The sequence below is a fragment of the Xyrauchen texanus genome, chromosome 3 (assembly GCF_025860055.1).
Source record: "Xyrauchen texanus isolate HMW12.3.18 chromosome 3, RBS_HiC_50CHRs, whole genome shotgun sequence".
Taxonomy (NCBI): Eukaryota; Metazoa; Chordata; class Actinopteri; order Cypriniformes; family Catostomidae; genus Xyrauchen; species Xyrauchen texanus.
In genome coordinates this window covers 11,693,562-11,837,740 of record NC_068278.1, presented here as the reverse complement: position 1 = coordinate 11,837,740, position 144,179 = coordinate 11,693,562, and the positions used below count along the sequence as shown (strand labels likewise).

General features: G+C 38.4%; 1 protein-coding gene across 7 annotated transcripts; it reads left to right on the top strand.

The window, feature by feature from the left end:
- Positions 1-49,915: 49,915 nt before the first annotated feature.
- acaca (acetyl-CoA carboxylase alpha) lies at positions 49,916-138,288 on the top strand. 7 transcript variants are annotated; one of them, XM_052097583.1, is made up of 55 exons: positions 49,916-50,069; positions 55,164-55,419; positions 64,442-64,574; positions 64,653-64,791; positions 65,092-65,201; positions 65,875-65,956; positions 66,092-66,190; positions 67,755-67,861; positions 67,970-68,080; positions 68,235-68,444; positions 71,215-71,385; positions 74,606-74,767; positions 81,028-81,191; positions 83,126-83,276; positions 83,572-83,675; positions 88,362-88,589; positions 88,884-89,034; positions 89,480-89,614; positions 89,709-89,855; positions 90,398-90,586; positions 90,874-90,974; positions 91,077-91,165; positions 92,885-93,009; positions 93,195-93,308; positions 94,856-94,969; positions 95,090-95,179; positions 97,158-97,276; positions 101,018-101,041; positions 101,895-101,996; positions 103,883-104,026; positions 104,624-104,723; positions 105,494-105,601; positions 105,682-105,738; positions 105,935-105,979; positions 108,891-108,932; positions 110,523-110,738; positions 110,827-110,982; positions 111,526-111,729; positions 113,444-113,599; positions 113,756-113,902; positions 114,446-114,715; positions 114,814-114,911; positions 115,577-115,697; positions 116,535-116,645; positions 122,186-122,329; positions 122,556-122,676; positions 123,686-123,782; positions 126,389-126,485; positions 127,198-127,333; positions 127,411-127,588; positions 129,869-129,981; positions 133,854-134,008; positions 134,355-134,525; positions 136,151-136,287; positions 137,211-138,288. In XM_052097583.1, the coding sequence occupies exons 2-55, from the start codon at positions 55,193-55,195 to the stop codon at positions 137,335-137,337; spliced, it is 7,149 nt and encodes a 2,382-aa protein (XP_051953543.1). In that variant the 5' UTR covers positions 49,916-50,069; positions 55,164-55,192; the 3' UTR covers positions 137,338-138,288. The 7 variants fall into 7 exon arrangements, with proteins under 7 accessions (XP_051953543.1, XP_051953535.1, XP_051953561.1 ...); XM_052097575.1 differs by having other exon boundaries at positions 111,526-111,750; XM_052097601.1 differs by lacking the exon at positions 101,895-101,996.
- Positions 138,289-144,179: the final 5,891 nt, after the last annotated feature.

The following is a 144,179-nucleotide window of genomic DNA, read 5'->3' as shown; positions in this document are numbered from 1 at the left end:
ATGTAAAGTGTTACTATTGTTAATTTTGACTTTTGGTATTTGGCTTCGGTAAACAAACAACTTTTTACTCCTGACAAACTGAAGACATCTCCATTTGTTCTCCAGTTAATCTCATTGCTGCCCAGGAGAAACTGAGATATTAAAGAATTTGTTGATGGGCTACAGATACAAATTTCCAATATGTTGTAAATGGTTACAAAATGTGGCAATTGTATGAGAAGTGATTCTACTGTCCAAAATAGTTTTAAAAATATCATATTTTTGTGTTTCCTTCCTACATCGATCCCTGAATGATGTGATATGCTGTGTTGGTTGTTCAACTGTTTATGTAGTGAATGTAATATTTGAAGGAAACAGAATGTGCATAAACTCTTAAAAGGACTTTAAATTCCTCTAAAGCTCACTTCTCCTCCCTGATGCAAGGCTCTCTTTTCACGTTCGTAATTCATGACTGATAGAGGGCCTGCTCTTAGTCTCTTTGATAAGATAAGACACAATCAACCATTCAGATAAAAGATGGCCTGTTGACCCTGTATACAGGCTCCAGATGTACCATGACTCACAAACATACCGCTGGAATGAAAGAGAGGCTGATATATGTCAGTAAGCATTTTCTGTAGGCTCTCTTCCTGTTCCAGACTGGGTAATGGGTGCAGTACTCTGAACTGGACACTTGTAGATATGGGCTGAATGTGAGTTATGCAATGCAGATGAAATCACACGACAGAAGTAGGTTATGCTTCCACTTGGAGCTGTTGGTGTTTTGAGTGCAACTATCAGATAACCTCTGCAATTCTGCGGGGCATGAATGAGTGACAGGCCAGACGTCTCATCCTCTTATAGGTCTTCTCTCATCACAAGTTAAACATGTAGAATCGTGTGTCTGTGTCTGTGTGTGTTCATGTACAGGGGTGTTAAGGTGAGCTACTTAAGCCAGTGGGCCTCTATATTGTGACAGTTGTTGCTGATGTGCACTGCAGAAGATGAAAGGAAAGACAATATGTTTGCTTTCTTTGTGTCATGGCTCTTGCTTCGTCCCTGTGACGCCAGTGTGCAAAGAGAAAAGCAGGGAAGGTACACAAGCACGCACACACGCTGAAGTGTTCTTGGGAATGATGGATGTTTGGTTCTGGGCGACACCGACATTGTGAAGTCAACACCTCCCATTCTCCCCCAACTAAATACGACTTAACAGCCTAGTTAAACACTAATTAGACTGAAAAGACGGTTTGAGAACATCAATCAAAGTGAGAAAAGTGTTGTGGGGTGTGTTTACTTGCTTTTGACGGTGATTAAAACTTTTTGTTCTTATCTCGCTGATTATAAAGACATTGAGGTGACAGAACAAACTCATTCTTATCCAGTGCGCTTACCTGGATCTTTACGAATTACAGCTAAGATATTTTGTCTTGAGAGTATCATGTGAAGCAATGTGTCAGTGACAATTGTGTTCTATTTGATGCATGTACAGTTGCCCCCAAAGGTATCTGGATACTAAAGCATGTTGAAAGGGTGCTTCTTCAACTTCAGACACTTCTAGACTTCTAGAAAGTAACGACTTGTTAAAGAAAGATTGACGCTCTCAATATTCATATATATATATATATACAATTTCCAACAGTGTATGTACATGAATCACAGGAGATTTATGCATGCATTATTTAAACATGCATCTTTTTTATTTTTTGAAAGCCATGACAAGTTCCACCAATACCACATTTCCACCTCAAATTTTCCATTGTGTTTACTAGAATTCTGTCGAGTAAATGATGATGAATACAGATTTCATAGCTAACATTTTATATGTCCTAAATAAACACAATTAAATAATGTTTTCAAAATTATTATTATTAATTATTAGGGGCATTGTTTGGTGTGGTGGAAATGACAACGCTGTGGGACAGTTGTGATTTTTGAATACATTTTTCTCACCATAAATATTGAAATGGTTTATGTTTATTTCACTCTCTGTTTAGATTATCATTGTTTTAAACCGGTTATAATTAGTATTTTCATAATAGATGTTCATAGTTTAATATTGGAAATCTGGGTCTGGAACAAGGCTATATCAATACAGTCTATACACAAATGGCATTTAAAATGTATCAAAAATAAATTATGAAGACCTGGTAAAACGTTTCCAAGTCAGTGACCTTCATACTGTATAACAAAAAAATACAATTTAAATCTGTTAGCTTATAGTAAAAATAAACATCTGGGGCACGAAATTGCCCAAACACACTAAAATATATGATGTCATTGCATTGGACACTGAAGGCATGCCTAAAAATTTATAGTAATTTTACTGCATTATATAGCAATTAAATATCAAACCAAATGCCATTTGAAAGAAAATAGCATAAACACAGACTGAAAAAACTAAATTTTCATTTTGCAAGTTTTTGCACACATTTTTTCTTTGTAAATCTTAATGTTTTCTTTAAGTAAAATCTATTTACCTTCAAGACATTATTGATTAAAGTGAGTGAGTAAATGTAACTTAAAGATTTTAGTAAATGTTGTCACTTTTACTTACAAATATGATAAACACGGTACTTAAATATACTTTAAAATTTAAATAAACACAGTTTATTTTCAGTTTTAGCTAAATATTTCACAAAAATATGTTTGTTAGGTTTTAAATGTGATTTAAAACAAGTAATATGAAAACATACAACATGTAATTTTATATGAGAGATATATTTTTCAAAATAACAAAAGGTGTCTAGACACTTTCTGACAAACGTAAGTGGAACATGTCCATGGTGAATGTGAGGAACTCCACTTGTGGTTACTAGGACACCTGGGTGAAGCTGAAGAAAGCTGACTTCATACATCCACTAAAACTGACCAGATAGTACAAGTTTAATTGCAAATAGTATAAAAGGCTAAGAATAGAGATATTAGTTTTGAAAAAATGTCATGCATCATTTGCTTGCAGATGCCACATGGTTTGATATTTTGTATACAAATGCAATTAAACTCAAACACTATATAAGTAAGTGTGTTCAAATACTTCTTAGGGTCACTCTATAAGTGTTAGCATGTGAGGTCAATGTGTTCAGAAATACAATGGCTGAACAGTAACACCCAAATCTCATCTAATAGTTTTCTGTGTGGATTTCTGGCAGTTCAGAACAGTCGTGTAATTAAGCCAGATGGTGTGTGTTTTAAGCTTAAGACTCTTGTAAGTCACCTGTTAGAAGCACATCGGACGGTGTAGGTTGTCCAATCCACCTCTTGTACCTCAGTGAATCCCCTGTAATCCAATCCCGATTTGCTAAAGCTAAATATCTTTATGCTTGTGTAGATAAAACAAGCTTATTCTAATCCGCAAAATGGCAAAAACATTGTCCTTTTCACAGAATGCAACAAAGTTCAAACATTTTCTAAGATTCAAAGGTAGATAAATAATGAATACATTGCACGGGATGTAAAAAAAGTTAAACATGGGTTTGAAGGTCACACAATTCAGAACAAATATATAATATGCTTAAAGATTGCAGATGAGGGTAGACTTGCTTGATAGGTTCCTGTTGTGGTCCATTTACTAACATGGCTCAATTATGAGCAAGCATTAATTTGTTAGAGCATAAAATATTTCCCTCAACTCTAGCACAGGTGTATCTACTGTAGATTGACTGGGGAAAAGTCTGGCATCTGAAGATGTATCAAGTAGGTTTCCAGTGCACACTTGGAGGCGAATTTTGATTAGTTAGATCAACAACTAAAATGATATAATCTGTTTGAACAACTTATTATTTTTAAGTAAATAAGTGTTTGATCCATGGCCATGTTCACACACCTGTTACAACATATAGAGCCGCGGTGCCCATGTTAGTGCTGTGAGTTCTAATCTTGCTTGCGTCACTTCTGGATACCATTTCACCCTCTTCTCCCCATTATTTCCTGTGCTTCCTCCACTATTATATCAATAAAAGTGACAAAAAGGCCTAAAGAATATTAGCAAGTCAAAGTGACCGAAGGACAGGAACTGTAGTACAGAGTGACATCTACTGGCAACAAACAGTGAGATTTAAATCTCCTTAACATTTTAGTTTAAAGTAATAATCACCCATAAAATAAAATGGGTTCTTGTATCATGATGTCATGACCTTTGGTCACAAGATCCAGTGAGGTTTAATGTTTCTGATGTGTCGCCATGGTTCATTTGGGCTCTGTATTCATGAGTTGATCAATGATTTGATTTGAGAGTAAATAACAACTTAAATGTCTGTCTGTTCATCATATAAAGTGATTGTATGCCTTCAGAAGACTTGGAATAAGATGCACAAGGACCACTTTTATGACACTTTTGGGTGCTTTTGTTTTAAAATGAGTCACTATCTTTAATGGGATGAAAATCAATGATCATGACATTCTTTCGAATATTTCCTTTTGAATTTTGCCGAAGAAAGAATGTCATATGGGATTGGAACAACATGGAGGTGAGTTTATTATGACGGAATTGTCATTTTCTGCTGAACTATACCTTTAAAACCTCTTCTTTCTGAGCAGCAACACTTTACAGTAATGCTCCCTTTGTTAATGGTTTATAAAGGGGTTAATAAAAGACTAATAATTCATTTACAAATGTATTACAAATCATTGATGATCATATGCAGTTATAACATGCAGAAAAGGGTGGCTTTCGTGCAAAAATTGCCAAATAGTGAGCCATTTTATCTAGCATGCTTTAAATGCTTAACAAGACTTATTCAACATTAGTGACCTATACAAATTTACCTTAATGTAAAGTGGACACATTTGAAGAATTAAAGGAATATTCCGGGTTAAATATAAATTAAGCTCAATGGACAGCTTAATGTTGATTACAACAAAAAATAATTTGACTTGTCCCTCCTTTTCTTTAAAAAAGGCAAAAATGGAGGTTTCAGTGAGGCACTTACAATGGAAGTGAATGGGGACAATCAAAGTGAATGGGGACAATCATTGGAGGGTTTAAACACAGAATTGTGAAGCTTACAGTTTTATAAAAGCACGCACATTCATTCTTCTGTTAAAACTCTTGTATTATTTGAGCCGTAAAGTTGCTTAAATTGACAGTCATTTTAGGGGTTTGGGGTTTCTTGACATTGCATCATCATGTGTCATAGCAAAGAAATTGTAAAATTTCCTATAACTATAACTTTGCTATAACTTTACACAGAAAAGGTTCATAAACGATTTTAGCACACTAAAATAATTTTAACGCACATATTGTTAACATTTTGTAGTTTTAACATTTACAGATAGAAATCCCATTAACTTACATTGTAAGTGTCCGACTCTAACCCAGATTTTATTTTATTTTTTTAAAGAAATCAAAATTAAATTTATGTACTTAAAGTTTAAATGTCCTCAGGTTTTGTATGATATATGTTGTGAATGAGCATGACAAGGTAAGTGACACAAGTGAACGTTGACTGTAGCAGAATGACATAATCCCTTTTTTTAATCCCACTATAATAATCTATTATTGCTGCATTGTGACATAAATCATGAATTGGGGCATTTTATGTATCTGATTAACATAAGTATGAATAAATGAGTTTATTAAGCATTTATAAGATGTTAACATGTTAAAATACTCAATATTTAGTAAGCATTGCTTCAAAGATGCCTTTTTATTCATGTTGTTATAACTGCACATCATTTATTAATAATGCATTTGTAATTATTTATTTATTAGTCATTAATAAACCCCTTTATAAACCCTTAACAAAGGGGGCAGTAAAATGTTTCTGTTAAATGACATTACTGCTTAATTTGAAAACCTACAACTCTACAGATCAGCACATAAAATGATTCTTAATCTCAGCCAGGAAAGCAAACACTTCAATGGAGACAGCGTAAATTCCAATATGGAGTCGAAACTCACACTCACAAACAGCTCGCAACAAAAGCGAACTGCAGGCCTCTCTGCCTGTCCATTTTTCCACTCTCAAGTGTCTCACAGTCTGCGCCGAGCACATCAGTCTCAGTATGGCTGAAAGGACTCAACAGAAGGCAAATACAGTGCCTCACACAGAATGCATTAGGTCTGTTTAATCAGTGGGCTTATAGGGAGTGCCCTTTTATGCTCAGCTAGTGAGGAAAGGCCTCTGCTAATTGTCTGCCCATTATCTCTTGCTGTGCCAAATAAGGGAGGCTCTGTGAAAGCATGGTGAGAGGCAGAAGAGTGAAGAGAGGAGTGAGAGAAGAGCTGTGTTTATTTTACAGGCGTTTCTCTCATTTCCCGTGCGTCTGTGCTGTCTTTGTGTGTGCAGACTGGCGCTATTATCTGTTGGCACGATAAGTTTCAGTGCCTGGAGGGCTACAGATGTGGCAGAGTTGTATTGTCATTCTCCACCTGCTCTGACTATCCCTCCCCTTATTCACGGAGCGAGTACACACAAAAACATACAACTTTAGCTCTTTTCAAGGGCTAAGTAACTTTTATCCACCCTCCTGCTAATTGAAGTGGTATGTGTTTGTTTAAAGCGGTCGGTGCCTTTGTACCCTGGATAGCAAAGGTTAGGCATCCATTCTACCACATTGTTGTGACTGGTTGACAGTTGGATCTTAGTTACCAAAGCTGGTCTGTTGTTGGTAAAGGGCATGTTCCTTTGTTATACGAACAGCACAACACTTTTAGGTTCCTTTTAAAAGAGCATGGGAAAATGAAAACTTGCACAATGACAACGCAAGCCAAAATTAGTTTGTGATTGAGTGCTTGCATGGAAACTCAACATGCAAATCATTTTCAATATCAACCAACTCAAAGGACAGGAGAAAATTAATTGCTATCACTTTCTGAGAGAGAACGAATTACATTTTTAATGACATTCAGCATTGAAAATAAGAATAACATTCTTGAGAATAATGATTTGAATTGAAGGAAGTTGATGAAAAATATAATGAAATTGATCATATAACTGCTGTATATTTTTCGGTATGAATTACCCATAAATCTTTGTGTGTATGAATGTTCTCGTACACACAAAATATTGAGTATTGTCAGAAACAGATGAATAATGAATGTTTGAAATACCAACTATATAAATTTGTCTTTCATTTATATCAAAAAAGTAAACAATACATACATTTAATATCATATCTAATAAATTACCTTTTATTTTATGGACCATGATGGTAGAACACTTTTCCCAGAATGTTTTAATGGATTATATTATATAATAATATTGCATAATCTAACATATGATATAACAATCATTACATGCAAATTTTGATGTCAGTATTTATCTTTATAAAGCTATCTAAAAACAATAACAGACATTTGGTGGTGCTGTATGGCAGAATTAGTAAATTGCTGTTCTGATGGCTGTATTAGTTGTTTTAAAAACATAACTCTCGCTAAGCACTTTATTAGGAACACTGAGACTTTAACATAATAAAGTTCCCGATGAGGTCTTCTGCTGTTGTAGCCCATCCGCATCAAGGTTCGACGTGTTGTGCATTCTGAGATGAGATTCTGCTCACTGTAATTGTACAGAGCAGTTATCCGAGTTACCATAGACATGCTATCAGCTCGAACCAGTCTGGCAAATCTCTGTTGACCTCTTTCATCAACAAGGTGTTTCTGTCCACAGAACTGCCCCTCACTGGATCTTTTTATGGTTTTGGCACCTTTTTAGAGACTGTCATGTGAGTAAATCCCAGGAGATCAGCAGTTACAGAAATACTCAAACCAGCCCATCTGGCACCAACAATCATGCCATGGTCGAAATCCCTGAGATCACATTTTTCCCCATTCTGATGGTTGATGTGAACATTAACTGAAGCTCCTGACCCGTATCTGCATGATTTTATGCACTGTACTGCTGCCACACAATTGGCTGATTAGATGATTGCATTAATAATTATAATATCACTCGCTCAGTGAGTGTAGTTTAGAGAAAGATGTCTAATCAGTTGAGAAAAACACATCTGGTTATAAATAAACACAATTGATCAAAATGGATGAAGTAATTATTAACGTCAAATTTCAATTTCTGGAGTTTGCTCAACCATGCTAACTGCATACTTCAGCAGCACAGAAAGCATCTTAGCATTGTTTGGTATGATGTATAGAACCTGGCAGCGGCCTTGAACGAACAGCTGTCTGTCTTCATCTCAACACTGCTTTAACAGAGCGTGTTTTGACACATTAAACCCTCAGCACTCCTACTGTTTACCAAGACCACCCAGAGAGATGAGCTCCACAGCCCTGATTGTGAGAATAAAACTGTTTGTTCATGATATTCAAATGAAAGACAAGCAGTCTTAAATTTGAACGCAAAGCATCATTTGAATCTGTTGATTTGAATCAGACTGCAAATGTGAAACTATAAGTTAGGATTTATGTTTTCTCCATAATTACAAAATGTTTGTCCTTTGTTAATATTCTTTAAGTGCATTACAATGAAATTAGGAAAAAAGACAATTACAGGTATATGAATAGTGAAAAGATTAGCTCCTTTTATTGAATTGAAAAAAGAAGTGTATTTCTGTGCATTATTTTCAATTACATTTTATTGTAACTTTTGTCCAAGCATTAAATACCAAATAAAAACATAAGAGATGGTGAGGATTTTTTAATGGCTCATAAATGATCAACATGACTTATACTGACACTAGTTGCAACATGGTGGGTTCTCACCTATCCCATAGAGCCCAATAATCAGTGCATGGCCTAACCCCTACTGCATAACCCCCTTTAAAGAGAGCAAGACATTTTATATGTCTAATTACATCTATAATTGCATAGGGCTCTAAAATCTGGCATCAAGTCAAGTGCTGTCAGCTGCTACCATACACAGATTAAGCAAACACTCAGCTACTTCAGCCGCCACACTCAACATTACCAAATCTCAGGATGCTGATCCGGAGTAGAAAATCTGCCGAAGGAATGTTGTCACTTGAAATAGCACACATGAGATATTCTTCTTTTTTAACATGGAACTGATAATGAAAGAATAGTCCCACACACTGTTGTTGCTTACAAATCTTTGACAGGAACAGTTACAGTACTTTATAAAGACCTTGTTCAGGCTTTTTTCTTTTAAATAAAAAAACTAAATGCCTGTAGATTAGCCAAAACATTGATATTGAAATGACCCTGATGCACAAATGTATTTATTTATTTTAAAACCCTCCCCTTCACCTCTTACATATCTTCCCAGGCAATCAAGAACCAATGAAGATGCTTCTAACAAAAAACACATTAGAATTTAATGAATTTAACAATAACAGTATAAAAAAATAACAGTTTTGAGGTGAAGAATGTAATTTCAATGTGAAATTAAGTTCTGAAGTAAAGTTTGGATCTAGCAAATTTACATTCTCTTACATTTGCGAAGACACCGAAGCGTACAATACTGACATAGTGATAGCATCAAAATGTCATAATTTTACGAATTAACACCTATAGAAGCGTACAAATGTTTACGTGTACTGTTTGAATTGATTAATACTGAATAATTCATGGATTTACATTTAATTTATAATCATTGAGATTAGTTAAATGCCATCACATATTAAACGCAGCTGACATTATAATATGACATTTAATGGTTTCGTTCAGTTCTGTGTGATTTCTGCTGCCCTGCTGTTATATAATTAAAGGATTATAAAACTTTAACCAAGCCTACACTTTAAAATGTTAAAATGAATAAAGACTCTAATCATTTAAACATTTATTAAGCATTTAATTTTATTTTTGTTTGCCAATAAAGGAGTTTTCAGAATATGCCAAAAGACAAAATAAACCAGAAAAAGCAGAATAAACAATAATACAATTAAATTTCTTAGTTATAATCTAAATCTTTAGATTTCTTTCTGTGAAGAACAGACCCAAATTCAAGCAATTTATTCAACGAACTCCATCCGCTGTCACCCCCACCGTTGGTTTGCTTTTCAAAATTCGAAAATTGCTGCCTCAAGATGCATTACGACCACCAGTTTTACGGCAGTGATGTCACATGCTCATTGACTTTCTAGTGTCTCGTGACTGTTTCTGACTGCCGTATTCTGCTATGTATATGTTTGAATGAGTTATCACAGTGTTGTTACGGTGTGTATCCGAAGAAGATTTACAGCGATTAATAATTAAAATTCCACTCTCTACCGCACACAAAGCTTTTGCTTGAGTGTATTCACAGCGCTTCACTTTTTCCACATTTTGTTATGTTACAGTCTTATTCCAAAATTGATTAAATTCAATATTTTCCTCAAAATTCCACAAAAAATACCCCATAATGACAACATGAAAGAGGTTTGTTTGAAATATTTGCACATTCTTTTAAAATAAAAAACGAATATCATATGTACATAAGTATTCACAGCCTTTGCTCAATACATTGTTGAAGCACCTTTAGCACCAATTGCAGCCTAAAGTCTTTTTGTGTATGATGCACAAGCTTGGCACACCTATTTTTGGGCAATTGCTCCCATTCTTCTTTGCAGGACCTCTCAAGCTCCATCTGGTTGGATGGGGAGCGTCAGTGCACAGCCATTTTCAGATCTCTCTAGAGATGTTCAATCAGGTTCAAGTCTGGGCTCTGGCTGGGCCACTCAAGGACATTCACAGAGTTGTCCTGTAGCCACTCCTTTGTTATCTTGGCTGTGTGCTTAGGGTCGTTGTCCTTTTGGAAGGACATCCTTATCCCCATAGCATGATGCTGCCACCACCATGCTTCACAGTAGGGATGGTATTGGCGAGGGTGATGAGCGGTGCCTGGTTTCCTCTAGACATGACGATTGCCATTCAGGCCAAAGAGTTTCATTAGACCAGAGAATTTTGTTTCTCATGGTCTGAGAGTCCTTTAGGTGCCTTTTGGCAAAAGAGGAATGGTGGTGGCGTAGTGGGCTAAAGTACAAAACTGTTAATCAGAAGGTTGCTGGTTCGATCCCCAAAGCCACCACCATTGTGTCCTTGAGCAAGACAGTTAACTCCAGGTTGCTCTGGGGGGATTGTCCCTGTAATAAGTGCACTGTAAGTCGCTTTGGATAAAAGCATATGCCAAATGCTTAAATGTAAATGTAAACTCCAGGTGGGCTGTCATGTGCCTTTTACTGAGGAGTGGCTTCCATCTGGCCACTCTACCATACAGGCCTGATTGGTGGAGTGCTGCAGAGATGGTTGTTCTTCTTGAAGGTTCTCCTCTCTCCACAGAGAAACGCTGGAGCTCTGTTAGAGTGACCTTCGGGTTCTTGGTCACCTCCCTGAATAAGGTCCTTCTCCCCAGATCACTCAGTTTGCCCAGGTGGCCAGCTCTAGGAAGAGTCCTGGTGGTTCCAAGCTTCTTCCATTTATGGATGATGGAGGCCACTGTGCTCATTGGGACCTTCAATGCTGCAGAAATGTTTCTGTACCGTTCCCCAGATCTGTGCCTCGATACAATCCTATCTACAGACAATTCCTTGCACTTCATGGTTGGGTATGTGCTCTGACATGCACTGTTAACTGTGGGACCTTATATAGACAGATGTGTGACTTTCCAAATCATGTCCAATCAACTGAATTTACCACAGATGGACTCCAATCAAGTTGTAGAATCATCTCAAGGATGATCAGAGGAAACAGGATGCACCTGAACTCAATTTTGAGTATCATGGCAAAGGCTGTGAATACTTATGTAATGTGATTTTTTTGTTTTTTATTTTTAATAAATTTGCAAAGATTTCAAACAAACTTCTATCACATTGTCATTATTGGGTATTGTTTGTAGAATTTTTAGGAAAATAATGAATTTAATCCATTTTGGAATAAGGCTGTAACATAACAAACAGGAAAAGTGAAGCGCTGTGAATACATTCCGGAAGCACTGTAAATAGTGTATATAAATATAAAGTAATATTGTAACAAATTATTGCTACTGTACATTAATCCACTTGTTACATGTTTTTATATTGTTGAAAAGTGGTTATGATTAGAGATTGGGGTAGGTTTAATGGATGTAAAATATCTATAAAACAGTAAACGTACAAATATTGTCAAGGTTTGTGAAGGGAAGAGACGAGAGAGTGAGGATCCAAATGCAGAACTTTAATTGTTAACAAAAGAAGGATACAACAATGATGGTAAACATACAAAAAAGAAAGTAACACAAACTCTTTAGCAGCATGCTGGTTAATAACGCACCACATCCAAACAAGAACCAACCAGGAACAAAGAGGGTATTTGTACACATGGGCTAACAAGAAAACGAGTAACACCTGGGACACAAATTAGGACAGGAAGACAGACATAACAGAGGAAGATACAGAACTTCAAACTAAGAGTCTCTTCAAACTATCGATATAAGAATGATGTGCCCTTAAAGGGCTGCTCCCGAAGCTCCCGAAAAAGAAAATGACAATAGTCCATGGCTGAGCCGGTGACCAGGGAAGTAGCTTCAGGTAGGAAACGGAGTCCGGAGGCCAGGGAGGTGGCTCCAGAAAGGATGCGGTGTCTGGCAGTTAGGGGGTGCTTCCAAGAAGGGGCAGGGTCCAGAGGCCAGGAAGGCAGCTCCATGAAGGGAGTGAGGTCTGGCAGCCAGGGTGGTGGCTCCAGGAAAGGAGTGGGGTCTGGAGGCCTTGAAGGCCTGGGCTGTGGAACAGGCAGAGTGGCATGTAGGAATCTCAGGGAGCGGAGCTGCAGGGGCAGAGCAGTATGAGGCTCAGGGAGTGGAACCGAAGGACGCTCAGTGAAGGGAGTCTCAGGAGGCAGGGCCACAGGGGGCGAAGCAGTATGCGGCTCACGAGACAAAGCCGCAGGAGGTTCAGGGGATGGAGAAGACAGAGCTGTAAGAGGTGGAATGGGCAGAGCCTCATGAGTATCAGGAGGAGAAGCAGGTGGAGCCGCAGGGGACGGTGCCGTAGGAGGTGGAGCAGAGGCACAGAAGACTCGGAGGGCAAAGAGGTTTATAAACTCAGCAAAAAATAAATGTTCTCTTACTTTCAACTACTTTCAACTAAGACATAAACTGAACAAGTATCACAAACACGTGACTAACAGAAATGGAATAATGTGTCCCTGAACAAAGGGGGGTCAAAATCAAAAGTATCTGTCAGTATCTGGTGTGGCCAACAGCTGCATTAAGTACTGCAGTGCATCTCCTCCTCATGGACCGCACCAGATTTTCCAGTTCTTGCTGTGAGATGTTACCCCACTCTTCCTACAAGGCACTTGCAAGTTCCCATACATTTCTGGGGGGAATGGCCCTAGCCCTCAACCTCCAATCCAACAGGTCCCAGACTTCAAGTCAAGTCATGTCAAGTGGTTTTTATTGTCGTTTTAACCATATACAGTTAGTACAGTCCACAGCGAAACGAGACAATGTTCCTCCAGGACCATGGTGCTACATAAATCAACATAGGACAAACCCAGAACCACATGAGACTACACAGACTAAATAACATACCCATATAAAGTGCACGTGCGAATGTGTGCAAAAGTACGGGACCGTACAATAAATTACTAACAATGAACAGGACAATAGACCCAGTAAGAGACAGTGCAGCGCCGACCAGTACACAGTAGTGCAAAAGATGACAGTTTCTAAAAATGCCAAATGTATACATAACATACTATGAGGTGAGTGTTCTATGCACATAGCAGTTATTGAGGTAGCAACCAGTTATAAAGTGACAAAATTAAAGTGCAACTCAGGACATGTGTGTGTGTGTGTCAAACCAGTCTCTGATTATTGAGGAGTCTGATGGCTTGGGGGAAGAAGCTGTTACACAGTCTGGCCATGAGGGCCCAAATGCTTCGGTATCTCTTGCCAGATGGCAGCAGGGTGAAGAGTTTGTGTGAGGGTTGTGTGGGGTCGTCCACAATGCTGCTTGCTTTGCGGATGCAGTGTTTTTTGTAAAATGAGGAGTTAATGATGTTCAGCGGAGAGTGGATTGCTCAATTGGATTGAGATCCAGGCTCTTCGCTGGCCATGGCAAAACACTGATATTCCTGTCTTGCAGGAAATCATGCACAGAACAAGCAGTATATCTGGTGGCATCGTCATGCTGGAGGGTCATGTCAGGATGAGCCTGCAGGAAGGGTACCACATGACCCAGAACATGACGGACCCTCCACCTCCAAATCGATCGCTCTACGAAGTACAGGCCTCGGTGTAACACTCATTCATTCGACAATAAGCCCTCAGTCTATTGCGGACAGCCTGAGCACTGATGGAGGGATTGTGCATTCCTGGTGTAACTCGGGCAGTAGTTGTTGCCATACTGTACCTGTCCCGCAGGTGTGATATATGGATGTACAGATCCGGAAAACATTGTTTAAACCCTTTACAGTAAAGAACTGTAAAGTTATTTGGATTTTTACTAAATTATCTTTAAAATTCACTGTCCTGAAAAAGGACAGAGTTTATTAGAATGTACAGTAATTGTCCATTACCTTTTGTACACTGTATAAAATGGCCAAACAACACACTTGTTGTACTGGATTATTTCATACAATATACAAAAATTACATTTTATAATGTGTATTTACTTTTTTATTTCATAAAAGACTTTAATGTAAAATTGTGTAAAATGTAGGCTAATTTTAAAAAGTAAATGTGTAAAAGGTTTTAAAACACTCATGACCAAATCACCAATGCCTCAGAATTGATTATTTTATATGCACAAACCTAAGCCTAGCCCTTCCCTACCCTACCCCACCATAACCTAACCCTAACCTACACTACCCTAACAATGTTCATAACCCCATAACCTATCTGGTATAGGGGGAAACAGATTCCGATAGGGAACACAATTCGATACAACACAGGATTTACAAGGTGTGTCCCGGTGTCCCGTCATTTCTCTCAAATTTTTTATAACGTCCCGGTTTCAGCACACTTTTTGTTTTATTTTTGTTTTTATTCTTGGTATCATGTCTGATATCGATTGCAGGGAAGGGAACATATTTTATTGCATTGCACAATGATTTGACGATACTTTTATTCTAGTTTTGCAGCAATCCACTCAGAATCTATCTGGTTACCATGACAACAACTCACGATCTTGGCACTCTTTGCTGCTCTCTGTCATCATCCTATGCAAATTAGAAATGCCCAAATGAAAATGCATGTTCAACAAGCTGAAAGAAGCCGATATATTTTGCACAACACATGAAAATTGAATTTAAATGTATTGCTGTCGCTGTAAATGTTCACTTTCCTATGGCCACAGTGTTGAATAAGAGATTGCAGGTCATATTTATGTTGTTTTTGGAAAAAAGAAAAAATTCTTCATACAAAAAGATGTTATATTGAATTTAGCTACATATTTTAATATAATGCATGTGTGTGTGTGTAGGTGTAGTATATATATATGTATATATATATGTATATATATATATATATATATATATATATATATATATACTGGAGGCCAAAAGTTTGCTGATACAGATTTTGCTGTTTCGGAAGGAAATTGGTACTTTAATTCACCAAAGAGGCATTAAACTGATCACAAAGTTTAGTCAGGACATTACTGATGTAAAAAATCAGCACCATTACTATTTGAAAAATGTCATTTTTTTATCAAATCTAGACAGGCCCCATTTCCAGCAGCCATCACTCCAACACCTTATCCTTGAGTAATCATATTAAATTGCTAATTTGGTACTAGAAAATAACTTGCTATTATATCAAGCACAGTTGAAAGCGATTTGGTTCAGATTTCATTCAAAGGTGTACACTACAGTCTTCAAAGACAAAAGGACAACTGGCTCTAACAAGGACAGAAAGAGATTGTGGAAGTTCAGATGTACAACTACACAAGAGGATAAGTACATCAGAGTCTCTAGTTTGAGAAATAGATGCCTCACATGTCCTCCGCTGACAGCTTCATTGAATTCTACCCGCTCAACACCAGTTTCATGTACAACAGTAAAGAGAAGAGTCAGGGGTGCAGCCTTATGGGAAGAACTGCAAAGAAAAAGACACTTTTGAAACAGAAAAACAAAAAGAAAGATTAGAGTGGGCAAAGAAACACAGACATTGGACAACAGATAACTGGAAAAGAGTGTTATGGATCTTAACCCCATTGAGCTTTTGTGGGATCAGCTAGACTGTAAGGTGCGCGAGAAGTGCTCGACAAGACAGCCACATCTATGGCAAGTGCTACAAGAAGTGTGGGGTTAAATGTCACCTGAGTATCTGGACAAACTGACAGCTAGATGCCAAGGATCTGCAAAGCTGTCATTGCTGCACGTGGAGGATTTTTTGATGAGATCTCTTTGAAGTAGTTCTGTAAAAAAAATTCAAATTGTAATAGAAATTGTTCATGTTATTAATGTCCTGACTATACATTGTGATCAGTTGAATGCCACTTTGGTGAGTAAAAGTACCAATTTCTTTCCATAAGACCAAATTCTGTACATTATTCAAGTATACACACAGTACGTATACAGTATATGCATGTATCGCAACACATTAGTGCCTCAGGAGACACGCCACGACACCAGCAGCAGCAAACCCCCATATGTTGCTCGCTAAGATGGGTGTGACCTCAGGGGTGTATTAACCCTCCTGCTTCTCTCTCTCCCTTGGCTCTACCCATTCTTCCTCTCAGGTGGGGGAAGCTGCCACCACTAGTGTGGGTGTGAGTCTGTTGGAGTTGCGGGGAGCCAGGTCATGTCCGCAAACAGTGCCTGGTGATGGAGGTGGGGATGTTGATCTACAGGCCACCCTATTGGAGCTTTGACATACCAAATACCCGTGAGTATGGGGGGGGGGGGGGTTGTAACCAAACCTCTATTCATCAATGCTTGTTTCAAAATTGGGGCATTGAATACAAATAATCAGGTGAAGGTGAGGTGTGTGCACGTCAATATCCTATTTCACGCTCAAAAGCATAATATTGAAGCATAGTTCCCACCTAAACCATCCACTATGTTTGGGTTCTAATTGGCCAGCTTTTAACAAATTGTTAAAAGGGTTGTGTGTGGATGGGTCCTGTAATACAGTGGATCAGTGTGGGGTGTGCAATGTGCTGATGGGGATGCGGAGCCGGGGCCATCTACGTCAGCTTTGCGTCAGGATAATGTAAGGGAGGGGGAAGCCACACTCACATATTCGTATTTCTCAATTATAAAAGATCAGTTGTATCGAGTGATGCTGGATGCCAAAACAAATGAAGGTATAACCCAGCTGTTAGTATCGAGGAGCCGTCGGGAAATGTTGTTCCAGGCGGCTCATCATAGTCCAATGTAAGGTCACTTTGGACAGGGGAAAACCCTAAGCTGTCTCATGGCCCTTTATATTTGCAGGGTATTCACAAGGATTTTATCCGGTGGTGTGTGACATGCCACAAATGTTAGCTGGTTAATACTACCGTCCACTCAAAAAGTGCCATTGTACCCTCTTCCGTTGATCAAGGCTTCCTTTGACAGAGTTGGCATGGACCTTGTCGAGCCATTAGAATGGTCAGCACACTGGCATCGCTTTGTGTTTTTTCTTGTGTACTACGAAATGCGAAACCCTGAAGAAGTCTCTCTTCGCAACATCTCAGCACGTATTGTTGCGGATGCACTCTTCAGAATAACCTTCCAAGTGGGGATTCTGAAAGAAATCCTCACTGATCAGGGCACTAATTTCATGTCTCTTTCACTACACATGCTGTACGAATTATTAGGTATGAAATTGATTCAGATAAGCGTGTACCATCCAAAAACGGACAGCTTGGTCAAACAATATAATAAAACCTTAAAAAATGCACGAAGATGCTCGGAATTGGGATAGATGGCTCAAACCCCTGTTATTTGCTGAACTAGAGGTCCCGCAAGCCTACACAGTGTTTTCCCCATTTGAATTATTAAATGGACATAAGCCCTGTGGCGTGTTAGACATCATGAAGGAAAATTGGGATGAGGGACCTTCACACAGCAAAAAGTTTATTCAATACGTTCTTGGCCAGAGAGCAAAACTCCACAAACTGGGGCATCTATCACAGGAGAATTTGCTACAGGCCCAAGAACGTCAGTCCCGTCTGTGTAGCAGGTGAGCTCAGCTACGGGAGTTTGCACAGGGAGATAAAGTACTTGTATTGCTACCCACATCAAGCTCGAAATTACACGCAAAGTGCCAAGGAACCTTTGAGTTCACATGGCGAGTTGGGGAAATCGACTATGAGGTGCGTACGGATAGGGTTGGGGCTCATCAAATTTACCACCTCATCCTACTAAAACAATGGAGAGATGCAGTCCCTGTATCCTTGGCGACAGTAGTTCCGGAGAGGGCACGTGCAGCATCTGGGGGTTGTTCTGAGGTCGCTGCAATGAGCAAAACTCACAGCAACCCAAAGAAAAGGACAGCACCATAGAGAAGGACTCTCCGCTACTATTTGTTGAGACACCCTCTTTTCAATTCACCCTCTTTTCGCACCTTACCCCGCTCCAGTGGCTCCACTGCATGAAGGATGCCAATGCCTGGATGGGGGTTTGTGGAGGTGAGTGCGTGGGCGAGCGCCTGTCTGAGGAACGAGAACGTGGTAAGGACATCCACCTGAGATGAATTGCTACTAATTACTGTTTCCACGTTCGCAGTGAGAGATGGGGGAGATAAAAGCAGCTGAGTCCTCAGATAGAGCAGAGAGAGTTACACACCAGAGACTATGTCTGTGTTCTGAGAGTGTTTTGCTGAAAAGCTGATCTTGATTTCCATTGATGCTGAAAAGCTATCTTTTGTTTGGCATAAAGCTGGAAAGTGTTTTCTGTATTATTTTAATAAAGAGTGACTCATGCGGACTGTGGAAAGCTGATCCCGCTTCCTCTTTATCTGCTCCAAACACGAAACGTTACCACAGTCATTTATCAGATAATCTCACATTCTCAGAATGTGACTATACAGTTTTTTTTACCCTAATACAACAGTTACAAATATTTTCAAAAGAATCACAAAGTGAAATATGATTTCTGTTATACATCAAATACAAACGTCTCTTTAATGCGCCGATCACTGCTGCTATAAGCTATAATCTACTTTTACTTTTTTCTAAAACGTTTTCTAAAAAATTTTTACTTGTCTGTGAGCTTGCGTGCGTGAATAATCTAATTTTATATCATAGATGTCCAGAATAAAATATGCAGTCCAGCAGAAAAACCATGCTAAACAAATCACAAATCATTTAAACAAAAATGACAGTTTTTAAATGCTCAAAAAATTTATCGTTCATTATTAGTTCATGATACTTAATGCATTAACAGGCGTCACCCAGGCCCCTGTACTGAGGTAAGTGCTCCACATGCGCTGGTTGTCCCCTAGGCAACCCTGTGTGATGTATATTCCGCAAAATGATTTCCCTGCCGATAAACTGCGTCTTCCTTGGTGCAGGGGACCGCTTCATACCTGCCAGTGTGTTGGGGGTAGTTATGCGATGGCTTGCTGTGCTGGCTACGAGGCACACAGAGGTCTGCCCGTCTCGCACCACCAGTCTGCGTAACTCGGTTCAGCTCTTGTGGCGTTTTCCATTGGGACCCCTTGTGTCAACTCATCGATACAACGTCGAATGAGTGACAGATAGCGAACGTCTCGGTTACTGATGTAACCTCCATTCCCTGATGGAGGGAACAAGACGTTGTGTCCCTCCTGCCACAACACTGAACCAACCGCTGAAATTGCCGGGTCTTTGGCTCGGCTCCTCAGTACGATATCTGATGTGTGTTTGCAGCGTCACTCCTTTTATACCCGTATGTCCGGGGGAGTGGCATGCAAATTCCACACGGCAATTTCCATTGGCCTTTTCTCAAGATCAGAGATGTCTGGGCTCCGCAGGAGTGACCCATAGTGTCAACTTATCGACACAACGTCTCATTCCCTCCATCAGGGAACGGAGGTTACATCAGTAACCGAGACGTTCAGTGATAGCATCTTACAAGTGGATTTGATAACAGGAGAAGTGATTAAATTTACAGAGGGTCAACATATACTCTGATAATTTCTCTGATTATCTCTCATTTAGGAGTTGGCTGGATCAGGGTTTTTACAGTCTTGTTCCGCTAGATTAAAACTCTTAATAGGGATCGGCTCAGAAGGCTCTTAGTAAGAATTAAGCTGAGACCCTCAAAATCTGTTTCAGACAGAGACAAGATGTAACATTTGAAAATTGTCCAAGCTTATTTGCGAGTAGACTACAAATTGAGAGTTGGTCAGATTTGATTTATAGATTTATAGTTTTATAGATCCTCTCTTTTTCTGCAAATATCATGCATACATGAAAAAAAAAACATGCTGTTTTTCCAGGAAATATGCAAATATCCTTAAAGCAAGATACATTTATTAGACAATCAAAAGTATATGAAATAGAAGAACCTTAGTTTTCAGAGAATATGTAGTGAATTTATTTGTGACACGTTACAATAAGGTTTAATTAGTTAACATTAACGTAAAGGATCTCTGTTCATCAGAGAAGGGAGGAAGCGGGAGCCGAACCATACCTCCTCGGCGTCGCGACCCTCCATCAGCGGCGAGGGCTCTCCGACAGCGCATCCCTCCTCCCTCCCAGGTTTCAGCACCAATGTAAAGGAGCTCTGCTTGTCAGGGTAAGGAGGAAGCGGGAGCCGACTAAGCAGTCAACGTAAACTTGAATCGTTCAAAGGAACTTAAACATAACATAAAACACACACAGAGTGGCTCAAACTGGCTGATTCAGCATCCATCCTTATGGCCCTGCCATGTCCTCCTCCTTCTCCTCCTCATCACAATTATTTAATTCTATATCATTCATGAACTAACAATGAACAATTGTTATCTTATTTTAAGGATGTTTAGATATTGTTACTGGGAAAAATGTAAGGTAAAATTCTGATTTAACAAAATGCTTTTTGCTGCGTATTGCCTTTTATATTATACTCCTTATTAACTGAAATGAAGCTCATGTAGACTTCTGTACACTGAAATGATTCATGTTAGCACTGTAGAATAACAGCGATATGTAGCAGAAGGCAACAAGTCCATATGGAGTAAGCTTGTGTTCAGTGCTTGAAAGGTTCATCCCTGAATTGATCAGATCATCTGTTTGTCTGCACTGTAACTATGAGAAGACAGATTAGTAGTCTTAAGACTTGTACAGAGATCTGTTAATATGACTAATTTTGAGGAAGATAAAGTCCAGCTTCAGCATGATTAAAAGGCAGATTAAACCAAGGCTCTTCACTAGACCATTTAACCCAATAAGGATGTCAGCTGTGTGTTGCCCATGGTTATAGGCTTCATGAGATAAAAGAACATTTTAACTCAGGACTCTAATGATTGGATGACAGTAAACTTTTCCATCACATTATGAATGTGTAATGCTAACATGATTCAGATAATGGGATGATGGAACAATCAGTTCAGGGTTTGCACGTGAGGGTGCAAGAGTTCTACAAGGGTTCATGGTAGTAAAATACATGAGTGTTTATTGTGATTATTGCATGCTAAGGGTAATGGCTTTTGACTCAAAGCACCACTGAGCACCCAGTGCCATTTACTTTGAAGAAGCTCTTTGAGGTCTTTTGAGATCTTTATCTCTGACCACCTCAGGGATGGAGAACACTAACCAGCCATTTAATGTTTACTTGTTTTGTAGGAATCCTAAAACCAGAACACCTAAAACTGTCTTCTTAATCACCTTGGTCTGATATTGTTGCCCACCTAAATGTTTTAAGTCTCTGCTGACAGTCTCGTTTTATTGGCTGTGTTGTAAGGTTACATATGGTCTTGTTGGCTCTTGGATGATTGATTTTTCTTAGTGCTCAACTTGAAACTGTCCCCACATATTATAACTTGTGCCACCTACTTTGTCTCACTTCATAGCACGCTGTGCAACTTCCTTAGCCAAGCTCTTCTTATATCTAGACTGGACTACTGCAATGCAATTCTGGCAGAACTTTCTGCATGTACTATTAAACCTCTTCAAGTGATCCAAAATTCGGTGGTGTGTTTGGTCTTCGATGAGCCCAAGAAAGTGCATGTCACCCCACAAGTCTTCATCTCATTGCACTGGCTGCCAAAGTGCTTGCATAAAGTTCAAGGCATTGATGTTTGCAAATAAAACAGCCGCTGGCTCCACACACAGGTTTGCAGGTTTGGTTGACACTTGTGACATTATAAGATGAGAATGTGTTCTTGCATTCAAACACAGCTGGACAGAGCACAATTTACCAAATGTTTTTCTGTTTCAAACTACATTTATTTGGCACAGCCATCTAAAAACGTTGTGTTTATAACCCAATGCAACCAAAGTGAGATGCATTGGCATATATATATTCAATAATATGTAAATAAACAATATATTGCTTTCTAAAGCAAATTCTTTACTCATCTGCCACAATAATGTAATTGATTTTAATGAATCTAAATTAAAGGTGGGGTATGTGATTTGCAAAACGGCCGGCAGATTTTGAAAATACACAACTCATAAGGTCCTACCTTCTCTCCTCCAACGCTGACCCTGACTCCACCCATTCGAAAAACATGGACGCGCAATCATGCACGAGCGAAAACTCAGATGCGCAGTGTTCTAGCAGTGTTCTAGACTCACTAGTCAAACAGTGCATTCACCTGTCAGACAATTTTTCAGAGCAAATTGTTGACACAGCAGGAGGAGGGGGTCGCATACCACTCTTGAAAGGTGTAGAGCTGATTTTATCATAACTGTAAAAAAAAAAGAACATAGCCAGCCCTGGCGTCTGTACAGCGGTCTTCTATTCAAAACAGGATTCATAGAAATGTGGAACAACCCCACTAGCACTATAAAAGCTCTATTCTCCATACATAAATACAATCGCTTCCTGTTACTGGGTCACGAGCTTTGAGTATGCGCACGAACGGGACACGCAGCCAGGGTGGTGGGGGAGGGGGCATGGTACGACCGTTTGATTGACACATTTTCTGTCCAATGATTCTAGATGGTCTTGAAAATGATTGGCTGGAGTTTTTCGAGTCCTGCCCGCTCCACAGATGATTAAATTGCTTAATTTTCATTTCAGTGCTTCTAATTTACAGCCAGTAAGTGGGTTAGGAATAGGATTTCAAGTTATTTTGAAAAAATGGTCAAAAAAGAAAATCACATACCCCACCTTTAATATATTTATAATATATATTATAATTATTTAAATATAACTATAATTATATAAGCATTATTTATTTAATTATCGTTATATTAGGGCCTTTCTGAGCAAATATTAAATATTATAATATAATATATTCCTTTAATTGCAATTAATTTGATTAATTAATCGTCATATCATGTAATTACTGGAATTTCCCGGGTTCAATACAAATTCAGCTCAATTGACAGCATTTGTTGCATAATGCAGATTACCACAAAAATACATTTCTACTCATCCCTCCTTTTCTTTAAAAAAAGCAAAAATTTTGGTTACAATGAGGCACTTACAATGGAAGTGAATGAGGTTCATTTATTAAGGGTTTAAACAGAGATGTAATATAGTGAAGCTTATAATTTTATAAAAGTACTTGCATTAATTCTTCTGTTAAAACGTATGCATTATTTGAACAGCAAAGTTGTTTAAATCATAATTTTTATAGTCGTTTTAAAATAATAATAAATAATAATTTACTCATGAAATCAAATTAGACATGACATTTTACATTAGGATTATATTTCCCCATAGCATTATTATACATAATATTCAACATTTCATATAATGTAGATTAACATGGCACTCTCATTAAACCTCTGTACATTTAAAATTTCTCTCACTCTGTCAGAGCAAATCAGTCTTGCGCATCAAACGGACATTCAATCCCTCATAGGCATAGGATGTTGGGTGTTTTGGATAGAACAGGCTAAAATAAGAAATTGTAAAAAATGATTGCGTTAACGCATTAATTTGATAGGGCTGTCGATTTAAAGGGTTAATTCAGTGTGAATAATGTTTTTTTAAATAATGCAATTAATCATGTCACCAGACATAATAAGGAAGATTCCTGAGCAATTCAAGCTTGAAATACCACCTGTTTTCTCCAGGGGGCAGTAAGTAAAACTTCAGCTGTATAGGCAACGTGCAGCTTATACAGAGAACAAACCAATCCTTCAGCAGACAGCAGAACATGAGGATGTGTTCTTGTGTTTAAAACACAGCTTGATGTAGTGCAAATCCAAACTTAGGGATATGTGTTTTTCAAAGTACTAAACTACCATTAACTTGACACAGCCACCTAAAGATTTTATGTTTATGACGCAACGCAACAAAAGTGAGATGCTCCAAAAGCATCCGTCTGATGCAGGTGTACATTGATGGGTCCTTAGACAAGCCCTCAAAATAAATATCGGACTGATTGACAAATTAAATTGCAAAATGGATTGTTGTGAACTGTAGGCCAATGATGGCCTTATGTTCAATAATATGCAAATAAACAATATATTGGAGTGTAAAGACACTCTTTGTATTGTCTTTATAGTTTTATTCTTCAAAGTACTGACAACATTCTCCCAAATCTTCCATTTAGAGCATTTATTTGCAGAAGATGACAACTGGTCAAAATAACAAAAAAGATGCTGTGTTATTAGACCTTGAATAATGCAAAGAAAAAAAGTTTATATCTAATTTTAAACAACACAATACTAATGTTTAACTTAATAAGAGTTCAGAAATCAATATTTGGTGGAATTGTCAATCACAGCTTTCATGTGTCTTGGTATGCTCTATACAAGTCTTTCACATTTCTGTTGGGTGACTTTATGCCACTCCTGGTGCAAAACTTCAAGCATCTCGGCTTTGTTTGATGGCTTGTGGCAATCCATCTTTCTCTCCACAAATTGATTGGCCTGGCTGTGGGGCATCAAGCATTGTCCTTCTGGAAAAAACAATCCTCAGAGTTGGGGAACATTGTCAGAGCAGAAGGAATCAAGTTTTCTTCTAGGATAACCTTGTACGTGGCTTGATTCATGCATCTTTACCAAGACAAATCTGCCTGATTCCAGCCTTTCTGAAGCACCCCCAGATCATCACCGATCCTCCACTACATTTCACAGTGGGTGCGAGACACTGTGGCTTGAAGGCCTCTCCAGGTCTCCATCTAACATTAGACGACCAGGTGGAGGATCAGTGAAGCGATGAAGCTGTGATTGAAAATCAGGGTTATTCCACCAGATATTGATTTCTCTTCCTAAGTGAGTACGGTCATAAAAACACATTTGTGCATGGAACTTCTTTCTTACACGTTGGATCAGAATCTGCCATTGCTGGTTCAAACCAAATGATGCGTACAAGCATTTGTTAGTAATTCAAAAAGTTCACTTCAGAAATAGTATCATGGCTAGTGTTGTTTCTAACAAGTTATTGGATAAACAAGGATGGATGGATGAATGTGTGTGTGTTTTTGTGTGTGTGTGTGTGTGAGAAAGAGAGAGAGAGAGAGAGATGGAGCATGTGTGATCACCTGTTGCCACACCCAAGCAGAGATGCTGTCAGCTTTCTTAAGATCAGATTTCTCAGTGGACAAATAGCTGTCCAAGTAGAGGTATTTCATCCTATTTCACGGTAGCTGGTGCGCAAGAGTCATTCACTAAAGAAACCACAATGTCCTCCATTTTAAACAGTGTGTCCACTCCAATGTGGAAAGTCTGATAAGAGGTAACCACCTTCAGTTTGTGTAATTAATCAGTCTGTTGTGTCTCTCAGCTGTGATGAGCCGTAATGCTGAAGTTGTTTGTTTAAAGCCGTTTAAAGCCATATTTAATTGCTTTAGTAGTAGTAATACATGCATATATATATATATATATATATATATATATATATATATATATATATATAGCTGCAGTTAGGATGTGCATTCCTTTTTATTACACAATAACATTACACTTCACTGAAACCACCTTTCACAGACGTAACTGTTCCGTGGAGCGCAACAATAGCAAGTCAATGTGACAGGTGCCATATGCCTCATACATAGCATCATGTATACATGCCATCAGGTCCATGTCATTTCTGCTGTATGTGTCCTCAAAATCATGGGTTTAAGTGGCACATGTGAAATTGGACATGTCTTAGTGTTGCATAGGGCACACCCAGCTCCATGTGGGCAGTCAGGCAGAAATCCCCATCATGGAGCAGTCAAACAGTGGGCCATTAAAGGCCAGCAGTTCCCTGACAGGAGCACTTCTATCTCTGGGGCACTGGGGGCTGCAGGTGTCTGGTGTGAGGGATCCATACACCAAAAGAAAAGGCCAGTAGCCAGAGGGACTATATCATCCAGATTCTATCATAAAGCAGCACTCAATTCAATTTGACAGCTTACATGTGGACAAAAGGCAGTCCTCACCATTGGCAATGATGCTTAAACTTATGTGAGACCACATGCTAGGAGGGTTTGAGCTGAAATGTCAGATATCATATGTTTTTTTTTACCCTATACCTGCTTGGCATTTAAATCCTACTGTTGATGGTAAGACATACTCTGCAGCTAAGTGATCCATGCTCTTTGTGTATTCCCTGCAAGTCTACAACCATCTTGTCTTTGTCAGGCAGATTTAAGTCTCCCCATGTCAGAATCTGTCTGATTTAAAGCAACAGTTCACCCAAAATTGAAAATCCTGTCATCATTTGCTTACGCTCAAGTCGTTTCAAACCTGTATGACTTCCTTTCTTATGTGAAACACAAAAGGAAATATTTTTGAAGAATATTCCTATTCTTGATTTCCATGGTTAAATCTGGGGCAGTTTTGTGCTGCAGCCTGCAGTTTTTAAATTCAAATTTAAAAGCTCACCATTCACACAAGACTCCAGTTATTCATAAATAACATTGTATGTGTTTATAATCTTACCGATTATAAACAGAAACAAAGTTGGGAAGAAAAAAAACTTGTTTTTGTCCTCACTTTGTAAACATGTAATTCTGGTTAATTTCACTCTTTTTCACTTTGAAAAGTTTTATTTCTGCTTGATGGCAGCAAGTAATAGAAAAAAAAAAAAAAATTCTCTATAACATTCCATCAAAATATACAGGTCTGAAATGTAGGTATCACTCTAATGCATTTTAGCCCTCACATATGTGCTCGTCCATAGACATTCAGTCTAATTTTCAGTTTATGCACCACCCCCATTGTTTCAGTGTATATCTCAGCCACTGAGTCAACTAGACATTCAATCTAACTGTCATTAGAAAGCTGAGGTCCTCCCTTTGGTTATTGTATTTTATGATCAATAGTTGAAAACATATTTTTCATAGGATTTGTTTAGCATGCTTTTCTTGCTGAACTGTATATTTTGTTTTGGACATCTAAGATATAACATTGAATTATTCAGCCAAGCAAGCTCACAGACAAGTAAAAAATGGCTATGTTTTTAGAAAATGTAATGTAAAAGCAGAAATAAAGTTTTTGGCTACATGGCAGCAGCAATTATCGGCACATAAAAGAGACGTTTTAATTTTATTACTTACAGAAATACTTTTTCACTTTGTGATTATTTTGAAAATATTTCTAACTGTGGTATTAAGGCAACAAAAATAACTGTATAGAGCTTTTATTGAATATATGACTTTTCCATTTAGGTGCTATGTGAAAGAGTTTTATTGTCATGTAAATATTTCTACTCAATTACCTCAAGGGGTTGCCAATTTGCAACACAAATGATTTGAGGCCTTCTTTTCTTATATGATGTACCATAAATGGAGAGGTGATGGTTATCTCTAAAAAGTTCTGACTATAAGCTTTCAAATGATACCTCATATGTCTGACTTATGTTTATGGGGATTTTAACGTTTTAAGCATATACATTTTTCACGATATAGGGTTAAAGAGATAGTTCACCCCAAAATGAAAATTCTCTCATCATTTACTCACCCTCATTCCATCCCAGATGTGTAAGACTCTTTTTCTTCTGCTGAACACAAACAAAGATTTTTAGAAGAATATTTCAGCTCTGTAGCTGTGAATGGTGACCAAAACTCAGATGGTACAAAAAAGGACATAAATGCAGCATAAAAGTCTCCAGTGGTTAAATCCATGTCTTCAGAATCGGTATGATAAGAGTGGCTAAGAAACAGATCAATGTTTAAGTCCTTTTTTACTTTAAATCTACACTTTCACTTCCACATTCAGCCACTCTAGGTTGGGACTGGTCAAAAGGGGAGATTTAGAGTAAAAAAGGACTGAAATATTGATCTGTTTCTCACCCGCACCTATCATATCGCTTATTGAGACATAGATTTAAGCACTGGAATATGGATTAATTTTCTGCTGCCTTTATGTCCTTTTTAGACACTCAAAGTTCTGGCCACCATTCACTTGCATTGTATGGACCTACAGAGCTGAAATATTCTTCTATAAATCTTAATTTGTGTACTGCTCAATATAGAAAGTCATACACATCTAGGATGGCATAAAGGTGATTAAACGATGAGAGAATTTTAAGTTTTGGGTGAACTATCCCTTTAATAGTTGATAGTGACTCTTGATAGTTTCAAAAAGCACCCAAATGTGCCATAAAAAGTAGTCCATGTGGCTTGTGCCTAATGTTCCAATCTAACCTGGTCTCATAGAATCACATTACTATACTAACATTTATATAAGTAAAATGGCAGATTATCAGTTAATAAATACTTACTTTTGCACTGTTCCTCCCACAATATCAAAAATATCATTTTTTAAGTACTTTAAAGCACTATGTAAGTACATTAGTATGTTAATTTGGCAATCATATATTGAAGTACAATGACAGTACCATGGTATTCTTTGTAGCACCATGTACATACAGACTGGTAAATTAATATGCTAATTGTATATCAAAGTACCTTAGAATTACCATCTGATACCATCAGATTTCAGAGTGTAATTGCCCAGATGTACACACACACACACACACACACACACACACACACACACACACACACACACAAACACAAGGAATTTGGCCACAGAACAGAAGCTCCCAGTACATACAGAAATACAACAGCTATACACAGAAGTACATAATATGAATAGATGTGTATGTAGAATTATTATATACAGAAATGACCAAAGCAAATGTATAGAGGTATGGGTTTGTACAGGTAGTATAAATATGAAAAATTAAATATAAATATAGTGATTTTGTTATATTGAATGGTTTGCATAAATAGCATGTAAAATATGCATTTACAGGGTTTTTTTACATGCTCATACATTTTATATTGCACCATACTGTTTACTTCTATACTGTAATGCACTATACTAAACTATACTGTACCATGGCTTTGATGAATGTCATGTGAATAAGTCTTTTTGATGCTTTGTCTATGACCGTATGCTCTATGCATCGAGTTATAAAACAAATCAAGAAGCTTAAATGTAGCAAGCTAACCGGCTACTTTCTCTAAAGTGTAGCTTTCATCTAAGCTTTACTAATTTTTCAGTTTTTCCATCTGGAGACTGGTACATTGAAGTAATCTAAGAATTCCTTTACATCTGCTCAGTGATGCTTATGGGCATCTTTAAGACCAGGGTGAGCTGTCAAATGTAAATGAGATGCAACCTGAGTGTCTTGCCCTAGATCCAGTGGAGTAGAAGCTGAGGGTGTTTTCCCTTAGGTCCTGCTGTCAATCCAAACAAGCTGTACTCAAGCAGATTAGATTTTTTCACCTTGACTGGTAGGCAAGGGTAAAGAAAAATATTAATTCCTGACACAACCTCTGTATGCATTCAATCGATGTGGTCTTCCTACACAGTTACGTTTTTTTCCATATACAGAAGATATACAAAAAAAAAAAAGAAGAAAAATTGAGACCAACACATTTGAAACCAATTTTATTTATCAAAAGCCTCTGCTGATAAACTCTGTACTCTGGTAACACTGACACACAAACTTCTGTATCTCAAGCCACAGTGGGGTAGAAAATCAATCGCTAAACTGAATCAAAATGATGCCTTTCTCCTGGTGCAATTGCTCAGTCCTACATTTTTCTGAATTCTCACTTTCCCCGATAATATAATCATTGTGGTTTTTCCTCTGTAACATGGGAAAAGTCAGCTGTACTCCAGGGGAAATCATCGATCTAAAAGCCTCTGGACTTTGTCGATCTCCCCTCCTGTCTTCGCAATGTGGATTTTCCTCTTCACTGAGTGTGCCTGCGCAATCAAAAAGCATCTTCACTGGCTTGGAAATGTGGCAAAGAGGTCAAGTACAAGTTCCTCTCACAGTCAGCAGAAAACTTTTCTTGGCAGTGCTTGAATGCTCTGCTTGGCACCATTGTTGAAGTTGAGAAAAACAACAAAAGGCCTCCACATGACTCATGTCTTCTCAATCTGGTTGAGAGTGTTATGGTTGAAAAAATACAAGCATGACAGAAACAGCAGGGTGAAATAATTGTACAACAAGGTCTGTGCAAAGTGTAAATCTAACATTATCCATTTTATCTTAAACATTATAGAGTTGGGGGGGAATCAATATTTCAAAGTATTGGGATATTTCCTCACAATACTGTACCAGAACCCTAACACTAAGAATCAATATGTTTAGTTACATTTTTCACATGAATATTTCTGAGCTACAAATATAAGGCCAAAAACATACAGTAAGCAAGTATGTGTATGCAGAGGTGAGCACTTGGCAACGCATTGCCAGTGCATGGTCCGGTTAAACATAACTTGTTTTCTTGCATTACTGTGGTAGTAACAAACCTTAGTACTCAGGGGGACAATAGAGTTACCTTCAAAAGCCTGAGCCATTTGTTATTATTTAGGTAAAGAAGGCGACACACTAACAGACTCAGAATAACTCGATTTGGGTGGGACGTGTCACATTTAGCAACTGTTGTATCTGATCATGCCCTCCTTAGTCGATGGGTCTGTCACACTCACTGAGGAAGAACGGAGGATAGGTAATAATTATAAGGTATAATTTGTCATACAAACAGGCACATTGGCTCCAAAGAGCAATGAGCCACTCCTCCATATGCACCATCCATGCGCACTTTCCGATGAATGCCATTCTTTTACTTCACGTTTATCTGTGAACTGGCCTTCAGCCTGAAACTCATTGGGTACTGCCTTGGCCACATTTACCCATCCCTCTGACTGCCAGTGATAATTTCAAACATGCCGGATGTTGTTTGATGAATGATTATTTTAGCAGAAAGTCCAGACGGTCAAGGGATTAACAACCTCCAGCTGGCAGGCTAATGCATACTCCATCTCCCTCCACCTGGCTGGTGATTATGTAAATAAAGTAATTTTCTCTTCAAACAGTTTTTCTGCCATTACAGTAGTTGACTTGACAGAGAAAACTCACCATAAAAGCAAACAGTTCACAATAATGTCAACTATAGCACCCCTTGTGGTAGCATTGAAAATGCAACGCACACGTGTGCTGTGTCTGATATATTTTGGAAAGAATCAACACACAAAATTTGAGCTTGCATATAGCTAGAAGCATCAGCATTCAAGTAATTTAATAAAGTATGTTATGCTCTACACTGCTTCTATGGCTCTATGATGAAGTAAAGCAGGAGGTTCAGTAATTTTTTCACAAAAGACCAAAGTGAAATGAAGATGAATAAAAAAACAAATGAGTAAAAGATTGCAATATATCACAAATTCTAATTACAATACACTAAATGTATTGTAAAGAATCAGAATAGTATTGTGTCACAACACAGATATCAGTATAATATCATATCAATAGGTCCATCCTGATTCCCATGCCTACAGTAATACTTACAGTTGTGGTTAGTGGGATTCACTGTCAGTCATGATTACTTTAATCCGTGAGTGAAAGTGTCAAATACTGAAATTATACTAGTAGTATTCGGCTGGTCATGTGATTCAAACATGGCCGCCCCCATGTGATGGGGACCCTCTCCAGGTAGAATAAAATAGCTTTTATAAGGTTACTGATATGACTGGAGTCTTCATTTTAATGTGAGTGCTCATGAGTTTCTACATATATTGCAGAATTACAATTCATGTGTCATGTTCTCTGTTGTCTTTTGTTTTTGTGCTTTTATGTTGAAGTTTAGTCTAGTTCCTGTTTGGTTTTTGTAGTCCTATTGTAGTTTCATTTTATGATTGGTTCTCCCTTGATTATTTCTCATTCCCTAATTGTTTCCCCAGGTGTTCCTCATTCCCTTGTTTGTTCCTTTTGTGTATTTAAGCCCTTAGTTTTCTTGGTTGCTTTGTTAGTTCTTGCATGTTTTGGTATGCTCTGTGCCAGGTCTCCCGTGGTTTTCTTTGTTCTGAGTTTTCTTTATGTTTGTTAAATAAACTCAGCTGCACTTAGATCCTCATTCCCTGCCTGCTTCGTCACATCATGTCTTTAGGAGTAAAACTATTTAAATGAGGAAAAAATTACTGAGTGCACCGTCAATAGAATTTCAATGGATGCTGTATACTGGGTAAATTGAGGTAATGACTAGTGATGCGTTCTTCATGAACAACTGTCTCAGAGAGTGTTTCGTTCATTTCTTCATGGCCACGCATGCACCACATGTATAATTCATGTTTCGTTCCACAGGCTCTGTGCAGGAAATGTAAATGATTAGTTCACCTCCCAACTGGTGATGCGTCCTAATATCCATACTTCCCTACAATACATTGAAGAGAAATACATTGAAGTTCAAAACGCTACATTTTAATGAATGGCGGTGAACCGTGAATCTGATGTCTCTTTTCAACTTTAATTGATATGTACTGTATACCTTGAAAGTTGTTCCTTGTGCTTAAATGATGCATTTTTAACCAAACCGGAGTTGATTATTTTCTCAGTTATGATGTCATATCTTCAGGTAATGGGTCAAAACCCACATCCAGGGTTAAAGTATGTCTGGAATTTATTCATACTATTCGCATGCATACTTAAAGAATGCACTGTTTTACCCGTCATAAAGTGCATCCTTCATCAAATACAGTACATACTGTGACAGTACTCGATTTCAGAGGCTGGGTGCGTCTTGACAGCCGCAAAGGTTCTGTACAGGAAACTATTATTAGATAATCTTCCGACTGGGGGTGCATCTCATCTTGCTCCCCAGCTATGTTGTGAATCAGTACTGTACATCGTGAAAGTGAGTCTGGACACTGGCAAGGTTGTTCATCCACTGACCATTAGGACACTTATGACTCATTCATCTGTGATATGATAACGAGGTCATGCATTTGAATGCAGCAACATCGCTGTATGAGACTATGTCCATAATCATCGTTTATGAAAAACACTCTCCATCCACACTGCCATTTTTCAAGCATTTTCAAAATGTTCCATCTATTGTCTGAGACGTAATTGTCCTTGTGTTTCGTCGCCGGACAGCAATTCTGAGTAAACTTCCCGTCGCCTTTGAAAGAATGCATTGTGAAGGTTTTACAAAGTAAACGCTATCTTTAACAGCGTATAAAAGTTAATAGCAGGCACTACAATGCCGCTACAATATAGGCCGCCATCTTGAATTTTTTGGATTGAATGGATGACATGACTGTGTCAAATAACAACAAATATGTAATTGTTTTTTTTTTCTCGATATCTCAGTTTTCCCTGTCCACAGTAAAATGCAAAGTCGGCATTTTTTTATTTGATTTATTCACTTGGGAGAGCATTTACGAAAAAGCTCTGTTTTCGGTGTCAAAAATGGCATCTCTGTATGGGCAGAAGGCCAAACCATCATGAAGTTAATGCGATTTTAAACTAAGACATTAGTGTGGACATGGTCTAAATGACTCTTTTGTGCATTTGGTAACGTTTTAGATTACAGCCCGCAAATAACAGTGTAAGTACACCGAATTTACAGCATACCTTTTTTGTATTAATACTGTAACTACACAGTACATACATGTAGGTATAAGGAAACAATATGCAAAGTTTGGGGAATAAAGGGGTAACAAGCACCACTTCAATTTACAGCCCGCAAATGTTGCACTTACCCTATAACTACATGGAAATAGGGGGTAACAACACTTACACTGTCCCTAGTTGCAATTTTGCTTGAAGACCCAACTAAATCCTCTACTCTTTTACTATAAAAAAAGGGGGGGGGGGGCATGACTAGCAGCTGAGATGGACTGTATGTAATACACTTAAGGTAACAAGCCTACATTTGAAAATTCTACATAAAATCAAAGCAGAAACTCATTAACTCATTTCCTAGATTTCACATTTTGTTGTTCAGTAATCGCCATCATGTATCCTGTAATAATAGAATATGTACCCTGTGGTTAAAAAAAATACCTATACCTATATATGTATTATTACAAAAAGGTACAAAGTGTATGGTCTTGCTAAATTGCTCGCAAATGTAAGATTGTTGTTTAGCATAGTAGGTCATACATACCACGTAATATTTGAATAGTTACACCGTAGTTATAAAATACTTACAGTATAAATTATTTGTAATTTTCTAGGTTGTTACCCCTTTATTCCCCAAACTTTGCATATCGTTACCTACACGTAAGTAATTTATAGCTACACTATTATTACAAAAAGTATGCTGTAAATTCTGTGTACTTACGCTGTAATCTAAAACGTTACCGATAAAAGACATAAAGAAGAAATGGAGTGTATATTTATCTTCTTAAAAGATTATCTTTCAGTTGAAAGATATTACAACTCTTATAAAGAGAAAATAAGGCTTTGACTTAGTACGTTTTGACACTTGCACTCGTATTTTAATGACTTTTGGGACCTCAGAAGACCTGACAATGCTTCGAGTAAGGGTAGGTGGTTATCAACGATGTTGGTTTTTACGGTAAATTCAGTGAATTTTTGGGGAGCGAATGTACTGGACCGATTTTGTGATTGTGAAAGCCCTAGAAATCACCGACTCCCTGGTCAGTGCACTAACTATTAAACATTCTGTAAAGAATCACAATATTATTGTGTCACAACACAGATATCAATATAATATTGTATCAATAGGTCCCTCCTGATTCCCACGCCTACAGTAATACTTACAGTACATGTGTTTTCTATAATAGTGGTCACGTGACAAATAAATGAAAGACTCATATCCGAAGACCCATTCAGGACTAACTATTTCCTCTAGAGCCGATTTGTGGCAGTCATGTAGCAAATGAACAGAATTACTTGAATCATCCTTCTTTATTTTTATTTTTTTCATTTTGCTGAACAAGATTCAAAGATCCAAGTCAGTAAAATGATCCGTTCTTCCCATCACTTGGAATGACCGTCATTTGCAGCACATGTTGAGGGTGTGTAACGCTATATAAATGCAATTCATTCACTTGTTTACGTGTGCTTTTATTCATCCATTCATCCCTGCATTGTGTGTGTTGTATTTAGCAGCAGGTGATGGAATTCAAACATTCAATCAAAGCAATCATTGATGTGTTTTATATTGTGCCGAGAGAATCTTTGCAGTCATTGTTGTAAAAGAATCAAAGAATCGCCTTCACAGTGCCTTTAAAACAATTTATCAGGACCTTTGTATTGCTCTGCACAAACAATATTTTGCCCTTGACACGCACATCAAATTTGTCCATTTATCTTGAAATGTTTGCACTAGATCAAGTTGTCCACTGTAAGGTATGTAAACATGGGAAGTTTGTTCTTGTTGTGCAACGACAAGTGTTGAGGATGAATAAAAAGATTTCCCAGATCAGTGATCTATTGCAGGTGTTGTCAACTGTTTTTGAACCAGGAACTCCCATCCAGACTGTGAGCCAACCCAGGGATCTCCTAATATAAAAATGCCAAATATTATTGGTAACACTCTGTAACAACTTTCATTTATAAGATTAACAAGCATTATTACATCATGTTAAGCTAGTGTCAACCTAGTTTCTCAATTAGCATTGTCTTGGATACATCGCTCCATTGTCCAACAGCGAGATGATTTTATGCTCTATAGAAGCAACCATATCAACAACAGATGATATAAGAGGTTATTTCTTTCTACCTTAAATGTTTAAAAATTGTTACTTACATTATAATAATCTTTTTGACTCTTACCTATCATCACACAGCACTGAGATAGCTCTCCTTCCTTCAGGTGGTTATTGACATCCTCCTGTCTGTGGATTCTGGGTCTACAAATATCTAATTTCTTCTTGAATTAGCTCGGACTTTGACAATGTTTGCCATGATATACGTATCTCTCATCTCTCTGAAATCACTGGTTCAGCTCTCACCTCACTGATAGAACATATTTTATTACTATAAGTATACATTTGCCACTGCTACTCTCACACAAGGTGTTAACCAGGGTTCAGTCCTTGGACCATTAATGTTTATTATCCATTTACCTTAATTTTCACACTGATGTTATCCAAATTGACCTTACCACCAGCTCTGACTCACCTTCAACTCCTGCTTCACTCACTGTATGTATTAGCCACATTAAACAATGGATGTTCTTGAATTTCCTTAATCTAAATACAAATAAAACTGAAATACTGTTAACTGGCACTAATGCTCAAGTAAACATTTTGGACCTCTGCATCGACATTGATGGGGTTCAAATCAAGCCCTCCCACACTGTCCGTAATCTTAGTATCCTATTTGACTCATCTCTTTCTTTTCATTCTCACATTTCAATTGTCATTCAAAATGCTTTCTTCTTTCATCTTTGGAATATTGCACACCTCCAATCTTCTCTCACATTGAATGATACTGAAGCCCTAGTACATGCTTTGATCACATCACGCCTTGATTATTGCAATGCCGTGCTTGTTGGCTTAACCACAAAAAGTATTGCTAGGCTACAATACGTTCAAAATGCTGCAGCAAGAGTCCTAATTTCACTTAGCGTTCTGATCACATTACTCCACTTCTGCATGACCTCCATTGGTCGGATTAAATACTAAATATTCCTCCTAATGTTTAAGGCTTTAAATAGTCTTTGCCCAACTTATTTGTCTTATTTACTCCATATCTCCCACTTCGGTCTCTCATATACTCTGAACTTGGTCTTTTGTCTGTTTCTAGATTTCAACTGGCCACAGTCAGCGGAAGGTCCTTCTGTGTTGTCGCTCCTAAGCTGTGGAACTCGCTACCTCTTAATCTTGGCAATATCTGCTCTTTAACTGGTTTCAAGTCTCAGCAAAAAACATTAGCATTTATTTAGACTGACCATCTTAGATGTAACCGTAACTTTTTGATTTGCTGCCTCTGATGTGATCTGATGTTTTGTGTGTGTGTGTGTGTGTGTGTGTGTGTGTGTGTGTGTGTGTGTGTGTGTGTGTGTATTTATCAACATTTTGTCAGTCCCCTTGAGGAAAACAGCGTATAAATCATACTAAATTTACTACTAAAATCATACTAAAAAGTTTTTTGAAAATGTAAAAATGCAGAAAGTTTTCTGTGATGGTTAGGTTTAGGGGTAGGGTTCAGTTTTGGGTTAGGGGACAGAATATATAGTTTGTACAGTATAAAAAACCATTATGCCTGTGGAAAGTCCCCATAAAACATGGAAACACAACAAGTGTTTGTGTGTGCGTGTGTGTGTTTTGCGTGTGCGTGTGTGTGTGTATATTGTACCAAATTGTATCAATTAAATATGTAAATTGTAAAGCGACCTTGAGCTTGGGAAAGTGCTATATAAAATAAATGTATTCTTTTTCTTAATGTCTTGTCTTCGAAATTCGGCTTTCCGAATTTCCAACTTGCTCTCCAGTGGCTGAAGCACTTTCTCAAAATGCACTGTGCCAGAACTTATGCCACATTCACATGCTATCAGAACTATCCAACTTCCCAGTTCTGAAGTCGTAATTACCAGTATTTGGTTTGATGTACTGGTGTCTGAAACACTGATGATGCCAGGTTCTTTCTTGCATATTACTCTTATTTTGAAACCATAATACATGTTGCTGATGACACTGGAAGTTCTGGTCAAGTACATGCTATTTTCTCTGTAATTTTTCCAATATACATCTAAATCTGGCATCACACTTGCCGGTTTTCCCAGCGATTTTAAGGTGTAAGCTTTATTTACACAATCTCTGGCCAGTAGGTGAGAGACATTGAGCACATTAGCGTCTGCCAGTGGGAGGACATTAATCCCTTGACTGTCGGGACTCCCTGCTGAATCAATGGAACCAGCGCCTGGAAAAGCACATCAAAATTGTTTGAAAAATGTGTTCTGTCTCTGGGGCAGTCTCTTGTGTTCTCATCAAATGACCAATGAGCTTCTTCTATTACTGACCCCTCCACCATTTTGTATCGGCAACTGTGACTGAAGAGAGTGAGATCTCAGTGAAACATCTGACAAATGGGACATTTTTGGCCAAAATCAGGTGTTGGGATTCAGCTAGTGTGACGCCACATTAATGGTTACTGAGATACATAAATGTATATGATGGAAAGAGCAAGTGATTACAAAGTTGCTGCATTTTATTAAAATATTTATAAAAACCTATTATTCATTACAGACACTGTGTTCTCCTCTGCCATGTTGAAATTTTTTTTAAACTCAGTTATCAAAATTATCTGCGAGTTTTACAGTCGTTATTACGATTTGAGGGGGCATTCATCTGCTATCATTCTGAGCAGGAAACTCATTTTTATGATAATTCCGATGGCACGTGAAGGCAGCATTACTTCTTTGAATGAATGTGACTGAAAAAGCACAGTCCATCCAATTTTGGTAAACACTTGAATAGTAATTACATAAACATACTCCTAAACCTAACCTTAACCCTAACAGTACTCAGACTGATCTTGCAGTGTATTCTGAAACAGAAGGCTGACTTTTCTTGGCTTAACTTGGTCTTTGCTTACCGAAATTCGAATAACTGCCCCCAGTGGCCGAAATGGGAAGTGTTGTTGAAATTAAGGGAGGTGTAAGCTTTTTTTTAAGGTTAAATGAATACAGAGTGGCAACGTGAGTTGTTTTTAGCTGTAAATGATGCAATACAGTTTTTATTAACTCTACTCAAACTTAAACCTAACTTTCAGTGGATTAAAAAAGTATGCTTGGAGGGAAAATGGAAGCTCCGAATTGTGGTCAAATATAGTATCTTGCTTGACAAAAAGCAAAAGGCACAGGTGAGCGATTTTCAGAGCATGAATACTCGCTGCATGGTGAAACTTATTCAGAATTCGGCACAGTGGGTCTGCATTTGGGTGGCTAAATATTCTGAACTAACATGCCAATTTCCTGTGTGATAATGTTGTTACCCTCACTCTAACAGTATAAACAAAAAACCTTTTAAATCAAGGTAAACCAGCCTTTGAGCCCTTTCCCTATCACCCTGTATTTATTTAATGGCAAACCACAAGGCTAGATCCCTAAAACAAACGCTGAGCTTCAGCATGTGTTGTGCCACAATAGGAGAGATCAAACTGCCTTTTTAGCCTCCATTTCTCAGTGGAAAGTGCAGGGTCCAGTTACCCAAGCTCCCCCTCAAGCTTGTTTGCCATTAAATATTACAATGTGCTATAGTACAGAGGTGAAAGTGAGCCCCTTCGAGCTGCCACTTACTGGAATAAAGGGCCGGCCTGATGCGGCAGGTAAACAGAGAGAGCGAAAGCCACAGGTTGGGTTACAGACCAGCTGAAGAAGAGGCCCTCTCAGGCTCTGGTTGCCCATGATGGGCGGATCGCTTTACCCACGGCTGCCACATGAAATGGTCCGGTCCAAGTTCCCTGCCTGCCTCTTGGATGGAATGATTACTTATTCATAGTTTGAGGGAAGAATAGGAGGGTGGGTTGTGAATGGGGGTCCTTGTTGTCAGTGGTGGTGTATGGAACAGGTGACAGAAGGAGATCTGTTACCTGTTGCTGCCCCTCAGCCCCCTCTCTTTCTGGGACTTTGTCTCTCCACCACACCGAGTATGGGCACACATTGGGCAGCAGTCAGCCCTAGAATACAGATAGCAAAGTCTAACATTAAGCTCCCCCTTTCTCCAATGATTTTGTCACGAACACATCAGATCACTGCAAGAGTGCCATTTTTTGGAGTTATTCCCCCATTTCTTTAATATTCCTTAACCATTCTCTTATGAATTGTCTATCAGAATTCAAAAATTGTTAAATAACAAAAAGTGTAAAGGGTTTTTAATGACCCCAGAAATAGTATCGCAATGTATATTTCCACTTCTATCAATCCTATGTATATGATTATTTCATATCTATTTAAATTTACTATCACAGGACATTTTTCTTTGTTTGTAACAAGACAAACAAGTGCCACGTTCATACAAATTACTACTATATCATGTTGATTTTCTGCACAGTGGTGGTGAATTCTCAGTATCCCATAGGGCTGGATATATCATATGATATTTGTTACTCAATGTGGCTCTGTTGTTTCAGTGATTGAATTGATTTACATTTGACATTGCTAGTGACGAAGAAGCAACATGGAAGTAAACTATAGCAAGTGTAACACGTGAACAGTATTATATGGCTATTGCCATTTAGGTGAACTACTGAAATTCTGTAAATTGTACATCTATTTAGACTCATTAAGTGCCTTAAAAATGCATATAATACAAATGTGCAACTTTTGTGTAGCTTATGAATTCCATTCCATCATCTGTTGCATCATCTCTTTGATATATGAAAAATAAAACACCTAAATATAATAGAATATAGTAAATTCTATTATTTTCAAATTGTCTAAAAAATGCTTGAATCATTTTACACTATCAAGGCATTTTGTAGATCCATTTGTGACAGATATATGTGCCAGGTCGCTAATGCCCATGCATTTTAGGGATAAACATGACAATAAACTAGACTTTGGAATAGAGAAATTTAAAGGAGTTAAATCAGATTAGCATTAACTTGGCAGCCCTTACTAAACCTAACGCTAAAATCAAAAACAAAAAATAAAAATGATCATAACCCTAAAACCGAGTGTTTTAGGCTTCAGAGATGGCTTACTATGCTATGATGTTCAGGGGTCGCACCAGCAAGCGGATGGATTGGCCGGTGAATTTATCACACTCCTGTAAGCCCACACAGGTAGCTTGACACCTTGATATCAGCCCCAGTGGATAGAGAGCTGATCTGGCCTCACACTCCCTGCTGCTCTTACACTGCCACCCTGACACCAGAGAGTACGTGCCATGTTTCATCTCACACTGCCCGTTATTTGGGGCCACACAGGCTCAACTGTGTTGGCAGATCTCACTGTGCTAAAAAGGCCTGTGCTTTGTATTGAAGTGTTGCTACAATACAAGCCAAAAGTTTGGACACATCTACTCATTCTTTATTATTACTGATTTCTGCATGTTAGAATAATAGACGTATGAGAAATATGTTGTGACCAAAAAGAACTAGCTTAGTTCATTTGAGCTTCTTTAAAGTACTCTGCTTCAGATTCTGGGCATTCACTCAACCAACTTTGTGAGGTGCTTCTTAATATGCTTTGCATTTATTTTATTTGCATATCTGCTTTCACTAACCGATCAATAAAATAAAAGAATAAACATTAAATTAAATTAAATTATAAAATTAAATGATAGTTTTGTAAAGAAATTCATAAAAATGCAGTATGTTGGCTTATTTTCCTTTTACTATCTGGTCCAACTTATTCAGTTCCAATAAAATAAAATACAAATGATAGTTTTGTAAAGAAATTCATACAGTATGTTGGCTTATGTGCTTTCACTATTTGGTCCAACTTATCCATTTGAAAAAATAAAATAATTTCACGAATTTAAGCATAAGCCTCTCCAGTATCAAATAGTTTTGAAGGTAATGAGAAATATAAATTCAGTCAACTGTGTATTAACTTTAGACCGACAGCCTACAAACAGTAGATGCAGAACTAGTTTCTTCACCCAAACCAAATAAAAACTAGAAAAACGATCTGAGAACATGCCAGCAAATGTTGTCAAAACTCTTATGAGCAGCAATCACACTTAAGATCCTGCCACTTGCATTCCACAAAGCCCTTGTCTGTTCTCCTCATGCCAAATACAGCAGCAGATGAAGTCCATTCACTATTTATCAGCAGAGCCCTCTGCTGATCTCTATGAAGCTGAGTAAATGCTTTAATTAAACTGGAGCCTCGCATCAAAAGCTGCATTCAAGGATGTCAATCAGCAGCGGCAGGATGGAGTGAAACCAGATCATGGCCACTCTCCCCGGCCTTATCGCAGAGATGTAGGGACCAGGGCCTCCACAGCCATTGTTACAGTCTGCCAGTCCACAGGAACGTGTAACTAAAGTCACCCGGGCCCATTGTGCCACTAGTAAGCAATATGTTCCACTGTGTGATGGGTGAAGACATCAACACAGATTCTTTTCATTTGTGCGTCCTGATACTTGCAGCTGTCTGTGGCATGGAGCATTTGCATTACACTGGCTTTGAGCAAATACTATATGTAATACATAATGATTAATAAAAATGTTTTATTCACATCTTCATTCTGTTAAAAATGAATTGTTGTGTAAAACATAATGATTATGTAAAATATAATCCTTGCACATAAGCCTACATTTGTTTTCTCAAGCTGTCATTGCTTGCTAACTGATAGCATTATCTACAGATTAAGGTATATCCATATGTATTGTTCCTTATGGTCATTATCTAGCTATATAGCTACACATTTCAGTTAATACGGCCAACATCTAAACAGACAGAGGTGTAACTGATTGGTTTAAAGTAGTAGAAAGTCAGTATTAGCATACCACGCTATGAACAGGCATTAGCTTTATCAGCAGTGGTCTCTGCTGGCCTCTACTGGACAAAATAAAGTACTAACGTGTTTGCAGATAAATATCCTTAGACCAAAAGCTGTTTCATGTGCACCAACCATCAAGGAGTTGGGTTGTTTTGATTATTGGGGGGGTTATCTTCGCCCCTATGCTCCATTGAGAAAATGTATACATGGAACTACTAGGCAAACCACAGTTTTAAACTGAGTTGTAACATAATTGAGTCCTGTACATTTTACTTATTTAAAACTGAATATATTTTTATTTGGGGTGTTTTAAGACATTTTTAACCTGTCACAGGTCCAAGCTGTCCCCACTCACTCAAAACAGCCACCGTTGTACCAGTGCCGAAACCTGCTGATGCAGTGGCCCTCAGCAACATCCTGTCTCAGCCTTCTGATCTATATTCATCATAAACTTTGTTTTCAGACAGAGTAATTAGTACAGTAATCTAATTACACTGTAGAAGATGTAATTAGTAGTTAGTAATTAATTACTTTATTTAGAGTAACTAACTTGCCCAACACTGGTTCCAAGTGCATAACGGTGGGTGAGCAAGTGTCACTAGCCCCATAAACTCTGGTACAATTTTGGGCTGCCGCTTGCAGTTTTTCACACTAACATTTAAAAGCTCAGCATTCACATATACTGTGGACTAAATGCAAACAATGTGTCTCATTTGTCAGAAAATCCCCCAAATAATAAAAAAAAAATCATAAATAATTCATAAATAATATTGTATGTGTTTATACACTTATAATAAAATATTTTGTAATTTTTTTTGGTTGTTATCCTAACTCTGTAAACATGTCATTCTGGTTCTGTTCACTCGACCTAACTTTGAAAAGTCTTATTTGATTCCACTAGATAGCAGCAAGCAGTAGAAAAAAAGATTGTTTTTCTCTATCACATTCTTCACAATATACAGGTCTGAAATGTAGGTGGCACTCTAAAACATTTCAGCCCTCACAGATGTGCTCGTCCATAGACTTTCAGTCTAATTTTCAGTTCATGCACCTCCCTTGTTATTTCATCAAATATATCGGCCTCTGAGTGGACTAGGTGTCATTAGAAAGCTAAGATTCATAAGCAAGTTCACAGACAAGTAAAAAGTGGGCTTACAAAGAGGCTTACAGCAGCAATAATCGCCGCAAAAAAAAAGACGTTTGCATTTGATGACTTTCAGAAATCATCCACTTAAGTGTTATGTTCATATGAATATTACCTCTAGGGGGTGCTTATTCTGCGGCATGAATGTCCTCAGGCCTTATTTTGTTATATAATGTAACATAAATGTATTCTCTGAAAAGTTCAGATTCTAAACTTTCAGATGATGCCTTGTGATGAATTGTGTATAAGGGGCCGGCAGGTCCATCGATTTTAAGGATTGGAAACCTCTGACCCAATCATGAACCATTTACTCCTCTATCTAAGAAATGCTAGGAGTCTCTGCTATTGAACCAGCAGACTTAGAAAAAAAACTTTTCCCTTCAGCTTTCAGCCAGCAGAAGTCAGAACTCAAGTGCCAACACAGTACCCAAAAAGAAAAAAGAAAAACACACACACACACACACACACACACACACACACACACACACACACACACACACACACACACACACACACACACACACTGCATTATGCCAGTTGCACCGTTTAAATTTTTAATTGTACTTCTCCTGTTGTACATGACTCAGTGCACCGGTTTCTTAAACCTCTTTTTTGTTTCGTTTTTTACCTATATCAACCCTGCCTTTTGCCTATTTCACCATATATAACCTACTCACTACATTATTATTTGCAATGTAATTTTAATTTGCCATTATTTGGCACTGCACCTTCTGTATTTACACTTTTTGGTAATTTTCATTGACTGTTCTTGCCATCTGCACCTCTTAAAAATGTGCACTTTACCACAATTGATATAATATAGAAATATTATTATTTTCACTTCTGTATTTCATTTGCTCTGTACTTGTACACTGCACAATGACAATAAAGTGGAATCTAATTGGATCTAACATATAGAGGAAAAATACAAAATCGTTTTTTTCACACTGATTCAGCTGTTATTGCACAAATCAAAACTGCATTATTTTGCTTTCAGGTAACTGGGACTCATATAACAGTGATTACTGAAGAATATAGTTCAACAGAAAACAAAATAATGACATTGTGCAATGGAGGAAACATGTATAACACTATATTAAAGACTTATAACTTTTGTGTTAAAGATCACACAAAAACCTTCCTGCAATGTTCTGGAAACATTAGTTTATGGTTCTAAAAACTAAAATCTAAAAAGATAATTTCTAGAATATTAGGAATAGGTTCTTCAAAATAAACAAATAAATGAAATGAACAAACTGGACCCATACAATACACACACCAGCTTTCTGACGGACAGGCAGCAGCTAGTGAGATGGGAAATTCACCTCAACACATGTACGATCAGCACTGGTGCCCCCCAGGGATGTGTGCTCTCCCCACTACTCTTCTCCCTCTTCACAAATGACTGCACTGCCAAGGACCCCTCTGTCAAGCTCCTGAAGTTTCCAGATGACATTACTGTCATCAGCCTCATCCAAGATGCCGATGAGTCTGCATACAGAAAGGAGGTTGAACGGCTGGCTCACTGGTGCAGTTAAAACATCTTAGAGCTGAACATGCTCAAAACGGTGGAGATGATTATGGACATTAGGAGTAACACCCCAACACTGACCCCCTCTCACCATTCTGAACAGCACTGTGGCTGCAGTGGAGTCGTTCAGGTCATTCAGAGACACACATTGACTCCATCAGAGGTTGTACTTCCTTCGCCAGTTGAGGAAGTTCAAACTGCCACAGGTTCTGCTGATACAGTTCTACTCAGTCTGTCCTCTGCACTTCAGTAACTGTTTGGTGCAGCTACAAAATCAGACATCAGAAGACTACAAAGGACAGTTAGGACTGCTGAGAGGATTTTTGGTTGCCCCCTGCCCTCCCTTCAAGAATTGTGAGGTAAAGGGCTGGAAAAATCACGCTGGACCCCACTCACCCAGCCCTCTACCATTTTGAACTGTTGCCTACAGAGCACTGAGCACCAGAACCGTCAGACACAGGAACAGTTTTTACCCTCAGGCTATCCATCTCATTTTGAACAGTTAAAACTGCCCCATTGAGCAATAATTATGTGCAGTACATAGCTTAGTCTATTTATATTTATCTAACACATCCAACCGCTTCTGCCATACATTCCCTTGCACTATATGTATATAACAGATTTGTATATTGTACATATATTCACACATACATATATACTGTATATATCCATACTAATATAGTTACATTCAAAAAGTATTTTGATTACTGAAGAGATTACTTTGCATTTTATTGTCATTTGTTTCATTTAATATTTGGTCCTTTCAGATGGAAAACATTTATACATATAAATGATGCGATCCAAAGTGCATTTGAACAGCGGTGAAACACTTTCTTATAATGTGTTACATTCAAACGAGCAGACAGAGAAGTAAGTTTGAAGTAAGTTTGGAGCAGAAGAAATAGAAATAAACCTTGTGCAAATTGTCAGCTTTATGCTAAGCTAAAATGCTATTTCTAGCCATTTTATATCATGTATTCTGTAATCTGTAGTGGACTACATTTAAAAAGTAACCCTCCAAACCCTGTATAAGATATATGTTGTCTTATTGTGTATTTCTAAATGTGCTTATATTTTCTATTCACTTTTTTTTTCTATTTTCTCTGTCTTTGTATTGTTTATGCACCGGAAGCTTCTATCACTAAGACAAATTCCTTGTATGTGTAAGCATACTTGGAAAAACTCTGATTCTGATACAACTAACTTGGCCCTAAGCCCAGGGCCTCAAACTCCCATGGGCCCTCCGGTCAGACTGTTAAATGTTCTAGAGGAAAGTTCTATGTTTTGTGGATCTGATTGGCCTTGTGTTCTTCGGGGACCCACATCCAGATGTATCAGAGGTAATGCTGCATAAGATATTCAGCACATTTGGTCCAATCAACTCTATGTGGGTATTTATAGAGACCTTGTGCTGCCTGCAGCGTGCTTAATATTAAAGTTAAGCTCAATCAGTGTGGCACTTATAATGGAAGTGAATGGAGGCTTTAAAGGCAGAAATAGGAAGCTTGTAATTTTCTAAAAACACTTTATTCTTCTGATAATACTGGTGTTGTCCTATTTGAGCTTTAAAGTTGTTTACATCATACATTTACTGGGGATACATGGTAAAGTTGAAAAATTGGATATAACTTTACACAGAAAAGATTAGACTAAAATCCTGTGAACACACACATTGTTTATGTCTTGTAGCTATACTTTTGAAACAGTGAGTATTTTAACGTTTACGTATTGTCAGATAGGCCTACTGTAACTGTTACTTTAAGAAGTGATAAACATTTTTGTATTGAGTAAGTACCGTTACACAAAGTAGTCAGTGTTTTTGAAAGATTTTGAAATGTCTGTGCAGGACAAGGACAATTTGGGTTTAATTTGGCTTTAAACAATCTTTTGGTTATAGTTCATTTAGAAAGGCACCGTGAAAAGTGGATCAGTGTACTTCTCCTGGATGCAGTTGTGTGATGATATTGTAGTGTAATGATTTTGCCAGTAGATGACAGTGTTAAACTAGGTTTTGTCAGATTCAGCTGCATCCAAAAACATAGGCATCTGACTTGCCACCTACTCAGTTAACGGCTTAACAGACAGCGTCTTGAATGAATGGAACTCTCAAAGAAACTGATCTCCAAACAGTTTGAAAAGCAACTCAGTTTCATGCCACCTCCGTATACAGCCCAAGGCCTAATGACCTTGACACTAGGCATTTATCGTACTGTATTCAGTATGTTCCCATTTGGCAAATTTTAAATGTAGTCTCAGTACAGTTACACGTGTTCAAATGAAGATAAAGGTACATTTGTAATCAAAGTACACGTTGCTACATCTCAGGCTTTGGTAATCACAGCACGTGAAGCAGGAATGCTGATGAAATATCAGATAGACTATTGAAACACTACTGTGTAATACGTGGATTTATAATCCTGTGAATATGAAATTTGGCCTTTAATTAAAGGTACTGAAATATTTTATGATATTTCTCAGATTTTGGATTGCTTCTTAACAGTTAAGTGGAGGGGTAAGATCTAAAATCTTATTTTAATCTTATTCTGTGCAATATATAACCTGATTTTTTTTAAATCACACGTTTTAAGGCAACTTCTCCACAGTCTCCCAGTGCAACCAGCTTCACTGGATAACTTGCATATTGTGAGGTTGCTGCTCTAATGTTATTAACATTACAGTAGATTCCATCTATTCTGCCAGTTGCACTCTTCACTTGTTTGTGTAATGTATTGTATAATAAATCATTGTATTATTAGTGTATACCATATATTGAATTCTGTATGTATATATTGTATGCAATGATATGTCACGAAAAACTGATTGATATTGATACTGTATGAAATTTGTGATTTTTGTTGCTACCCACCAAGTCATATTCTTGTAAATGTAACTTGGCCTATAAACTTGAATTTGGAGTCTCATTTCACAGAAACTGCAATGTTGCACAATGTAAGCTGCTCGTTTGTGATTTCCAATGAAATTATTTACCCAATATCTGGATTAGGCTTCTGCATCCAGACCACAGTCTAGCCGAACAGGTCAAGGTTGTGCCTTTTGAAATACGATCATCAAATCAGATTTGCTTGCATATCAGAAAGTTGTTCTAAAGTGCAGCTATGGTTATCAACTGCATGGAGGGTGCCAATAAAAAGTGAGGAATCTGTCTGTCTGCCTGTTTTTCTAGCTATCTATGACCCATCTAGCAACAACTAGAACACTTGAGCAGCCACTTACTGTAGAATCACTCTAATAAACACTTAATGGAATATTCCAGGTTCAATACACATTTAGTTACACTCAATCAACAGCTTTTGTGGCATAATGTTGATTACAAAAAAAAAAAAAAAATGATTCTACTCATTCCTCTTTTCTTAAATTAAAAAAAAAAAAAAAAGCAAATATCGAGGTTATGCACTCTGAATCAGTGTTGGGTAAGCTACTTTAAAAAAAGTAATTAATTACTAACTACTAATGACATATTCTACAGTGTAATTAGATTACTGTATTAATTACTCTATCTGAAAATAATTGCATTACTTATTACTAATTACTTTCTAAAACCCTGATCAACCTCGACCAGATGAAAAATACAAAGACATGAAACTGTTCTTTTAATTCTTTCAAATAAACCATATAAAATTAAATTAAATATTCATGAACTGGCCAAAGAATTTAAAGGGGCAGCATTAAATTAGAAAACATTCTGCATTATTCATTTAGATTTTAAATTAACTTTTGTTTTATATAATAGAATTGTTCTATAGACTATACAGTATTTAAAACAATTACATCAGAAATAACTTTAATTAAATTAATGAAAAATTAAGAGTAATCCCTTACTTTACAGTAATGAATTACTTAGTAATGCACTGCTTGGAACCAATGGAAGTGAATGGGGCAGATTTTTGAAGGGTTTAAATGTAGAAATGTGAAGCTTATAATTTGATAAAAGCACTTACATTAATTCTTCAGTTAAAACTTATTATTATTCTTTGAGCCATTAAGTTGTTTAAATTGTAATTTTTATGGTCACATTAGGGCTTACAAACTTACGTTGTCATGGCAACAAAGTTGTATAATTAGAAATATGTTTAAACATAACATAAGCAATTTTATCACACTAAAATCATGTAAACACCACTGATCTTTATATATAGATCAGTGGTAAACACACATATTGTTAAACATCTTGTGGTTATACTTTTGAAACAGTGAACATTTAATGATAATAGACAAGCTCCATTCACTTCCATTGCAAGTGCCTCACTGGAACCGAAAAAAACAAAAGAGGGACAAGTCGAAATTTATATTTGTGGGGTTTTCAATATTATGCCACAAATGCATTCGATTGAGTCTAACTTGTGTTGAACCCAGAATATTCCTTTAAAACACCATAGCTACCACCCAGGGCCCCCTAGCAACCACATATTTCACCACATCTCACGATTAAAAACGTTTGACTTGACGAATTATATTTTTACACTCCATATTCCATACAATTTTCCCTCCATAAAATGTCCAAATCGTCATTGTTAAAATGCTGTTTTACTCTTTTTCAGTCCACACAGAAAACACTTGAGTAAAACGAACAATAAAATCATTGGGTACACCTTCGCATTTATTTGCATGCGTGACCCCGCCCCGAGCAAAAGCGCGCAATATGATTGGCCCTACTGATGCAGCGTGAGTCGTTGCATCGGTGATATGAAAGGTCGACGTCCAAACGTAACCCCAAACGCATCACACCACCGTGATGTTGCTGTCAAAGAGGCTGGAACTACAGAACCCTCACCAGTATGGCGCTATATAGTCTGTTCTTCACCACCGGAGGGAAGAAATGTTTCAATTAGGAGTGAATTCTTCCACTCGATCTTAAACGTCCGTATAAACGTATCAGAATTGCTAGCAGACTCTTTTCACACGGTGAGTACATAAGCTTATTACTGACACCGGCCGTTCATACCTAATGCGTACTTGCGCTTTAAAAAAATAGGCGCAGCACAACGAATAGAGCAAAACGCAGGTGTTTCGAGACGCGTTTTTAACCGTTCTTTTCAACTTGACTCGAAGGGTAAAAGAGATGTGCTCTAATGTAGGTGTTTTAAACGTAGTGTTACACATGATGTGTGCTGATGTTCCCAGACTCGTTGATCAGGTTCATCAGGCTGGATGAGGTGTGCATGGTAATATTTTCACATGTGTTAGCCTAACAGGTGAGTGCTAAATCAAAGATTATTGATCTGATGGGGTCATATGGAGATCAAGCTAGGTACTGCATAAAATCCAAGAGTGTTACCCTCACTAGAAGTATTGTGGCAGTACCATGGCACTTTTATATGTGCTATTTTACTGAATTATTACTATATTCATGAACCATGAATGGCATGATTCATGAATATAGTAATACATGGTACTCCGTGCTTTAGTGTTTAAAATGCTGTGGTATTTCCATGATACCATGTCCAAAAATCCTTAATTTTCCATGGTGCCATGTCCTATAAAACGTTAGAACCATGGCACCTGTGAAGAAAAAGTACCCACCAAAAATCTCAAAAGAAACCAGACAGAAAGCCGAAGACAGCTGATAACCCATTAATCGGAGGTTTGATATACAGTATGTGTATATATATATATATATATATATAAGTGAATTAATGAATGAATGAGAAGATAATTTCTTAATGTATACAAATATAAGATTTTTTTTATTTAGTACTGCTTTTCAGCATCTACATTACAGATGTTTCCAGAAAGAATCGTATGCATATAGTAGTGTTTTGTCATCTTGAGCATCAATAAATGTTTGCACCTTGTGTAATAGTTGTGTACAAGTCCCTCAATTTTCCTAAATGTCAAAAGCTTGATCTCAAAATATATAAATGTTTTTCAATTGCTTTAGTCTTTCTTTACTGTTGGCCCAGACACAGAGACTACAAGGCTGCAAATGGAATGAAATCCAATTTATAGTTTATTTTGCTACTCCAATCCCAATCAATAATTACCAGAAGAAAAAAAACTAGTACACAATATGTGAGGTTTTTTTTAATTATAAAGAAGCCCAAAAATATACATGGGACTCTTATTTTGAAATATCTGCGTTCCCAGTTGTGCGCTCACTGACATTGATTTGTTGAGAAAGTGAATCTGATTCATACTACTAACCTGAGCTCCTGAGATCAAACCCTTATTTTCACGTGATTCATGAAAAAGACCCGGTTCAAAAGAGTCATTTGGTCACGACTCTTGCGCTGGGTTTGTTGTTGCTGTTGCTGCGTGCGGTGCAGCGAGCTCGTCAGAATCAAAGCGGGTGAAAAGAGGCATGACACTGGTGCGTGCCATATAGACGTATTCAATAATTCAAAAGATGATATCTGACAAAACCGCATATGCACGCACACAACTCAACTTTATTTTTTTATTGTCACAATTATTTTTGGTCGCATTTGCAACTAGGCATGTCACGATGTGAATTTTTGATGGTACGATTATTGTCTGATTAAAAAAAATCACGATTTCATGATTTTTAAGATTATCTGCAAATGTACCTATTGTACATTTGCAGATAATCGTAAAACCTCCACACACATATCACAACTTAAGTTTAATTGCAGCATTCGTTAGGACATGCAGTTAACGGTGTATATGTGTGGCCAGCACACTGGTTAAGCCCTGCAGAGTAGTGTCTTCACAGAACAGCACTCTCACTTTCCCTGCCGCTGTCAGTCTGAATGATTTTTATTCTGCCCATAATAATGTTGGCGACGTGCCAGAAGGTTGCGATGTGTCAACATGTTTCAGACCTCATTGTGGCTGCACAATGCTGATAATATTTAAACAAATCAACTGGGCTGGGCAGCTGCCCCCTGAGGTTGGGTGGCGTGCCGACAGTTAAAGAAGAGCCCCTGTGTCCATCGGCCTGTTACGTGGACGTGTGGCGCAGTCTTCCGTTGGTCTCCAGCTGGGTATTGAACACAGTTATGCATGTCTGTGTGCTTCATATCATTAGGTGGTCTTCAATGGCTTTCTGTCTTCCACGTACAAAACATGTTGTTTATGCTGCAGGAGGTACACTCTTCTCTCGACAAAGGTGCGATAGAAAATGTTGCATGTTATCCAGTGTGCAACATCCAGAAAGTCTTCGACATCAGATACTTTCTGGTCTCCCAAATAAGTTGTAGGGCAACAGCCCATAGTGTACTTGCGACACTTGGACCGGAAACGCAGAATCTTTATTCAAGATTGTTACTCGCAGACAATTTTGATCTCATATCTGTCCATGTGTACTACGTTGTTTGTGTTTGTGTACCTGAAAGACGTGTGCTTTCATGCACTAATAGCCCCTCACCACAGGACTTTCTTGAGAGTCACCTTCGAGGGTGCGACGTTTCAATACAAAGGTCCTTCCCTTAGGCCTTTCCCTGGCTGCCAGTTCCTTTACCAAATGTGTCGATGTGGCACTAGCTCTGCTGTGGCTGAGCGGCATCCACTTCTTAAACTATGTTGAAGAATGGCTGCTGTTAGCGCAATCAGTGGTCTGTTGCTAATGCATTTGGAGCATTTGGGCTTCAAAATGTATCTTGAGTTTGATTATTTGTTTTTCCTCCCCTATTTTAAATGCCCAATTCTCAATGCCTTCATAAGTCATCATGGTGGCGTAGTGACTCACCTCAATCTGGGGGGCGGAGTATGGATCTCCGTTGCCTCTGCATCTGAGACCGCCAATATGCGCGTCTTATCACGTGGCTTGTTGAGCATGTATTCTCCGCGGTATCTATGCACAACTCGCCATACACCCCACCGAGAGCGAGAACCACATTATATCGACCACTTATGCTTATGCTGGAGTCATTCAGGATTTGAACTCGCGACTCCAGGGGTGGTGAGAGATTTCTTTCTTGACAGTGAAACTCTACCTCGGTGACCATGCTTGTTTGACTGACGCCCCAGTTCATTCTATTTCCAAATTCTTGACTAAGTTCAAGGTGGGAGTAGCTCTGCTGCTGCGGGTGTTGTGGTTGATGGCCTGTGTTGCCACCTGTGTTGATTCTCTAGTGCTGGGTCAACTCAGGGGTGAATTGTCATTGTGATGAGCAGCTGTATGGCCATGCTCGCAATTTAGAGGTCACCTTTTTTTAATCAGATGGGTGTTGTGATGGGCCAAGTTGTCATTATGGATGCAACCAGCTTTGGCTGGAGTGCCCTTTGTGACGGTTGTCTGTTGTGCCAAGCAACATGGCATATACATCGCCTAGAGCTGCATGCAGTAATCTTGGCTTTGAAAGAATTTTGGAAAGTCTTTCACGTTCTGGTCCGTACGGACAGTACAGTGGGTGTAGCATACAGAAATCACCATGGGGGAGTTGGCTCTGTTGCATCATCTGCTCCTGAGTGAAAGCATCTCCTGTCAGTATGTGCAATGCACATCCCCAGTCACCTGAACTGCGGAGCAGACTTGCTCTTGTGTCAGTGGGTCAGACTGGCGGAATGGAGACTTCATCCTCAGATAGTTCAGAGGATTTGGGAGGTTTTTAGGAAACTGAGGTGTACGACTCATTTTCACTTTTGGTTCTTCATGACACAAGCTCCACTGGGTGTTGACGCTCTAGCCCACAAATGGCCAGAAAATGCAAGTATGAGTTCCCTCCGGTCTGCTTGCTACACCAAGTGTTGTGAAAGGTTTGGGAAGACAGGGAAACCATGCTGTTGGTTTCCAGAGCTGGTAGAGCTGGAAAATTCTCTTGAGGGAGAGATCTGTTCTCGCAAGCTCAAGGCATGATCTGGCATCGCCAGCCAGAGCTATTGAGACTCCATGTCTGGTTCTTGAATGGGGCTCGTCAAAAAGGGGTTGTTGCAGTCAGTGCTCAACACCATGTTTCAAACCAGAGTTTCCTCTGGCTTTGAAATGGCACCTTTTCGTTGGCTGGTGTTCTTCCCACGTTGCCCTGTGCTGGTAGTGCTCTGCTTTTTACAGAAGCGCTTGGATGCAGGACTCTCTCCATCCATGCTCAAAGTCTGTGTTGCTGCCATAGCGGCAGGACATGACCATTTGGGTCGTTTGTCATTAAACAAACACTCTTTGGTCAGCAATTTCTTAAGGGCTGATGCTCTCTTGCCCTGCTACTGTCCCAGTCAGGGAATAAGTGCTGGTTTTGGAAGCACTAATGTGTCCCTGTTTCAGACGTTAGATGTGGTATGCCTGCAAACACTCATGTTGAAGACTGTGCTGCTGTGCTCATTGACTTTAGTAAAATGTGATGAGGGCCCTACAGGCCCTTTCAGTCAAAGACTCTTGTTTAGAATTTGGACTTTGCTTGTCAAAGGCAGTCATAAAGCCAAGAGAAAGTTATTTGCCCAAGGTTTTGGCCACTACCTTCATGGCTTCATGTCAAGTGTTCTCCTCCTCCTTTATCCTTCCTTTTTATGTCATATTCTCTCAGAAGATCGTTGAAAAATATCTGAATAATTATAATTATTCAAGAAATGTTTTCTAGGGGGTCCAGGGTAGCGCGGCGATAAAAGACACCGACTACAACCCCTGGAGTTGCGAGTTCGAATCCAGGGCGTGCTGAGTGACTCCAGTCAGGTCTACTAAGCAACCAAATTGGCCCGGTTGCTAAGGAGGGTAGAGTCACATGGGGTAACTTCCTTGTGGTCACTATAATATGGTTCACTCTGTGGGGCACGTGGTGATTTGTGCGTGGATGCCGCGGAGAATAGCGTGGGCCTCCACACACGCTATGTCTCCTCGGTAACATGCTCAACAAGCCACGTGATATGATGTGTGGATTGACAGTCTCAGACGCGGAGGCAACTGAGATTCATCCTCCACCACCCGGATTGAGGCGAGCCACCACTAGGACTTGGAGCGCATTGGTAATTGGGAATTCCAAATTGGGGAGAAAAAGGGGAGGAAAAAAAAAGTTTTTTTTTAAACTGGGTACGAATTTATTTAGAAGATTTATACATTGGAAATAAGACTTGAACATGAATTGATGGTTCACCTCTCTCCTGCTGTAGTGCTTGCAGCCTGTAAGTGTCGCGTACCCATGGCAGAGCAGGACTTGGTGGAGAAGAAACTGCCAGCTGTGGCTGCACTGCACTCTCACTTCATCGTCGGCTCTGTGTCGGAGGATAACTCGGAGGATGAGACCGCCGGAAAGGTAGACCTGCAGATGGAAGACAATCAGCGTTCCCTTTCTCCCTCCTCTGTCAGCTCAGACAGCACTTATGAGATGGGCTTTGAAAGTCTGGATGGCCCCTTGCACAACATGAGGTCAGAGATGCTTTGTGCTCTACTTTTCACTTATTGTGACATCTTTGTCTGCTTTTGTCTTATTATATATTGAAATCTCCAAGTTTGTTTTGATGCTTTCTGTCTGTGGTGCTTAAGAATATGGGCACTACCTTTGTAAAAGTGGTTAGGCTAGTGTTGGAGCCTATTTTTCCCAAAAATGAAAAATGGTAATCTTTTACTCATTCTCATGTCATTCCAAACTTGTATGACTTACTGTCTTCTGTAGAACACAAAAAGACAAAATTTGAAGAATGTACTGGTCGCTCTTTTCCAAGTTCTAGGCCGAGAGCAAGAGCAAAGAAACTTCTGTCATTAATGTGCCAAGGAGAGCTCTTTCCGGATTTCAGTAAATAATGATTTAAACTTTTCACCCAAAGCTATTTTATGAGTTCATAAGACAAGTTTTAAGGGCTACATTAATTATACTTTTATGGTGTGTGGTTTTTTTTTAAATCCTTTTTGAAACTTAAAAGCTCCAGTCCCCATTCATTGTAATGGAAGTGAACGCACAGTACATACTTAAAAATGTCTCTCTTTCTTCCATGGAAGCAAGAAAGTCATTCTAGTTTATAACAACATGAGGGTAAATGATGACAGAATATCATTTTTTTGGGTGAACTGTTCCCTTATGTGATTCAGTTTCTTAGCCCATGTGTGAATGAGGGAAATATGGAGCAGAGTTGTGTGAAGTGGCCTGAGAATTCTGAGTTGATCAGGGTTCATCTGGGCTAATCAATACGCTGTGTGAAAATGCGCACAGAGCGCGTCTGTGTCTTTGCTTTAAAATCTGATTTTACACTGACGGCTTTTGGCACCAGGGTCTCACATGGACTTGTCTGGAACTTGTGGTGTGTTGAGATTGTGTTTCTACATGGAAGTAGCTGATGGAGTCTAATTTAACCCTCTTGGGTCTGAGGGTGTTTTGGGCCTTGGAGAAGTTTTGACATGCCTTGACGACATTTGTGCTTTTTTCAGTTGCTTAAAAACACATTAATGGCTAAAGTCTGATATCACTGTATTCAGCACAAACTGGGCTACAATAATATGTGAGCAACATGTGTGAACAGGTTTGTATTTTTGAGAAACTAACCTTTTATTCATGGTTTTTGAAAAAACCATGTCATTGAAATAAGGCCATATAACGCATACTAAACATTTGTCCACAAGCCTTTTGAGAATGGGATCTTGTAGCCTGGAGTTTTTGCTACAAAATGTGAAAACCATCCTGGTCACTCATTCATACAAAACAATATACTAATTTTACTTTAGTAAGACAATTTTAGTGTTAGAAAGGTCATAAGCGAGGAGACATGAACTATCATGAATATGATTTGTAATTCACACCTGAGGAGAAAAAAACCCCTCCTCCTCCTTTACATATAGACTTTACTTAATTTTAGACCTACACTACCATATAAAGTTTTAGAAGTCTCTTCTGCTCACCAAGAATGCATTTATTTGATCCAAAATACAGTAAAAACATTGTCTGAACTCATTTTACAATTTAAAAGAACAGTTTTCTATTTGAATATATTGTAAAATGCAATTTGTGATCAAAGCTGAATTTTCAGCATTATTACTGCAGTCTTCAGTGTCACATGATCCTTCAGAAATCATTATAAGATGCTGATTTTCTAATATGGGCATATTTAAAGTGCATTTTACTAATTTACAACTGAACAGATATTTGCAAGCACAAGAATTGATGATAATGAGGCATCATAAACACTAGAGAAAATATATTCTAAACATTTCATATAATATTACATATCATACTTATATCACATACAACTTAGATACTTGCTTTAGCCGAAACAGCATTTACATAACTAAAACTTGCTTATTAGGACATATTTCAAATGTTAATACTCTGAATCCTGGCTGGTAAGTCTGGAAACAGTCCCACTAGTAAAATATGTACATGTTCATATAAAATAGCATGTCAACTAATGGAAACTAAATTACTTACTCGTCCGAAATTGTATCTTTCTTCAAAATACAAACGTTCATCGGAGTCCCGCTCCTCTTCTGAGGAAAATGTTAACTCTTCCTTACTATCCAGGAGTTTCGTCGCCTGTGTATCGTAACAAACACGCAGTAAAATGAATGAATTTTGTTTACATCAAACCTCATTGTCGGGGGTGTTTACCATTTGCCTTGATCGCTTCAGCACATTAGCGTATGAATAGCGCGCTCTGCTGGTGGGTGTGATTACATTACCTATAATTAGATGAACCAGTAAAAACTGTACATCGCTTTGTTTCATACAGATTACATTGCAGGAGAACATTTGGTTTAAATTTGAATTGTTTTATTTAAAAGTAGAAATTGTAAGCTTTCTTTTAGACCCGTTTCATGTTTGTGTGGTAAGTATTTGCGGAGTTTCAGTTCATTTTTGTGACGTGTTTCAGAAATATGCTCGCGAACACAGAGACTGCTTACAGCTCACCCTTTTTATTTTCTTTATTTTACAAAAGCATAAGGTTTTGTTGTTATTGTGAGTACACAAATAAAAGTAGACCCTTTATTGTCTCTAATGATGTCTTACACTTATCTGTATGCCCCAAAATGATGGAGAATTTTATGTTGTTTCCGCTGTAATGAAGGAAAAAAAAACAGCAGGACGCGCAGGCGCGTCCGTCGACCCCAGAGGGTTAATCGAATCAATATCTACCAGAACCCACATAGGGGTGAAACCCCAAAACAACATTTCTGTTAACATTTGCTTACCCTCATGTTGTACAAGCTGCCTTTCTTTTTTTTTTCTGTGGGAACACAAGAGGCAAAATTTGCAAGTGAGAAGTTTCTGTCATGAATTCGTCTTTTAAAACCATTGTTGTAGATGGCGGATAGTGATTCCGGATTCAAGCTTTTAAAAGGCTATGCGGCTCATGCATAATATTCCAAGCCTTTTGAATACATCCGATAGGTTTTTGTCAGAAGCAACCCGAAAGTAATATTTCACCTATGTTATACATATAAATATGTCACCCATATTTCAATTATGCAAATGCTTAGGATACTTTCAGTATGTTTACGTTACATGCACTTTAAGTGTTTCAGTCTGACTAAAACAATAATTAGTCAATTTAAAATGTCATGTAAACACTTTAGTCCTACTCAAATCGCACCTGTCTGATTTTGCGAATTCTTAATGAGATGTAGATAAAGCAGTTGTAGCTCTGCTTCATGCAGCATGTATATGCATTAACTGGACCACAGCTGGAATCTGAACATACTCTGAAAGACAGAGGTGACACACAACATGTATTTAATTTAACACTTCCTCAGTTGACGTACTTCAAATATTTGATAATGCATTTTATCATATAAATACTTTGACAGATGAAGAGTTTTGCTCTACTACACAAAAACCCATTGTAACTCTTACAACTGCATATGTTAATGTTCTGAGGGTTGCAATTTATTATTGTGTTGCCAAAGCGAGACAAAATCTTGTCATATTGATGTACAATCCCAATTCTAAAAAAGTTGGGACAGTATGGAAAATGCTAAAAAAAAGAAGAAAAAAAGTGATTTGTAAATTCACCCTATGCTATACTGAAAGCCCTACAACAGCAAAATTATTTAGGTTTTACCTTGCATTAGGGGGTCAGACTGGGGGAATGGAGACATTATCCTCAGACAGTTCAAAGGATTTGGGAGGTATTTATTGAAGCTTAATACATTTCAACTGTTCTACTTTCCATATCAGCTGAGACAGAGCCCAAGTTGAACTGCTTTTGGACAGTGTTGATGTATAGCTTCTGCTTTGCTTAGGAAGGACTTTACTTGCATCTGTGGATGCAGCGGCGAATGGTGTTGACTGACAGGTTTACTGAAGTTTTCCTGAGCCCATGTTATGAAAGCCATGCCTTAGGGATTAGAGATCACGCTAATTCAGAAGTGTTTTTCATCTTGCCCTTTGCACACAATGACTTGACCGGATTCCTTGAATCTTTTAACTAGAGATGCACCGATTGCAATTTTCTTGGCCGATTCCGATTTTTGGCAAGTGTGACCTGCCGATACCGATTTTTTTTTTTTTTTTTTTTTCTTTCTTTCTTTCTAAGAACTATTATTGACCGCATATACAAACAAAATCTACCTTTCTTCAATGCAACATTTTATTTTCATAATAAAATAAATGATTAAACATTACAATTTCCCCCAAACTGCACTAAGTTTCAGGATCTTCTCTCACAACTCTCAAAATAAGTGCTCTGTGACTGGAAAGAGGAAGAAATAACAATTAACTGCGAATGAGTTGCTTTATATAACAACTTGCGTTAGATGTCCAAATATCAGTTGTAAAACTGATTGCTGCTTCGGGAATGGCTTGTAACCATTCCTGTCAACACTGCCGGTTTTCCCGGGAGTCTCCCGTTTTGTTATTTCTCCCAAAAAAACTCCCGTAATTTGTATGGCCCAAACCAAGTGTGCCGCACAAGCCCTCAAAAGTGAAGCCAAAACGTCTTGATCGCCCCCCGGTGACTGGTCCTAGTATAGGTCATAAACCCCGCCTCCCCATGTTATTCAACGGGACTTGAGACCAACTAAACAATTAAATGGTACTTCACATATCTTTTTTCCAAAGATAGTTTCTGTCATTTACTGTAGTTTCTATCACGTTGATGTAATTTCAAGCGTTTGTTTTCAAAATAAGTCAAAATTCACACCGTCAAAATTCAAAAGTGCAGGGGCATGTGCTTGCGATTGATTCAGCGAGAGTGAGGGCGGGGCATTGATTTTGCGGCTTTACTTCCTGCTCACTACTGCGCAGGTCTGGTCCCGAAATCGCAACTGCGCAGACTCAAGTCCCAAGATGTCAGGGCCATATCGGGACACTGGCGGCTTCAGTTCTCACCAATGGAAAAGAGCGAAGGGGCGTCGTCCATCGTTTTTTACAGTCTATGGCCCAAACCACCTTATATGTATAATCACATCAATATATTATTCCAAGGTGGTCCAGTTGCCAGATCTTGAATGAAACACATCCTACTCACACAATCAACACATCATACAAATTACAAATCATTTGTGACCTCAACCTGGCAACCTACAACCCATTTGCGCTGTTGATATCTGCGCAGGCAGTAGACGCGGGATGTTAAATCAAGCATCACTGGTAGATGGGAGGAGAAGAATCAGCTGGTGCTCCGGTGAAAAAAACCCAAATATACATGTACATTTAACAACAGCTGGATGGAAGAATTTAATTTCATATCCCGAAGCCATATCGACAATGCCCACGCCTTTTGCAATGTGTGTAGCACTGATTTTAATATCGGACACGGTGGGAAAAATTACGTTACTCAGCACATTAAATCACAATGGCAAAATTTGTATTGCATTTAGCCTGCCTCTGCCATCCAGCACCCCACTTCCCCTCTCCCGGATTTGTGTACCCAAATGTTGACAGATAACAGGCAAACAACTCTGGCAACACGACGTCGGAAAATCAAGGAAATTTATCAGATTTCTGATCCCTCTGTCCTCAACTATGGAGAACAGCTGGTCATCCAGGGCCATGAATTCCATAATTTTCCTCGTAATTGCTTTGGTATTTTCGCTGCTCATTCCAAGGGATGATAGGAGAGGCTGCTGACTTGTGGCTGGATCTGAGCTCTGGCTAGCTTTAGCCGCTTTCCCTTTTTAGCTTCTTTTTCAAAATGGGCATTTTCAGCTGGGTGATGGTGTAAACAATTAGTATATTGTTTAAATGTCTAATTAGGTTTGTTGTTCCGAAAGTTATTGTGGTGGTTCCCCCACGGTTTACTTTGGCCTAACAATTATTACACATTTCGAACTTTATGTATTCTTCACAGTGATGATCTTTCACGCAAATGACATGTTTACGTGCTGCTGTGACGTTATTGCCTGCGCTGCTGGCAACAAAACGGACCGGCTTGGAATCGGAAAGACGTGTGGCTGACCGGCCTGTCACCTTTCCGGCCGAGCATGCGGAAAATCGGCTAATTCCGGTCCCTGGCCGGTCGATCGGTGCATCTCTACTTTTAACTATATTGTACACTGTATGGGGTGAAATGCCCAAAAGCTTTCCAGTTTGTCTTAAAGGATCATTTTGTTTTAAAGCCCTGGATTATTTGCTGATACATCTCGACCCATCCTTGCTCTTGAAGGACTAGGTGTTTTTTGGAGGCTCATTTTATAGGCTACTTTACCTCTTCAGCATCACCTTATTTCATCTCATCAGATTGTTATTTGTCCTAAATTGTAAAAATAAAAAAAAAATAAGTTTGTGTGTTGCAGGCATCAATTTGAGAAAGAAAAAAAAAATGATCTCTTCAAAAAGCAATTCCATTGAGTATAGGTAAAACATGAAGTACCATGTCTTTATACTGTTTTTGTTGGAATACAAGTCAAATTACATGTACAAATCACTCCTTTTTGTTTTTATTGTCCTAATGCATACTGTCCCAACGTTTTTGCTACTAAAAATTATATTTGTTTCACTTTATGTCAGGATGAGCAAAACTCTCCATTGTCAGGTTAGAGAACACATGGCAGACCCTTTATGGTCACCAGACCACATGCAGGCAAGACCATTTGCATAGTACTGGCAAATCTGCTGTTTGTATACATCCTCATGAAAACTGACATGATTTATATAATACAATAATAAAAGTCACACTGCTCAGAGTACTTTTGTACATTCTGATTTTATTTACTATTCCATGCTTCAGTTTCTGGCTTCTGTGGTAAGAGCTGTTCGTGGTGGTAACAGAGCAGAGGGCAGTGATGCTGAAACTGCCAGACTGGGGTGATATGCCCCTTCCCCCTCTAGCTCTTTTCTATTGGTCAAGTGCAGAGGAAATACAGAAGGTTCTTTTTGTCCAAGGGGAGGGAAGAGGAGGTTATTGAGGGAGACAGATTCCAGTCCTCACCCTTTACAGGGGCTCTTTGTGTGTGCCAGCGCTTCAGTCATGATGCAGTAGTGTAACTTCAGGTTACTCATGATTGTCTAGAGACAAAGACAATACTCGGAATACCATACTACCATATTACAGTAAACATGCAACGTAATGAGGTAATATGACAACAATGTTGCATACTGTACTACTGTTTGAAGTACATATTATGTACTGTTTCACGTATTATTTAAAAAAAAAATCTGTATAATACAGTATACAATTGACTGTACAGTATATGCAGTAATGAGTATGCTAGTATACAGTATATGCAGTAAGTGGTATGCTAGTATTCCTTTTTGAACATAGCAAAAGCCTCGTACATGTTCAGTAGATAAATATACTTCCACCTTCTTTTTTTCCTCTGTTCGCCTGAAGCCATCCATCCTGTCAGATTATGGCCTGTTACCTATGCAGAAAGATTTTAGTACTCAGCCTAGAAACCATAGGCAAACATAGTGATTTAAAGAGGATGCCAGCTATTCAGGGAATCACAGTAGTTTTCCATCAGTCACTGGGTCTGTAAAATTCTGTATGACTATTCAAACAGAGCTATTGCGCAGTTAATAAACTCTATTTACTCAGATTAGAGATTGATTAATTTCCCTTAACGTATAAATATTTTAAATTGCATACATGACAATTGGTCATAAAATATGAACTCCTCTTCATCAAAGTCACAATATAGACAAACACAATGTGCTTTAAGGTATCAACACACATACAAATGTAATCTTTAATGTCTTTATTGAACACATCCCATTAAACATTCACAGTGCTGTGGAAAAATTAAGTGAACCCTTGGAATTAATAACTGGTTTATCCTCCTTTGGCAGCAGTAACATTAAACTTTCCGGTAGCTGTGGATTAGACTTGCACAACATTCAGTCCACAAAACATTTTCCCAGTAGCGTTGAGCAATTCAATTAGTTATTAGGCAAACTTCAGGAGCGCAGCAATGTTTTTGTTGGAAAGCAGTGGCTGGACGGCCGCTTCTAGTGAATAGTGATAATAGCAACAGTACTATATTGTTTCCATTTATAGAGAATTTGTCTAACTGTGGACAGATGAATATCTAAGCAACAATTCTTGATCTTAGGTCTTGTGAGAACTCTCTTGTTTTTTTGGATGCATGGTCCACTTCAGCAGATAATAATTGTGAATAGCAAATTCAAAATGTTTGAGTGCTTTTTATAAGTCAAATAAGCTCTAACCCACACCTCCAATCTAGTTTCATTAATTGGATGCCAGGTTTGCCAACTCCTAACGCCCTACCCAGTCCAAAAATACAATTTATTGAAGCAAACCTTCAAAAACATTTATTCTGAAATCGTAATGGCTGTGACGACATGTAGCCTTAACGTTGTTACTCCATTCACATGCAAAATGTTTGTCAATCATAACATGTTTATGGGTATGTGTCGTGAAATACCGGTACTTTGGGGCAACTTGTCTTGTGGTGTAACATTCTGTACTCCCATGTAAAGCTATTTTAAATGGCATTTTTTTATAATATTTGTAATCCTTGTGAATTTGAGTTCTTTTTATGACCTTATCTCACTCGAGAGACTACATGGAATATTTGAACTTTTACAAAAGTATTTAAGTAGTGAAGACAAAAATATGATTAAAAATGGTGAAAAGGAAATGGTGAGCAGTTACAAGGACTAATGATACAATTTCTCTTGTACTTTCGTACATTTTACAATAAAATCCTGATTTTGATAATAATGCATGTGTCAGCTGCTCTTAAAGGGGAAATGGTGAATAAATGGTGGTAAACTGTTATTGAAAAATAAAATTATGAATATTATGAATTATTTGTAGCAAGATGGCTTGGGTAATGTTATCAGTGTACTTTGGGTAAAAACAATTCTTCTGTTGGAAATCAATAACTAAATATGGTTTAACCAGCATTAATGTCGAGAGAACAGTTAAATATTATAATTGGATACTGACAGAGGCTGATCTCCATATTGAACTGCTCTGCCTGCAGTTATTGTGTTAGTCCCTGTGTATTATTTGTTTCTCAAGCAGCATTGTGAATTGTGATCCATATGTTTTTCAAGACCTAGCATGTCAGGACTTCACCTTGTAAAGCAGGGCAGAGACCGAAGACGCATCGACCTGCAGAGAGACTTTACCGTGGCTTCACCAGCTGAGTTTGTCACCCGCTTTGGTGGCAACAAAGTCATTGAGAAGGTAAGATCCTCAACTTTCACCTGTTACTGTACTTATATGTGCATGGTGACAGCCATTAAATATATTTTGTTGTGACAGGTCCTTATCGCCAACAATGGCATCGCTGCAGTCAAGTGCATGCGCTCTATCCGTCGCTGGGCTTATGAAATGTTTCGGAACGAACGGGCCATTCGTTTTGTCGTCATGGTCACCCCAGAAGACCTCAAAGCCAATGCAGGTAATTTAAAGAAGAGAGCTTAATTGTTACGGCATTACAATATAAAATATCTGGAGAAAACCTCCCCCCCATTCCTGACTCCATCATGGTATAATCCAGGAAAATCTGTGCTGGTACATGTAAGTGTATTTCGATGAGAAGGCCTTTTGTTTAAATTGTGTCAGTCTGGTTTGTCTAGAGCAGGCCTGGTCTAATTTGTATTAAAAGAGTGCAGTAAAGCGTATCTTTTGTGTATGGCATGCTTCCTTTGGCCACCTGTACTGACATTAACACTTATGTAATCTGGAACTATGTCCACAGAGTATATCAAGATGGCTGATCACTACGTACCCGTCCCAGGAGGGACAAACAACAACAATTATGCAAATGTGGAACTCATTTTGGACATAGCTAAACGAATTCCTGTTCAGGTAAATGCATGTGAGCTTTAATGATTGATCTTCTGAGCACTTACAGTGGCTCCAAAAAGCGTTTGGACACTAAAAATGTCACTGCATTAGATAACAACGTCAAACCAAATGGCTTTTTTTGTTGTGTTTTTTTTTTTTTTTTTTAAAGGAAAGACTCTTTGGCTGAAATTGTTAGTGTAGTGAAACCACATGTATAGTGGTTTCACGTGTTTGAAGTTAATTTTCTGAACTTAAAATTACTATGTTATCTCAACACAAACAATTTGTGCAGAAATAACCAAGTTGAATTGGGCAAACCTAACAAAACTGGATTCAGTTTTAAGTTGTGACTAAATGTTTTAGTTTTTTTAATTAAGTAAGTAGAACAAGCAGCAAAAACTTTGAGTGTGTGTAAACTTGAGAATATCTGACTTCATATATCCACTTAAAATCACCTTGAGACCAGTTTGTTAAAAGTAATTGCATACATGAAGGGAAATTAAGTTACCTCTGACTGAATGCCTGGTATTATTTGTTTGCAGATGCCACTTGGTTTATTATTTTGATCTTATGTAATGAAATTCATACATTTATTAAGTGTGCCTGAAGAGTCCAAATACTTTGTAGGGCCACTGCATTGTTAACTAGACCCTTGTTTCTAACTTACTTTCCCATTTTCCCCTGTTGTCTTAAGGCTGTTTGGGCCGGTTGGGGCCATGCCTCTGAGAACCCCAAACTTCCTGAATTGCTACACAAGAATGGCATTGCTTTTATGGGTGAGGCACAGATATTATAATCCAGCAGGATTCCTACAGCACCATATTGATTTCAATTCTTAATGTATAATTATGCTTCTCATCTTACATTTAGTGTTTTTTTTTTTCTTTTCTTTTTTTTTTCTCTTACTCTAGGTCCACCTAGTCAGGCTATGTGGGCTCTCGGGGACAAAATCGCCTCTTCTATCGTGGCCCAGACTGCTGGTATCCCCACGCTACCCTGGAGTGGAGCAGGTTTGTCCACCCCCACAAGTTTTAAAGACCAGTTTCTGAGACACACATTGTAAATTAGAATGATTTGTTTTTTATATTTGAATTAAATTTTCAGTTGGAGCCATGGCACAATGGGTAATGCATGTTCTCATGGGGATGCAGGTTTGATCCCAGCCTGTGTCATGTCCCAATCCTGTTCCCACCTTTCTCTCTTTTTATTTCCCTATCTACTCTCTAATTTCCTATAAGGTAAAGGGAAAAAAAGCCCATAGGTAAATTTAAATGCTAAAAAATAGTGAATAAATAAGGAAACTTCACTGTAAAATGTAGGACCTGATGGTTAGTGCACATGCTCTAGACACGTGAATAACTTGCTGTTGTACAGGTGGGGCAAGTTTTTTTTCCAGCTTGTCAAGTACCTGTCCTATTACCTCTTTTCCCCCACACTATTTCAGCTGTCTCTATTACAGCTGGTTGATCTGGGTAGCTTATGATATATTCGATATGATTTTGTTGGCAATATAAAATTGTCACAATTTCTATGAGACATACAGAGATATTTTGATAGCATCTCTGACAGGGTTTCCACACATCCTGGAAGTCTTTTGCAATGTAGTTTTTTAGTCATGGAAACGTCATGGAAAATTAGAAAAATACCTAAGTGCCCTGGAAGTATATTGAAACCATTTGAATGTGTGGCTAACATGGTTTTTGTTACGTGTACAAAAACATGGTAATGATCAAAACTAACTTCAACAATCAGAGTCTGCTGCTTATATGGTTAGCACATGTTAGGCCTAATTATTTCTGTGATGTGAATAAAAAGGACAGGATCACTGAATCCAGTCATAAAAATGGCATTGGCTATAAAATGCGGAATGTCTTGGAATTTGACATATTTTGGATGAACATTTTTTGAATGCACAAATTATTCAATTAAAATGGTTTTATGGCCTAGTGTGATTATTAAACTGCTAAAGGCTGTGATTTTATTAAATAAATATATAATCTGCATGTGCTGCACACTTCAAAATAATAGCGTGTAATTAATTCAGAAAAAAATAACCAGTCATTAACCACAATATACATCAAGACCTTACACCCATTGAGCACATGAAATGTCCTGTAAATGTCCTATAAAATTGTGCCTTGGAAAGAGTGGGTTCCCTGTCAGATTTTTATCAGAATAAAAAGATCAGATGGTTCATCCCTTTTTGGAAAAAACATCCTTTTGCGTCACTCGGACAAAATATTGAGATATAGATAAAATATTGTATAAAGGCTGAAAATTATAGATTTTTTTTTTTGTGTGTGTGTGTATTACCCAGCCCTGATCTCTGTCAATAAAAATGGCATAAATCCCAAGAATATTACAACAAAACAGATTCAACTAATTAATGATCAGATGGTTCCTCTTATTGAAAATGTTTTAGTTTTTTGCTCTATATTGCCCAGCTGTTGTCTAGTATCAATAAAAATGGCATGTAGCCCAAGAATTAATTAATTAATTATAGAAATTCAGCTAATCATTGTTCAGATATTATGATGTTCTGTGACTTCAGAGTTTGATAGTGAGGTTTTTCAGGACTGACTGTAGAGTGGACGGAGAGTGACCAGAAGAAAGGCATCATCAATGTTCCTCCTGAGCTGTATGAGCAGGGCTGTATACATGATGTGGAGTCTGGACTGAAGGTATAACACACCCTCATCATCAATGCATGTCAAACTCATACTTCAGTCCTGTAAGTGACTGCTTTATCGAAGTCTCGCTGTTTTTCAAGTGGTGTATTTTGATGACAGGCGGCTGAACAAGTGGGCTACCCTGTGATGGTGAAGGCGTCTGAGGGTGGTGGAGGAAAAGGTATCCGAAAGGTCAACGGTGCAGAAGACTTCCCCAACCTCTTCAGACAGGTCAGAGGTCAAATCATAATCGCAGTCCTATGCTGCCGTGATTTTGGGTTGGGGTTTTATTTATTTATTTATTTATTTTTGCTGTAAAGTCCAGTAGTGTACCATAAAATCTGCTCCTACTCTACTTTTTTGTGTATGTTTTGGTTGACCTCAGGTTCAAACAGAGGTACCAGGCTCCCCCATCTTTGTCATGCGACTGGCCAAACACGCACGCCACCTGGAGGTTCAGATCTTGGCTGATCAGTACGGTAACGCTATCTCTCTCTTCGGCCGTGACTGCTCCGTCCAGCGCAGACACCAGAAGATCATTGAGGAAGCTCCTGCTACTATCGCTACCTCAGATGTGTTTGAGAATATGGAGAAGGTAATGCAGAGAATCAGGAAAAGAGATTGACCAGTATTGTTGTTAACGATACCAATTTTTTTTGTTTGAGTTTCTAATTTTATCAGAACCAATTTTTTTTTTCAGCACAAAAGAACTAAAATAATAATAAAAATAGTATGTGTATAATAAATAAATATTAATAATAAAAACCATGATTATCAGTTTTTTGTTGCATTAGAATTACAGTGTTGTTTTCTGATCTAAAAGTCAATCTTTGTTGTGGTTTGTCTAATTATGTCTAATGCACGTTTCTTACTTGAGAATGAATCACTTTAATAAGATTTTTACATTACCTGTAAAGTTTGTCATTTCTTGTTGAATGCACAGTTGTGCTTGGCATTTTTGGGTGCTGTTCCATAGAGACCCACCAAATGGTAGCCCCAAAATTATCTAGCCCTAAAATTAAAGAGGCTGATCGTTGGTCTATTTCTAATTATGAGTGCTGGGGCATCAGATTCAATTGAAGTCTTATGTTAATACTACATTCTTCAAAGGGGATCAATGTGGTATCATCCACTATGAAAAACGCATACCTGTAGTTACTTACCCTCCTATTCTGTTCAAATAGGACTACCTACTTGGAAACATTACAAGTGTAACTTTTTGGTAACACTACAATAAGGTTCCATTTGTTAACATTAGTTAACAAGAACTAACAATGAGCAATAATTATTAAGCATTTATTAATCTTAGTTAAGTGAAGTTTTAGTGTAAAATATATACAGTTGAAGTTTACATACACCTTAGCCAAATACATTTAAACTCCGTTTTCACAATTCCTAACATTTAATCATAGAAAACATTCCCTGTCTTAGGTCAGTTAGGGTCACTACTTCAGAGAGAATTATTTATTTCAGCTATTATTTCTTTCATCACATTCCAAGTGGGTCAGAAGTTTACATACACTTTGTTAGTATTTGGTAGCATTGCCTTTACATATTCTAACTTGGGTCAAACTTTTGGGTAGCCTTCCACAAGCTTCTCACAATGAGTTGTTGGAATTGTCCCATTCCTAAAGACAGAACTGGTGTAACTGAGTCAGGTTTGTAGGCCTCCATGCTTGCACATGCTTTTTCAGTTCTGCCCACAAATTGTCTTTTGGATTGTGGTAAGGGCTTTGTGATGGCCACTCCAATACCTTAACTTGGTTGTCCTTAAACAATTTTGCCACAACTTTGGAGATATGCTTGGGGTCATTGTCCATTTGGAAGACCCATTTGCGAACAAGCTTTAACTTCCTGGCTGAGGTCTTGAGATGTCCACATAATTTTCCTTACTCATGATGCCATCTATTTTGTGAAGTGCACCAGTCCCTCCTGCAGCAAACCCCCCCACAACATGATGCTGCCACCCCCATGCTTCATGATTGGGATGGTGTTCTACGGCTTGCAAGCATCACCCGTTTTCCTCCAAACATACCGATGGTCATTATGGCCATTTTGTTTCATCAGACCAGAGGACATTTCTCCAAAAGTTAAGATCTTTGTCCCCATGTGCACTTGCTAATTGTAGTCTGGCTTTTTATGGTGGTTTTGGAGCAGTGGCTCCTTCTTTGCTGAGCAGCCTTTCAGGTTATGTCGATAAAGGACTTGTTTTTAATGTATATATAGAAACTTGTCTTCCTGTTTCCTCCAGCATCTTCACGAGGTCCTTTTCTGTTGTTCTGGGATTGATTTTTCACTTTTTGCACCAAACGACGTTCATCTTTAGGAGAGAGAATGCAACTCTTTCCTGAGCAGTATCATGGCTGCGTGATCCAATGGTGTTTATACTTGCATACTCTGGTTTGTACAGATGAACGTGGTACCTTCAGACATTTGGAAATTGCTCCTAAGGATGAACTAATAAGGTCCACAAATTTTTTTTCTGAGGTTTTGGCTGATTTCTTTTGATTTTCCCATGATGTCAAGCAAAGAGGCCACAGGTACAGAGAGTTTGAAGGAAGGCGTTAAAATATATCCACAGGTACACCTCCAATTCTGTACACCTCCTATCAGAAGCTAATTGGGTAATTGTCTAAAGGCTTGGCATTCATTTCTGGAAGGCACTGGTAACTTGGTGTATGTAAACTTTTGACCAACTGGAATTGTGATATAGTCAATTAAAAATGAAGCAATCTCTCTGTAAACAATTGTTGGAAAAACTACTCGTATCATGCACAAAATATATTTGTGTCCTAAATGACTTCACAAAAATATATTTGCTAATATGAAATCTATGGAGTGGTTAAAAAATTAGTTTTAATGACTTCAAGAAGTGTATGTAAACTTTTCTAACTTCAACTGTACAATACATTTTTAAAACCAAAAGTCGCATTAGTTAACATTAGTTAATGCACTATGAACTAACAGGAACTAACATTGAACAATTGTATTTTTATTAACTAACATTTAATTTTGAATTGTTTGTTTATGATACCTAATGGATTAACTAATGTTAATGGGTGGAACCTTATTGTACAGTGTCACCAACTTTTATTTTTAAGAAATTATAAAATTTCTTCTTCCCTTTAGTAAAAACTATAAAATTATGGGGTTTTTGGGGGGATTTTAGGTTTTTATATCTTAATTGCATATATATTTCTTAATTTCACCATTTGCATAATAAGCAATTTTTTTTTTTATCCAATTTATTAACCGCTACAGTAAAAACCTAGTTGAAATGACCGAACAAGATAGGTTAAATTAAGAGAATTTGTTTTTTAAGAATCTTTTCATTATGGCCTGAAGTGAGTATCTGTCTGTTTCAGTGTGCAGTAATGCTGGCAAAGATGGTTGGCTATGTGAGTGCAGGAACTGTAGAGTATCTGTACAGTCAGGACGGAAGCTTTTACTTTCTGGAGCTCAACCCTCGTCTTCAAGTGGAACATCCTTGTACTGAGATGGTGGCTGATGTCAACCTGCCTGCTGCCCAGCTGCAGGTTTGTGTGCAAATTTTGTGTATGCGTTTTTGTAAAAAATTATTCCATGTTAAACTTGAACTTTATCCAGAGCATCTGTGACATTATCCTAAAAAAGGAGAAAAATGCCTTTAAATGCCTTTTCTTTGCAACGATATTTAAAATATTTCAACTCGTGTAATGACCATGCAATTCCTGTAAACTTTCGTATGATGTTGTGGCAATGCCACCATGACGGAACTATCCGTAACGCACTTCTTGCTATCCATAAAAGTAGTCCCACCTGAAAAGGATGATTTGAACAACTTATCAGCTTAAATAAAAAAATGTGGGATTTCTGCACACATGATGTTTCCTTATTATTGTATCTGTTAGTATTAGTATTATTATTCCTCCTACATTGGAAAATTATTACATTTGGCACACAGTTAGTGGTGGGCATGAATAGTCCCCTTAGCAAATTTAGGGCCTCTCTAGGACTAATCGTTTGTACCGTTTGTCCTAGAGACACCATTCTTTTTTTTGTCTGATTACTCACCACCCAGTGATTCAAATGGACTTTCACGTAAATTTAAAACTCCACCCATTTTAGTGACTGCCATCTTGGATTATGATGTTTACATTTACAGAAATTATAATACAGAATTTTGATTTCCGCCTTTGTTTGAAAGCTACAACTTTGCAAAGTTAACTAGGTCGGATTAAAAATGTCTTTCTCAGGATCTTTTTCCCATCGAAATGAAACTTTGTTTGATTCATGAGCACCATGGTCTGAGGGCACATGCAGAGTTTCACGACAGAGCCACCTATGGGTCAAAAATATTTACATTTGGTGTGTGTGGATTCCTTGCATTATGCAGATTTCAACAAGATCAGTTTTTCCCCTATCGGCCATGCTGCCTCCACCATATTGAATTAAAAAAAAAAAAAGTTTTTTGTATATATATATATATATATATATATATATATAAAATGCATTGTCAGATTTGAAAGAAAATATGTATTCATCATCGGCATCATGTAATAATCCATTGGCAAGTGATCTACTTTTCTTTTGGTATTTTGTAATTGTCACAGTTCTGTTCTTTTTTGAATATTTGAAATTGTTTTGAACTATTTCCACCTATAGTTCAAAAGATAATCCTCAGTTCTGTGCTGACTCTAAACTCTGCATGTCTGTTTGCCACGGTTGAGCTATGTCAGCTGAGTGGTGCAGTCTTTAGACTATAGTAACAAGGGTTGTGGGTTCGATCCAAACCTTGCTTTATTACTGTATTAACATTTATTATGGATGTTTTTGTGTTGTATTTACTGAATAGTTGCAGGGCTTATCTCTTATAATTTCTAAATGCAGGTATTCTTAGTGTTGTTGTTTTTTTTGTTTTTGTTTTTTTCTCATATGTATTTTGAACCCTTTGTTGAATTTAAATAAAAATTAGTATGGGTCATCCACATATTTTCCTGAGGTTACTGGAGTATGATAGCTTAGCATGTTTACCTGTTTAGCATGCTATCTTTTTAAGGCTATTTGATCACAATGCTATCCATAGGAAACATCAGCTTAGCATGCTAATTAGAGGATGTTATCCAACACTTTTGTGTGCTCACTCTAAATTTGTCTTGTATTTTTGTCAGTGTTCATTGTCAATGGAGTGGCTCAGTGGTTAAAACATTGGATTATGCTTCAAATGTTTGCAAAGTTGAATCCAGCAAAGGATGGTTTTACAATTTGCACTCATGTTGACCTCTGAATTTTCATGTTGTGCATACTACGTAGGCTGTAGTACTTTACAGAATTCCTGCTAGAATTTAAAACCATATAGCTCTAACAATTAAATATTCTCAGCTTGGAATGTCTCTTTGAGATGAGTCAACTGAGTGGCCTAGAGGTTAGTGCATTAGGAAATAGTTCAAATGTTTCCTGCTAAGAATGCTTAATACAGGTGAACATTTGTTGTCATCTAAAAAATCTTGAGATTTTTGTATTGTGTTCACTGAATAGCTGATGGGCTTTTCCCAAACAAATTTAGATTGTGATCTTTGATTAAAAGTGACATTGATAGTTGATAATGGTGACTGCTATGCTTTGCTATGATTCCTCTAAGCTTGGTATGTCCCTTTGGGTACTGTCGTTGGTGTGGCTGTGTGGTGTTGCACTGACCTGTGGAACAAAGGCGTAGGTTCAAATCAATCCTGAGGTGACTTGTAATACTGTGTATGTCATATGTACTCTGTGTCCTTTTAGGTTGAGCAATCCTTGCCATTTAAATGCTTAGCCTCCTTATTGCTGCTTGCAGCTGTATTTATTATTATTATTATTATTATTATTATTATTGTTGTTGTTACAAGCCTGAAATATTCTGCTTATAAATATCTGGTGAACTTTTAATAAAGCTTTGTCACTTTGTCACTTTGTAAAGCTTTGTAAGGCTTATGCACTGTAGATCTCCACAAGCACTAGATCAAGAACATCTATTGAACAATATAATACAGTCCCTTTGGCACACACTGTTCACATGACCACTGTCTTTGCTATATAGGTCACTTGGCTAAGGCCAGTGTGCTATAGGGCAAGTGAGAGTGGGAGAGGGAGAGGGGGGCTAATACTGTTATGTAATACACAAAGACTGCTGTGGATGAATGAGGGAATTTGATAGACCGAAAGGGGGGATGGGGATGGGAGACACAGTGGGCTGTCACTAATTAATTGCATAGCCAAGCGGGAGGTTAAGAGGAATATATAAATTAAGGGGAAAGGTACATATTTAATGGTGTTCACAAAGGCAAGCATCACTATTATTTGAGCTTATTGAGGAAAAGTGCACTATTGATTTTCCAATTTATCTGATTGAACATTTTCACCCGGTGGGCAATAAAACCAGTGAAACAAAAGCCCCCATAAACCTACCTTGAAGTCAGGACCCAAACCTGAATAGCAACATGCTTACAACCTAGTTTTTAAAATCTAGTTTATATTTTTTTTCTTTGTCAACCCTCACAAAAATGATTGTGCTGGTACCATAGTACTTTGATGTATACTATTATTCTGAATTATTACCATATTCATGTACATTGTATTTATATGATACTCCAAAGTACTTCAAAATTACAATGTTACATGTTCAAAAAACATGGGAATACCATGGCATTATTTTAGTGAGTGGCTCCTGTTTAAAGCTGTACTGTAATTATTGTATGAAGCTCCTTTCAGTTAAACCTGTTTGTGTCTTCTGTCTCTCAGATCGCTATGGGCATCCCACTTCACCGCATTAAAGACATCAGAGTGATGTACGGGATGCAGCCATGGGGAGACTCACCTATTGACTTTGAAGGGCTCTCTACCACCCCCTCTCCACGAGGACACGTCATTGCAGCTCGAATTACCAGTGAGAATCCAGATGAGGTGTGTGAACCCAACTGATTGACTGATCCATAAAGGGGTCTAACCTTAAAATAAAAAAAATGTTGGTCAGTAAGCACTTATTTTATATGCAAAGTGAGCGTTTACAGCACGTAGTTAAAAGTACAGTAACACAAAATGACTTGTTTAATTCTAAGAATCAGAAGAACTGTGTAAAATGGTCAAGAGAAACATAATTTTGACTTTGTGGCACATAAAACCTTAATTAACATTATAAGATGACCTCATAAAAAATAAGGAATATTCAGGGTTCATTACAAATTAAGCTCAATCGACGGAATTTGTGGCATAATATCGATTACCACAAAAATAAAAAATGTTCTCTTTTGATTTTTCTTACTTTTTCTCCCCAACTTGAAATATCCAATTCCCAATGCGCTTTTTATTGCATTTTTTACTTATTTTATCACATGGTTTGTTGAGCCCGATACCTTGAAGACCTAGTGTATGTGGAGGCTCACGCTGTTCTCCACAGCATCCACGCACAACTCACCACGAGTTATAGCGACCACGAGTAGGTTAACCCAACCTGACTCTACCCACCATAGCAACCAGACCAATTGGCATGCCCTGGATTCGAACTTGCAACTCCAGGTGTTGTAGTCAGCGTCTTTTTTATGAAAAAAGCAAAAATCTGGGTAACAGTGAGGCACTTACAATGAAAGTGAATGGTGCCAATCCATTAATCTTAAAATGCTCACTGCTTACATGCATCTTCATAATGCAATTACAATGCAATTAAGGCAATACTGCAAATAAACTGTTGCTCATGTAATCAGAATATTGTGATTTATGATATTGTGATTATGATAATAATAATAATAAGGCTAAAATGATAATCACAGTAAGATATATGTGGAGTAATCCTATTTTAATTGCTTCATACTGGCATACAAATGCTTTAATAGCATTTCTTCCACTCTGACCAAAGTCGCATGCGCCAGTGCTGCAGATGGATGATGTTACTTTCAAGCACAGGTTCGAAAACATTCTGAAAAAAATTCAGCTGCACTTCTCTGCTTCATGTGATACGGCAGTTTCTTGCACTGTTTTCCAGCAGTGGTGCTCCCCATCTACAGCCCCACGGCAAAAGAAAACATATTTTCCCTAGTTGTGAATGTCCGTTTACAGTTTTAATTGAATGTTGGTGAGATAAAAAAGAATGTATTCTGCAAAAAAATGACAAGTACGTCTTTCAAACGAGTTCTCTTTCTAACATTTGTTCGGTATCTCACCATGAGAATTCACCTCAGGCATATCCAACACTGGAAGCAATGACACCACGTTTGTCAGCTGACAGACCAATTACAGCAGTGATAAGGGAGCCCCAACTCCCAATGTAAGGCACTGCTACAGGTCTCTTATTCATTCTCATTCACCTCACCCATGGAGATTATTGGAAGCTATCCTCAGCAGGACTCGCAAGATGGGGTCACTAAACAGTTCGTTAAACGAGCCATTCAAGTATGTCGTAAAGCTCTGCTTTTTTCTTTTAGTGAATATATTCACCGTTGAAGTACTTTTCTGCTGTGTCGATATTGTTTATCCAGGCATAAACCAGCACGTCAAGGTGGGTTTATGTATTTTTCCAGTTGAGTTAAAAGTGGTTATAGCTTCTACCCTCTCCTGCACGCCGTGGTGGTGTGGCAGAATGGCTGGTCTTATATTAAGGAGAGATCTAGGGATTAACACAAAAATTAGTGGCACGTTGTGGTGAACTGGCTCTGTTCTTAAGCTCAGTTTTCTGTAATGGCGACTGCGAGTTCACTGAGCGGCAGAGCGAAAGAGAAGGTTCCTTCCCGTCAGTGTGCGTGTGGATCTATGACCTTGACCAAGGATTCCCACCTGCTCTGTATCGCATACCTCATGTTCTGATATGCGCAGTCTGCACTCGCTAATCCCAAGTGTTGTCCACTCTGTTCCCGGTTCATATGCTGAGTTTTGGAAAGGATGGTGTGGGGTCACTCAGTCGAATAATGGGGATCACTCTTTTTCTCCGTCGCCAGTGGAGAAAGACCCCTGCCCCAGCCGCAGGAACAGCGCAACTGGGGCGATTTAATGGATTAAGTTTTCACCAATCTGCCTTTCCTCTTTGAATCTACCCCTTTGATGGTGGACAGGGAAGAAGATGAAGAGGATTATGATGATGGTTGCCTTTCATAGGACGATGGCGAGGAGGATAAGTTTGATGCTCTTTTCCCAGCTCATTCTCATCCAGGCAGCGTGATGGTCTCGTCCCCTCTCATGTCCAGGGAGAGCTGGACCTGTTTGAAATATGTAGACAGGCGGGAGCCAAACTCTCCATCAACTGGCCGACACAGCAGGCATGCCAATGTGCAAAGAGTACTGTATGATGGTAAACGGCTGCCATCTCGTGCTACCCCGGTAAAACAATTGATTCCTGCTGTCCCAGGGTGTTGCGGAGATGCGTTTTCTCTGAGTGCCTGTTAAAGGTTTCTCTAGGCTGCATGTGCACAGGATGGATGATCTAGGGATGTCGAGGCATCTGTGGCAAATCGCCTCCACTGATTCGATTGTCAGCCTCCATTTATCAGAAGATCATAGTCATTGTGGATCTCAACATTCACATGTCAAGAGGAGCCATCCAGAGCTGTGGCCTCAGAATGGGTCTTGTCATCATGGGCGAACAAGCTCTATGGCTGGGTTTGTCTGAGAGAGAGATGATGAAATTCCCGGATGCCCCGGTGGAATCAAAAGCACTTTTTGGGCTATGGTTTCTATGATGCAGCATTTAAAACTTTCCTTTCATGAAAAGTCACTACTTTTCTTGCTCCACAGCCTTCACGTTCTGGTTCCCATCCCATTTTAAATGTGGGCAATCAGCATACATTGCAGTGTGGGTCACAGCCCCAGCCGAGAAGGAAGGCTTCATTTGCAGACAGGGGATCAAGTAGAGGAGTCAACCAATGCTCTGGTTCGGGACATGGAGTGGGTGAACAGCACTTGCCGAGTTTGTATACCCCCCCCCCCACGCCTCCCCCTCAGCCAAGAGGCTTCGCAGGGTAGTCGAAAACTACATTTTGTGTTGCACAGCTCTTACAAAAAGAGTTTAAGGAGAATGTTGGCACCAGTTCCCCCAGTGCCTCTCTGTTTGAATTTCCCCTCTCCACCCACTGGGTCAGAAAAGAGAGAGGAGGACAGTTTTCACAAAAACTTGAATGTTACAAAAATAAAAAGATTATCTGTGCATCCAGGCAGTGGCCTGCAGCACCATCAGTGATCACGAGCTAAAGCTGCCCCCTCTCTGCTCACGCAGAAAGTTTGCATGGTATGCAAAGTTCACCCCTCGTTTTATCTACAATAGAATGGGGTTGTCGTCTGCAATTATCTGTAAAACCACCTCTCTTCAACAAGGTGTTAATGTCAACATCGGAGGGGGAGTTGGCTCCGATTTTAGGGGAAGACATAGCTAATTTGCTGAGCAAAAGAGCTATAAGGGTGGTGCCGGCAGAGGACAGCCATCAGGGTTTTTACTCCAGGTGTTTCATCATCCCCAAAAGAGTGGGAGTTCTCTGTCCCATTCTGGATTTGCAGAACTTCAGCAAACTCCTCAGAAGGTACAAATTCAATATGCTCAATTTGTTTGTTCTAGAGACTGGATTACGTCAGTCAATCTGAAAGATGCATATCTTCATATTGGCCTTTACCCGTCACACAGAAAATTCCTAAGGTTTGCTTATCAGGGAGTAGCCTACACATTTTTGACTGTGCCTTTTGGACTGTTATTAGCACCGAGAGTGTTCAGCAAGTGTGTGGAAGCAGCGCTAACGCCGCTGAGATGAACTGATCTCAGAGTGTCTACTTGCCAAGACGATCTACTGCTCTGTCGCGGCAGCAAGCAGAGATGGATATGAAAGTGCTGGTGTCTCATTTAGAGAACATTGTTTTCAAAATAAATGAAACCAAAAAACTCCAATCTGTATCAAGCGCTTCTATCGGAGGAGCTCATTGGATCGATTTGCAGCTGTTTGTCCCTTTTTCAGAGGGAAAATAATAATTCGCATTCAGACGGTGTCTATGCCTGTTGGGTCTGTTGGCCTTGATGTTGTCAGTCATTCCATTGGGACTATTGCGAATGAGAGTTTCAACACTGGATAGCAGCGCAGCACTTGTGTCCTTGCTGTCACTTAAATCGCAGGGTGACCCTGACATCAGAGGGAATGGTTGCTCTTCGTCACTTGAGAATCCCCGCTTTCCTTCAAGGGAGAATCCTTTTGGGGGCAGTTTCTGAGGAATGTGTTGATGACAGAGGTGTCACTCACAGGTTGGGGACTCGCACGATTGCAGAATAGTGAATGAGGTTTGTACATGATTACTACACACGTGCACATAAACTTTCTGGAATTAATGGACAACTGGAATAGCAATGAAGCACTTTACACTTTTCCTTCAAAGCCACCATGTTCTAGTCAGATCAGACAACACAAAAACAGTGGAATACATAAACGGACCAGGGGCACAAAAGCTGATTGTGTGGAGCGGTGTGCGCTTTCATTGTGGGTGACGCACTTTCCGGGAGTGATGAATATGGGGGTGGATCTCCTGTCCAGGGGAATCCTCTGTACAGAGAGTGGAAGCTTCACCCTCAGGTGGTGAGTCAGCTGTGGGAGAATTAAGGGCAAGCTGCCAGAGATCTCTTTACATTGCACAAAAATTCTCATTGCCCTCTGTTCTTCTCTCTGGCTAGAGACTGCTCCTATGGGTGTGGATGCTCTAGCGCATCCTTGGCCATATGTTTCCCCCACTGAGTTTAATCAATCCAACTCTAAGAAGAGTAAGAGAGTATGGTCACTTAGTCATACTGATTGCGCTGTACTGGCTGGGGAAACTGTGGCTGGTAGAAATATTACAACTGCGCCTTGGCCCCTACTGCTGCGCAGGGACTTGCTGCTGCAAGCATGGGAGGAAATATTTCACCCCAACCTGGACCAAGTGGCTCTTTGAGCTTGGCCTGTGAGAGGCTAAATTTGAGTGTCATGGGTTTACCCCAGAGGGATTCGATTCAGTGCATGAGGACTGCCTCAACGCGCTTTGCGTATGATTGGAAATGCAGTGTGTTTGAGTAGTGGTGTGCACACAGACACATTGTTCCATTTTTATGTTCGGTGGCAGACATTTTATGATTTCTTTAGGAACTTTTGGATAAAGGCAGGGCCTTTTCAACCATCAAGGTGTATCTCACTGATATATCAGCATGTCATGTTGGAATTGACTCGAGTACAATAGGTTAACACCCACTTGCTTGCAGGTTTATGTGGGGTGCTCTGTGTTTGAACAGGGTGTCAAAACTACTAGTTCCATCATGGGATCTACCCGTGGTTCTGAGAGCCCTTTCTCGTCCTCCCTTTGAGACAGTTGAAAGTATGGAATTGAAGCTCCTTTCGCTAAAAGCGAGTTAGTGAACTCCATGCTTTGTAGATTTGTACATTGAGAGAACTAAGTAATCAGCTTTTTGTTTCTTGGACTGATTATCGTGAAGGCAGACACATATCACAACAGTGTCTCATCGGGTTGTGGAAGCTATTATATTAAGTTATAACAGTCTGGGGTTTTTACCTCCGGAGGGCTTGAGAGCTCATTCTTCCAGAGGCATGGTTACCTCATGGGTGCTGTTTAAGGGCATTTCAATCAAGGACATTTTTCCCCTCCATCCATTCTTTGCTAATTGAATAGGTGGGTGTACATTGGACACTACAAGTCAGTTGATGGTCTGCTTCGGACAGCATATCTGCAATACAGGAGTTGGCATTATCCCATAGTGAGATACCGAACGATTGTTAGAAAGAGAACTTTAGTTTACTCGTGTAACCCTGGTTTTCTGATAAGAGGAGTGAGGTATCTCACCACACTTCACTTTGCAGTTGCATGGAAAAGAGATATGCAAAGAATGAAGAGACCTGTGGCAGTGTCTTGTATAGGGAGGTGGGGCTCCCTTATCACTGCTGTGATTGTCTGTCAGCTAACAGACGTGCTGTCATTGCTTCCAGTGTTAGATACGCCTGCGGAAATTTCCCATAGTGAGATACCTCACTCCTGTTATCAGAGAAATGTGGTTACATGAGTTGCAGGGGGTGTTTGGGGGAGGGACATACTTATTCTAGAGAGTGTCTGATTGGACAATCTGTGTAGTGTACTGTAAGATGAATTTTTATCTGTTTTCCCAAAAGTGACTTCATAATCACTGTTTAATAACTGATGCTTCTTCCTTTTGTGTTGGTCAGGGTTTTAAGCCCAGCTCAGGTACCGTCCAGGAGCTGAATTTCCGCAGTAATAAGAATGTGTGGGGTTACTTCAGTGTGGCAGCAGCTGGAGGCCTGCATGAGTTTGCTGACTCTCAGTTTGGCCACTGCTTCTCCTGGGGAGAGAACCGAGAGGAGGCCATCTCGTGAGTAATGCCTGCTCCACAACGTCTCTGTTTTAGAGAAAGTGTCCTGTTAGTATGCAGCAGGCCAGCAGCCATTAATACATGACCTTACACCACTACAGACTTGTTTTATGAGAAAGTCTATAGAACATACAGTACTGCTATGAATTATTATTCATTGGTTTTCTATGGGGCCCCTTGGAGGATACGGCAGAATTATTTTTTTCTGACATGAATTTGCATGCACTCGAAATAGTTTGCTGTCCCTCGCAATACATTTACATGGGTTTATGACAGTAACCATGTTTGAACTATTTTAACATAGTTTAACTATGGTATTACTATAGTAATGTTGTGGTAACACTTTAAAATAAGCTTACATTTGTTAACATTAACAACATTAGTTAACGTGAACTAACAATGAATAATACTTTTACAGCATTTATTAAACTTGGTTAATATTAATTTCAACATATACTAAAAAAATTTTAATCAAAAGTTGTATATTTTAACATTAACTGTATTTTTATGAACTAACAATAACAAAGATGAATAAATATTGTAATGTATTCAAGGTGTTGAATTATACCTAATACATTTACTACTAATAGAAGTGCTACCAATATTGTAGACTGTATTAACCATAGTTTTTGGCGAAAAACATGTTTTTACAGAATACAGTATTCTATATCCATATCGTAATAATGGTTTTCCTATAGATTAACCATGCGAGGGAACGCAAAACTTAATGCGATTTCAGAAAAAAAAACCCATCCTGTCCTCTAAGGTGTTCCGTACCATAGTTTTCTAACTGGAGATGCACCGATCCGATACCTGGATTGGTGTCGGCTCCGATACTGAAGCTTTTAGACGGATCAGGTATCGGTCTGACGAGCCCCATCCAAATCCGATACTGTGAGTTAGTCATGTTCGTTAGTGTCAAGTTCAAAAAATGACATAAAAGAACCATTAAAACACAATTAAAGTAGTTCATATGACTCGTGCATTTTATTCAAAGCCACTTGAAGACGTGCAATAGCTCTGTGAATCACAAAAGGCTGTGTTTGATAAGTAAATATATAATATGCACGTGCAGCGCCAGCGCATTGTTGAATGGTGCAGCTCTGTTTACACACACACACACACACACACTCATGGCAATTTTTAGCCTTCACACAGTGCTCAATATTTGAGTGCTACTCACGACAACATCTCAGATTTAGATGCTCAAAAGTTCGGTTCACTTATAATATGCATTTAGAATGGCACTTGAGGTGCTTTTTCTTTTCTTTTTTTTTACCAGATTTTGAATAAGAAGCGAATTAAACTACTGTGAACTTGCCTACAGACACATACAGGACAAAAGTTAAAGGTGCACTGATTGAGATATATTACTATTATTATTATTTGTTTACAAATTATAATAATATTTAAGTTGAATGAATGTTTTCCAAAAAATAACTGAATGAAAAGTGATCTGATGTCTTACAACTAAACTGAACAAAAAGAGATCTGAATCCTTTAAAGTCCAGATAAAAGGACTCTGAATCGGAACAGAAAAAGTGGTATCGGTGCATCCTTAGTTCTAACTTGTCATTTTGGGGTGGGGATCTTTAAGTCAAATCAATGCTACTCTTATCACTACAAAAAGTATTGTGGTGTTACTGTTGTACAGCTGATGGTACTGTGGTACTTTGACATATTGCACTGAATGATAACAAATGCCATCATTTAAATACATATATGTAAATACATACATGTATTTCAAGAATACCATGGAGCATGTCCAAAAACATGATATTATCATGATCAATGTCCAAATAATATGGTGTTTCAGATGTGGTCTCATTGAAGAATCAAGTGCTTACACTCTCTATGGGGATCAACTTACGAATGGCTTGCATATAGTATGTCATAACAAGATATATTATTAATTTAGCTTTGTGTGTTCATAGAAACATGGTGGTGGCTTTGAAGGAGCTGTCCATAAGAGGAGACTTCAGGACTACAGTGGAGTATCTGATAAAGCTTCTTGAGACGGAAAGCTTCCAGCACAACAGCATCGACACAGGCTGGCTGGATAGACTGATCTCAGAAAAGATGCAGGTATAGTCACTTAAGTCATAACCCTTTTTATTCAACTCTCTTGCATATACCTCATCACTCTTCTTGTCATTACAAGTCAAACAATGACCTGTGGCTGCAGTACATTTTAAGTCATATTTCTCTTCTAGTTTATTTAATACATGTTGATCAATTATGCTTTCATTTATTGAAGTTACCATTCGGTTACACTAAAGGAATAAAGGAATAGTTCATCAGTCAAATAAATAAAACAATTGTTTAAATGTTTCTGCAGCTTGCTTTATTTCAGTTAAAATGTCTCTAACTGTGTGTGTAGGCAGAGCGTCCTGACACTATGCTGGGAGTAGTGAGTGGAGCTCTGCACGTGGCTGATGTCAACCTCAGAAACAGTGTGTCCAACTTTCTGCACTCGCTGGAGAGGTAAAAATATAACCGTTTATAACCCAGACTATGTTCGGAATTGCAGCATGCAGTATGGAGTTCTCAGAATGCAGTTTTTCTGTATGTATGGAATACCCAGATGGCCAGGCCCACACACAACTCCTGTGCATGCACACACAAAACTCAGCAGAAAATGCCACAGTATTCTGCAGAATTGGAACACCTGTCGTTCATTAAGAGCTACATATCCCCCACCCCTCCAGTGATAATTAGATTATACTTTTAGCTACCAGTAAGTGTAAAGTGGTCTCAGCCAAGTTTAAAAACACATTTTAGCATGATTAAATCCATTTAGCAGAGATGGGACCAAGTCACACATGTGCAAGTCTCAAGTAAGTCTCAAGTCTTAACCTTCAAGTCTCAAGTAAGTCCCAAGTCTTAACCGTCAAGTCTCAAGTAAGTCCCAAGTATTGTTTTCTTGGGCAGGTCAATTCAAGTCAAGTCACAGGCTATGTCAAGTCCAAGTCAAGTCACCTTATTATTGTAATTTTACCTGCAGAATCTGATCATAATAAAAGTGAAAAGACAAGATATAAGTAACTGTCAGTAAATTACAATACTCATGTTCAGTAAAATACATCATGGAATCAAACAAAATTGTAACTTCATAAAATTATTTATATTTCACTTCTGCCAACAGTGTTTGAAATGTTTTAAATTTTCAACATTGAGTCCATAAAACAAATAACAGCTTAACATCCAACAGACTCCTCTCTGAACACCTCCTCTCTCTCTCTCTCAAACACAGTTATGTACATTAAACTTTGTTACATTTCTCCTCTCACACACTCTCTCTCTCACACACTCTCTCTCTCACACACTCTCTCTCTCACACACTCTCACACACTCTCTCTCTCACACACTCTCTCTCTCACACACTCTCTCTCACACACACTCTCTCTCTCACACACACTCTCTCTCACACACACACTCTCTCTCCCACACACACTCTCTCTCCCACACCCACACTCCCACACACTCTCTCCCCCACACCCACACTCACTCACTCTCGCGCTCACACACTCACTCTCGCGCTCTCACACACCCACACTCACTCACTCACACAGAGTATATCCATAAGCCTATTTTTGCAATGTCTGTGAGTGGTAAACGTTGAGGTACCAGCGCGCGTGAACGTCATGGCAACGTACAAAACAAAGTACTTCGCGCGGGAAACACTTAACTTAAATGCGCATAACTAACGTAAATCAAGCAGGCTAGTATGCAGCATAAGCCACGAAGTGTTGGCGAAATAAAAAATTAATGGACAGATTTTTTTTTCCCAGAAAACTTCTTGCACAAAATAAATTCAAGCACTTTCAAGGACCTGTGTCTATGTATGTTTATTTTCAAGAACTTTCCAGGGCCTTGAATTTTATTTTTCAGATTCACAATCTTTCAAGGATTTCAAGGACCCGTGGGAACCCTGCTATTATTACATTAGCTAACTACCAACTAACCAGATAAAATTAACAAATTGACAAGCACTTACTGGGCAGAATGGCTCTTCAAATGGCGCACGAAATTGGAGGTTGTCATCTGGCTGTCCGCGATCTTAACGTTGCATGTCTTGCAAAGCGCTGTTCGTCTTTTGCCATCTTGATAATAATTTTTGAAGCCGAAAGCGATGACCCTCGGTAACGTTACCCCTCCGGCTGACATGTTGATGTGTTATCTGATCTAAGTGGGCGTGGTGTGCGTAAGGTACGAGAGGGCATGGCTGATGATAGCCTATAGTGTCGTGATCCAGTCATGACAAAACTATTCTCAGCCTGCGCTCCAGCTGGATCAACTTTATTTTTTTTAAATAATTTATATATTTTATATTCAAACTGAAACATGATGTGATTAACACTCAAGTCATTCAAGTCTTCGTGTCTCAAGTCAAGTCAAGTCCCGAGTCTTTAACTTCCAAGTCCGAGTCAAGTCTCAAGTATTTTATTTTTTGTCAAGTCAAGTCACAAGTCATAAAAATAGCAACTCGAGTCGACTCGAGTCCAAGTCACCAAGTCACAAGTCCCCATGTCTGCCATTTAGATCAACAAAATTCCACAGATTTTCTGAAATCAGCGCAGAAAATTTGAAGTCAACAAATTACGTTTGGGCCTCTGGACGTACTACATTTACCAAATGTTGTTGCATGAGATACTGTATCCCACAATGCAATGCACCCGATATGACCTTCCATTTTGAAAGTGATTTAATGAACCAGAAGCAATATCATCCACAATTTTTAACATCTCCTTTATTCATTATTTGATTGGACTTTCAAAGTGTATTATTCAAAATTAGATTAGAAATGCAAATAATACACGTACACTAGATAATTCGACCACGATTAAATTATGGTACATGATACATGACAACAAACATTAAAATATCATCATAAATATATTTAATTTATACCTTGCAAGAAATATGGTTAGTCATCATTTATTTAAAATAAAAATGTACATGTTCATATTCATGCTTTTTTCATGAGTTAATAAACACAATTTTGGTATTAATCTTTGATAAAATGTACATGCCATAAAATCAGTGGACATGCTGACAGTTATTGTTACAGTGAGATTGCTCCTCACTGTTAGGAAAGCATGATGCTGTTATTAAAACGCATTGATGAGCAAAATCCTCTGACATTTTTCAGTGAACTTTAAATAATATGATCAAATTCATATCGAGCTTTATTGGCAAGAGAAACCTAAGTGTACTGTACATTTACAATGCATTATTAGACACAAATATATAGATATAAAACATATTTAATGCTAAAGTTCAGTCTCTACAAGTATACAGTACCTGTCTACATCTCGCTGAACGGACACATCCTTCAGTCTCTATCATGCACACACGCAGGGTCTCTCTTTCGCGGTTCTGCTTTTGAAACTGGTTCAGACGATAGCAGTTGCACATTTACAGGTGATTCAAAGAGAAACAGCAGCTTGCCCATAACTCTCACATGCCTGGTTCACGCAAAGTCTTCATTCTCCTTCCAGTAAATCCGTGTTTGTAATGTACGTGTCACGTGTAATTAAACTTGCACTGCTCCACACAATTCGTTTTTGGGTCACGCTTTATATTAGGTGACCTTAACTACTATGTACTAACATTAAATACATACAAGGCTTTGTATTTACTGTGTAACTACATGATGTTCTGCAAAATTCACATTTGCTGCTACATAGTTTGAGGATTAGAGGTTAGAGTTAGGATTAGGGGTTAGAGTTAGGATTAGGGGTTAGAGTTAGGTTTTGGGGTAAGGGTTGGGTACAGATAACAGTGTAACTACAAATGTAATTAAATGCAAGTATTTTAAATGTAACTACAATGCGACAACATGTTTGTACATAATAAGTTCATTGCATTAAAGGGTTAAGTACATAGAAGTTAAGGCCGCCTAATATAAAGTAGGTTCAGTTTTTGTGCTAGGATATGCAGTCATGTCGCGTGTGTACATCCTAAAAATGTATATATGCCAATTAGCCACAGAAAGTGGGGAAACATATTAGTGAAGTTTCGCCCATTGTACAAAGGTGCCTCTGTTTGTTCCAGGTAGGCAGCATGATCCCCTATTCCTTACCATATGGAGCCAGTAAGGCTAAGTAGCCTGCCAGGAATAACCTTCTCACGAAGGCTCAGGAAGGGGAAAAAACAGATACTGCATTAATTGCTGTTAAATAGAATTTTGGTCATATCATCCACCCCTAGTAAACAGTATGCACTGCACCGTATGCTGTAAGCACTACACTACTTTTCCATATGAAAATAGACTCGTAGGTTCTACTGTCACACAATTTTACATGTCGTTTTTTTGTAAGCACACTATATCATTTTATTGTTTATATTGATCTAAAGTTAAAGGGAAAGTTCTCATCATTTATACTCTCAAGCCATCCCATTCGTGTAACTATCTTTCTTCTGCTGAATACAGACAAATATTTTTAGAAGAATATCTTTAGGTCCATACAATGCAAGTAAATGGTGGCCAGAACTCTGTAGGTCCAGAAAGCACATAAAGGCAGCATAAAAGTAATCCATATGACTCCTGTAGTTTAATCCAAGTCTTCTGAAGAGATATTATTGGTGTGGGTGAGAAACTAGTCTTTTTTTACCGTAAACTGAAAGTGGATGTGGAGATTTATAGTAAAAAAAGGACTTCAATTTGTATTTGTTTCGCACCAACATCTATCATATCTCTTCAGAAGACATGGATTAAACACTGGAGTCGTATAGATTACTTTTATGCTGCCTTTATGTGCTTTTTGGACTTTAAAAGTTCTGGTCACCATTCACTTGCATTGTATGGACCTAAAGAGCCGAGATATTCTTCTAAAAATCTTTTTGTTCAGCAGAAGAAAGTCAGTCATACACATTTTGGATGGCATGAGGGTGAGTAAATAATGAGAGAATATTCTAGGATCAATACAAGGAAAGCTCAGTCACTATGATACTAAAGTTATGTACACATATAATGTTTGGAACAGGGTCTATTTTAATGTTTATCTTCTGGCCCCGTTCACTTCCACTGTAAGATTATGTTTTTAAGTTGGTTATTTTCTCTGGAAATCAACTTGTATGGAATGTGGAAAATTGGTTAACCCCTGATTATGTTCTCGGTTCTTCTGAATTTCTCTTTTTCTCTTGCACTCTCCTGTGTGTCTATAGAGGTCAGGTTTTGCCTGCACACACCCTATTGAACACTGTGGATGTGGAGTTGATCTATGAGGGGACCAAATATGTTCTGAAGGTGACGAGACAGTCACCTAACTCTTACGTGGTCATCATGAATAAATCCTTAGCTGAGGTGGATGTTCATCGGCTGAGCGACGGAGGTCTGCTGCTTTCATACGACGGCAGCAGCTACACCACCTATATGAAGGAGGAGGTTGACAGGTAAACAAAGAGCGGAGAACACAAGAACATTGTCATGAGAGCTGAGAGTATTCATGGTGCTTGTGCCATTTTGAGCACTATCTGGACAGGATTAATTTTCTAAACAGACTCTGGGGTCTAGGAATGTTTGTGTACACATTCACAGAACATCCTCTGGGTAAACTAGTTTAGATAAAATGTGATATTAGATTAAAAATAAAATTAATATAATTAAATATGAAATTAAATACTTGCAATGTTCAGATGTTTTCAAAAGTTGTCATTTAGGTATTCGTTTTATTTTTCTCTCTCTAGGTATCGCATCATTATCGGTAACAAGACGTGTGTTTTTGAGAAAGAGAATGACCCATCACTGCTGCGTTCGCCATCTGCTGGGAAACTAATCCAGTACAATGTGGAGGACGGGGGACATGTGTTTGCTGGACAGTGTTATGCTGAGATAGAGGTGTGTAAGTTGGAAAGACCATAATCAAGCTCGATTCCGAGTATATTTTCCTAGGCTGCTACAAAGTGCACTTCCGAAAAACTTAATCTCCAGATTTGGCAAAGTTTGCCAGGTTTATGAAATCATATATATATATAAATGTAATAAAGTAGTCAGGTTTATGTTATAAAGAAATATAGATATCCAAAGAAACAGTCATTCAAATATGATTTATGGTTTTATATATAAAACTGACAGTTGCATATGACTTTAATGACCATATACACTTTTGGTATACACTAAAGACCTGAGATATGCATTAAAGGGTTAAAGACTATATGCTGATAGTTAAATGTCTAGCATTGCAAACCCAAAGAAACCACAGAGGTTGGTATGCTGTTGTGAAATTTGTTTTGTTTGTTTTGCAGCATTATAAACAACATGTACTGTTTGATGTTTTTATTAGGTGATGAAGATGGTGATGACTCTGATGGCCTCAGAGTCTGGTTGTATTCACTATGTAAAGAGAGCAGGTGCAGTGCTGGAGCCAGGCTGCGTCATCGGCAAATTACAACTGGACGACCCAAGCAGAGTACAGCAGGTACATGCATCATTAAGTATGGTCTACATGGGATGTCAATTCTGGCTAGGTCATTTAAATGAGATTTAGTTATGTAAATGAGTGTGTGTTACAGGCAGAACTGTTTACAGAATCATTGCCCAGTGTTCAGTGTGTGGCTCTGAGGGGAGAGAAGCTTCACAGGGTCTTTCACAGCACTCTGGATCACCTGGTGCACATCATGAATGGCTACTGTCTGCCAGAACCCTTCTTCAGTGCCAAGGTGTGGAAACGCATGGACCTCTCAGTCCTACAAACAAACAAATAAATCAAAGACCAATAAGATAAAGCTTTTGGGTCATATGTATGGAACCAAAAGTGTATATCGGTCTGTTGATGATTTTGGTCTATGAGCACAGAATATTTCAAAGCCATAGCGGCAAAAACCAAGCGAAAATAAGTGAAATGGAAAGCATTACTAGAAATAGAACTCTACTGCTGAAAGTAATATGTCATTATTCCTTTACACAACAGTAAGTTCCAGTCCTCAAATCTGATTGGATAAGTGGAATTTCAAGAGTACTGATATTCATTGATTTGTTCGGTGACTATTTTTGGGGACTGTATTTTGCATTAAAGCAAGTGAATAACTGAACTGTGACTTTTATCTCATTGAATGATGAAAATTCATGCCACACTCTGTAAATAGCTTTTGTGTAAATATCCACAGCCGATTTTCTTCAGCATTTTGTGCTACTCTTGCTGTGAAAAGCTCATAAGGTGTGTGTGTGTGTGTGTGTGTGTGTGTGTGTGTGTGTGTTTTAGCTGAAGGAATGGGTGGAGCGTTTGATGAAGACTCTCAGAGACCCCTCTCTACCCCTGCTGGAGCTTCAGGACATCATGACCAGTGTTTCAGGCCGTATTCCTCCTGCTGTAGAGAAAGCCATCAAGAAAGAAATGGCTCAGTATGCCAGCAACATCACCTCTGTGCTCTGCCAGTTTCCCAGCCAGCAGGTACTACTTTTGGTATTTTGAGTATGTGACGATTTAAAGCTACGAAACTATAGCTCTGTTCCAAGCCCCAGTGGGCTGCCCGACATCGTAGGCACACGCCTGCACATAGGCGTTATCTCTATTTTAGAGTTTTGTGTTATTAGCTTAGCAACATGTGCTAACGCCAAACTACATTCAAATCAGTTTAGAGTTGAGCATCTTGTGTGCTTCACTTAAGGAGTGCTATTAGTGTGGTGCATTATGAGTTGCTGCCACTAAATAGTCTCTACATGTTCACAAAATATCAGATCGCCAATATCCTGGACAGTCATGCGGCCACACTGAACAGGAAATCCGAGAGAGAGGTCTTCTTCATGAACACACAGAGCATTGTGCAACTGGTTCAGAAGTTAGTCATTAAGTAAAAACAAAACTACATATTAACATACAACTACATATACAGACGCCCCACGTATAACTGTTGCCCTCCTGTGTGTTTTTATGTTCTCAGGTACCGCAGTGGCATCAGGGGTCATATGAAGTCAGTGGTGATGGACCTCCTCAGGCAATACTTGCGGGTGGAAGTTCAGTTTCAGCATGGTGTGACCGCCTCTTCTATGACATAAAACCTTAGTTGCAGTGGCTTTAAAATATTTGGACACTTAACCTCTTCAACTCTGGGGCATTTTTGAGCTGCCGCCTTCATTTTTGCGCTCTCAAATTTGAAAGCTCACCATTTACACATACTGTTGACTAATTGCCAAAAATTGGTCTCATCTCGCCTAAATGTAAAAAATTATATAATATTGTATGTTTACAATCTTGTGAAAAAAATAAATAAATCATATGGCAGTAAGTACTACAAAAAAATATTTTCCCGTATCACTTTCAATCACCAAATGACGTTCTGAAATATAGGTGGCGCTCTAACGCATTTTAGTCCTCACAGGTGTGTTTTTCCGTAGACATTCAGTCTAATTTTCAGTTCACGCACCACCCACCACTGTATCATCGAATATCTTGGCCTCTGAGTGGACTAGAAGCTCTAGGTGGCATTAGAAGGCTGAGATCCTCCCCTTTGCAATGATGTGTAACATTTTATCATCCATAGTCAATAACATACATTTCCAATGACTTGTTTAGCATGCTTTTCCTGGTGGGCCGCATATATTTTCCTGGACATCTATGATATAACATTGGATTTTTCACACAAGCAAGATTACAGAAAAGTAAAAACTGACTAATGTTTTAGAAAACTGCCTAAGGTAAAATCAGATATAAAGTTTTTAGCTATTTGGGGCTTATAGCAGCAATGATCTGCGCATAAAAGAGACGTTTGTATTTGATGTCTTATAGAAATCATAATTCACTTTGGGATTATTTTGATAATATTTTGAACTGGTATTACGGAAACAAAAATAAACGGTACAGTCAGAGCTTTCATTTAATATATGGTTTGTTTGTTTATGTACTATTTAAAATACTTATAGATTCATATTAACATTTCTACCACAAAACCTCTATGTGGCGCTGAATTGCGACGCAAATGTTTTCAGCCCTTAATTTTTTTATTTTATGTAACATAAATGCAGAATTGATGGTTATGTATAAATGTTCAGATTCTAAGTTTTCAAATGATTTCCCCATATGTCTGACTTGCATGTATCTTGAGACTAACATTTTAAATGCAAAATTCATCGCAACATTGTGCCCTCTTTTGGACCCGCTGGCGGGTCCGCAGATTTGAAGAGGCTAAACTTATACGTGTATGAATGTTATTGCTTGAAATTGCATTTGAGAACAATATATGAAACCAAGTGGCATTTACTCTAAAAGAAAGATGAGACAATCACACTTTTCAGGTAAAATATTTAACAAAAGAAGTTTAGGTTTTAGATGATAAACATGTACAGTATATAGTTAATGCGCTGAACTACACCTGTGGTTATTCTGCTACAGCACCTTGAGGTGGACTTGAGGGGAATTTCATACATCCGCTAAAAATGACCAGTGAGTTAAAAGTAATTGCATAATGGCTCAGAAATGTTACATTTGTTATGATAAAAGGTCTAGCAAATTGTTTGCAAATTCCACTTGGTTTGATATTTCTGTATCTGTTACTGCTATTAACATTAGTACATTTCTTAAGTGAGACAAGTGTCCAAATACATTTGAGAGCTACTATATCTCTGCTATTTTCATGCACTGTATTTTCTCATTTGACCACTTGATGGCAGTATAATATTTTGGTACTTTCTGCTGTATTGAATAATGTTAACATTTCACTTTCTTTCTGTGGGTGTGTTTGTTATTGGTCAGGTCACTATGACAAATGTGTGTTTGCACTACGAGAGGAAAACAAAGGGGACATGGCCAATGTGCTCAACTACATTTTCTCTCATGCAAAAGTCACAAAGAAGAACTCTCTGGTCACCATGCTCATTGTGAGTTTGTGTGTGTGTGTGTGTGTGTGTGTGTGTGTGTGTGTGTGTGTGTGTGTGTGTGTGTATAAATGTATTAGTTTGTGTGCTTTTAAAAAATGATTACTTATAAGATCACCCATGACTCCAATCCAGTGTTGTTGTTTTTTTTTTATAGTAAATAGTTTGTTCCTTACTTCTCTCTGTAGGATCAGCTGTGTGGGCGAGACCCCACTCTGACTGATGAGCTCATGGCTATCCTCACAGAGCTAACCCAACTAAGCAAGACCACCAATGCCAAGGTGGCACTGCGAGCACGCCAGGTCAGATCACCACACATTTTCACAAACGGAGAGCTCAGAGACTCTGAAACCAAAGAAATCTTTAGACTTCATACACTAATAAGCTCTGTTTCAATAATTTGTGAGCTGCCCACCAAGACAGAGTTGTTAGGCAGCATACTAGGCAGATGCATCCTTTTCACATACTGTAAAGCAATCCCAGAATGTCCATGAATAGAGAGTTAATATGGTCACTTATGAAATTACAATGCATTCAGAAAGTATTGCCTTAATATTTTTTTTCACATTTTGTTGTTGTAGCCTTATGCTAAAATGCTTTAAAAAAAGAAAAAAAAATCATCAATCTATACTTTCATACCCTATAATGACAAAACTCAGATTTTTGATAAATGTACAAATTTATTAAAAAGGAAAAACTGAAATTCACATTGACATAAGTGTTCAGACCCTTTGCTGTGACACTTGAAATTTAGATCAGGTGCATCCCATTTCTCTTGATCATCTTTGAGATGTTTCTACACTTTGATTGGAGACCACTGGTTGCAAATTCAATTGACTGGTTGTGATTTGGAAAGGCACACACATGTCTATACAAGGTCTTGCATCTGAAAATGCAAAAACCCAAGCCATGAGGTCAAAGGAACTGCCTGCAGAGACAGGATTGTGTTAAGGCGCAGATCTGCGGAAGGCTACAAAAATGTTTTGGCTGCATTGAAGGTTCCCAAGAGCACAGTGGCCTCTATAATTCTTAAATGGTAGAAGTTTGGAACAACCAGGATTCTTCCTAGAGCCGTCAGTCCTGCCAAACTGAGCTATCGGGGGAGAAGGATCTTGGTAAGAGAGGTGACCAAGAACCCGATGGTCACACTGGTTGAGCTGCAGAGATCATGTGTGAAGATGGGAGAAACTTCCAGAAGGATTATCATCACTGCAGCACTCCACCGATCTGGGCTTTATGGAAAAGTGGCCAGATGGAAGCCTCTCCTCAATGCAAGACACATTAAAAAGCACCCTTAGATAAAAGACTCTCAGATGGGGAGAAACTAGATTCTCTGGTCGGAAATGAAGATTTAATTGTTAGGCGTCAATTCCAAGTGGTATGTCTGGAGGAAACCAGGCATCGCTCATCACCTGTGCAGTACCATGCCAACAGTGAAGCATGGTGGTGGTAGCATCATGCATTATACCCAAAAGGACTTGAGGCTGTAATCGCTGCCAAAGGTGCTTCAACTAAGGACAGAGTTAAGGGTCTGAATACTTATGTCAATGTGACATTTCAGTTTTTTCTTTTTAATACATTTGCAAAGATTTCAAAAATCTGTTTTTTGCTTTGTCATTATGAGGTATGGAGTGTAGATTGATGTGAAAAAAGTCATTTTAAAGCATTTTCGCATAAGGCTGCAACCTAACAAAATGTGAAAAAATGGAGTCTGAATACTTTCTGAATGTACTGTACCTTGTTAGATGGATGCCTCACTTAGGAACAGAACTGTAGTCTCGAATGAATCATGAATCATTTCTTTTATATTTACATGAATACAAAAAGAATCATGTCATTCTTCTCACAGGTTCTCATTGCCTCTCATCTTCCTTCATATGAGCTACGACACAATCAGGTGGAATCCATCTTCCTGTCTGCAATCGACATGTACGGACATCAGTTCTGCATTGAGAACCTGCAGGTTGGACTTCCTGGATGTTTGTGATTGAGTTGACTGTCCAGCAGATGGCACTATATGCCAGTGTTTTAGTGTTGGACTTTTATAGTCAAATGATTGTCTTTTATCCTTGGTTTTCTCTAGAAACTGATCCTGTCCGAGACCTCCATCTTTGATGTACTGCCAAACTTTTTTTACCATAGTAATCAGGTTGTGAGGATGGCTGCTTTAGAGGTAAGACTGTATCACTTAATAGCACATTGCACAAATCTGAACCAAAGATTTCGTTCCAAAATAAAAAAGATTTTTAATTCAATTTACCGTTAAGTATTTTAAAATATATTAAATGGCACTGTATATACAATGTCATAAATGTATAATAGGTCATATCTTTTTGGATTATAAAAAAATGAAACATTCCTTAAAATTGTGACACTCAAGAAGTAACACGGGAAGAAAAGTGTATAGTTTTTCTTCAATTTTTATACATTTTTGCAAGTAGTTACGTTGACTGCATTTATACACTTTATACATTTAGACAAATCCCAGATTTTGCTAACAAGGTTTCAAAAATGGCAAACCTCATAGAAAATAATTGGAAAATTAAACGGATCATAGTATATTTAGTTAGACCTCTTGTGCTTGACTATCAACATTTTCTGTAGTTTAAAGGGATATTTCACCTAAAAATGTTCATTCTCTCATCATTTACTCAACCACATGCCATCCCAGATGTGTACAACTTTCTTTCTTCTCCAGAACACAAATATTGTTTTAAAGAATATTTCAGCTTTGTTGGTCCATACAATGCAAGTGAATGGTGACTAGAACTTTGAAGCTCCAAAAAGCACATAAAGGCAGCATACAATTAATCCATAAGGCTCCATTGGTTAATTCCATGTCTTCTGAAGTGATCCAGTTGTTATGGTTGAGAACAGACCAAAATGTGACTTTTGATATGGATTTATCCACTGGAGTCATATGGATTACATTTATGCTCTTTTGAGCTTCATAGTTCTGGTCAACATTCACTTGCATTGTATGGACCTACAGAGCTGAGATATTCTTCAATACATTTTCATTTGTATTCAGCAGAAGAAAGTAAGTCATACACATCTGGGATGGCATGAGGGTGAGTAAATGATGAGAGAATTTTCATTTTTGAGTAAACTATTTCTTTAAGAACTCATTTCAATGATCCTTTGTTAAAAAAACAAAACCATTCAATAGTTTTGGCCCTAATTTGCTTTATTATTTGTTTTCTATTATATTTTTATTTGACATTAATATCTCTTGGACATTGAGTTTATGTATGTTAATACAGAAAATATTCAGACTCCTTTTTTTTCTTCACATTTTGTTATGTTGCAGACTTATACTAAAATGCTTTAATTGTTGTTTTTTTTTACATCAATCTACACTCCATACCCCATACTGACAAAGCAAAAACCAGATTTTTGATAACTTTGCAAATGTATTAAAAAGAACACAACATTAAAACCACCTGCCTAATATTGTGGAGGTCCCCCTTGTGCCGCCAAAACAGTTCCTGAGCTGCTATTCTTCTCACCACAATTGTACAGACCGGTTATCTGAGTTACTGTAGACTTTGTCAGTTCAAACCAGTCTGGCCATTCTCTGTTGACCTCTCTCATCAACAAGACATTTCCATATGCAGAACTGCCCGTCACTGGATGTTTTTTGTTCTGGCACAATTCTGCTTAAACTCTAGAGACTGTTGTGTTTGGAGATCAGTAGTTACAGAAATACTCAAATAAGCCCATCTGGCACCAACAATCATGCCATGATCCAAATCACTGAGATGACATTTTTTTTCCCCATTCTGCTGGTTGATGTGAACATGAACTGATGCTCCTGACCCATATCTGCATGATTGTATGCACTGCACTGCTGCCACGCAATTAGCTGATTAGATAATCACATGGATGATTGTTGGTGCCAGAAGGGTTGGTTTGAGTATTTCTGTAACTGCTGATCATCTGGGATTTTCACACACAACAGTCTCTAGAGTTTGCTCAGAATGGTGCTCTAACAGGTTCTTTAATACTCTTTGTAATGAGGAAGCAGAGGCCAGACGAATTTCCACCTTCTCCCGCCTACACACACACACACACACACATACACATACACACACATACAAACACACAGGAAGCACTTTTAATGTGTATATGGTTATATGATCTCTCCTCAGGTGTATGTTCGTAGAGCCTACATCGCTTATGAACTCAACAGCGTCCAGCACCGTCAGCTGAAGGACAACACCTGCATCGTAGAGTTCCAGTTCATGCTGCCCACCTCACACCCCAACAGGTACCTCAGGATGTACCGCAGCCCCGCATTCCTCATCTGTCCCACACACACCCCTCCCCCCGCTGGGAATGTGGAGGAGCTTGTCAAAACACAAATACAAGCAAGCAAGAAAGAGAGAGAGAGAGAGTAAAGAGAAAGGAAAGGTTGAAAAATAAATTAAAAGAGAAAGAAAGAAGGATTATGAAGGAAACAATGAGTGAATAAGGCAAAGTATGTTATATCCATCAGCATCACAAGTAAAGGCTGCTGGCTGTGAGCAACACAAATTCTCCTCCTCTGCGCCACAGGTGTGTATGAAGTAGGATTAGGAAAGCTTTATGTAGTGACACAGAATCTGAATCACAGCGTCAAAGCCCCACTGTTGCAGTTCCTGTTTAAGGTGTCTCACATTTGTGCTGGTCACAAGAAGCACATTGGTTTATTTCAGGTAACACTGCACTGATCAACAAACCAAAGAATGTGACCAGGACATGCTCAGTGATTGTGCTGATTGGCTCCTCTTGCACTTCCCATTCACTTTTCTGCTGCTTTATGCTTGTGAACTGATTCAGTTTACCCTGCTCTGATGCATGGCAGCCTTTTGCTTGAGTATGTAGTTATATTTTACATTTCTGTCACATAATCCCAGCTCCCTGCATCCTGCATTCACTTTTCCTCTTGTTAATGCGCTTTGCCTGTAATGTGTGTTAAATGAATGACTTCTACCATGTACTGTTAAAGTGTGCACATTAAAGATTTTGGTTGCATCTACTGCACTATTTTAAAAGCAGTTATTGCATGTTAGGGAGGGGTCGGTGTAAGTAAAGTGTGTGGTTTGGTTAGATTACAAGCATTTAGAGGGAATCTCATGCAAACATGACTGGATTACATTTTAACCCTTAAACAAGTGAAAAGAATAAGAGATTGCATTTTGAACATAGAAAATGAAGCCTGTTGTAGGAACATTACGTTTTCTCCATTGTGACATTTATTTTCTTGACAATTAATAATTAATTTCCCCTCTCCATATTTGTAGTACCATAATTTGTCCGGACTCATTAAACTCAGTGGTAAATCTCATAAAATTCGCATTACAGTGATTTTTATATATTTATTACTGTTTAATATTACGATTGTTTTTAATTAAACCAGCAAAAAGGTAGTAAAACAAACACTGCCGTGATGTATAAAACCTTTTTTTGTTATATACATTTTTAATCCTTTAAACTCTGAAAGTTTTTATTTTTTAAGATTTCCTATTGCAGTGGCATGCTGTAAATTAAAGGCTTATAACTAAAAAATAAATAAAAATAAACAAAGAGGGTCAAGTGTTTGATATCGTTTTAAATACTTGTCAAATTTTGAAACGATATAGATTATGATAAATTATGAGAAACCACTGAAAAATCACAAAAAACTTTGTTTGATTTGACATTATACAGTGGATTCAGAAAGTATTTAGACCCCTTTTTTTATGTTGCAGTCTTATGCTAAAATGCTTCAAATATTATTATTTTTTGTGAATTTATTTATTTTTTATTTATTTATTTATTTTTTTTATTCAACTATTAAACAATGAAAAACAAAACCCAAACAAACAATCAGCATTTAACCCTCACAAAAGAGATTGGACCACTGAAAGGCAGCAATCTGAATTCTAATGCGATTGGTTTAGCATTCCATGATGCTGTAAAACAGGGGTGCCCAATATGTCAATCGCGATCTACCAGTCGATCGCAAAGGCAATGCTGGTAGATCGCACAAAATGTAAATGTACTTTCGTTAAATTTTAATAAAAATAAATATAATGTCTTTCCTTCTTTTAGTTTCTGTCTGACTTGCACTTGATGAGTAAATATTGACCAGGCGAGGTTTTGTTTATTCAGTTGCCATGACAACTAGGTTTGCGCATACACGCCTTCCAAGGACTTCTGAGAACAGAGCGTGAAATTGCGATGCTACTGCCCGGATGAGGCAAAACTGAATGGAATCAGACAGTAGTTAATCCGGGCAGTAGCATCGCAATTTCTCGCTCTGTTCTCAGAAGTCCTTGGAAGGCGCGTATGCGCAAACCTAGTTGTCATGGCAACTGAATAAACAAAACCTCGCCTGGTCAATATTTACTTGTCATCAGAATAAGGTAAATGCCCTGGCTATTGTAATCTATTGTGCTGTAGGTGTTTTGGTTTAGTGTTAAAACTGAATGATATCAACATTATTATATCTTTTTTTATTAATTAGAAGATGAATTCCATGTAGGGATACATGCAGTAGTCCCAACAAGCATTTTCTTATTTGAAATGAAACTGTGTTTTTTAGTTGGGAGATCTTATTGAGTTGGTCATTTAAAAGTAGATCATCACACAAAAAAGTGTGTGTGTACCCCTGCTGTAAAACATACTACATAATTTCAGATAAAGTCATCTGATCCAGGAAAGCTAACGTGTTTTTAACCAGATAACACATTATGTGCTGTGTGCACATTGTGCTTGGTGTGGATTATCTAATTATCTATTTATCCAATTACGTTGTGTGTGTGGCTTGTTTTAACGGGAATACCCTCCTGTTCCCTTATTTTTTTTTTCTGTAGTTATAAGCGAAAACGTGGCATATAAGCAACACCTGTTTACATGTAACATGTATGTCAAAGACATACTTCACTATTACTCACTATATTTTTGTCTGTGAGTAAAACAAATAGACTAGATGTTTTCTACTCTTTGTGAGCTTACCAATGACACATGGCTATTTGATCAGTTTGATTGTACATATTATTGTAAGCAATAAAACTGAGTAAAATTTTGAATACTGTACATTATCAAAAACAGAACACTTCTGATTTATCTGCAAATTTTAAAGTGTTTGTTCAGTTTTGGTCATAATGCCTTCATGCATTGGAAAGTTGAGATTCTAAGCTTTAAAACGATACCTATTTTGTGTTGGTAAATACACTAGTTATTAATATTTTGATGATAATTTCTTTCTCAGTGGGCCAAGCTCAAAGGTTATAGAATATATTATTGATATGATTGTTTCCTAACGAGACACGATGCAATGATTCCATTGACAAGCAATGTATCTTTCCACACTGAAAGTGAAACTGCTGCATGAGGTGGCATAATCATAGCCAATCAGAACATAATTAAAATATTGAATGTACTGTTATGAGAAGCAGGATTTTGGACCAATGAGAGAGCTGGGCGGGGCTAGCCAGTGTAATACTGCAGAAATAGAAAGCAAACGATTGCAGGTCATCACTTATCCGGCTGGTTAGGACAAAAACTCTGATTAATACGGGAGATATCATTTTTATTGCGGGTCTTTATCGTGCCACATATGGTTATGACACTGTGAAGGAAATAAGAATTAGATTTTTCCGAATTATAGGATTTGTGCTTAATTGTCATGAAAATAATGTCTCAAATAATAATGGTTCTCATTAAACAAATATGATTTCTTATTATTTAATATATTGATTTTATTTATTTATTTTGAGGGAAATATGACCTGGATATGTACTTGAAATGTTTTGTGAAATGTATAAATAAATTAACTGTATTAAGTTGATAATGCATTGAGACTCTTAGCAAATTCAAAAAGTCATAACTGTGGATATGCAGGAATCCAAATTAATATATGCTGAAATCGAGTTGAATCCATAATTAATGTGAAAAAGCCACACACTTTTCTAAAGCTCTCAGATTGACCCCTCCCATTGATGCCTGACACTAACATTCAGTAATCAATGTTGTTTAATTGCAGAGGGAACATCCCCACTCTAAACAGGTATAGTACACATTCTTTTTTCCATAAACTAAAGCATAGATGTAGAAAATAAAATGAACAAGTAGCATGGTCAAGACTAGTGGAAATCTAAGCTAAGAAATGTTTGTACATCGAACTGTAAAGACATCTAAATCAATCAATTAAAAGTATTTATGTTTGGATGAGCATACTACCATACAACCTGTACTATTTCTGCAGAATAGAATAGTTTGTAAACTGTACACAATGAAGTCAACAAAGCAAACTATGTGCAGTACTGTATCTCACAATGCAACACACTTTACAGTACAGTGTGCTAGCATGCCATTCTGAACATAGTCAATAATAGCATAATCACATGGCAAAGTAAAACCTGAAATGAAATCCATCCAAATCCTAGTGAATGATTGTTTCCCATAGTTCTGTGCATCTCACCCTCAATATGTTGAATGAGAGAATCACAATAATTGTGATGCTGTGTGTTGTAAGTTTGTGTTCCTTAAACGAAAGCTTGTTCTGTTGATCTCAGTAAATAAGCTAATTTGCATGGCTCCCCCAACCACTGCCAATCAAAATCTCAACAATAATGTGTGTGATTGTGCCTCTTGGAAATTACTCTCAGCATCATTGTGTGTTTGGAGCGTGTGTGTGTGTGTGTGTGTGTGTGTGTGTGTGTGTGTGTGTACAAATGATGGTACATCCATATTAAGTTAAGTGAAGTAAAATTATGTTATTAGGCCTCATACTGCGTTTAAATTAACTGCATATTAGTGGTGATTAATTCTACAGTGTGTGACGTAATTGGTGCCCTGTGTGTGTGCTTGTGCGCGCGTGTGGGTGTCAAAACATGACTGTGTCATCGATGTTCTCCCAGGAGACTGTCTGCCCCACCACAGGACTACAAAACTCCAGATATCCCAGCTAGCGATAGTGCCTCTACATGTCCAGCTAGTGTGACTGCTGAGAGTGAGGACAGGTAGAACAGGACAGACTGCTAAGAGCACTTACAGGGTTTAATCGGTTGAAATGCATCTTTTTAATCTATTCACATTGGTCTTTCTGATGAAATCTGGGTGTGAATCTTTTGCTAATATGGTGTTGATTACCACAAAGACTAATTTCGGATTTTATGTGAAAACAAAGGAAAAATATGGGGCAAGTGTTCAGCACAATAAATTAACTTTTACACCATTTTAAAAGGATAGCCATATTCAGTTCAATGCAAGTTAAAGGGATAGTTCACCCAAAAAGGAAAGTTATCACATAATTTATTCACCCTCATACCATCCCAGATGTGTATGACTGACTTTCTTCTGGTGAGCACAAAGGTTTTTAGAGGAATATCTCAGCTCTTTTGGTCCATACAATGCAAGTGAATGGTGACCAGAACTTAGATGCTCCAAAAAGCACATAAAGGAAGCAAAAAAGGTATCCATATGACTCTAGAGTTTAAATCAATATCTTCAAAAATGACTTGAAATGGAAGTAATTGGGGCCAATCCGTAAACGTTAAAATACTCACTTTTTCAAAAGTATAGAAATATATATATATTATGTTTCAATTTCAAAAAACAATACAAAATGCATTTTTCACAAAACATTTACATAAGCATTATTATGAATAATAGATTAAAATTTCTGAGTTAAAAGTAATTTTGATGTTTTCTTTTTTTATTTAATCAAAAATATTCAAATGGATGCAACCGTCCATAGACGAAAACATTTCTTATTACGTATTACAACTTGATATGTTTTGAATAGATTTTTTAAATATTTATTTTATTAATCAAATCAAACATCCTTGTTTGTGAGTGACCCATATACATTTTTCCTTTTGTTTTCACAAAATTTGGGACAACTCAAAAATATTATCAGTGGTAATCGATGGAACTTGTATTTAATTTTATTTTTAACCTGGAATAATCATTTAATACCAACCTCCACTACATTATTCTAGCAATATCCCGTGTCTAATACAAGTATAGCTCATTTGTTGCGTAATGTTGATCCCCACAAAAATGCATTTTGACTCGTCCCTCCTTTTAAATAAAGACAATATCTGGGTTACAATGAGGCACTTACAGTGGAAGTGAATGGGGATTATCCGTATACTCACTGTTTCAAAAGTATAGACACAAGACATAAACAATATGCATGTTAACATGATTTTAGTGTGATAAAATACCTTTCTAACCTTTTCTGTGTCAAATTATTGCCTATTTTACAACCATTGCCATGAGGACGAAATGTCGCAAACACTAAAACCCCAAAACGACTGAAAAAAATGACAATTGACATAACTTTCAGCTCAAATAATACATACATTTTAACAGAAGAATTAACGTAAGTTATGCATTGCACATTAATGTGTTTTTTTTATAAAATTTTAAGCTTCACATTTCTGCCTTTAAACCTGCCAAAAATAGACCTATTTTATTTACATTATACGTAAGTGCCTCGCTGTAACCTCAATGTTTGCCTTTTCTTTAAAAAAAATTAAAAGTTGTGACAAGTCTAAATAATTTATTTTTTGTAATCAACTTTTTGCCACTCATGCTGTCAGTTGAGCTCAACATGTATTAAACCTGGAATATTCCTTTAAATAATTCATAATCTATGAACTCTCCCATTTAGTGAATTTACAACCATTCTTTTCCTTTTACATTTGGTTTAATTGCATCCTGACAACTGGCCACTTAGGAGGCAATGCTCTTTCTGTTCACTCCTGTAACTGATGTGTGAAGCAGATGGTTTAATTTTACTTTTGGGGTCTTCAATAAGAGCCCGATCAACCGCATTCTGAGAGGTTAGATGTGCATTGCTGTTACATGTCTCTTTGCGTGTTGTGTGTTGTGCTCTCAGGATGTCCTTCTCCTCTAATCTGAACCATTATGGTATGGTCCATGTGGCCAGCGTCAGTGACGTGCTGTTGGACACCTCCTTCACCCCGCCCTGTCAGCGCATGGGCGCCATGGTTTCCTTCCGCTCTTTCCAGGAGTTCACCAGGTCAGTGTGTTTCTACTTTACTTGAGAACTTATTGATAGTCTGTAACCTTACCTGCTTGACCGAGGTAGAACTGGCGAGAATAATTTGATTAATGGGATATTGGACGTTCTCAAATCATTATGAGTGAAATTTGAGGAAATATTTAGTAAAATAAAGTGTCAATTTATTTATATATATTGACACTTTATTGTCTGTGGTTTAACGGTGTACGATTCATCACTACACATTACTTAAATGTTTGTTTTCATAAGCTTTTATCAAATTATAATATGTCTCTACCTCTGATTCAACTTTTTTTTTTATGATGATACTTCCAAAGCTGTGTGGGTGGGGAAAATAATATCATCCAATAAGCTTTTAGCGTAAAATGTCTCGCTCCAATCAAAGTCCTGATTAAATGAAGTCCCACTGAATATTTTTTACCTTGGAAATGCATCACATTGCAATTTAAATTGATTGCTATCACTGTTTCACGATTTTAAAGTAGTTGCCTTTTTTCTCAAAATGGAGCAAAATCTAAATGTGTTAAATGTCGTGTGTGTGTGTGTGTGTGTGTGTGTGTGTGTGTGTGTGTGTGTGTGTGTGTGTGCTCGCAGGAACATAAAGGATGTGTTGAGCTGTTTCTCAGACTCTCCCCCCTCTACTCCAACCTTTCCTGAGGGGGGCAACCCTGTGCTGTACGGTGAAGAGGACAAGGTGATACTTTCCTCTAAACCAAACGCTGTTCCTGATTTAATTTGATTCGATTCTGAATCATGATGTTTCGGCTGTAATCAGTTTTTGATCAAAGAATATTTCAGACAAATTAGCTTAGATATGAAGGAAATGATCTGTTATATAAAGCTAATATTCATGTTTAACAGTAGTTTAGCATTAGGGTTAATGAAAATAAGGTGTAGATTTTTAAGGATCAATATGGATCATTCACATAAATGTTGTTGCACTGAATTAGTACTTAATTGAAATGTGGCATGGTAGCACTACTTTTATTGTGTTTTCTTCCTTTTGCTTGTTTTAAAGGGATAATTCACCCAAAAATGAAAATTCTCTCATCATTTACTCACCCTCATGCTATCCCACATGTGTATGACCTGCTTTCTTCTGCAGAACACAAATGAAGAGTTTTAGAAATGAAGGATATTTCAGCTCCGTATTATTCAGTCAATACAATGCAAGTGAATGTGAACATAACTATGAAGGTCCAAAAAGCACATAAAGGCAGCATATAAATAATTCACACGACTCCAGTGGTTTAATCCATGTTTTCAGAAGGTGTGGGTGAGAAAGAGATCAATATTTAAGTCCTTTTTTTACTATAAATGTTTGGGTGAACTATCACTTTAATCTTGTTTGTAAGTCACATTAGATGTAAGCAACTACCCAATCAATAATTGTAAATGCAAGATCTCAATTAATCTTTTTTGACCTGTCCCTACTAGATTTACAATGCGTTTGTTTTACTGCAGAGCATGCAAGATGAGCCAATTCACATCCTGAACGTGGCCATAAAGACTGACAGTGACATTGATGACGACGGGCTGGCTGCCATGTTTTGCGAGTTTACCCACTCCAAGGTGAAACTCAGTTCATGCTGATGGTCTTTTATTGTTAAAGTAGTTTTCTCTTAGTGTAAATAACATGATTTCTTCCACAGAAATCTCTGCTATTTGAGCACGGCATCCGAAGACTTACTTTCCTGGTCGCTCAGAAGGTAATGCCTTAAAAATGACATTAAAGCATGTTTGTGCTCTCTCGCTCCACTCTCTCTTTAAATAAGTATTGACTAAATATTCTGCAGCTCAATCTTGTTTGAATAACCATAATATGTCGTGAATGATTTAAAATTTGGCCTGCCCACTGCATGTTTGTCTATCTGTTTCCTTTGCTCTCGATGCCGTTATTAACAGGATTTCAGGAAGCAGGTCAACTGTGAAGTGGACCAGAGGTTCCATGTAAGTAGTTGTGGAGGGTTTGAGACATTGACTCTGTTCCAAAACCTAGTAAGCTGTCTAGCTAGGCAGCTACCTTTTAAGACAGCATCCTAACCAAAATGGAACCTCACAAGTGACTGAATTGAAATGCTCTTAATGGGCAGCAACTAACTAGAAGAGTCTTACATTAGCATGTTGCTAAGCTAATGATTCGGTACTTAATATTATACCATGGTATGTTCTAATACTCTATTCTGACTGGCTCGAATGCGTGCAGTTCAAACCGTTGAATGCACAGGTTGTTCTAGTCAGTTTTAATCCCTGTTCGATATCAACACGTGGTTTGTAACCATAGAAACATACCATTAGAGTGCAAGCAGAGTGAGCTATTCGCCTTATTCATTGGCCTGTTCGATTCCTGGTTTTGGAATCGATTCCAAGAGTTGATTTTCAGACTCATTTTTTCAATTCTGAACAAAACGGAAGGTAAAGGTACTCACTACAAAGCGTTCTTTGCACTATTTCTAATAGCATGAACAACATTTACTATTAATAGCTCCATTCTAAGATTAAATCAGGTTGAGTAGAGAAGCGTTGATCATTTAAACTTTAACATACCGATTTATTGACGTGAACTAGGAAAAGTATTTTTCACCAAGAGTTGATTGTGTGCGTCTGCAGCACCCCTTTACTACGTGAAAATGCTTTCAACATGTTAATTGTGTACAAATGTGTAGTTGACATGAAATTTCAAACAGTGACAGCTTATATTTCACATGCAAGTTCATAACTTAAAGTATGTTTAAAAGATTTTTATTTGATTAATTAATTTTTAAATTCAGATGTATTAATTTATTTAATAAATGTAATCTTATTGCACCAATTTGTCTCTGTGTCTGATTTAGATCCGGCATAATTCTTTATCTAACATCATTAAATAACTAACTAAAGTGAAGTTAATTTATTCACTGTTATATGTGCTTTAAACAATCTTTTTCTTTTTTTCTCTTTTACAGTCTTGATATTTGGGTTGCTTAGCATGCGCCCCCACGCTCACACATCTCAGTTTTGCAGTGTAGCTTTACCGTGCAAGGAAAATTTGCAATTTCATTCTTAATTCAATCAATCGTGCTGCCTTGATGGATACCATACCGATGTTTCAGAGGTCAAAATCAGAGGTGTTTTGGACGGTTACAGTAATTGCTACTTTTATGGTCATTGCCACATTTGTAACAGTTTTTATTTTACATTTAATGTGAAAATGACAATGAATACAAATTAAGTAATACAACATGTACTCAGGAGTTCTGTGGATGTTCTCTCTACATTCTGTGGCTATTATTATTGCTGGATTGTGCATTTAAATTCACAGTTTTAACCAAGTGTGTGGTCACACTACTTTTTCGCTCTCTGTTTGATTTAGAAGGGGCGGAGCTCAAACGACTCCTAGATTAGATTAAGCGTTTATTTTTTTATTCTTCCAGTCAAAATTTGCGCTGCATTATTTAATGACAGCTGTAACTAATCAATGTTAACTAGTGACCATGGTAGAAGCGGGAAGTTCTTCGGGTGGTTTGTCGCCTCCATGTCATGCATTTTAAAATCGTTTAAAGCACACCTAGCTGTGGATTATCCCTTACATTGTCAACATTATTTGATTTCGAAAGTATTATAAAAACAAATATATGATATTTTACAGCATTTATTAATCCTGGCTAATGTTATTTATATATATATATATATGTGTGCGTGCGCGTGTGTGTGCATCGATTAGCCATAACATTAAAATCACTTGCCTAATATTGTGTGTAGGTCCCACTCATGCTGCCAAAACAGCGCCAACCCACATCTCTGAATAGCATTCTGATATCAGACTATATTCTTCTCACCACAATTGTACAGAGAGGTTATCTGAGTTACTGTAGACTTTGTCAGTTCAAACCAGTCTGGCCATTCTCTGTTGACCTCTCTCATCAACAAGACATTTCCATTTACTATATGCTTTTTTTGTTTTTGGCACCATTCTGAGCAAACTCTAGAGACTGTTGTGTGTGTGAAAATCCAGGAGATCAGCAGTTACAGAAATACTCAAACCAGCCGTCTGGCACCAACAATCATCCATGTGATTATCTACTCAGCCAATTGTGTGGCAGCAGTGCATACAATCAGATATGGGTCAGGAGCTTCAGTTAATGTTCACATCAACCATCAGAATGGGGAATTGTTTTTATCTCAGTGATTTGGATTGTGGCATGATTAGGCAGATGGTTTTAATGTTGTGGCTGATCGGTGCATATATATATATATACACATGCATATAAACCAAGATTTATTAGTGCTGAAAAAATATTGCACATTTTTTGATCACCTTGACTTATGTAGTTAACTAATGTTAATAAATACAACCTCGTTGTAAAGTGTTACTTGTATATTTTATACATCGACGTTTCGGCTGTTCGCCATATTGGATGTAAAAATGTTGTTAAGCTAATGACACAAAATACATTAATATAAAATACATAGCATGAAAGAAAAGTAGATTTATATTCAACATTTAGATTCTGTCCATTATATCTTGAATGCATTTTTTAAACCAAGCTTGTCACAATGCATTCTGAGATTGCCTTATTTGTGAAGGATACAGTTAATTATGCCATTGGCAAAAACAAGGTTTCATTTTGTTGCCTACTTTTTGAAACATGTCAGGCGCACAAGTACCAAAAATCTACTCTAGGTTGGCAGTTCACCAGGGTTTGGAACAGACCCTGGTCTCTAGATTGATTGCTTACACTTTGAAGTCTTGTAAATGATTTAGCATGTCTAAATTGAGTGTACTGAAGAATACTAATAATATTGGAATGGTGCTGAGTCCAATAAAAAACATAGTTAGATGTTGCGATATTTCAATTAAATATTCTTTTTTGTTACACAGAGAGAGTTCCCCAAATTCTTCACCTTCCGGGCTCGAGACAAGGTAAGTTATGTTTTACATAAGACTGGCAATGACAGGTGCAAAAGACCGTAAAATGTTTAAATGCAAATCTTCATTGAATGAATCAACTGCTTTGTTTCTGGGGAAAGAACAAAAGGGAAATGAGGAGGAGAAAAAGCAAAAGCTGTTCTATTCCTGCGTTTCTTGTCTTTGCTGTAAAAGTCACTCCATCATGATCAACTGTGTTTCTGTGTCTGTCTTCAGCCCTGATAGTTTGCTAAAATGGTTCCAGCAAAGCTCATTACATTAATGAACTTTTTAATTATTTCTCTCATTTGAGAGGGATGACATCCATTAGCAGCTCTGATTACCTGCATTTACTAAATCCAGCCTGCTATTATTGCTCACGGCCACTTTCAGCTCCCGTAGACTAACTATTTAAAATGACCAATTTCATCCCATTAATGATGTCTGTTTGATTCATTCTTTTTATGAAAATATAACCACAGCTTTGCTTGAGTTTTTATGTGGTTCCAGTAAACTCTGATTTATACACAAATAATGAACGTAGCTTATAGCCTAAATCTGTACAATAATAATAATTAATGATGTCTCCATTGGATTCAAGATTTTTGGGGGGCTCTTTCCTTAATGGATTTGATTAATTTGTGTTTAAAAAAGAAGACAAGACCAAAAAACATGAATGCATGGTCTCTAAGTTTTAAAGGGCACCTATTATGCCCATTTTCACAAGATGTAATTTAAATCTTTGGTATATGTCAAGTTTCAGCTCAAAATACCCTACAGATAATTTATTATACCATGTTGAAAATGCCAATATTTGGGTGGGAATAAAAACGAGTGTTTTTGTGTGTGTGTCTTTAAATGCAAACGAGCTGGTGCGCCCCGCCCTTGTATCCAGAATAGGGTGGAGTTTTGACATCTCCACTTTGGATAGATATCTAGACATCATAAGCAATATGACTGACAGCCAATATCGTGGTGTTCAGCCCTATATGTTTGAACCAGAGTCAGACACTGATGAGGGAGAGACTCCGTCAGAAATAACAACTTTGAGAATGAGTTTTTTTCAACAGTTTTGCAACGATGGATGAGCAACACACACACACAAATACTGTTACAACATTTGCTATGTGCTATAACGAAACAACACACACAAACAAACATGTCTGTCGGCAGTGTCCGTCAACAGTCTTGGGCAGGGCCTGTACAAAGTGCCGTCACTTTGTACAGAATCTGCGAACGCCTTGTTCTGAGACAGTGCTTATTAATGGCGATTTAAAAACAAAAGGACTGGGTGGATTTTTATCATTATAGGGTGGTTGTGTACACATTGCAAACACACATTTTGCAGTGCAGCGGTTAAAGATGTCCATCTAGCGCATGTTCACACAGACGTGCGCAAAATCATGTTTGGTGTGAAACTTTACATGAATGTCTGAGATCTTTATATCAACCTAAGCTACCAGTTTTCAGGTTCTGTTTTTTTTTTAACGCCTTAAATTTATAGTGCATTGCCAAACTATGATTTACTTAAAATTCACCCTTAACTGAGTTCCGATATTAAATAGACTCTCCCTTACATGCATGTTTTTTCAATACTTTTTCCAGTTTGAGGAGGATCGGATATACAGGCACTTGGAGCCTGCATTAGCTTTCCAACTAGAGCTCAACCGTATGCGTAACTTTGCACTGACAGCAATCCCCTGTGCCAACCACAAGATGCACCTGTACCTCGGAGCTGCCCGCGTTGAGGTGGGCGCTGAGGTCACAGACTACCGCTTCTTTGTCCGTGCCATCATACGGCACTCGGACTTAGTCACCAAGGTAGAAGCTTCTCCAGAGTTGTCTTTGATCTTGTCTAATACTGTATATCTGATTAGAAGGATGAAACCATGTGTTCTCTGCTATGTAGGAGGCATCGTTTGAGTACCTGCATAATGAGGCAGAGCGCTTGCTGCTGGAGGCCATGGATGAGCTGGAGGTGGCCTTTAACAACACCACAGTGCGCACAGACTGTAATCACATCTTCCTCAACTTCGTCCCAACCGTCATCATGGACCCTTCTAAGGTCAGACATGCACAATGTCTTTCACTCTTGTCACCTTAGTGTCTGCAGCTGCTTTCATCAGAGAACAGAGTTATGGAAGGGTCATCTTTGATATTTAATTACGTCACTATCACTATGGTTACAGGTGTTATTAGAATGCAAGTATTCACTCCGGTCTGCTGTTGTGTGAATAGGACAATTTGAGAGTCACACCTCTTGGTCAATACATTTGTAAATCCCAAACACTGACTGCATGATATTATGACTCGGATCCCTCCTTCAATGTAATTCTTTGGTATTTTTCACCTGTTTTATTGTCTGCTAGGCCAAAATAATAAGTTTGATCACTTAGAAAAGTAATAACACTCCTCTCCTCTTCAAGCCACATGATTTGAGGTATCATTCATGTCCAGAACACAAACCGTGCAGGACCAGTTACACGTCGTAGTTTAATACTTAATGTTACTTAGCCTAGTAGGGATGTGAATAAAAGCAGATAGTAACACCCAAAGCTCACATAATTTGGTTACTACTTTGGTTTTGATCTTTTGTTTTCTCATTTAGATCGAGGAATCTGTTCGATCGATGGTCATGCGTTACGGCAGTCGTCTGTGGAAGCTTCGTGTGCTTCAAGCCGAGCTGAAGATCAACATCCGTCTGACACCCACCGGCAAACAGATCCCCATCCGCCTCTTCCTGACCAATGAAAGTGGCTACTACCTGGACATCAGCCTGTACAAGGAGGTCACAGACTCCCGTACAGGACAGGTGGGGCAAAAAGATCGACAGGTGGGGCTCACGTGTCTCTCATACACACACACACGCGCGCACACACACAATCATACACATGGCTGTTTTATCCCCTTATCACTCATTATCTGAAAGTCATTGTTAAATTTATATTTCATGCTACCTCCTGACACCTGAGCATTACTACTATGTGCATTTTACATTTCCCTTTTTGATTTGTAACTAGTAGCACCTAATAAACATGCAAACAAGTAAAACATTTCTAGAGCAGATAGCGTTCATAAAAAGTTATGGTAACATATGTGGACTGCGGGACTAAGTTTTGAAATTTTAAACAATACCAAGCAAAAGATATGCTTTTTTATTATTATTATCAATTTTTTTTATATGTTTCCATGGGTGTTGGTTATTCATTTTACAGACATTACATCAGAAATTAACATAATTAATTCCAATTCAAAGTATTGGCCAGCTTCATCCAATCCCTGCCAACCACAAAATTATAAATTCTGAATCTCTGTATCATTGTCCCACGTTTGCCAAACGTGTCGTGTGGTCCAAACATCATCTGCAGCCTGAAACTGAACTTTTGGTTGGATTTAAGGAGTGAATTCACTTAGCTGCATAGGAAAGCTATAGGATGCTCCCTAATTAGCTTAACTCCAGTGTGCTCTCTGTATGCACTGGTCCCAGAACTGTTTGAAATGCACCATATTTTCATCCTAACTCCATATAAAGCCTCTGCATTTTCACATTGAGAAAAAAAGTTGCTTTCACAGTAAATATAAGATTTCTAATGAAAACCTTGTGCTATTGCCCACAATAGTGTACATTGTGTTTAGCATCGTGACATTTCACAATAAATCGCTCAAATTAAAAAAATGGATTATCGGATGAAACTAGAGACTCTAATCTTTTGTCTCAAACAGGTTCCAATGTAAAACATTTATTAGGTTTCTTGTCAGATGTAGTTTTGTTGGCTTTTCTCCCAAAGACAAACTCTGCTGTGATCGGCGCCATGTTGTTTAGTCACATGACTTTGTAAGTTTTACCCTTTACTGACAGCCCACAATTTTCTGAACTGAGATCAGTCAGTTTAAATAAATACAAATTCTGCGTTGCAAATAGTGAAGCCAAAATACAACGTCCACGCATGTGTACCCGGGGTCAAATGATGATAAGTTCTGTAAACATACATTATTATGCCTTTATTTTGTCTGAATGTACATAATCGTGTTTATAAAAAAAATGGACCTGAATATTGATGTTCAAAGAAGTATTTTTTGTGAAAAGAGATTCAGCACAGCTATGTAGGAAATCAGTTGTCAGGGACAACAGTCAAGTAAATAGGTTAGTGGTTATTATACAAAAATATTTGAACTTGCTGCGATTGCCCAATCAGAAAAGAGTATTCCAGAGACACTTGTAATAAAAAGGAATAAGCAATTTGATATAAAAAAAAATCTATTTGCTGTAATAAAAATAGAAATACATTTAAAATAAAATTTATCAGCAATTTGTCATGGCTCTTGTCGTTTTAAACTAGTTTTATTTGTTAGTGATGTAATGTACCAACAGTCATCATAACTTTAACTGTTGGTGTTATTTGTATTCTATCATCAGCTTACTGTTATTGTTTTGTCTAGGTTGGGGAAAATGTATTCATGCTTTTTTGTCTATATCTCTGCCTGACTGACTCTGTCTTGCTTTCTCTGTTTCTCTTTCTCTTCAGATCATGTTCCAGGCATATGGAGATAAGCAGGGTCCTCTTCACGGTATGCTCATCAACACACCCTACGTCACTAAAGACCTGCTGCAGTCTAAACGTTTCCAGGCCCAGAGCCTCGGCACTACCTACGTCTATGACTTCCCAGAGATGTTCCGTCAGGTATGATTTTCTGTTTATGCACCTCACGAATATGTTTCACCCGCTCTGCTATGCCCACTATAGAGACAACTTGTCATGATCTAATCAGTTCACAGTGGATGAAAAGTCCTGTCCTACTTTTTGTTTCCTTTATATCATTGTGGTGTCTTTTTCTAGGCTCTAAGGAAACTATGGCAGTCCGTGGACACGCATGCCAAACTGCCAAAGTGCCCTCTTCCATCTGAACTGCTCACCTTCACAGAGCTAGTTCTTGATTCTCAGGGTCAGCTGGTGCAGATGAACCGCCTACCTGGAGGAAATGAGGTTAGATCACATCACGTTTAAAAGATTGCCTGATGTTGACTTGGTTTTCCCCAGCTCATTTACCCCTTATCCTAAACAAAACAATGAACAATTAAATAGTTATTTGTGTAATTCTTTGCTTATTTTTTAGCAAACCAGCAGTTGCAATACAATTCACCCACACTAGGGGTCTCTCATTTGCTTCTTAATTGTTGTTTTGTCAGGATCTACAAGCATTTAGGCTGGGAGCTGTGTTTATTTTACATGTTGTGCTATCAGACCTTGCTGGCTGTGGTCTCGTGGTCAGTGTTGGTGCTCCAACAAATTGAGCTGTCATATTCATGAGACCCAGGATCGAGTCCACCTGGGTCATGTTCCCATCCTCGTTCCTTTTCTCACCACTTGATTTCCTGTGTCTCTCTCTCTCTATATAATATAATATATATATACAGCATTATATTGGCCATCTGCCACCCTTGTCTCTAGAAATCGTCTTTGGCCATTTAAAAAAGCAGTCAGCCACTATTTAGTGCTCAATGTCTTCACTTGTGCTTTATTCTCTAGATTGGCATGGTGGCATGGAGGATGACTCTTCGAACCCCTGAGTACCCGACTGGTCGTGAGATTATCGTCATCAGCAATGACATCACACATAAAATTGGCTCGTTCGGCCCAGAGGAAGATGTTCTTTTCCTGCAGTCATCAGAGATGGCAAGGGAAAGTGGCATCCCACGAATCTACATCGCTGCCAACAGCGGAGCGCGGATTGGCCTGGCAGAGGAGATCAGACACATGTTCCATGTAGCCTGGCAGGACCCGGCAGATCCGTACAAGGTTTGAAGAAGCTCCTGGGGGTGGAACCATTGATCATTAATGTAGAGTTTACCTTCTGGATGTGTCATAATCGTAATGTTTGGCTGTTGGTTTTGTAGGGCTTTAAGTACCTGTACCTCACACCTCAGGACTATAAGAAGGTGTCAGCGCTGAACTCTGTGTACTGTGAGCATGTGGAGGATGAGGGAGAGTCCAGGTGAGTTACACCTGTAACATTTTAAAAGGGTAAAAATATGATTTTTACCACTAAATTTAAAGAGAATGTTTAAAGAGATCATGTGATAAATTTTCTGTCCACTTAGAATGTTTGTAAAGGTTTCTTACACCAAATGTAGTCATAATTTACATTGCATGGCCATTTTCCACACCCCCTCTGACCATTAGGAATAAATGTTATTTTTCTTTATTTTTTTTGTACAGCTGTGCTGTTAAGGGCATACTGAAACAATCAGGCATCTTCTTAAAAATGTACATTAGTTCTTTCCTAACTTTGGAATTATTATGATGAGCACTCCTATCAGTAGTTATATTCTAACTAGAATGATATCATCATCTTCTGGTATTTAGAAATAATAAAGTTGCTGAACAACTGAATAGGAAGCTACAATATAAATTTGATGTCAGACAGTTGCGGAATTTAAGCTGAAGTGTTTTTGGACTGGGGAGGAAATATTTAGTTTTGAAAGTTACGGTATGTTTTTAATAGCATGTCAAACTCTTTTATTTGTATTTTTCATGATTGTTCATGATATGACCTCTTTAAAGACACAATTACGTTTTTGACTTTTGAAAATAAACTTTTTTTTTGTGGTTGATATTAATGTATATTATTTTTCAATTGAAAAATCTCTGTTTATGCAGGTATAAGATCACTGATATCATTGGTAAAGAGGAGGGATTGGGTGTGGAGAACTTGAGAGGTTCTGGCATGATAGCGGGAGAATCATCACTGGCATATGAGGAGATCATCACCATGAACCTGGTACACTAACAGAACACACTTGTTGAAAACTGTGACAAATATTTGGCAAAGCATTTGGCAAAGTTCCACTCTGGCAAAGCATTTGGCAAAGTTCCGCTCTGGCAAAGCATTTGGCAAAGTTCCGCTCTGGCAAAGCATTTGGCAAAGTTCCGCTCTGGCAAAGCATTTGGCAAAGTTCCGCTCTGGCAAAGCATTTGGCAAAGTTCCTCTCTGGCAAAGCATTTGGCAAAGTTCCGCTCTGGCAAAGCATTTGGCAAAGTTCCACTCTGGCAAAGCATTTGGCAAAGTTCCACTCTGGCAAAGTTCCACTCTGGCAAAGCATTTGGCAAAGTTCCACTCTGATAAAGATTTCTCAAAACATTGGCAAATATTTGACAAATATCCACTCTGGCAAAGATTTGGCATAACATTTAGCAAAGTTCTACTCTGGCAAAGATTTGACAACATTTGGCAAAATTTCACTCCTATAACATTTTGCAAAACAATTTGCGAAGTTCCACTCTGGCAAACATTTGGCAAAGTTCCACTCTGATAAAGATTTCACAAAAGATTTGGCAAATATCCACTCTGGCAATGATATGGCATAACATTTAGCAAAGATTTGGCAAAACATTTGGAAAAGCTCCACTTTGATAAAGATTTCTCAAAACATTTGGCAAAGATTTGGCAAAGTTCCACTCTGGGAAAGATTTAGTGAAGTTCAACTAATAAAGATTTGGCAAAACATTTGGCAAAACATTTGGCAAAGTTCCACTTTGGCATGCTCACAAGAGCTCAAAAGCAATCAGCTTAAAGTAGCAGTTCAATAACCTAATAATTGTTTTTGTTGGTCCTCAGGTAACATGTAGGGCCATTGGAATTGGTGCATACCTGGTGCGACTGGGTCAGAGAACCATACAGGTGGAGAACTCTCACATCATCCTGACTGGAGCTGGAGCTCTCAATAAGGTCAGCAACTGCACAGCACCAAACCACTCTTTCACTGTATATGAGTTATTTCCAACATAACAACTCTGTCTCGTCAAAACTATTTTCTTATTTGCCCAGTCTATTTCAAAGGTGGTCTTCGTTGTTTATGAAAAATGCCGCTATGAAAAAATGGCGTGTGCACATAAATTGCATATTCACTCTACTGATAAGGGCACTTTAATTGGCCTGTCTTTTGCGTAAGTAATTTGATTGAGCTGAGGCAGAAATTGTGACAGGTTAGCGTGAACTTAGATATCATTGTGTTCGCTCAACTGTGACCCAAATAAATTAACCTTTAATTCATGCAATTACCAAGACTGCATTACAATACTGAATGACTTTAATGAATCAGCCAGTTTCTTATTTTACTGGTGATAGGGCTTGGATGTGGTTGGTTGTGCATTCAGGCATATGTTAATGTTTTTATGCTGAGGCTTTATTCATTTTAGCTGTCTGTATTTGGTTCCAAAATGTTTCAGGTTTCAAAACCTCTCTGGTCTCCTAGAGTTTGGTTTTGTGTCTCTGTAAAAAGTCTGTGTTTAGGCAGGTGACTTGTCTTTGATAGCATAAGATATACACCTCATGTGGCCATGTATAAAGTTTTGGGAGCAGTTATGGTGGAGTGACATGGGTATCAATATTTGCGAGTGAGTCAACTGCATTAACGTCTAGTTTTGTAGAAAATATGGCTAGCACTAACTGATTTTCTGCAAGTGAAATGTGTCCCACAATGTGGTTGTAATTTCCTTAAATAACCATTTATTCTCATTTATTAAAAATTGTTAGGTAAATTGTTGCCTTCAGTTTAATATGACTGCTTGCTTAAGAATTGTTTTACAAGCAATTTACATAGAAATCTGTTCTGCTCGTGTTTCATGTATAAGGCCCTGTGTGTGTACAGAACAGGAATATGCACTCATTAAGTGGAGTGACAACAATATTTAGTTGCAGTATGTGCATGACCTGTGGGTAATAGAATCAGATTTTGTGCTTTGTAAATATTGATTATTAAAAATAAACTCTTACAGTTGGCAAACTCCCATGCTGAAGAATCTTGTAATGTTTGATGCATAGAGGACCAAAATGCAAAGAAACATTTAGTCTATATGGGTGTTTCTCTACGTGTATAATTCACCCCTCAGTGATTTCCATCCCCCACGTCTCTCACTCTCTCTCTCTCTCTCTCTCTCTCTCTCTGTCATGATGATGCAGCTCTTGCAGGAATAATAGAAAGAGAAGCGTGAAGTTGTTATTTGCATAGAAATTGGCTGATGCCTCTGGCTGAGACCGGGAAGGGAGACCCATATCATTCCTCTGAGAACAGATTTAGCACTTCTCTGACAGATCTCTCTTTCTCTCTTGCTCTCCTTCTTTCTCCAATACATGAACAAATGACTTGTGACCTGATTCTTTTAAAAATATCTGATCGGTCTCAAACTGCTATTCAGCCTTTGGCGGATTGACAAAGTATCGAACTATAGCGTTTGCTAATATTTTTATGCGAAACCTCGATTCCTAAAAAAACGTGTCAACATACATTGGAAATAATCGATAAAATCAAAACAATTGCTTAGCCCTAGCTGTAATACTTATTTCAGGGACAGGTGTGGTTACTGTAATCTAATTACTTTTTAGTCCAAAAAGTAATGCAACATATTACATTTAAAATTCTTGTAATCATATTAGTTACTGACTTTCAAATAAAGTTAATTTGAAGAATATTACTTGCACTAAAGTAAATTGTTTTATAGATTTAAAGCATGAATTCATATGTACTGTACATCTGTTAGCGTTTCTGTGACAGCTGAAGGCTGTGCTACACTAAATGAGGAAATATAGACATTTTGAATTTGAGAGGAAAACCAAAAGCTTTTCTAGGAAAAAGGATTAAAAAAGTAACTTAAAAGTAAAATAATTAGTAATGTTATTACTTTTAGATGAAGTAATCAGTAATGTAATCTTATTACATTTAGATATATAATTTGTAGTAACTTACCCCTAGTAACTTACTGATCTAAAGTGTCACCAAACAGAATTAGAAAATAATGAATTTTTCCAAACAAGTTTCTCATATACTCATTTGTTTCAGGGTTCCCACTGTCATGGAAAACCTTGAAATATCAAGGAATTGTAAAATAGTAATTATATATTGCAATTATTTTACTCAAAATATTGTATGGATTCTTTTGATTTATTATAGAAATGAATCAACTCTTGTTTCCAGTATTCATTCTTACTTCCTCCAGGTCAATTAACAAAGATACAGGTTATCTGAAGTGGAAACTGTCTTAAGCAGCAATTCTTCAAAGCCGCTTCTATTAGATGCCGTACTGGAAATAAAAGACAAGCAAATTGCATGAGAAAAAATCTAAATGATCCTGCAAACTCAAGCATTTGCAGCAGATTTGCATGCAATCCATTTATCATATAATGATGCACCAGAATGTTTTGAATCGTGATGTGTATTGAATTGTGAGGCATTGGCGACTACAGCCCTAGTTCAAACAAACAGGAAACCCTACCTCGATTCACGCCATTGTTTGAGCCAGACATGTCAGACTGCTCAAACAATCAGTGCCACAAAGCGGCACATTGTTTACAGTCTCAGGGAGGTCAATGAATGGCTTACTTATAAAGTATTAAGAAAGAATTTAATAATTGAAAAAATCACACGCTTCACCTTCTATATAAGCATCATGCAGCCCTATGGAAGTATGCAATCCTTTTGACAGTGCGTGAATAGAGAAAAAGAGAAATCGGTGCATTGATGTCATCCTAAAGGCATAATTAACCCTTGACTGTATTAACTAACCCACTGGCCACTCAGTGACACAGTCATCCTTCCCAGGCCATTGACAGAATTGAGCGAAGAGCAGGTTCTCCCCGGTAGCACCACAACATAGAACTGACTGCCTGTGTGATGGCATTGACCCACAGCCCCAGGACCTCCACTAACACTGGCACTGCCATAACACTGAGACAGGAAAAGGGATGCAAAACAACCAACTAGAGCCCTTTATGTGGGTAAATATAAAAAGAGTGAAAACTGGTAGCAAATTCAAATGAGGCATGTCTTTGGAAACAGTAACTTCTATACACCCTTTCACAAACAAACGCTAGGCAGATGCACTTCTGGGTTCTTTTTGTACCCTAGAAAAAACGGCTTTCAATGGGTGCTTCAATCAAATTCAGCCCCAAAGGTGCTGTTTATGGAGTTGAAATGGCCTGTTTCCAAAATGTTATTTGAAATTTGGGCTTCTCTACATTTTTATCAGGATCGTTGGATGACAAATTCAGGATTTGACATAAATTAGGATGTTTCAAGGATCACTGTCATGGTTACTGCATCTGCTTGCATAAGACTGAACTGCCCCATTGTGGCTGTTGGTAGATTTTTTGCACTCAAATTGCAAATGACTGTTTTTCATTTCCAAACTGCAACCACTATTGAAAGAAATGAAGCCAAATAAGATCTAACGATCGTATTTTTTCTAACCAGAAAAATTAAGAATTTGGGCATACCAAGGGACTTAAGCAAGCCTGAAATGCACTGGGGGCTCTTATTTTGAAATGTAGACTTGGCCCTGTTACTATGCTCCGTAATAAGTATTATTCAAATTAAGATTTTTATAGCCTATATATTCACCATATGAAGTGTTTTGTGTACAGTTGAAGTCAGTATATGCACTTAGTTTGAATTTATTAAAACTAATTTGTTTTACCACTCCACAGATTTCATATTAGCAAACTATAGTTTTGGCAAGTTTAGTTCATCTACTTTTGTGTATCTTGCACGTGTCATTTGTCCAATAATTGTTTACAGGCAGATTGATTCACATTTAATTGACTATATCACAATTCCAGTTGGTCAGAAGTTTACATACACTAAGTTATAACTGTGCCTTTAAGCTGCTTGGAAAATTCCAGAAAATGATGACAAGCCTTTAGACAATTAGCTTCTGATAGGAGATGTACTGAATTGGAGTTGCACCTGTTGATATATTTTAAGGCCTACCTTCAAACTTGACATCATGGGAAAATCAAAAGAAATCAGCCAAGATCTCAGAAAAAAATATTATGGACCTCCACAATCTGGTTCATCCTTGGGAGCAATTAGGAAACAGGTAGACAAGTATCTATATCCACAGTAAAACAAGTCCTATATTGACATAACCTGAAAGGCTGCTCAGCAAAGAAGAAGCCACTGCTCCAAACCACCATAAAAAAGCCAGACTACAGTTTGTAAGTGCACATGGGGACAAAGAAAAGTCTTCTGGACTGATGAAATCAAAATTGAACCTTTTGGCCTTAATGACCACCATCCCAACCGTGAAGCATCTCAAGACAGCAGCCATGAATTTAATTTTCAGTCACAAATGGGTCTTCCTAATGGACAATGTCGCCAAGCATACCTCCAAAGTTGTGGCAAAATGGCTAAAGGACATCAAAGACAAGGTATTGGAGTGGTCATCACAAGCCCTGACCTCAATCTGATACTGAAAAAGCGTGTGCGAGCAAGGAGGCCTACAAACCTGACTCCGTTACACCAGGTCTGTCTGGAGGAATGTGCCAAAATTCCAGCAACTTATTGTGAGAAGCTTGTGGAAGGCTACCCAAAACATTTGACCCAAATTAAAAAATGTAAAAGCAATGATACCAAATACTAACAAAGTGTATGTAAACTTCTGACTCAATGAGAATGTGATGAAAGAAATAAAAGCTGAAATAAATCATTCTCTCTACTGTTATTCTGACATTTCACATTCTTAAAATAAAGTAGTGATCCTATCTGACCTAAGACAAGGAATGTTTTCTACGATTAAATGTCAGGAATTGTGAAAAAAATGTATTTGGCTAAGTTGTATGAAAATATATATATTACACCAGATAAGGTTTAATGTGGAATAAAGTTTATTATTATTCAGATATGATTTGAAGATATGAATGCATGTGCTGACGGCACATTTTCATAAAATCGCAGTTGTCCTTGTATGCCCTCTCTAATTATGAACACTTTTATTATGTAATTACAAAATATACACTGAAGTGAAGTGAAGAGAAAAAATATGGCTAAATATTGTCAATGATAACACAAAGATAACATATTGTAGAATCAAGCCATTCTAACTGTAGAATCCTCCAATGCCGACAGAGGAACACAGAGGAATGAATAAATAAAACATTTCGGGATAGATTTTCGCAGATAACCGGTAGTTATAAAAATCAATTATCTGCACCAATTTATCGTTAAAACCGATAAATAGGCCTACGTCTACTGCCCATTACATTGATGTAACCTTGTAAACAAATCAGAAAAAATTTATGTATGAATGAATGAATGAAGTGTAAATGGTGATACAGTCTCAGATAACATACCATAGGTTGTTCTTGCCAGATGTGTATTGCAACCTCAAATGGAAAGAGCTATGATTTGTACGTATGTACAAAACCTATGGTATGTTATCTGAGACTGTATCACTATTTATACTTTAGTTCTTAACTTGGCTCTTCCTCCACAGGTTCTGGGTCGTGAGGTGTACACCTCTAATAACCAGCTGGGTGGAGTACAGATCATGCACAATAATGGAGTCACACATACCACCGTATGTGACGATTTTGAAGGAGTGTATACATTACTGCATTGGCTGTCTTTCATGCCGAAGGTAGGCAGAACATACTGCAAAGAGTAACCAAGAGGATTCGATTCTAAAATCTGATATCCCTTGTTTGTACAAATTTTATTGGAACTATAACAATTTTGACCATCTTACATTTTCTTAAGTCATTGGTTGACATTTAATCGCGTCACCTGTTCGCTCAGAGACGTGAACACTGAAAATATCATCAGGTTGTTGATGGTTTGCATCTCATATTAATCTTCTTTTTCAGAACAAGTCCAGTCCTGTGCCTCTGCTGGCCGCTAACGATCCCATTGACCGGCCAGTGGAATTTGTGCCCACCAAGGCACCCTATGACCCACGCTGGATGCTGGCAGGACGTCCCAGTCAGAGTGAGTGCATGTTATATTCCTCGCTTGATTGAAATAATCAAATTTGACCCTATTAACTTTCTTAATGCATGTGCACAATTAATTGATGTACATTACTCCATAGAAAAAAGAAAAATTTGTAACCTTTCATTAAATGTAACTACTTGCTCCACCCCTCAATCAACATCACCTAGCCTGTGAGAGCTATTAGTAACATTACATAATAGCCAAATAACTATTCAAGCATTGTTTTAAGAGCTATTGTTGTAGGCGATGCAGACTTTCTAAAATCTTGCCAAAAATTAACAGCAATTGAATGCTAATTTTCATTGTTAAAACAGCAATGATGGCAAATAACGATAGAAGCGTTACATGCTAAACTCCAAAAATATTTCGCATTGTTTAAAATGGGCTGCGATTGCTGTTTCATTTAAACACACCACCAAGAAAAAGTTCCTTTTTGGACATGTACCTCAGAGTACTATGTAAATACCATGATTTATGAATATGATAATCTTTCAGTACTATGGTACGTATCAAAGTACAATGGTAGTACCATCTTAAACCATTACTGTACCATTGTACCGCCACAGTAGTGACTTGGTAGTATTTGTTGCTGCCACCTGCAGTGATATCCCATGTTTTGTGTATTAATTGTGTGTGAGGAATGCGTTGTTAGGATGGAGAAAAGCTCCAGTAATGGATGACTGTGGTCTGGGGGTTTATGTTTGAGGCAAAGGTCTAGGTCTCCCCGCTCAGAGATAAGACTGCGATATATGTAGTGTTTTTAACGAGTGAGACAGATTACACATCACTGTAATTGCCACAGCGAGGTGGGGAGATATCGTGAACTGGGTGGCAGGGAGAACGAATCTTTGTCATGGTGCTGAGACTAGTCAGGTGTAATTGAACGGTAACCTCTCACTGCAGCAAGTATATGCTTCTCTGAGCTTCAGCTTAGCTCAGTTCATGATATCTCTGATTAAGATAATGTTAATACAGCTTTGTCTCTCTCTCTTTCTCCACTCAGACAATAAGGGTGTGTGGGTGAGCGGGTTCTTTGACCATGGCTCTTTTCTGGAGATCATGCAGCCGTGGGCACAAAGTGTAATCGTAGGTCGGGCCAGGTAAGCACCAGTGCACTATATATCTTCAGTGCTATACCCTTACAATATTGGCACCCTTTGTAAATATGAGTAAAGAAGGCTGTGAAGAAAAAAATCTAAATAATTCACAAACGTAATATAATTGAAACGGGGGAAATATCATTATTAGATAAATATTTTTTCTCCAAAACGCATTGGCCATAATTATTGGCACACTTTTATTCAATACTTTTTGCAACATCCCTTTGCCAAGATGGAAGCTCTGAGTCTTCTCCTATAGTGCATAATGAGGTTGGAGAACACATGGCAAGGGATCTGAGTCTATTCCTCCCATATATAATCTCTCCAGATCCTTCAAATTCAGAGGTCCATGTTAGTGGACTCTCCTCTTTAGTTCACCACACAGGTTTTCTATTCGGTTCAGGTCAGGAGACTGGGATGGCCATGGCAGAACCTTGACTTTTGTGGTCAGTGAACCAGTTTTGTGTTGATTTTGATGTTTGTTTTAGATCATTGTCCTGCTGGAAGATCCAACCATGGCCCATTGTAAGCTTTTGGGCAAAAGCAGCCTGGTTTTAATTTGTTTATATGTTGGTATTTGATAGAGTCCATGATGCCATGTATCATGCATGAACAAGATGTTCAGGATCTCTGGCAGAAAAACAGCCCCACAATATTAAAGATCCAGTAGCACATTTATCCGTGGGCATTGGGTACTACTTCATCTCTGTGTGCACCAAACCCATCTCTGATGTTTGCTGCCAAAAAGCTCTATTTTTGTTTTATTTGATCATAGAACCTGGTCCCATTTTAAGATCCAGTAGTGTCTGGCAAACTGAAGATGCTTCAGTTTGTTGTTGGATGAGAGCAGAGTTTTTTTTTTTTCTCGAAACCCTCCCAAACAACTTGTCGTTATGTAGTTATGTTGCGAATTTCTGACCCCAAGACCCAACTGATTTCTGCAGTTCTCCAGCTATGATCCGTGGAGATTCTTTGGCCACTCTAACCATCCTCTTCAATGTGCTTGGAGAAAATATAGACATGCGTCCTCTTCCGGGCAGATTTTTAAGTTCTCAAGTTGATTGGAACTTCTTAATTATTGCCCTGATGGTGCAAATGGGCATTTTCAATGCTTTGGCTATTTTCTTATAGCCACTTCCCATTTTATGAAGCTCAACAACCTTTTGCCGCACATCAGAACTATATTCTTTAGTCTAACCCTTTGTGATTGATGACTAAGGGAATTTGACCTGTTTGTTAATTCATATTTATACCCCTGTGAAACAGGAAGTCATGGCTGAACAATTTCATGTTCCTAGTCACCCAGATGCACTAAAATGTTTTTTAAATATGAATGGGAGTATACTTAAGGTATATTTTACTCTTAAGGATTTCTAGTGTTGCCAATAATTGTGGCCAACGTGTTTTGGAGAAAATAAATATAATAATGAGATATTTCCCCTCTTTCGATTGTTTTACTTCAATTAAAGGTTAGAATTATTATAATTTTTTATGAAAGAACAAAAGGATAAATAATGCAGATTTGTTATCACAGACTTCTTTGATCATATTTACCAAGGGTGCCTATATATTTGGCCACCACTGTACAGTGTAGCATTATCATTTTTTAAAAGTTTATTGTTGCATAATGCATTCTGTTTTACTTTTGTTCTAAAAAATATACAGTATACAGTATAAACTGCACAATATTTAGTAGGTACTTGGCTTCCATTCTGGACATAGCCAGAGCCTCCCCAGTTTCACTCCTCATTGTATTTGTGTTGTCATCTGACCTCAGTACCTGAGGGGCAGCGTTTGTCATTTGGAAAGATCGTGCTTTGATAAATGCACTTTGAAAGCTCCTTGAAAGCTTTGAACTGACCGAAATTTATGAGTGCCATATCTTATCCAAATTTTAATCCCTGAATTATTTTTTTATTTTATTCTCTGGTGAGCCTGCGTTTCCTGCACAGCAAAAGAAAGTATATTGTACCAGAGTAACAACAAACATACAATGCGAACAGTCTATTCTTTTTCACAAATGAATGAGTAGGTTATTTTAATGAACTGGTGAAAAAAAAGACTTGTAAGTTTAAGTGATCAGTTAGTATATTGTATCAGTCAAACAAATTGTCACTGACTGCATGTTCACATGACAATGTGAAGTTGTGTTTTTTTTGTTTCGTTTGTTTTAGTTTTGGTTTCTTTTTGTTTTGGATTGGTTTCTTTGTTTTGGTTTCTTTTTGTTTTGTTTTGGTTTCTTTTTGTTTTTTGTTTTGGATTTGTTTTGGTTTCTTTTTGTTTTGGATTTGTTTCTTTGTTTTGGTTTCTTTTTGTTTTGTTTTGGTTTCTTTATGTTTTGGATTTGTTTAGTTTTGGTTTCTTTTTGTTTTGGATTTGTTTTGGTTTCTTTATGTTTTGGATTTGTTTTGTTTTGGTTTCTTTTTGTTTTGGATTTGGTTTCTTTTTGTTTTGTTTTCGTTTTTTTTTTTTTTTTTTTTCGATTTGGTTTTGTCTTGTTTTGTTTACCAATTATGAGGGGCTCCCCTGCTGCAAAAACAAAAATTATTTAGGAAACACTGGTAAGTGTTTAATTTATCTCTGTGCAACTTTCTTGTCAATTGTAGATTGGGTGGGATACCAACTGGAGTTGTTGCAGTGGAAACCCGCTCTGTGGAACTGTCAATTCCAGCAGACCCGGCTAATCTTGACTCAGAAGCCAAGGTGAGCACTTAGAAACACACTATTAAGATGTATTAAGATACATCTCGAGTGATCCGATCACATGTGGTCAGCCGAGAGGTTTCTGTTTTATGACTATATACATCAATCACCGTGTGTGTGTCGTGTATGTGTCGTGTGTGTATGTATGTATGATTATAAACTTAAAAAGACATAAAAGTCAAAGAAATGGTGAAAGAACTATCGCGCTGTATCTAAGTGAGGTAGTTGAAATTTAATCCAAGACCAAGCGCATACATTTCGAGCAGAATTATCCATTATTTTAGTGAATTACCTGTATTGTCATCTGTGCCCCTGCATGTTGATACCAGACACATTGAAGAAGCTCCGTGAATTTCTTGCACTTGTGTATTTTTCGGTCGGGCAGTTATTTCTTTTTAAAAGTTTAAACTCTTGTTTAAGCACAGTGTTTTATTGACAGGTGAGGTGGACACAAATCCAGGACACAAATAGGACTGATTAGCATTTACACCTCAAATGCGATGTGGACATATGGTCACATGCTATTTTGACTACCTCTGTATGTGGTTTTTATGATCCGATCACAAAACATTTCAGTCCCCATTTACACCAGTATTTAGCACTGACCACCCAAAAGAAATCGTAATAGCAGGTGTATACGAGGTCTCAGACAAACGTTCACATGTTCTCTTTCTAAGAATAATAACCAGTGGTTGTGCTCTGTTTACTGTAGATAATCCAGCAGGCAGGGCAGGTGTGGTTCCCCGACTCTGCCTTTAAGACCGCACAGGCCATTAAAGACTTCAACAGAGAGGGGCTTCCACTCATTGTGTTTGCCAACTGGAGGGGCTTCTCTGGAGGCATGAAAGGTCTGTTATGCAGGAAGTGATAGGAGTGGTTTAATGTTGTGTGATATATCTGCTAACACATCCTGTTGTGGCTTCAGACATGTATGACCAGGTGCTGAAGTTCGGAGCGTATATCGTGGACGGGCTAAGAGAGTACAGACAGCCGGTGCTGGTCTATATCCCTCCTCAGGCAGAGCTGAGAGGAGGATCATGGGTTGTTATAGATCCCACCATCAACCCTCGTCACATGGAGATGTATGCAGATAAGGACAGCCGGTAAGAGGAGCAGAACGTAGAACCAAAAGATCTGTCCTTATAAGTAGCGCTTTGCGATATCATATGGCAAATAAATTGCTATAGATAATAAACAGATTGTATGAAAGAACTGATTCATGAAATTAAACAAACTCTGTTAGCGTTTTTATTTCTGATAATATCTTTGACTTTGTGGTCTCATATAGTCGTGCTGTGACTGTGACAAGAATTTGGCAATGTTCACAATGTTAACTATATAACTCCAAAAAATTATATTTCAATTATTGTAAATATCGCCCAGCCCTTCAGCCGCATGGTGCAGCTAAACATGCTTAACATGCGTTTTTACTTTACCGTGTAAGTAACTTTAAAGGGGTATAAGGGAAAGGGGGCGGCGAGAACCGGCTTGACAATATAAATAATAGTAAAGTAAATAAACAGAGCAGCTGCCTGTCATTCTCTCTCTCTCTCTCGAACTGTCATCACCGGCCGCCTTTATCCCTCACGTGCGCCCCCATCAGGCTGATTGGGGACAGAGCATGCATTGTTGCCTTGTACTCCTCCACTCTACAGTAACAAACCTCATACTCAAGGGTGTGATAGTTAGATTCAAACATCTGTACCACTATACTGGATGTGTTATTATTAAGGTAAATTGCCAGAAATATATTGACTTCAACTTACTTGATCTGCAATGTTCTCTTTAAATTGTTGCTCTGCCATTATACTAGATGACTTGAAAGAGAAAACTCACTGTAGATACGGACAGTTCACACTAATGTTTGCAATAGCATCCCTTGTGGTAGCCTTGAGATTGCAACCACTTGCATTGTGTTATGAATTGCGATCCAACACATTTTGGAACAATTTGGACAAAATGTGATTGCATTGCAAGAAACACCTTTGTGTAGAGTAAGTTTCAGGTTAGGGCTGGGATAAACGATTATTTTTTAAACGATTAATCTAGCGATTATTTTTTCGATGCATCGATTAATCTAACGATTCATTTGTCCAGTCCGATTCGATTTCGATTATCTCCCCATTAATTGACTAATAGCAATTTATACATGTAGATTTACATATCTGAATGAAAAAAAGAATAATTCCTTAACATTGCAATATATGTTTATTGTTCTTAAAATTCCAAAATAAAAGACTATACAAGTGCAAAGTAATGCATTCTTAGTCAGAGTTAGCATTCAATAAAACCTTGAAGCCTTGAAAACACATGTGCATCTTGTAATTCTTCTTTCAGAATAAAATAACAACAACTTGATGCCTAGCATTCAATAAAAACATAAAAAGGTCACCCAAAATACTTGTTTAGAGCAATTGAAAGAATACAGTAACCAATGTGAGGGCTTTAACCTAATACAGAGAGTGTTTTTCCAACAAAAAATAAATAAAAATTAACAGCGACAGTGGGAGCCAGCAGCCTGTCATGGCGTCCTTCCTGAACCACGCTTACTGAAAAAAGTGCATCTTTTAATTCTTCATTCACATAAAAATAACAACAACATATAGTAGTAATACACTCTGCCACTCACCTTTTTCTTAAACTCAAAATTCAAAAATAAAATTCAAGTAAAAGTGTACAAGAGGAAAATAATGCATTCTGATGTCTAGCATTCAATAAAAAAATAAAAAGGTCACCCAGCCACCCTTTCTTAGAGTTATTGAAAGAATACAGTAACTATTGTAAACTTGGGGGCTTTAAGCTAATGCAGAAAGTGTTTTTCCAACCAAAAATAAGTAATGAAAATAAACATTCAGAATTCAACATTTATGTTGAACATACTGAAAAAAAGCATCTTCATTCACATGCAAATAACAACTTACACTCTGACACTTTCCGTTCACCTTAAGAATACTGTGTGCGCGTGCGTGCGTGGCGCCTCTTCAGGTGCTGGTGCATTGCCTTGGTGCTAGAATGGAAGGCCATCTCCATTTTGCAAAGACGACTTATCACGGAATTGTTTCCTTTAATTTAAAAGAATTCCCATACTTTAGAGGAACGAGTGCCTTGCACTTCTGATAGTCTGAGGAGCCACTCGTGTTGCTAACTCTCCGGCACCGCCATCTTTGTTTTGGGTCTGACGAATCGACGTGCATATTTTGCGTCTACGTATTTTTTGCCACAAAAGTCATTTGCATTAAAATTAGTGGCAAAGTTGAAGCGGTGATGCATGCTTGCTTCCTAGTTTATAGTAATATGGTGTCCTAACCAGGCACAACGTGATAAAGCAATAAACGAAAAAGCTGTCTTTTGATATATCTGATGATTTGGTTTGTATTCCACAGTGGTGGCGTGCTGGAGCCCGAGGGCACAGTGGAGATCAAATTCAGGAGAAAAGATCTTGTGAAGACTATGAGGCGGGTGGATCCTGTGTACATGGGGCTTGCAGAAAGACTCGGTAAGTTGATTTTGTTATCGAGATTTCAGGAATAAACATAAGAAATCGCTCTTAAAATTGCATAAAATCAGTTATGATTAAGTGATTGTAGATGTTATATGGAAATGCCAAATTTTAACATGGCAAGCATGTAACACCATCTCATCTTACCCTCTATAAACTGACTTTCTTAGCCCTCTCTCTCTCCACTGAAATGGATTCCTATCATTGGGTGGTTTATTCTGTATTAAAGCATTTTACCGCTATGTTCCTCATTTTGTAGGCTCTCTCTCTCTCTCTCTCTCTCTCTCCTCTCTGAGGAGACTTGTCAACAACAGAGGTCTCAGATCAGTCAGACCCCTCCGCTGTTGCGTTCCTCTCTCAATCGATTCCCCCCTCAGCAGTCACTAAAGAGGACCATGCCACCAGAGTGGCCTGCGGTGTTGCAGGCAGTCGTGCTAAATGATTGGCTCTGTGATCGATCTCTCTTGGACAGCCAAAGGGCTGATGGAAGATCCTGGAGGGCTCCTTGGTTGGGCGGCACTGTGGCTATGTGATCATTCAAGCTGATCACCAAATATAGATCTTGGAGCAAATAGTGAAGGGGTCAATATACAGTAGATGCTTATAAGTTGTGCTCATTGACTTAAAGGCAAACAGTTTAAGATGTAATACACAACAATCTGTTTTAGTAGCATGCAAATACACTCACCTAAAGGGTTATTAGGAACACCTGTTCAATTTCTCATTAATGCAATTATCTAATCAACCAATCACATGGCAGTTGCTTCAATGCATTTAGGGGTGTGGTCCTGGTCAAGACAATCTCCTGAACTCCAAACTGAATGTCAGAATGGGAAAGAAAGGTGATTTAAGCAATTTTGAGTGTGGCATGGTTGTTTGTGCCAGACGGGCCGGTCTGAGTATTTCACAATCTGCTCAGTTACTGGGATTTTCACGCACAACCATTTCTAGGGTTTACAAAGAATGGTGTGAAAAGGGAAAAACATCCAGTATGCGGCAGTCCTGTGGGCTGAAAATGCCTTGTTGATGCTAGAGGTCAGAGGAGAATGGGCCGACTGATTCAAGCTGATAGAAGAGCAACTTTGCCTGAAATAACCACTCGTTACAACCGAGGTATGCAGCAAAGCATTTGTGAAGCCACAACATGCACAACCTTGAGGCGGATGGGCTACAACAGCAGAAGACCCCACCGGGTACCACTCATCTCCACTACAAATAGGAAAATGAGGCTACAATTTGCAAGAGCTCACCAAAATTGGACAGTTGAAGACTGGAAAAATGTTGCCTGCTCTGATGAGTCTCGATTTCTGTTGAGACATTCAGATGGTAGAGTCAGAATTTGGTGTAAACAGAATGAGAACATGGATCCATCATGCCTTGTTACCACTGTGCAGGCTGGTGGTGGTGGTGTAATGGTGTGGGGGATGTTTTCTTGGCACACTTTAGGCCCCTTAGTGCCAATTGGGCATCGTTTAAATGCCACGGCCTACCTGAGCATTGTTTCTGACCATGTCCATCCCTTTATGGCCACCATGTACCCATCCTCTGATGGCTAATTCCAGCAGGATAATGCACCATGTCACAAAGCTCGAATCATTTCAAATTGGTTTCTTGAACATGACAATGAGTTCACTGTACTAAAATGGCCCCCATAGTCACCAGATCTCAACCCAATAGAGCATCTTTGGGATGTGGTGGAACGGGAGCTTCATGCCCTGGATGTGCATCCCACAAATCTCCCTCAACTGCAAGATGCTATCCTATCAATATGGGCCAACATTTCTAAAGAATGCTTTCAGCACCTTGTTGAATCAATGCCACGTAGAATTAAGGCAGTTGTGAAGCGAAAGGGGGTCAAACACAGTATTAGTATGGTGTTCCTAATAATCCTTTAGGTGAGTGTATATGGGGCAGTCATATTTTGAAAGATTTTTTGTAGTGGTCTACTAGAGGTCTGCTAGGGCCTTAAAATGAAACCCGACCCATACCCAAGACCATGTGAAGCACGTGCATGACCCTACCCGGCCCGAACCATACCGTCAGATTTTAAGCCTTAACCCGAAATCGCTAAATCGAATTTCTTCTCCTAGCAAGTACTGTTGCAATTGGCTGTATTTTATGCAAGCATATAGGCAGCATTCGTAACAGTACTGAAACGGTAAACATACACAGTTTTAACAAGGCATGGCAGCCCCTTATTACACTAGAGCAGAAGGGGGGAAAAAGCATTGCATTACCGTTTATTTGCTGAAACTTCACTTGGTGCAGAACAATCTGGAATAATATGAAACAATGCAACTGTCCCCTGTATGCAGCTTGAACTTCAAACTTCAGATGGTTGAATCTTTGTGACAACTGCGCTAAAAACAAACTAGACACAGTGCAAAGAAGGAAACTGAGCACAGGTGTCTCAACATGTGTTTTTGAAAATGGTTCTTTTTAGCTTGATATGGTGTTGAAATTGTGCCGGTCCTGCGCGAGACACTGAAGAAACAGCGAGATGTGGTGTAAATGTCAAAGACATTTGACCAGCATGTGTTTACATAGGAAAACAATGGGTAAGCAGAAAAGGACGTGCAAAAACGCATTCGGTGTGAGCGGCCCCTAACCTGATTGTTTGCGCGTGTCTGAGTGAGAGTACGTGCGCAAAACAAGTTTGGTAAGCCGGTTTATTTTTTCATTCATTACAAACCCGACCTGAACCCGAAGTCCTACTTGGAAAAACTGACCCGAACCCGGCCCAAAACCCATTGGGTTCTCCGGTCCCGTCTGGGTTGGGTTTAAGACCTCATCAACCAACCTACCCCATTATCAACACCACATGATAAATTAGAATTACACAATTTTCATTTTTGGAGTAACCATTTTTTAACTAAATGCCTATATATATATATATATATATATATATATATATATATATATATATATATATATATATATATATATATATATATATATATATATATATATATATATATATATATACATATATATATATAGCAAGCGCACAGCACAACAAACTAGAAAGCTTATAATAGCTAGCAAAATGCACGAATATTGACACGACAAACTAGAACGACTCCATAGCTGAAAAGTTTTTCATTGGCCAATGCTAAAATTAATGTTTACGTAATTTTATAGCAAATGAGATAAAATTGCTGAAATGGAATCAACATTTTACATTATTTACTAAAAAATATAATAATCTACAAATATTCGATATTGGACGAGATGCCCTAAAAAGGTCATTTTGGGTGCCGCAGTGATTCTCTGGTAGTCTACAGTAGCTTCATGAGCGCCATTTTTATTTGAACTGCATTTCATTACCTATTGGATATTGGGCCTTGAATTCATATATGTTTGTCCCACCTGGAACCTCGGCTTCTCTATATTATGACTGCTCAAGCTCTCAAATGAGCAAGACTTTGGCCAATAATTAAAACGCATGATGAAAAGTGTGTGATTTGACAGCATAAGAAATGTAAAAGTACTGCAAATGATACAATGGAAAGGTTTTGCAATGGCCAGTGCTGAAATTATATATAATGCAGTTTTACTGCAATTGCTCAAATGTAATAAAACATTTTTACTCAACATTTACTCAAATTCACCCCAAAATATTACTTAAGTGAATGTGCATTTTAGACATGTTCATTATATTTAATTTACAAGGCTGTTTAGTAGACTTTGTAACTGACACAACAAGGAAAAGCAAACATGATTGTGCAAATAATCTTAAAATGACCCCATATTGGCTGATATATCAGTCTGTCACTGCTTTTAAGTACAGTAGTTTTGGAACATTTTCACTAACTTTGCATATTTCCATTCCCCTCTGTCTGTCTGTCTGTTTGTCTGTTCGTTTGTAGGCACCCCAGAGTTGAGTGTGTCAGAGCGTAAAGATCTGGAGAGTAAACTGAAGGAGAGAGAGGAGTTCTTGCTGCCCATATATCATCAAGTAGCTGTGCAATTTGCTGATCTTCATGACACACCAGGCCGCATGCAGGAAAAAGGTGTCATCACTGTAAGTATTCCCCCTTCTGCAGCACATTACACTTGTCTGCTCTGCTTTTGCCTGCTGTGTTTCCAATTCAGTTAAGCATCTGATGCATTATTCTACTATGCGTAACTTAAAAAGTGTGGTTTGAGGATGTATTATTTAAATGCAACTTCAAAGAATGCCATGGTAGTACTGTGGTACATGTCCACAAAACCATGTTATTACAATGGTATCATGTCCAAAAAAAAAGCACTGGTACTTTTTATTAGTGGTTCTCCCAAGTTGAGGAATCAGAAGTTCATGACAGTTGAATCCATCATTTTAATACATCTCAGGAGTTAACTGGAGCTGAATGTGTGTGTTTGTTTAGGATATCCTGGAATGGCGAACATCTCGGCAGTTCTTCTACTGGCGTTTGCGACGGTTATTGCTGGAAGACACGGTGAAGAGGAAAATACAGTGTGCTAACAGTGAGCTGACGGATGGGCAGGTCCAGGCCATGCTGCGACGCTGGTTTGTGGAAGCAGAGGGAGCTGTCAAAGTATGTGATGAACAAAATATTGTTCAAACAAGCATACAGTATAAATACACTCACTGAGCACATTATTAGGAACACTGTGGTCCTAATAAAGTGCCCGTCGTGGTCTTCTGCAGTTGTAGCCCATCCACATCAAGGTTCAGCGTGTTGTGCATTCTGAGTTGCTATTCTGCTCACTACAATTGTACAGAGTGGTTATCCGAGTTACCATAGACATGCTATCAGCTCGAACCAGTCTGGTCATTCTCTGTTGACATCTTTCATCAACAAGGCATTACTGTCTGCAGAACCGCCCCTCACTGGATGTTTTTTGTTTTTGCACCATTCGGAGTAAATTCTAGAGACTGTTGTGATCCCAGGAGATCAGCACTTAAACCAGTCCATCTGGCACCAGCAATTATGCCACGGTCCAAATCACTGAGATAAAAATTTTCCCCATTCTGATGGTTAATGTGAACATTAACTGAAGCTCCTCACCTGTATTTGAATGATTTTATGCACTGCACTGCTGCCACACAATTGGCTGATTATATAATCGCATGAATAAGTAGGTGTACAGGGTATATACAGTACAAACACTTATATACATTGTATACATATATTTATTTCTTTTTCTGAACAAATTAATATCTTCACTCTTAAAGGTGTAATGTTTACACCACTGTTGTCACCAAACAGAATAAATGGTAATTGTTTCTAAACCTACCTACCTACCAGAGTTTATTTTACAGGGAGCCCAGCCCAAACTCATCCCACAAGTTGACATGTCGGACAACTCAAACAGAGCAAGGATTAAAAAAAATTGCTTCTTGATTTACGCTCTTCTTTAATTGCAAGCGTTCTATTTATAGTTCTCTGCACATTAAACAGGGATAGGAAAAAAAGTATTTTTACATAAGTAAAATAACCACCTCAATTACCAACTATTTTGTTGGCTTCTGATTGATATATTTTCTAGGAAGGAAATTGTATTATCATAGATGCTCCCATCGCAGGTTACTGTCTTTCTTTCCCTAAGGTGCGGTGTGTGGACCAGAGAATAAATGAAGAGTAGAAACGATCAGAATGGATGACAGTGAAACAAAGCTAGACTAGGCCTCTGAAGAATCACAACACCAGGTCCTGGAGCAGAGCCAAGTCCTCAGGGCAGGCTCAAGTATCTGTAGAAGACGCTGTTGGACCGCTAATACATTAACCCAGTCAGAGCAAGCTATCTTAAGCTACAATTAATCTCCACCCTGGCACACTCTGATAGAAGACTAACACGCTGTTTCTTAATTAAAAGAAAACTGATTAAAAATGATTAATATGGGGCATTAAATGTTATTGCCGACTACAAGTGCTTGCGGTCTTTAGAAGGCGGAAGCCCATTAACGTCTCGACCAATCTTCACAAGTCCAGCTTTGTTTCAGATTAGCCTGATGTTATCAGTGTAAGCCTTAACGAAGAGTCGTTGATTAGGCTTGTGATTTTGCTGTCAAATAGCAATGTTTTTAGAAAGTTTGTTTGAAGGGATTTCTAAAGCTCAAGTTTACTCAAGGTGTTGGTCACATTTTGTTTCCTTGCTTTAGTCTTTTATTTTGGCTTTATTTCTGATGTATTTCTCTTTTGTTTGGTCTCTCTCTCAGGCGTATCTGTGGGACAGTAATGAGGATGTTGTGGAGTGGTTGGAGAGGCAGCTGACCGAGGAAGAGGGTGCCAGATCTGTCGTTGATGAGAATATAAAATATATCCGCAGAGACCATATTATCAAACAGATCCGCAGGTAACATCCGAACCCTAGCATTACTAGTAAATATAACAGTTCAGGAACACAACAACGGGTCATTAAACACAACGGCAAATCCGAAAACAAGAGCAATTCAGTCGAAACGGAAAGGGTAGGTATCAAAGCTTCTCACCGGATTGGCTGTGTGGAGAATACCTATTCCATTCCTGACACTTTCTCTGCCCACTTGTGTGATTTATTTCAAAATTAATTCCAAATGCTCAATTACTCAAAATGTTGAGTGGTTTGTCACTCAGTAAAACAGTAATGGGACACTTTATAACACCGAAAGCAAAAACAGTGAGCGGGAAAAGATAGTTTTAGGTACGATGTTCATCTATGGTGTGTAAGGGACCATCTAAAAATTCCACAAACTGCGCTAAATCGTCCAAGCGTTCATTCAATTGACTTGCATATTCTATCATAACAAACACTGTTATTAAAAAAAACATTTTCACATACTACATTTGAAGTCAGCATGTCCAATTATGAGTACAGTGTTCAATTCTTTTAGAAAACAAATTTCTGAAATTTTACCAAGACATATTTTACACATAGTGTAAAGGTTGTAGAAGGCTGCTCTTAGATATGCTGACTTACTCTAGGTGAGATTGTCCCAGGATGTGGAATTATACAAATACAGTATTCAATCATTTAAAAAAAAATCTAAATAAAAAACAATGTAAGTTAGTCATTCACATCACTGGTAGCCTTTATAATGTAAAAATTACAAATGTTGTTGATTTAAAAACAAAAATTACACCTTGATGAATTTTAGTGGTGTTTTTTCTAAAATGATTGAACACTGTATCCATTTAATTGGATATACATGAAAAATCCTAATTTAAAATAGCTTCCTCAACTCTGGTACTCATTTTGATATCTTAAATGTCTAAATATTTTTTCTGTTTCTTTCTTAGCCTTGTTCAAGCTAACCCGGAGGTGGCCATGGACTCTATTGTTCACATGACCCAGCATATTTCCCCCACGCAGCGTGCTGAGGTGGTCCGCATTCTGTCCACCATGGACGCCCCTGCTTCCCCATAGAGCCTCGTCTACACACAAACATCTTAGAGCCTGGGAAAAGAGTAACTGGAAACTGGAACTAGAGGAGCCAACATGGCTGTGCTGTGACTGACCTAACACTGTTGGCTATGATTCATAGAGTTACGACAGACATTTTCTGTACTAGCTATTAGTACTCTAATAGAACTTTTGGAATGCACAAAGATGGAATTAAAAAAAAAGCTGCTTTTTTAGGACGTTTCATTTATTTTCCTTTTAGTTTTTTTGTAGGACTTCATAGATTACTGTATGAGAGAGAGAGAGAGAGAGAGAGAGAGAGAGTGAGTTTAACTGTGATAACAGCTTACAGATTCATAGCAAGTAGAATATCTTGGATAAACTACACTTCCTCTAATAAAAGTCAGGTTTGAGTGTATCACAGTTGCATCACACATAATCGAAGCATGTGCGTGCTACATTTACAAATGCAGACCGTGCAGATTTTGAAAGCGGTTAAGACTTTCTTTCACCCCGCCTACACTGACAGTGCACAACATGATAAAACTAGTTTGTTCCCGCTCTTCGTTACTATGAAAGCTATTTAGTTGTTGAGTAACTTTGCTTGCTTCATAAACACTCTATTTTCTAAACATGCAGGATGGTTGTTTGAGCCGTATGAACGCATCGGTTTGTTGCGCTAATGTTTCACCCGCTTGTGGCTTAACCAAAAGACATTTTTTTTAATGATGTTTATCCACAGGTATGGTATGTATTATTATAAATATGCTGTTTATGTTTTAGCATAGTTGAAATAAAAGTCATTAATAACTTATTAAACAATCATGTTTAAAAAAACAAACTAGGTGCTGCACACTTTAGTTCAACATGGCCGTAGAAAATTCCACAGATATTTAGGGTAGTTGAATTTGATTACCATATAAATATTCTAGAATCACACACCAGGAGTGGAGTGTAGTGTAGACATATCAACTTGTTTAAAAAGCAATGGAGGGGTACAAGGACACTTTTGAGGGGTGAATGGAGTATTATGTATACCATTGAGAGTCATGATGCTCTGTGTCCTCAGTGTCTGATTGTGACATCATGATGGTTGCTGGAGCTAAAGGAAAACCTGCAAGCACTACTATTTGACTTAATGAAAGGTCAACACCATGTTAAGTTTGCTGACATTTGCTGTGACCCAAGCAGGCAGTAAATTGTCACATGTGTCTGTAAGTGTTGCTGAACATGTTAATGTAGGGCTCAGAAGCTGTCTGCCTGATTGAAATGGAGGATTTACTGTTTACTTTGGCAAACTGTAATTGCCTCAAAAAAATAACTGAATAAAATCAAACTATCTTACATGGTGTTGTTCTTTGGTTCTTTGGTACTCTTTGTTGAATGTACTATGTGACTAACTTTCAGATCTCTTAAATCGAGCCAGATGATTTCTTTACATGCTTCCAAGACAAATTCTTTATATTGGACTTGACAACAAGCACGCAACTTACCATTGTTACTCATTTCACATGTAATGAGGTTTGCCAATTGTGAAGCGGGTCATTTGTGTGTAGAAGTCAGTAGTAAAAAGTTACTTCGACACCCCTAGTTTTAAAATTGTTTCATAAATCTTGGTTCTCATTCATCATCTCATGTTCGAGATCCACCTATGGGAAGGGCATCCGTACCTGACCTCTACAGATGCATCCAATTGCACCAAGTCTGGCTAGACAGAAGCGCGTGACCTATGCTCGGTAAGGACCAACCCCCTTTCCGAGCATATAACAACCTGCATGCGCTGCTGCTCCTCAGTTAACATTCGCTTCTCGCACCTCTGTTTTTCTCTCAGCTCGGTTGGATTTTGACTTTCACTAATTTGTCTACAGGAGGACACATTGCTCCGCCAGACGTGACTGTCTTGTTTCAGCCAGGTTATTTGTTTGTTGTTTATTGCAAGCCGCCCATGCTCGCTTAAACTACCACCAGGTTGCCCGCCTTTCTCTCTCACCACTTCCCCTGCTCCACGCAAAGGAGTTTCGCCCTAATATGGCATTTTCCAAACCTACAGCTTCCTCCGGACACCGGAGGCTCAAGGTCGCCGCTACCCAGTGCACCAACCTTGAACTCTCCGACTCCGATGGGGGAAATGGTGATGACGACGTGCTCCTGGGTCCCTCCTGGGGCGCAGCCTCTCTTAGCTGGGCCGATCAAAATAACCCGGCGTTCCCTGAGGTCATTCTAACGCAACAGCGTTGCAACGACAAGAAAAAGGAGGATGAAACGCTCAAATTATGCCTTCCTAGGAAAGCGGCACCGTGGCAGGTGCCCCCCCGCGTGACCACCCAACCCCCCCTGCCTCGGGGCCTGAGGCACGGCCTCAGGGGGCTTTGAGTCCACATTCTCGGCCAACAGCCTCCCTGACTCTTATTCTACCCTCCTAGTTCAGAAAAAAAGGAGGTTTTCACTCGGTGGGTGTCCACCCTGTGTGTTCAGTTCAAAACAATGTGTGTTCCCCTGTCCAGCTCATGTCGGGGAACCTCCCCGTGTTGGAAGTGTTTACAGTGGGAAAAAGTATGAGCGCAGTGTCACCACACAGCCCCTATTACATCTCTCCCACACATTCAATAAAGGCTTCGGCCCCAGTGTTTCACAAAAACACAATCAAATAAATCCATTACAGAGAGAGAACATCTCTGCAACCCCTTATGTCGCCCCTAGGTTGTCCACTAGATGGCGCCATTGCATTTCAAATGAGCAAATCGGGCATAAACGCAGCAATAAGCGCTTCCTCGGCCCCCGAGTGGGTGATTCGAACCATAATGAAGGGGTACAGACTCCAGTTTGCCAGGAAACCCCCGCTTTTTCAGCAGCGTTATTTTTTCTCACACAGAGAAGAGCGCTGCCCACATTCTGAAAGAAGAAATCTCCTCCTCGCGAAGGGGGTGATTCATGTAGAACCTCTAGATCAATGCAATCAGGGGTTTTACTCCCATTATTTCGTAGTTCCAAAAAGGACGGCTCTCCGTCCTATTATGGATCTCCGAGTGTTAAACATTTGAGGAAATACAATTTCAAAATGTTATCACACAGCACACTCGCACGCTCAATTCATCAGAACGACTGGTTCACATCAGTCGATCTGAAAGATGCTTTTTTCCACATCAGCATCTACCCTCCTCACAGGAAATGTCGGGCAAGGTCCCTATATGACTATAAGTGGCAAGTGTTTTAAGGGTGGTGTGGTTATCATATCAGTGTTCAGTCTCTGATATTTTGTGTTTTTTTAAAACCTATTAAAGTCTACCTGGCGGCTATTTCCACTTGTCATTTTGGGTTTGACGGCTCAACGGCAGGGCAGCACCCCCTCTTTCGTAGATTTATGAAGGGTGCCTGCCGTTCTCTCCCAGTTACTAGAACTGTTCCTGAGTTGGACCTCTCCATGGTGCTGAAGGCTTTTGAGCCCCTGGGAAGCATTTCCCTAAAATTACTGTCTTTCAAGACCGCGTTGCTCCTGGCCTTAGCATCAGCTAAACGTGTCAGTGACCTGCATGCACTCTCAGTTCATTCCTCGTGCAATAAATTCTCTCTTAGTGGAGATAAGGATTTCCTTAAGCCTAACCCGGCCTTTATGCCAAAATGCTTCCCAGCATTCTCGTGTGAGGTAATGGAGCTTTCTGCTTTTCACCCTCCTCCTTTTTCATCTGCGGTGGATCAGAGGCTGAATGGTTGTCCGGTCCGTGCCCTGCGGGCTTACTTGGATGCTTTTTTCCAGTGCTTTTCAGAAGAGTAATTATCTCTTGGGCCCCCCCTCACTCGGGGAATCCCATTTCTAAGCAACGCCTCTCGCATTGGCATGTGGAAGCTATAATTTTGGCTTATGAATCTAGGGGAGTGCTGCCTCCAGAAGGCATCAGAACCCACTCCACAAGGGGCATGGCCGCCTCTTGGGCTCTGTTCAGGGGAGTTTCATTGCAGGACATCTGTTCTGCTGCCAGCTGGGCTTCTCCCCATACTTTTGTACGTTACTACCGGCTGGATGTAACCAGGACCCCGGTAGCTCATTCTGTCTTGGGGTGGGTTCTTCATAGCAAGTAAGAAAAAGGGGTAATGGGCCGGTTGGCTGTGCACATTCATGTCACCAAGCATGCATTAACATTCCTGCCTGGGTGTTGTCTTAACTGTATGCTGCTGGGCTGATTTTTATGTTTGTGCCACTAACATGTTACTTATGCTCTACCTGTACACAGTTCTCACTTGTGTGCTTCAGGGTTGCCATGTGTGTGATTATGGGACGTGTCAAGCACCGCCTCCTTGGGGCGACCGTTTCCTTATCTGGCTTGCAGGACCTCACTGTGAGTGTATTGTGCAATCGGGGAGCTGTCCATGTCTCCTATTGGTGGATCTCGAACACGAGATGATGAAAGAGAACAATAGGTTACTCACGTAACCTCGGTTCTCTGAACCATTGAGTGGAGAGATCCACCAAGCTTGCCCCGCTTGCTGCACGATAAGCGAATATACTTACTGAGGAGCAGCAGCGCATGCAGGTTGTTATATGCTCTTAGGTAGGGGGGTGGATCCTTACCGAGCATGGGTCACGCGCTTCTGTCTGTCTAACTAGGATGCTTCTGCAGAGGTCAGGTACGGATGCCCTTCCCATAGGTGGATCTCTCCACTTGATGTTTCATAGAACCAGGGTTACGTGAGTAACCTATTGTTACAGTAAGGCACTTACTGTGGAAGTTAATGGGGACAGTTAAAAAAACACTGTTTCAAAAATATAGCCACAAGACGTAAACATTATCACTGAAATCATGTTAAGGCGTATACAATTGATAACCAACCTTGTGTGTAAAATGCCAATATTACAACTTTTATGACAACGTAACATCACAACGCTGGTAAATTAAACTATAATTATGTAAACATGTATAATTTTTAATGTCTTGTAGCTATACTTTTCAAACTGTGCATTTTAATGTTTATTTCACTTCACTTGTAAGTGCCAAAGTAACAAACTTATATTGATTTATCAATTCCGCAATAGCTGTCAATGTGTTCCTTCTGTGTAGGCTTTATAGTCATGTAGTTTTAATCACACAGCCACTCAATTATGTAGTGAACCTCACACAAGACACCAAAGTCTAGGTGTTTTTTTTTTTTGATAACGCCCAATTGAGGCGCATGTTATGAATGTAGGTTGGCTCCTCCCTCTGTTTACACTGGAGCACTGCCGAAGGAATTTAACCTTAACAGAATAATAATGATCCAAATGGACCTTTCAATAAATTTGAAATGTGTTAATTGGAGGGAATTAGATAATCATACAATGGTTGTACACACTAATGCCAAGGACTCTGGAATAGGTTTGGATAGTGATGAGCTTGTTTATGGTGACGTCTTCCACTGGTTATGCTGGTCCAGTAGGAAAGGAGCTGGATTCTGTTTCAAACAGCCTTGAAACCGAAGCAATGAAGAATGCGGATCTCCTGGAGCACCGAGAGGGTACTTGCAATCTGGAAGATGCAGATGAAGAGCTGATGCTGAAGCAGAATTTGCTACACCATCTGGAACCCGCAGATAGAGGAAACTTGAACAGAAACATGCCTTTCTGATGAAGAAGAGATGGTTGCAATCATTCTGAGTCAATTACTTAACAGAGAGCAACTTTTCACTAGAAATGGGATCAAAAGTTGGAAAAAAAAACATACATTTAATACACAAACTGGCTCTTAACTGACATTTTCTTTCTTCAGCTCAACTGCTGTGGATCCGTAAGCGCAGGATTGTGGGATATCATAGGCAGTGAAGGCTAGATCTATGCTACCTTCAAAATTTTATCAGATGAAGGCATCTCAGCAGACAGGATGTGATGTGAATATTAGATTCAGACATGCCTTCATCCCTTCCTACTTTAGTATACAGCCTCCGAAGGCAGTATTTTCCTGTTTTCGGATGCAGTCATGGTGTGTGCCACACTTCCTTATCAATAGCTTCCACTATAGGGCAAAATGAGGGAGTGCTAATGAGTGCCAGGGCCAGTTGTGTTCACACTGTCCCTTCCAGAGCTTCATCGTGCCTTCTCTGGGCCAAAGGCCTTTGGCCCACCAATTACCCTTGGGCCAAACAAGGCCAACGGTGGAGTGAGGCGGGTTCAATGTCAAAGGCAGAGTTTTGCCAAACTTCCCAGGTTATGTATCCACCTCACAACGGTACAGGTTCTGGGGGAAAATTTATTTTTAAATGCAGGCAAATCCATTAAAACAAAGTACAAATCTGTTAAAACACCCAATGGACAAAGCAGTGAATTTTTATAGACTATGCTGGGACATTGTCCCGCTGTTAGTGGAGACCACTTGGGACACCGTGGCAGTTACAGTTGGTGAGTTGTCAACACTAAATTATCTTGCCCTTTACATTCGATATAAACTCGTTATTCTAGATAACTAGATAGAAAATAAATCCTCAGCTTGAGTTTTTCTCTTGTTTGTGAAATAAGCAGGGTGTGTGGCATTGACACTGCAGCAGCGTATTAAGGGTGAGTTTTTGGGCAACGCTGCAGAGTTAATGGCCGATGGTGGGTGCGCAGATCCATTTTGGTCTTGCGGCTCGAGATCCGAGGCTATTGGCCCCGGCTGGCCAGTTGATAGCCCTGGCTTGCACTGGGCAGATAGTGGAAAAGCAGCTAGTGTGTAAGTGATTCGCATAGCCTAAAGTTCACAGTCAGATCAGTGTCTTTAAGGATTCACAAATTATTTGTTTACTTTGCAAACCACTTCTAAAATTCTCTTGGTGATATTCTGAATTAATAAAAATGGTAAGAAATAGTTGAGCCATACATCAACTTGCAATTAACATAAACGGTTTTGTGAATGAAGTGGATG

What these genes read in the sequence shown, in the direction of transcription:
- acaca (XM_052097575.1), top strand. Translation starts at nt 55,193, where the DNA reads ATGGCAGAGCAGGACTTGGTGGAGAAGAAACTGCCAGCTGTGGCTGCA. An exon ending in GCAACAAAGTCATTGAGAAG is followed by an intron (nt 64,575 to 64,652) that starts GTAAGATCCTCA and finishes TTGTTGTGACAG; the next exon opens with GTCCTTATCGCCAACAATGG. An exon ending in TCATCATGGACCCTTCTAAG is followed by an intron (nt 110,983 to 111,525) that starts GTCAGACATGCA and finishes TTTCTCATTTAG; the next exon opens with ATCGAGGAATCTGTTCGATC.